A 144179-nucleotide genomic window follows, 5' to 3' on the forward strand; every position below is an offset into this window, starting at 1 on the left:
TAGACAGTGCAGCAAACTCCTTAACGCAACGCTGAACCATGCCATGGCATTGTTGGGTTTTTTTTCTGCCATAAACCGATTAAGTATCAAGAGAAGTTAATCATTAGACGGCTAGTTGTACATTAAGACAGACTCCCTTCTTTGTCTTTCAGCGTTATTAAATGCCTTCTTCTTTGAAATGCCACATAAAAGTGATAGATGCCCTTTCTTTAAAAGTCAGGCATCTAGTCAAGTTATGGTTTATATTAGTTCAGCGACAAAGAGCCCTCCTTGTTTAAATATAGAAGCGTAAAGTAGATAAGGTTAAGTAAGCTGGCTGCTGTGAGAGCGCCAGGTCTGCTCTCTGTTCGGATAAGCAGCTGGAGGGGCAGGGGAGTATTCGCTGTGCGAGATTGCGCCGTATGAGTTACAGCGTGGAGACAAGGGTACGAGGCGAAAACAAATTAAGCTGAGGCCAAAGATGCAAATGGTCAAATATATTTGTGATAACACGATGGAAGGCTGTTGGCATTTCCTAAGGACATTTAATGGACTTTGAAAGATAGTTTGGCGTGGAAGCTGCTTCTTAAAACAACTTCAGAAACAGAGCAAACTCTCCCTGTGTACACTGAAAAGGGTGTGTGCGTGTGTGTACGTGTGTGCCTGAGGGTGCTTGCTTGCATGTCGGGGGGAGTTTATCCTTCTAGTTAACATTCGTGTTTAGAGAGTTTCAGGAGTGCTCTCAGAAGTAATGCCATCTCCTCAAAACACACACACACACACACACACACACACACACACAATCCTAAACAAGAGATGAATGAACGGGGAGGCAGAAAAGCAGGACTGAGCGAGAAAGCAAGCAAATCCCCTTCCTGAATCACTAGGGAAAAAGTTTCACCCCAGAGGAATGATAAACTATATTTTTGCTTACCAGCTTTTACAAGGCAAAACTGTTGCTCAGGAGAATAAACGCCTACTTTGTGTCCTTCCCATGGAACCAGAAGGCAGTCAAGTCAGGGCTCAACTGATGTATAATCTATATTTACATGTCAAAAAAACTCCCTTATTTAGGTTCTTGATTTACTATCCCTAGTTTTCATAAAAGTCAGTCAATCCTAGTGAAAGAATGCAGGATCCTAGTGAAAGAATGCAGGAAAGATTTATAGGATCTACATTATGCCTTAAATCTTAATAGCATTTTTAAAGCACTTTTATGACTTTTATCCCAAGTAATGTTTTCCCTCTATTTTCAAGACATTACTGTGTAAAAACAGATCCAAATCTTTACCTTAAAAACAAGATAATTTTAACCAACCATGCTGGCATCAACTCTACTGCAACGCTAAACATTGTCAGCAATGTCCTTATAAACCTCTGTTTTCAAGGGTTCATAGCCTGAATGTAAAATGTGCTTTGTACTAAGGTTTGTCTGATAAGATCTCAACCTGCATGAGCAGTGAATTTGTTTTCACCATCACAGTCAAAATAAAATAAATCTCTGGAGGCTTCTGTAAGTTAGATGAAGGTAAAGGGCCTGATTCTGTGCTTTCTCCCCCACACCAGGCTCCTCTTTTCTTTGAGAAGTCTGCTTGAAATGTAGGTCAGCTCAGGTTCAGTCCAGTTAAGAGCAGAATTATCCCAATTACATTAATCACAGGCATACATACAAAAATGCTGGCTGGGCACACGTGGTTGCATCTGTGCATGGACACAGCAATGCAGTGCCGGTTGTTAAGCAGCTCTCAAGTACTGATGTCCTTTAGGTGGAAATTTAAATATTATCAAAGAAGTAAATAGTTAAGTGAAGTGTCCTAAAATGGATTTGTAGACAACGAGTTTCTTAAACATTTTTTTAGGAAAGCAAGCGGCAAGTATGTTGTGTTAATATGCTATTAGAAAATATAAATATATATGCTATACTCACTAGTAAGATCTTTCAGTGGGACTACTGACAGCAAGCACAACATTCAGGAGATATATTTGCAGAAAAGAGGTCCTTAGTTAATGATGGTTTGCATAGCACAGAGATCTCTGTATCATATCTAAACTGTTGTTGCCAAAATTGCCTAACTCACAATGGTCGCATCTTTTGGAAGAGTCCTAAGAGAGCTGACTTCACCTGACAGAAACAACAGTGATGGGGACCGAACAAGTATCCCCAAAGTCTCCTTGGCCACAAGCCTGACTGCGTCCCCCTTTCCCTTTAGCTGTATGAGGCTTGTGTTCCCAGCTGCACGATAATTCAGCTTCAACAAGAGAGATGGACGATACTTCAGCATAGAATAGTCAAGAGCCTGGAGTGATCTGCACAATTTTGGGAGAACTAGGAACTGTGGAGGCAAGAAAGACCAGTTCACCTACCTCTCAGCTGATGCAGTAGTCACGAGTGAGCCACGGAAAAGGTGAGCATTAGTGACACTGTCCACAGCTATAGCAGACGCAGTGCCATCCTGGGAGGAGGCAAGAGCTCCAGGGAGGCAGCCTGGCCAGGTGCTGGGCACTTAATTTTCAAAACCTGGGCAAGACACAAGAGACAAAACCAAACTATCTAGATCACTTTCTTGGTATAGGTCTCTCAATTCCAGTGACGTGCCATTTTAAGTATGTAAATTTTCCCCTAGATTTTGCCATGAGGGTCTTCAAAATGGCTTCTTGGAAATACAGACATAAACATTTCAGAATCCATTTCATGGCTCAGACTAAATTTCAGCATTTTTATTTTACATTTTATCTTGAGATATTAGCCTTTTCTTTATGATGAAAGAAATTGAAAAACTTTGGATTTTGTTTTGATTTTTTTAAAAAAAGAATATGTTCTAACCTATGGTTACTTAACCTGAATGTGTTCAAAACGAGTGGAAAAGATGTTACACACTGGGCTATTACAAGCTGGAGTAAGTGCTCTAGTATCAAATACTACCAATAGAGAAAGAAAAATAAGTTGGGAACAGCAAACATTTCCAGTAAATGATAAATATGCTTTAGAGTAGCTTGAATAACATTTCAAAGCACTCAGAATATTATCGCACTAAATCAAGTATTTTCTCTGGATCCAGTCTTGCAACCTTCAGTCATGGGAGTAGTCTCATCCATAGTAACAGGATTGCGAAGGTAAAGACCACTCACGAGTACACATTTTTAGAGTCTGCTGTTATTCCCTTAAATGCTTTAAAATTAAAATTTTCCATTTACAATAGCATTTGATATGAAAAACAGTTTTTAAAACATCAGTTTCCATTCCAAGCTGGTCAAACTTTACATATAAAAATCAGTCATAAACACAGCTATTACCTTGACAAATATTTAGGTTTTTCAATAGTCTTTCTCCAAGTGTCAGAAAACAAAGCAATTAATTTAATTTTTGTGTAAACAATAACAAAAATCGGTATCTACTATGCATAGAAAAGAGCATCAAAATATACCACCACATTGTGACACTTTATGTTAAAAATACTTCCTCCTCAAAGAATTTATTAATCAATAGCCATAAAGCCTAATGACTGGTAGGTGTTAAAAAGCAAATCATATTTTGGATACATAGATGCCACTTCTAAAGCCACAAAAGAGGTAAATAAACTCAAAATTCCGACATCCTACATTCCTCCCGACAAATAAACATTGATATTTGTATACAATCCATTCAGCTAAATTCTAAGAGAAGAATAAATAAAGAAAGAAAGAAAAAAGAAAACCCTGGGGACATATCAACAGAGCTCAAATTACTTCCAGACATCCAGTATTGATAATACATACATACTTTAACAGGTATCAACATGAGATGTGATTATACAATATTCAGAGTTCTTGGCTTTGGTCAGCCAAATAGTTAAACAGATGCTTAAACTGGAGTGTGTGAGGAGTCGTACTGAAACATCACGTAACTGCGTGCCAAACACTTAAGCTCTACAGACTGCTACTCCGGAGCATGCTTTTGCTGCTTTTCAGCTATTCTCAGTGTTTAAAGTTGAAACTTGAGTGCAGTTTCTGTCCTTTGCTATATCTTTGCAGCATGAGAGGTGAAACAAATAGCAAAGCTCTCCTCTGCTGTCCCCCGCGCAGACCAGACAGTGAGGTCCACGACCTAGTCTGAAAACTCACAGCTGGTAGCTCACGGAAAGCACAGACGTAAAGCCTCTGAAACCCTGATCAGCCGTTCTGCAACGGTGAAGGCACCTGAAGCCCCTAGGAAAGCTCCTTGAGTCTAGACAGGGACTAGACTGCAAAAGCTCCATCTGGCACTATGAATCAGCTACTCTTTTTCCTGCCCTACCTGATGGAGTCCATCTAACAGGCAGTAGCAGAGCACCCCTGCCAGGTAAGACCCCATGGGAAACACTGCAAAGCAAAACACCAGCAAGAATTCCTGTCTGCTGTCTTCCAGCAAGGGTCCAACCAACAGACTCCTACTCGCTTTACCTCCCAGAAATATCTTATATTAGTTGGAATAGCTCCATCAGGACAGACTGGATACATACTCTCCCAAAACAGAGTGGTCTAGTGGCAAAGCTCTGCCTCCAAAGACCAGTGGTGTACGTTCCTGTCTTTTCACAGAAAGAGAAGTGTCTCAAAGGCCACTAGTGGTCACATTTGTCTCATGATTTCAAATATCTAGAGTCAAGTGGCTTAACATGCTGATAGAGAAGCTTTCCTTCATAAGACCGATGGAGCAGGTGGCCCCAAGAGGCTGTGAGGTTTCCATCCTTAGAGGTTTCCAAGACCAGACTGCAGGAAGCCCTGCACAACCTGGTGTGATCCCAGAGCTGACCCTGCTCAGAGCAGAAGGTTGGACTAGAACTCTCCTGAGGTCCCTTCCAGCCTGAATTACCCTGGAGTGCTAAGAATTCATTCTCCCTCCCTCCCTCGTCCTCCCTCTGCCCCCAAAATTAAGCTTTCTCTAGGAATATTTTCATTTGTGCCTTAACATTTTCTGCAGAAAGCCTGCTGACACCTAAGGAAAGCTCAGTTTAAGACAGAATTACATCTTTATGAATACTGTTAGCTATCTCATACATACGCTGTTATTTTGCTACTGTCAAAGCCACAACCATTTTTCCCCCCAAGGTGAGAGCTGCCAGCTGCAGCTTCCAAATGACTATTGTAATGAAACGCTTTATTTTCAAATGTGTCATTTATAGAAGCAGGAAATGTTTTTCACCTCCTGAACTTTCCAATAGCTCAGGAGCATGCTTTTTCCCTCTTAACAAAAGCTTTTAATAGTTCAGATATATAATCTGTGTGGAGGAGTTTATGGCTGAACACATTGGAATACCTAGATGCCAATTGAAATTCAAAAGGCATCGTCTTTTAAGCTAAACTAGAGAATGTAATTTATACAGACAGTGAAAATATTTTATGCAGACAGAAAACTAGAGTGTAAGAGACCATGAGAAGCCAGTCACTTAATTTTCTGCCCTTGGACAATCAACCTGTGCTGTTCCTAGCATATGTGTACCTTGATTTCCTTAAAAACAAACCTTCTCTGGTATAGATTCCAAAATCTCCCTTAGCAGTTTTTTCTTCAAGATGCTAAATGACAAGGATATTATCACATGGTCTGATGGTTTTGGCTCTCATTATTTGAAACGTGTCTTGTTTTCAGTCTGATTTTTTTTTCTGTCATGTAGATACCATCCAACTGGAGCTCGTACACCAACTGACCTTGTGCTAAATAGACATGTTTACATGCTACCTCACTAACCCATACATGTGAGGAAACCTGTTCTCTGACAACTTAGGAGTTGTTCATTTAAGCGTTGAATCTCTTGACCACTAAGAGCTGAACATTCATTTAGTGGGAGGTAATTAGCATTGACAAGCAGGGGCAAGTTATCAGCCACAGACACAAAAATGCATATAACTTGTTGAAGCATGAGTTACTCTTGCTCTAGGATTGCATTAGCTCACACATTCCTCTCTTGAAATCTTCCTTTTATTAAGTGTACACTGTATGCCTTAAAGCTAGCGCTCCCTTTTTGGCTTCATCCAATTTGGAGTATGAATAAACCACTTCAGAGAAAAGTTTTCTGGAGCTGATGAGAATAGTATTGGCTAATGACTTGTACTCCCAACCTTAACTTCGTGTCCCAATGCTGGCTCAAAGTCTGTTGATCTGGTTACCTTATTGCATGATCATAAGCAGACATTGCAAAGGTCTTTCGTGAGATACTGAGTCAGCAAAGATGTAACAGGGTTTAAGCCTGAGTCTCCATCCCAGCTACAGAGAGGCTGTTGGAGGAAATGGGAGGGGGGAGAGAGAGGTCAGGGAGGGGATTTTGAATTAGGAGTGACAAGACGACAGGAATGCATTCTGCAATAGTTTGGAAAAACAAAAGGTTATCTGTGGATTTTCATCCCCCAAAAATGCAATGGGAAAGCAAATACTTCCAGAGATTTAATAGCTTGGCGGCCAGCTACTCACTTGGCGGTCAGGTGCTCACAGGTACATGTGACCTCCAGGCTGCTGACTTGACTCTGATGTCCTCATTTGACTGAGTTCCGTCCTAGCCATGACAACCTTAGCCGTAAGATCTGGTTTTGGAATCAGATGCATTGCTATGAAAATTTCAGTCCAAACAAATTGCATTTTCTAGTGAAAATGAAATCTTTTATTCAGCTTTCACCTTCTGACTGGCTCCAGGTGAAGTCTGGTTACAGGAAAGATTACTTCTTTATCCGGGCCACAGGATCAAACAAACATCTGTCAACAGAAATGCAGGCTCGTGGACTGATCAGAAGTTATGACTACTTTCCAGGGCCTGATGTAAGAGGTAATAACTTGTTTTTAGAAATGGTAAAGAAATATGTGAGACTTTAGCAAACTGAAATGGAAGAGTCACTTTTTGATCGAACAGACCTCTACAAAACTCTTATGTTCATGCAACTTCTGTCCTACCTAAACTTAGAAGATGAAGTATAAAATAATACTGTAAAGCAAATACCTGTGGAGAGCAAGCATTGTTCCTCAATATTGCAGCTACCATAATAAATGGGAAACCTCACAGTACCTTATGGACATCCCTGACAGGAGAGATTATTTCTGTTTCCTCATGTGACAGGGTAAAATCCTGGAGTGAAGGCTTAGTAAAGAGCAGCTCTTACAATTTCTTTCCCTGCTGGCATACAACAAAGTTTCAATGACTTCAGATGACCAGAACGGAGATTACCAAGTACCTCAAAAAGGACTAATTCATCTTTTTGTGCCTGTTAATTTTGTGATACTGCTGTATAACTGAATGGATTTATAAAGGAAAAAATAGCAGCACGGCTTCTTTTTTTTTCCTTTTAAATTTTTTTTAATTGAGATTCTGATTTGTTACCTTTTTAGAAAAAAAATCAAAATGTATGAGCAGATTGTCTAAATTAGGCCTGGGTCTGCAGAGGGATCAAAGGGAATCCAAAGCAGTCGTCACCCTAAGTAGTTCATGGTTTGGTTTTGTTTAGAGGATTTTAAATTTAACACTACCAGAGAAAAAGTATAAGCAGCAACCCCCAATAAACTCAAATCTCTAAAGATCATCCACACCAAGTGTAATATATTCCATTCACAATTTTTTTGTATGAATACCATTTCACATACAGCAGAAAAAAATGGAAGTTAACAGAGGAAACCAGACCTGGTTTAGGATAAGGTGTTTTACTGGATAAGGTGTTTTACTAAACACAATCTTTGCATTTCATCAGTATTAAAATAAGTATCACTAACCTGTTGTGCATTTGTGTACACCTGAATTAGTGCTGATGAACACAGTTTAACTGCCTCCATTTGGACAAAAGCCTCAAAGGCTTGAAAGGGGTAGTTAATCTCTGAACAGCATATTCCGACAGTATTCACCATGATTCAAAATCATATGCACCAAAAAACTCACCAGGCCCCACTGACCCACCTACCTGAAAGCTTTTACTGCAAAATTGTCTTGCTGCTTTTACTGCACAGTCAATTTTGGTGAATTTTGCGTATTTTTTCATCAAAGTTGAGCCAGACAACACTGGAAGAGTCAGGACAAGGGCAGTTTTATGGGTACAAGTTCTTCCAACTACTTAATTTGCCTTGCCCTAAGATGATCCCTGTTGCATATTTTTAGTGAAATTGTCCTGTTTCTCAGGAAGCCAGCCTACTTTATGTCTGTTTGGAAGAGCCTGACCAGTCTTCTCAGAAGATCTGCCCTGCTTTGGAAAGCTCATCTGAGCAGCTTTGGGCGTTTCAGTCACAAGAACGCTTCTCTGCCACTAACGGATCAGAAACAGCTCATATATTCAGAGGCTGTTGACATTGTTTTCTTATGTTACTAGTTTGTTATGACACCTTAATTTCTTCACCTTGGGATGTTTTAGGTAGCATTTAGGTTTCTGTGTTGCAACCTGTGTGTGAATCAACGGCGGCAAACACGGCGTGTTCACAAGAGATGCCCACTGCAGGATACAGTAAAGGTTCAGTAAATACGACCACTGCAGTATTTTCTCATCTCATGATTTTGCAACAGTAACAACCGATGACACAGTAAAGCACATTATATGATTTTCCATCTACTCTGTTTGTCTTTTCAGTGCTGAATCTGCCACTAGGATCCTGTAAACTCCTAGTCTGTTACGTAGCATTTTTTAACCTACAGATTTCAGAGAATTTGCTATAGGAAGACAGAAATCACCCTCGCTTTACAGATAGGTAAGCACAGGAGAGAAAAACAAGTGACTTGCCCACACGGCAGCTGAGGGGCAGAGCAAGGTGTAGAAGCCAAACCTCCTGCCTCCTCCTGCTCCTGCCAGGGAAGGCTGGGGCATTGCTTTTGAGATTATGCAGTCAACAGTCCTAAGGAGAAACCTTCCTATGGTAAATTGTTTATCGATATTTGCTCAACTTTACCTTACTTAAACTCCTATCCTGTTATACGTAACCTAGATAAGTTAGTCCCGCCTTTCAGATGAAATTGTGCTGTGCTGTAGGCAGAAACTAAGCACTGCACCAGGAACGCTCCTCCAGCCTCTTTCGTTAGCTTCGCGTCTGACAGACTTAAAACATTTGTTACAATTTTCCTGGAATCTTAAAGTTTAATTTGGAAGACGGTCATGGTAAAAAGAATCTACCGGGTACATAATGTGAAAATATGATAGCTAATAAAAGATGCTGATTTACTAGCAAGAAGAGATGACAGCTTCTGCTTTAAAAAAGCCAAACAAAACAAACAAACAAATCCATCAACAAACACTAATCATTCTACAATGTTTCCACTCAATTTGAATTCATGCTCTGGATTTCACTTGATAGCATGAGACAAAGCGAGTCCTTGCAGCATCATGCCAAATGCACTTTAGACTCTCCATTAAGCAGTCTGTAAACATTATTTAAAGTGAACCATATTCCTTATAGATATCAGTAACAAATGCCACTGGAAAGTTTGTTTTACTCTGTGACCAGCAGTGTTGAACACGTAAGTAATTTGCTGCCTCATAGAAAGGAGCAGTGAAGGTTGCCTGCTTCTGAACATCATGCTAGGAGACCATGCAGAAATGGAGAGCAATGTTATAGACATGAATTTAGCTTTCTTTATAACCACTGATACCCATTAAAAAAAATAACTGATGAAGCTAGTATTTATGTCTAGAAATGTCACCAGAATGTGCAACTAAGGACACATGAGAGCGATCACTTTCTATCAATTAGCAGCATGGGAAATATTTTTAGTGTATCCATGTCTGGAATTTTCTGCTTTGGGTAGGCAACTTGCCTGATATTACAAAAGATGGCTTGATGAAAGTCTTTACTGAAGGAATCGCTACCACTGAGAAGTTCAGAAATGATTTTCAGAAACTGAAATCTGATCACAATAAAATCTGCGTTCAGCTCTCAGACAGACAGCGGTAAAATGATGCCTTCATGAAAGCGCCTCTAAGTGGGAAGGCGATCAGCAAGCCGTTTGGCAAAACTCACACGCAGTGTTTCAGCAGGCACCAGAAATGCTGAATATCACTGCGTGCATTGTCTTAGAAAACAACCCTTTGTACTTCGAAAAGAACTGCGGTGGACAATGATTAAATCGTGTAACCAGGGGGAGATGGCAGTGAAAACCTTGGGGCACGCATACATCCCGCTGTGCCCACACGATATGCCGGCAGAAAGCAAGTCCGCTCTGAGTTGGGAGCTGGGTGACCCCGATGATAGTGCGACACTACGTCTGAAGCGATCAGCCTTGCTAAGGGGTCGGACCTGGCTGGCATCCAGCAGCTCTCTGGCTTTGACATACAGAAACGCCCTCAGCTGACTCCATGATGAATGGCTAGAAGCTGAAGCTAGACTAATCCAATCTGGAAATACAGCACACGGTTTTTTAGCAGAAACCGTAATTTTAAATGAGGCTAAATCTGGAGAGGGCATCTAAGAGATGACCTCCTGCCTAATCAGCAACCATGGGGCCGATGCAGAATCATGTGGCATCTTGGAAGACAAGCTGGCTTTTCTACCTTAAGAATTCATGTATATCAAATATGAACTTCATTTTTATCCTTTCCCACTGTCCAGAGATGTCAGAAATCAGTTTAATTGCGTAGACTGTCAAGACTCCCTGGGAATTATGTGTATTTTCTCTCTCTCTCTCTCTCTCTCTCATATAGAATCTATCTTTGCTTTGAATAATTACTGCCAGAGCTGAATCAGAACCTGCCAAAGTTGCAGAAAAGAATCCAACCCTTTTCTACAAACTTTCAAAGCAAATATGAATTTACTTTGCTGGTCTTTTTTTTTTTTTTTTTTTTTTAATATGCACTGCCATTTGATTCTCTTTGAATAACGTAGCATGAATGAATTTAGTGAAGGATCTCTGGGCAGATCCTCAGCTGGTATACAATTGGCTTCAGAAAAACTATGCTCAGTTACATCCTGAAGATGCATCACAGTGAATTTGAAAAGCTCTCTTGGAGATTATTCACCTCGTGTGGATGCAACTGTTCCCATCAGCTATCTCATTTTAAGGATTTTAGCTATTGAGTCAGAGGACAGATAATACTATGGGATTGAGCCCAAGCAATTAACTCTTCACTCATTTTTATTACTGAATCGTGAACTGGACTCCCACAGACAACCTGTAACACTGTTAGTCAAAGAAAACAGAGCAAAATTTTAAATGATTAAAAGTTTGGAAGACAAAATTAAACAGCAGCCCATGATTTGCACACAGAACTTTTTTTAAAAACAAAAAACCAAAAGGACATTAATTGAAACCTTTAATCCCAACAAAGTATTCATTCTGAGAGAACTACTGCCATAAAATCCTCTGCCACAGAGATACTGACAAGAAAACTATCTTCAAAAGTTACATACGTAAGCAGCGTGGAACTTGAAAAAAGAGTTGGCAAGGATGAAACCCTACAGAGACGTGAAAAGAAGGAAAGATTTTGGAGGGAATTGAGCCTTTCAGCATAAGTCATTCCTCCGTGAAAACATGTTATCATTTAAAAAACTCTGAAACAGGAAAAGGATGGGGAAGATTTGCTAGCAGAAAGCCAGTTCCTCTTATAAATAAGAAACTAGTGGGTAAAAAAAATGAATAGCAACAAACTGGATCTTGAAAAACAGTTGAGTCAACTGTCCGCAATACAGGTGATTAAAACTGAAATCATACAATTTCTTACTCACAGCACATGAAGTGCCATAATCTAAAAAAAAAGGAAGGTCTTCCGCTGTTGGGATTCCTCCTTTCTTTCCAGCTGCAATAGTTTCTGAGATGCACAACATTAAAACTGTCACTGGCCTTTGCTCCAGTCATGCTTATTTTGGCACTTACCCAAGGATGATAGCAACTCGTGGAGCAAAGCAATGTTCAGTCCCTGCCATAGCCGTGCTTCATAAATGTTGGGTTTGGTTCGTATTAGTGGGGAAATGACACGTGCTTTTTAATATAAACAAGGTTGGCCAATATCTTAAATCACTTTCTCACTCTCTATGTACTGGCTAAGAAGATTTAGACTGACAAATAAATACCCTTGCAAAGATCTCCAAAGTGCTCTTTTCCTCAGTAGCAATATTGCTACAAGCCCCCAAAGAGCAGAGTCCGTCGGTACTGTATGCTGTGCCAACAGCTGTCCCAGGAAAACATTCCAGTCCATGCACTATGGTTCTTTCCTACTGATTACTTACTCCTATATACATTCAGATAAAGATGCATTTGACATAAGTTTTTACTGAAAATTCTATATGACAAAGGGCTATACTCATCATGGATAATTTTGTCGATATATTTTTAAATGTTTTTAACAGTTGCATAGCTAGTCAAACATCTCTATAAAGAAATGTAATTGTTGAAATCTTGAAACAAAACAATTTTGGCTTTTTTCCCTTTTTTCTCATCAAGTCTAATTTTATACTTTGGAATACAGGTATACACTTAATACACAGAGAGGTAGCCCTCTAAAAGTTACATTTAGTTACTGTGAAAAATATTCTTACTCTAGTAAGGCCAAAAATACATACAATATATAAAATGTTAGCAGACAATTTTTTTTTCTTTTTTCATTTTGCTGACTATCCATATTCTGAATATTATGCCAAGTTATATGGGTGGGTCCAGAATTTGGTAGTCATTCCCATGAATTTAATGCAAAGCATCACGTAGTTGCACTGCAGAGTATAACAAGAAATTGCATACATCTTACATTCATAGACCTTTTCAGAAGTCTACCTAAAGAGACAAGATGTTCAACTACCAGCATTGCTTTGAATATCCATCATGATGAGGGTTGGAGAACAAAGGCAAAGGTTACTTTAAGCCCTAGAGAAAGTTGCTCCAGCTTTCTCTGCCACAGGCTTAGAGATGCAGAGACTGAGCAGGCAAAATCAGGAGGCAAAACCATTCCCTAGCTTTCATTTCTTACTGCTGCTGATGCTGGGGAATTGCCCTGATTCCCTCTCTGCAGGCAGTCCTGCTTCTGCTAACCACAGCTCCCCAAGGGTTTCACTGTCCGGGCTGTTCTGCAGAGACACAAGTTGCAGTCCCATTCAACGTGTGCATGTATTAGACAAGCAGTGTTCAAGCAGTGTTCAAGTGTCCATGCATCAAGCATTAGATACGGTGTTCAAGTTTGGTTTAGTTTTGTGGAAGTCTCAGTAAACTGTTTTTTAATCAAGCTGCTTGTCTTCATGAGCCTTCTGGCCTTTCCAGCAGTCAAGGACGAATCGTGACATTTATACTTACCTGTGAATAAATCTACCGAAAGGCCTCTTTAGAAGTTCTCACCAACAGAGCAAGAAGCCATGAGAAATATATATTTTAAAAAGAAAATGAAACGGACTCTTTCAGAGCAGATATTCCTGATTCATACGAGGATAAATGACAAAACCCCAGAAACAGCCAGACCTATAAGCACAGATCAGGGGAACCGATGTAGCCCTGCCAGCAGTGGCCCAACTTTGCTGCTGGGAGAGGGAAATTCATCGCTCAGACCTCTTATAACAGGAGAGCTAAGCACAGACTGCATCACTGAACCCAGAATTGCTTTTGGGAGGGAGTTCCTCTGACATCATCAATGTTTACATCATCTTTATTTATGTAAGCAATTTATCACTCTCCTAGGGTGCAACTGCTGTCAGTCTGAGCTGGCTTCAAACTAGACCTGCAAATGAAAGACTCAGTAACACTCATTACTCAGGGCACCCTACTACCTCCTCAAACTCCTGGGAGAACAAGTCCAAAGCGAGCACAGCTCCCAAGAGCCGAGGCAAAGCAGCCCCCAAACCCATGGGGCAAGGGGACACCTTTCCTCCCTCCCTGCGCTGCGGTGGGGCCAGCTCCAGCCAACAGCCGCAGAAACCAGCTCTCCCGCAGACAAGTGATGCTCTTACACACCGCCATCCCCTGGTCCCTCGGGCAGACACCAAACAGGACCCCCGAGTGAATTAAAAGCTGGGAGGAGGCCAATTCAATAAGGACTATGAGCTCCTTATATATAATCATTTCTTACATGCCTGGATTCAGGGTGTGAGCATGAGCAGGTCCGTGCTTTAAAACAGAACTACTTGCTTCATAAAATAAATCATCTGTATTCAAAGAAAGCATTAGCCAATACTTACCTTCACGTTCGTCACAAACCATTCTTGTGTGAAGACATTGCACAGTATGTGTCTTCAGGCTTTTTGGTGCATTTTCTTCCTGGTAAGTTATGGTCTTTTCTGAGAAATGGTGTGAATGGCATGCAAGGTACAAATATACCTTCCTTGGTCCCCTACCCATATAATTCATAAGCCTGCAATACGAAAAGGGCAAGGAAACGAAGGGGTTCTGGAGAGGGTGGAGGACAGCACAAGCTCCTCAGAGATGCTGTCAGGGTAAAGGTGAGAATCCTTTCAATATCATATGCATCGCTCCCCTTGTTTTCCTACCACTTTTGACCACGTTAGCTGAAGAACTGTATCTAGCAAGTCAGATGCCTTGCTTTAAGCACAAGAGCAAACCTCTCTGTACCTGTCATCCACCTAAAGCTCCACGGGGATACGCACACGGTTCGAACAAAATCATATCCTTTGCAGAGCTGGGCCTCCAGAATTGGCACCACTATGGACTCTTGTCACTAGTTAGAAATATTAGATGCTTCTACCAAAAAAATAAACCCATTTCTGTGTTGGTTTTCCAGCTGAAAATGCAGGGATTGCTTCCTGCTGAACTAAAACTGCTCTGGGCTCAGAATCACCTCACACAGGTATTGAAGCACCGTGGCAAGTCTGCATATTGAAAGAGAAGTAGTTCAGTTCGGTTTCCCTTCAAAGGGGATGCCGTGAAGCCAATAGGAGTGTTCAGTGTGTGATGCAAGAGTTAATAAGCTTTAATAACAATAATAAAAGATTATTTCAGCATATCTATTGTCGAGAACACACTGGTGCCTCCGGTCAGTTGTGTGCCCAGTACTTTTCAGTTTACTTAAAAATGCTAAAATCATGCTAAAATTCACAGACAACAATTCGCTGCTCACCAGAAACACTCATACCAGCAAGTGCTGAGGTGTATATCTTTGAAAACCATCAGAGAGAACTTTTCCTGTCGTAAATTTTCTCTGCTCCTTTCTTCTTCCTACACACACACATACACAAAATAAGCTACTGTGATCTCTGCTGGTACACAGGAATGCTGCCAGCAATTTACTGTGGATTATTTGCACAAGCATCCTCTAATCCTCCAGGTAAATGCAGAAACAGTTTACTTTTGCCACCTGAAGCTAGGATACACTTGCTGTAATTTCTGTGTGCATCAGATCTGCTCTCGGTATTTTCTAGAAAGAAAATCTCCCCTTTATTTTAAATAATGAATAATTAAGAGGTAATCCTTCAACATAGAAATAAACTGAACTAGACTTGACCACAACCAACCACCAAGTTTTAAAGCAAACACTACCCTGCCTGCATTAGATGCAACGTAGTGTTTTAAGTCATACTTATTAATGCATTTTCAAGCATTTCTTACTTGCCAAATCAAAACAGATTTCAAGTGAATTGTGGCCTTGTGTTTAATAACAACCCTAGCTCCTATTCTTTATTGCCTTATGAGAAAACTGGATACTCTCGATGTCCTCCTTTCCTTTCCAAACAGCCTGCGGCTACTTATAAATGGCACTAAAATCCATAACTGAGATTGCTTCTGCTTGGCTAGTGCCTTGGAGCTGCCACTTTTTAAGGACTGAATATAGGGAAAGAAAAAACCCCAACCTTTTGGTTCACGTTCTTTCACTCTGCAAGCGACTGTCCCACCAGCCTCTGCATTTGCTGATCTCTGCTGCCCTCTCCTGCAGGAGCTGGAAACTCTTCTTCGAGGATTTTAATGAAATAACACGTTATTAAGGCCGTTAATGGTGACTTGTTTAAACCCCGAGGGGATGGGGCAGAAGTTTTAGGATTAGGGAAAATTGAAGCTGAAAAGGGAAAGTGCTCATGACAGCTTACTGCATGGAGTAAGGGACAAGAAAAAAGAAAAAAGGAGGAAGAAGAAGAAGAAGAAGAAGAAGAAGAAGAAGAAGAAGAAGAAGAAGACGACAACGACGACGACGACGACGATGACGACGATGAAATATATCCAGATATTGATGTGTATTTGAAGGCTCTGCTAGGGAGATATCCAGCAAGAGAATAGAAAATTCACAAGTGGTAAACTTATCTGCTGTGTGTATATAAGGACATAAACGTTCTGTTGCTCACACGAGAAGCAGAGCGGCTGTTTTTCTGCTTTGACTTTCTGCTGTAGCCACAGAGTCAGGCTGAAGCACCACAGACCAGCGCCATTCCCTGGCCTGCCAAGGCAGCCCGGTGCTTCGGGAGCGGGATGCTCCGCTGTGCTGTGCTCCCCGTCGGGCAACCACCGCCTCGGAGATTCTCCAGCTACAGCTCAGAAATGAAGCAGCCCAGTCTTCATGCTGCCTTCAGGTGCTAGAAGATGAGTTCTGTGGCTCCTTCGGTTTATAGAAAAAAATGTCCATCTTATTCTGCGTACAGAATCTGGGTACATCTCTCTCCTCTCCTGCAGAGTCTGATCTTCTCCTTTATTTCTCCCCTCCAGTCTCACCATTTCATCATTCACTGACTTGCACTCCACATACTGTGGTTTTCTCCTTTTTTTTCTCATTCTGTCTACCTTTTCTGTTATTATTTAACTCATTCAGCATTTCTTTCAATAAAAGCAGAGGAATACTAAGAACTAGATTGCCTATGGGATCTGCTTGGGATAATAATTTGTAAGACTGATTTCACACTCCCTCTTGGGTTTGAAAGCTGAAGTCACATAAGATATTATCACAAAGCACTAGAATTTTGCAGAAACACAAACATTTTAAAAGTTCATCAAAAATGAAAATGTGGTGGAACGGGAAAGAGAAAAATGTACTTCGCAAATAATTTTGTGGCTGAGGAATTTGCCTGCAAAGCAGTCAGGATAAACAGATGATTTCAGTTCAGTTCAAAGACTGTGTCTTGGCTTTTTGATGAGATAGTTGTTGGATAAAATAATAATAAAACCCCCTACACATTGGCTTAGTCTTACTGGGAGCAAAAGCTGCTACCAGAATACATCACATCCAGGACCAGGCGATCACTGACAAATTACCTTCCTGCTCTCTTTTCGTATTAGCAAGGCTGCTTTTTCTTGCAATGCATTAATCTGCCTTTCAGCTTGCTTTTAATCAAAACCAGGCTTAACTTTGCATAGTGGAAAAAGAAAGCAGATGCTGAGGTAAACCACAGAATAGAACTGGAAGAAACAGTCAGAAAGAAAAGTCTCTTTGGCTTGATAAGTATTTAAGAACTATTTTTCCGGAGGGAAGGGAGAAAGAAAATACTCCATTTTGTTCCAGTTTGGAAAAATGGCTATGCCTGCCTTCTTTTCCCAAATGTAGGAAGAATGAGCTGGTTTGTACAGTATTTTGCATGCGGCAACACCTATTTCACTGTGCAACATATAAAAAGCAAAAAAATCAATGTTGATAATTTGCAAAACAGTCCTCTCAGATTGTGGAAATAAAATTTTGGGGTGTCAGGAATTAAAAACCAAGCAAACAAGTACTCCAAAGTAATCAGTTGTTCTATGTGGTAGAGAGGGACTGTATGCAAGCAACCAAAAGTCAAGATACAATACTTCAGTTACTGTAGATAGGAGTTAAAATTTCCGATGCAAGAAATGACTGAAATAAGAACACGGTAAGATAGAAAAGACTCAGATATTTGCAATTTCATACCTTGGTTTGGGGTTTTTTTTTGTTTGTGTTTTGGGATTTTTTTTTTTTCCTTTTAATGATTTCCAGCTACTGATGGTATGCACCATGAACATCTGATGTATGCTACCTCCAATGCAAATGATTGCACTGGTGACATCAAATACAGATGTTGCAAGTCAAATTTTGTAATTCAAAATAAAAAACAAACCCCTCACATATTTCTTTCTCCCCAGAGGTTTCAAATCAAGAGCGTGGTTTCATGTCTGCACAGGCAACCTGAAGCCAGACTACCCTAACCCCAAACTCTCACATCTGCATTCCCCTCTCTGTGTTTTAGTAAGCACATGGTGAACCAGGCCAGGGAACTGATCCAGCAAAATGTTAATCTAAAAAACCCACAAAGACCTTAAAAACAAACAAAACCCATTACTTTCCAGCCAGTTCAGCCTCCAGACCTCTCTCGTGACTCTGCCACACAAACACCAGCACAACGTGAGCGAGAACACGCGGAGAGGAGCGTGGGTGCGAGGGACGTGAACATGGGCACGAGAGCACATCATTCACGGATCCAGCTCACCAGGGACCGACTTAGCCCTGTGCTTGTGCGACCACATAGCTCCTAGCTGAGAGGATGGACAGTGCACGCTCCTTTATTCCTGAAAAAGACAGTGGATATAGCCAAGGTGCTGTAAAGATACGCAAGATTATTCAAAGAATTAAGAACAGAACAGAAAAGGCATTTGGGGGAATTCTCCTTATCAGTCAAGGGAAAAAGACTAATTAACACTATTTATATTCAAGAGAACTGGCTTATCTCAACTTGTTCAGGAGAAACTGTAGAGTAATGACGGGGTGTTCTTGGGTCAGGGGAGATGTGGATACTCAGAGAAACCTTTCTTCAGCACGTGGCTTTGGCTTTAGGTTGAAACCCTTCCAACCAGGCCGGTTCTGCCAAGTCTCTTCTCTCCAGCCAAAAAAGCAGGAGCTAACAGCACAGCTCAGCCCTGTTTGTCTTTGGCCCCAAACTAGGGAGCAGAGCAACAGATACACAGCAAGAGAAGTGTCAAAAGCCACTGACCTCTTTAATTAGAAAAACCCTGCCTTGTCATCCTGAGAGGCCAAGAAAAGATTGATTTTGTTTTCAGGCGGCAAAGGCCAAAAACAATTCAGAAGTTGTCAGGGTGCTTCTGATTATGAGGAAAGATCAAATTATTCTTAAAATATGAACTTGTGTTCATATGACTCTCCACATGCATAATTCTCTTGTTTCAAAGCTACTTCCTCTGGCAGGACAAGGAGGGGAAATCCTGTGCAAAAAGGAGTGTAAAGCTGCTGTATTCATAGCTGTGTACCAGTGCCCAGGATGCCCTTATCACCCAGAAATGAATTTGGAACAGCTTCTTTGCAAGTATTTTCTCAGGCAAATGGAATCCTGTTAAAGCGGACAAATAACTTATTATTTAATAAACCATATTTTCCACTCCCAAAGATCCGCAGTTGTTCTCCAAACATTAGTTCCATTGCTTTAATACATATCCTCTTGTTCCCAGGGCCATTTTCTTCTGCAACAGAAAGGTGGCTGGTTACCAAACCACCAAGTAGTACACAAGGAAAAAGTTCATCTAGGAGCCACAGGAGAAGAAAATGGATCAGGAAGATTGCATAAAATCCGTTCTGACAAAAAAAGGATGAAAAGAGTTTCTTTTAGCCCAGATTATGAGTTTTATGAAAACTTGCAAATCTACAGTGGAACAGACAGTGTGGAACTTGACTGATGGAGTAAGTCAATGTGCTTTAAGAAGTCTTGTATTTTATAGCTGGAGGTTACGAATCCTGAACCACTCTCTCTTGTATGTACAAAATTAAACACTGTGACAATGGCAGAGCAGCTTTCTCAGCAGAAACAGAGCAAGTTGAGGTGGGGAGAAAGACAAAGAAGCCAGTGATGCTCCTGAGCAGAGCCAGGTTTGCATCTCCTCTTCTTCTTCCCCTTCATTTCCCCAGCAGAGACTGGAGCTTCTATTGTCAGAGCACCATGCCGTAGCTCCAACTTGGCTTAGGAGGCGGTTGCTTTGTTTCATTTACTGCTGCCATTTGTGTGCTTCTGTTTCATGGCTTAGTAGTAGGAAAGAAAGCAAAAACAGGAGGGTAGCACAGAGGCGGAGCTAAGACAGAACAGCCTATTCCCAGGGTCATTTTGCTGCCGTTCGTCTGTCCGTAACTTCATACTTTGCTCTTCATCTGAAAAACAGCTTCTTTGTAAAAAAAAGGGGAAAAGAAAGAAAAAAAAAGAAGAAAAAAACCCTTTCTCCCAAACATGAGAAAACAACATCAAAGCCCACAAAAATCAAAACAAGTATTCAGAGGTGGAGTCCTGAGAACTGAGGCTGGAAGATAAGACCAACTTTTTGACATGGTGAATAAGGAGTACAAGAGCACAGTGACGTGATCAAAGCTGTGGTCTTGGAAAATGACACCTGCAGCAGCAATCTTGCTAGTTTTCCATAACACAAGATAATGCTAGGGCTGAAGCAAGAGAAAAGAATTACACAGTAAATCCAGACAAGAGATACAGAGCCTGGAGAAGATGCATTATATGGAAGCCGTCACCAAAACTTTCTGACATAGCTTGTATATAAAGACTAGATACTAGTTCTGCAAGTAACATAAAATGCCAGATTAATTTACTGCTTATATAAAGCATTAATAGAGACAGAAACCGAAAAGGTAAAAAGAGATGTGTCTAAATAAGTGGCAGATGTAGAAATTTTGAAAAAGATAACACCGGTACTTGACAATCACTGTTATCTGGCATATTAAAAAAAAAAAAAAAATCTGTCTCAGTAGTAGAATACCCTGAGTATTTGGAAATGTGCTGAAATGAGTTAACATTTTATTTCTGTTTAAGTATTATGCCTCCAAACCTGTATGTGTTGTACTGCACTTCGCAGTGAAAATGTGTTTGAAAACTTGTTCTGACTCCCAGTTAACACAGTGACCATGTTCTACAGATTCTCTGAGAGAACCGACCTACCTGCTAGAGAGACATCTCACATCTTCTGTACAGACTGCAATTTGAGGTGCCATACGAGAATGAAGAAGAGAATCTGAAAGTCTTAATAGCCCAGCACGCTGGAACAACCTTGAAGACAATAACTGAAAAATGTACTCAGAAAAGACAGGTATGTAGACATATGGTGACTTTTGCCTTTATATCAGTGAGCCTCTAGATCCTGCAATCATCAGTGATGAGAGAGCATCGCTGTGAAAAGGCTAGCAGCTTCACTAAGAGGGGATTATGAATATTAGGTGTTGTACTACCAAAAACCTGTGATCTGTGAAGACATACGCTGTGCACATTTTTTTGAGTCAAGATTTGTGACTACTTGTTAGAGGCTACTGTAAAATTTCATTCACAAACAATACTGGAAAAAATATTTTCAGTGGGTCACCAAAATACATTATTATTCATGAATCTACGGTTGGATTCAAAAAGCAGGCCTCACAGCAATGAAAGATTGACTCACTAGGGTCATATCTATGAAACAAGTGTTTGGAAAAAAAATGACCACTCACAAAAAAAGCACAAAGACGACCTTCTTTTTGCAGCTGAAATTTGTTGCCCAGAGCTTTTTATTAGTTACAGCAAGTGAAATAGGAGCCAGACAAGTCTAATATAACTCTATTATCTCCTGCTACACTAGGGTGAAAAGTAATGACAAAACACTGCCTTTTTTTTAAGGCACCTGTTGGCGTCTGGTTTGAACAATATTTAATACTATCACTCAATAACCCTCTGGAAAGCAGTTGCTGAAATGGAGTTTGTCAGCGGGAACCGCACTGAACTACAGTCAGTATTTGCTAAATGAAGTAGTGGTGACAATGACATGGAAAAAAAGTATTTTCAACGTATGAATCTGATTCCCAGAAAGAAAACCATTAAGCTGGGCCAATAAAATCACTCTGAAGAACTATTTAAATATCCTTGCCTTTACCACCTGCTGCGTTTGGAGTCTATCAGACAGCCCTTGCTTTACCTGTAGCATCTGCTGCCCTGCTCATGAGCCATTCCATAACGCGGGTGATTACAATCCCCTCCTATCATCCATGATTCCTCCGGCTGCTGCTGCATTAACAGGTAAGGAGGAGAAAATAGGAAGGTGGAGGGGGAAGTTTAACCTATGAAAGGGGACCAACAATTTCAATGAATACCATGGAAATAAACGTAGTATCATGTAATGACTTGTCTAAGATTTTCAAGCCTGAAATGAAACTTAAACTTCCCTTCCTCCAGCAGGCATAGGGGGGCACCACTTACCTTCGGAAATTGCATTTTGAATATGTTAGTTGGTTCCCTTCTCTGAGTACACGTTTTTCCTTTTTTGCCACAATCGTTATGTCCAAGCTAGAAAGCCATTTAAATCTTAAAACAAACAAACAAGTTAATAGCAAGTCAAACACAGAGAAAGTCTAGAATTTTCAAAAAATTAAAAAAATTCTCAATGCTCTAATTCAGATATATTTGCATGTTTTCTATTATTATTCTGCCAGAGCAGATGGAATCAGATGGATGAGGTACCAGCTGTAATCCCTCATAAGGTGTACCTACGACCTACGCCAAGATGTTACATTTTACCCTTTTCAGTATTTCACATTTTAGTTGTCTGGTCATTCCATACCAAACTCATTACAACTTAATTTGTTCAGATGGACTGAGGAGACAGCAAAATAACAGAGAGCTCTGAAAAGGTCAGTGTTCTCTATTACAGGAGGTTGGAAGCCTTCTGGTAGTTGATTCTTTAGAACAGACCGTATCTGTGCAGCTCCAGTCTCTCTTCATTGTTTGTCGTTAAAATTTGCAGGAAGTAAATTCGTGTCTTCCATTTAAGTTGTCAGCATGTATTTTCGTAGGATATCTTACTTCACTACACATAACAAATATTTGTCAGAAGCCAGGCATTTTTAAAAAGGTAGGCCTTGTCTTTTGATCCAAGGAGAAAAATACAACAGGGAAGGACAGTACTTTGCACGTGGACAGCAAAGTTTAATTGTACGTACTGCCAGCATCTGCCCATCCTTTAGGGAAGCCAGGTTTCAGATCTGCAAAGAAAGTTTGTACACGGGTTCCACAGAAAGTAACTTCAGTGTGTCCAAATCCACCAGTCCGCTTCAAAAAAATGTAATTTCAGATTTTATCAAGGTCCTTCTCCCTTTGAATCAACAGGTATGGACAAAATACATTTTGCCTGTGGGGTTACTTACTACTTCTGTGAGAACCCACCTACACAAAGTAACACACGACATGCCAGCAACTCATGCAAGTAGGTATGAAGTTGAAAAAGAATCTGAATCATCTTGGGAAATGAACATATTCTGACTTTGCTATTTAATTTTTTAGTACTACGACTTTTGGAGAGGTAAGAACACAGTTCTGCTGAATCTCTTGATGAATAATTTTGTATTAAAGCTGTCACTTTTAAGCAAAATTTTTATGCCTTGAGTATCTGTAAATACATCTTCAGTATCCATCCCCTGATTTTGTTTTGCCATTCTCCCATTCCTACATTTTAACAGAAGCCTTTTAAACACTCTTTCCCCCCTGACATGAAGAAAAAGGACTTTCAAAGACTTTTCCTCTCCAGTTCAATTTAAGAATTGTCAAGTTCTCCTCCCTTCCCAATTTCTGTTAGTTTTTCTCATTCTTCTTGGAAATTTATGCTGAGCTTTGATATCTGTCACCACCTGCGTTTACTAAACAAGGAGGCAGAGACTGTTCTTTCCACAGGATCGTCTCTGCGCAGTAAATTGCTGTGATATTCTCTCACTTACGAATACAGCTCAATGTGTGAAAAATTGTGCAGGATAAAGCCTTTGCATAACCGATTCAAGCCTATTTGATGTTCTCCTCTCTGACTTTTCTGACTTAATACAGAAATTTTAGGTGCTAGTTTTCACTAGTCCTCATACAGTGGAATCAGGAAACAGTAAGACATGCCACGTTAAGGAAACTCTGTATGTTACATGCCAACACTTTCTCATCTTAGCTCTTCCCTTTTTAATTCTGCTTAACATTGCTGCCTACCAGCAGAACCAGATGCGATACTTAGAAACTAGCACAGCTGTGGCTCACGTCTTCAGTGTTTAAGTAGAAACTGAACAACTTACTATCAAGAAGTCCCAATTCAAAAATACTAAGGGGTCAGTATCAGCCTCATTAAAGCATTTTATGCCACTACTTAGGTCTATGGATACAAAATTTTTACCCTGAATTCATTAATGAATTCTCTTACCAGGTTCACATTAATATCAAAGTTGTGCTGAATTCTTCTGAGAAAGTAATAAATAAAATAATTATTAAAAAAAAAAAGCCCTTACTCTTTTCTAAGCTGTTATTATTCTACTGCTCACCAGTAACTAAATTTTCAGTTGAGCTTACCAGCAACTAAATTTTTAGTTGAGCTTTTAGAGTACCATTTTGGGCAGCTACTGATCACACAAACCAAACCCATTTCCCATTAAAGAATCTGTGATCATCCTTGTTTTCTGTCTCCAGGGTCAACTGCTACAAAACATCATCTCTTGGATTATTTACTCAGACACTGAACACATGAACATTCTGGACCAGGTTCCCTTGATGTATAAGATGTGCCTCTATCTGGCTGCAAAGTCTCCAAACTGGCAGACTGTTTGCATTTTAATGAAAGTAAATTATAAATAATTTGCAATATAGTACTAATCATTTTTACACTGCAATAAAATAATTCATTTTGTCATTTTCCATAGATTATTCCCCCTGAATCAAATATATGTATATGTGTGTGTGTGTATGTGTGTGTGTATATATATATACACACACAAAATATATGACAATTTTTTGAGAAGTACTTCAGCAACTGATCCAAGTTAGGCAATTTCAGACACTGTTAATCAATGTGATTAATTTACAGAGACTGCCTTTATTGTGGGGCACACCATGCTCCAATTAAAACTCTAATTAGGGCTTGCTTATACTGGAACTAAGCTGCTAGACTATTTTCTAGACTTTTTATTTACAGCTAGAACAACTAAATCCATTATCATAAAACTGAAATAATTTGGACTTACTTTCTTTAAGAATCACATCAGGAATTGAAAAAAATAACCCCGTTTTTAAAATTAAGTACTACTACAAGAGTTCCATGACAATATTTACCATAAGCTTCTCTCAGGTTGTAAAACCACTAGTTGAATGTGAGCACACAGATCTAGAAAGAAAACTTCTGCAGGACAGAATGAGCTTCACACAGATGTACAAATTTCAGAATGCTTCTCTGGAATGAAGACAACTTATGCATCCCTGTAGACTCAATCATATGCATGGCTTTTTGTTGGTCATACAAGTCCAAAATGATTCATACAATATTATGACAGGCGTAACCAGCACTAGTTATGCTATAAGATGTTCTCCATCTAGAAGTTCTCCATCTAGACAACCCAAATGTCCAAAAACCTCCTTATTTATGGACAAAGGTCCTGGCCTTTTGCAAATGAATCTTAAAATAGCTACCAAATAATCTGCTCCGATAAGCAAACATCACACTTAATATAAGACTCATGTTGAAAGACAAATGAATAATGAATCTCTATACATTGGCTTGCAAACCCAATTCCTCTACTGTTTCTTCATTGCCAAGAATGGTGTGACGGATGCACTCAACCCCCCTTAACCAAACCAGCAGCAGTTTGGTACAGGCTCCAAAGGAGGTAAAGGCCTGAGCTGCAGCCAGGACAAGAACTCCTCTAGGAAACCCACAAAAGAACAGAGCGACACAGTGAAAGTTGTGCGTATACGGAGTCTCATGCGTACCTCTCCCATTGTATGCAATTTGACTACGAGCCAAGCACTTTATCCCATAAATATGACGGCCTAAGTGAGCCTTCTTTGAGCTCTCCCTGCTAGGCAGCATGGCGGTGATCTCCAGCAACGAGATCTTTTACCAACGACAGATTGTTGGATGAGCCCAATTTGAGCTTTGCCTGGACGGCAACTGGACTGCACGCCAGGCAACTCTCCCCTTGAGCAGGGACGCCTCTCAATGTTAAGGGATACTAGTCATTTAGCTTAAATAAGTAAGTTTTAAATAGAATGAATCACTTAAAGTTATAATGTTGTGTGATTTAGTATGCTGTTTGCTTAGCTTTACTTACTCAGCATGAGTAGCTAGATTTGCTGAAGCCTTAGGCCGCAAGCTGTAAACTTCCACTGAGATTTACTGAACGTGTACCTACTTAGTCAAAACAGGGGCCTCCAGAGCCAGCGTAAATCAGAAGATAAGGAGGCTTCAAGGCTACAACCATCAACAGCACCTGCAACTCGACGAGATAGCGAACGGCCTGAATGGAGACAGTGAAGGAATCCCACAAGGAGTCAGAAGGGGTCAGGCCGGAATCATGATCGGACCAAAGGGCGTGTGGAAGACGCGTGAAGAGAGCATGAAGAGTGCGTGAGGGGCGGGTGAACAGTCTGTAAGGGTTCAATTGCCCAGGGATTTCTTTGTTCAGTTTTTTCTGTCCTTCCTTTTTCCTTCCTTCTTTCCTCTCCTTCTCCTCCCCCCTGCTCCCCTTCAGGGGCACCCAGCTCGAGCTGACCCTGCTGCTGTACCACTCTACTACATTATTTATTTTTATAAAACTCGATGCCCGAGAGTCTGTTTCGGGAAACTGAGGGCTTGAACTTCAGAGTGAATTAACACCAGACGCCTGGATGGATCGGTAAGTGATTAATAGCATGCTAAACTTTGAAATCCTAACTGATATAAAGGATTGATAGTGCACATATAACTCCGCCATAAACCGTTGACCAAGTCCAGGACTAAGATTGGATCCAGCCGCACCTAGACTCCTCTCTGAGAAGGAATTTAGAAAGCAAGGGGGTCCATTCTGAACCTCGTGACTCAACCGGGGGGTCTCCCCTACCTTTTTGTATCTCTGTGCAAATCAAGGAAAATCAATTCTAACTCAATTTTCCTTTGTATGTTTCTCCCACGTAGTAAGTAAGAGCAAACCTTGCCATCGAACTGTTAAGTCACGCTTTTACAGATTCTTTAAGGATACTAAATCACTCATCCACGACAAATGGTCAAACACAGGTTCCAGAATTATGGCTGTGTTACAGACTTCACTGTTGACAGAAGCTTCAAAACGCAAAACCTGGAAAATAGAGATTATAAACTTCAGCTGCTACTTGAACTATTCCCAGTGGTTTGAGGAAGGAATTCTCAAAGGGGTTTAAAGGAGTTAAAATCATATTTATTGGAAACTTTTCAAAATTCATTCAGTTCTTTCTTTGTATGTTCCAAACTCTCAGGCTTGTCCTTCAAACATACAAGTGAGAAGCTTCTCATATTTCATTCTGTACAAGCCAATTATACATCAGATGTTTATCTGTACTTTACAACTTGTAAGCTGCAGTGACAAAAGCATCCTATGAGCCAAGAGGAAAGTTACGTGAACTAGGAAGGAGAAAAACGAGACTTCACTGACATGGATCTCAGCATTGCTGAATGCATTTCATATTTTTGAGAAGCTGATTATCTACATTGATGTAAGTGTACCTTCCTCCTAGACAAAACCAAGACGTGCAATGCTCGCTGGCATCAGCTGAGAAGCAAGGAAAAGTCTTGTATTACTGTCTGTGGGGTAGCATGAAAGCAGAAAGGAAGTGTTGCTAGTAAAGCTTGGGAATTAATACTACTCAAACCCAATGTTTCATTAGTACTAATAGGGAAAACGTGACTAATATGTCATAATAGGGATAATCACTTCTTCTACTAAAACCAGCCCTGAGCATTGTGCCGGTCCAGAAGGCAAAATGGCAACAATTACACAAGCAGCATTCAATCCCAGTGCAACAGATGATTTTTTGTATTAAATAAAGACACAGAGAGATTTTAAAAGTTTGTTTTTATTATTGTAGTGTGGCTGCATTACTATCTAAAGAAACTTTTCAATCACTTTTACACTCTATTTTCATCATAAAGATTTCAGCTGGGAATGCCACACAGTATTCTGCAACCTTCACACTTAAAAGTTTATAGAAACATTCAGTATTAAAAGGCCTTTGCAACGTGGTTCTTTTAAAAACATTAGATTTATAAATCCAAGTGTTTATTAAAGCAGACTTTTTTCCAGAGACCCACGGACAAACAATTCTACGTGATCTGTCAAAGAACAAGTTTGCATGTGCTTACATTAACTCTGTAGTAACCTTGTCCACGAGTACTGCTACCAAAAACAAGAGTGGGAATTGAGGAGTCCTGTAGTAGTCAGTGACCCAGAATTTAGGCCATTGTTAATGACAGTTAATTTTGCTCAACTCTGTTGTTCACCAGTTAATACTTAAGGCAAATTTCATTGTATACTTATTTTCCCAAGCTAAGTAACTATATAAACGTTGTTCGTAATACATTGAACAGAAAGTATTTTATGGTCTATGTAAGATGTGGCAAGAAGAAATAAGATACACTGCAGTTAAAACACTTACTTTTCTATTTATAGCGATGAAACTCACATTTTCAATTTGTATAAAAAACTTTATTATTGAAAAGCCTAACTTTCAAATTTTATCAGAAATGCTATTTTAGATTTGAACTAAAAGGTTTATGGAGTTAGAGATGTCCCGAAGCTGGTGCTCCTCTAGGAAGGAGTGTAGAATACATATCCACAAATACTCAAACATAAGGAGAATCCAATGCAGTATTACTTCAAGTAGACAAGTCATGAATTACATTCAAATGAGAGACCTTTTACATGATATGATTCTTTTCACTACTGCGTACTAAACTTCAGTAGCTCCAACAACTTGGTAAAAAGAATAATTTTATTTTTTAGCCAAGACTAATTTTCACATGCCACAGTCTTCTATTTGCAAGGGCAATTTAACATCAGCATCCACTCAGCTGTAAAATTTCTCAGTCAAGCAGTAACAAATAGAAAAGAGATATCTGAGATAAGAAACAATAATGAAAACAAGTACTTAAATACTGGAATACTGGCACAAAAATGAGAAAAGATGTGATCGGTGGCATCCTTACGTATCTGGACCATAAGATGTGTTAGCATAAGAAGTATCTAATTAAAATGCCAACATTTTGGCTCTGCACAATGGGGTTTTTTACCTATTGCTAATCACACATTCAAATAACAAACAAAACAATAGCTGTGGAGACAGCGTTAGCAGTCTCCTGAATATTCTGCAGGAGCCTACCTTGCTGCTTTTGAGGTAGGATCTTCTCCCATCCTTTGATCCCATGAACCAGAAGGCAGAATTTAGTCCCTAAGGTGTGCAGGGAGTGCACACTTAAGAACAGCACAGAATATAACAATAGCCTAATTGAAAAAAAGGACATTTCATGGATTTTTGGAATGTTAGGAGACTTTCGTAAGTAAACCTGTTAAAGATTCCATTCCAGACAGTTACGAAAATGACAATACAGTGAACTGATTTAAAATAACAGTAATTTTAAACAGAAAAATTGGTTTGAGAACACACGATGTTCCAGGAAAGAAGTGTGTGTTTTGTGATCTATATTTATTCTTTAAATATATTTATATTTTTATAGTACAGATTGAATCATTTATACATATAAATACAACAGTAGTGAAGAACTATAAAGATTTGATTTTTAGAAGTAAATGGAGTAGACTTTTACACAGGTATAGAACTCTTTCAGCACATTTTTAAATTTGATTTCTGCTATAGTTGAAAAAGTTGGAAATATTCTTGTGTAACTTTATCATAGGCTTCTTTCCCCTCTCGTGAAAGTGAAGACAATTTTAACATAAAAATAAACATAAACCAGTTCTTAATCTTGCCTCCACACACATTTAACAACATTTGCTCAAATCACACATATCAGCTATTACAGTGATTCAAGAGAAAAACGTATTTTCATACAGTGGAATCTCAGTCTGATAGACAACCCAAATCTCCTCATAAACATAAAATTCTTATTCTAGTGTCACCTCCTCTTTAGGCTGTTTGAGCTCAACCAGTAACTCTTTCCCAGTTTCTCCTGCTTTTGAGGCAAAGAGAATAGCTCCCTGTTTAAAGCCCAGGAGCTTCAAGCTTCTGGCATAATCTGCATATACAGCATGGATCAATTTATGTAAATGAAGCATTAAGGAAAACACAAATGAATAGCAAAATGAAAAAAAAACTCAGAACCTTTTTTTTTTTACTCCTCACTCCTTAGCTCTCCCAAGCTGAAAATGCTGACCATTGGTGCCAATTGTGCTAATCCAATATTTTTCAGCACAAATGAAGACAAAAATGTTGCTTTAAATTCTACTACTGAACACATATTAGCATTTATCAGGCAATATACAGAGTCCTATAAACTAAACCAGATACATTTCAGATAAGCATAAGTACTTACCATAATACCACATCATAACTTGCAAAAGAAATTAAGAAACTGTAAGGTCATACTACAAGATTTGTTCATTAATTAGATGTATCTGGACTTACCTACATGACTTATTAGTGGCTTTTTTTTATTTACAAGCTTAAATCAGTGATGACTCCATAAAACACAATCAGGTATTATTTACATATGCATTACTTATTGCATATACATAAATACAAAAGTTAGAGCAACTTTTCAGAGCACTAGGTTAGCTGTGCAGACTGTAGTGAGCAATACTTTAGATACCTTTTAAAATGCTTACTACATTTTTCAGCTTATCTGATCTTGACCTTTAATTTTCTTTGTTTTCACTGTCTCGGAACTGACTCCTTCCAATCACTAAACCAGTATGTTGGTGTATAGAGGGGTTCAACACAGGGATTTTTTTTCCTGAGATATAGTGTTTAAAAGATAACTGAACCACTGATTTCACTACACAGTCCGCAGTAATAATTTCCAAGTTCTGCAAAGAACATTTTATCATTCGTTCTTTTTTCTCCTATGTTTACTTTTTTCACTTTTAGCTTGTTTTCCAGTGCCACTGGCCTCAGAGAGCATCAGGAAGAGGTAACGTTATGGATTTATGCAAATGACTCCTTTTCACTTGTTTCCTCATACTTCCTTCAAACTACACAACCTGGAAAATACAAATAGGAACTCCTACTCCTGTGCAGACTAGTTCATCTAACATTGGCTCATGCATACTCACTAAATATGAGTACACAAATGCAAAAACAGGATTTCAGGAAAAGGATATTTGTATCATCATTAACTTCAAATGCCCCGTACTTCAGACAAGCTTCAACAAATAAAGCTGCTCTATCGAAGTACCTCATACTGTTAAACGGAAAAAAAAAAAAAAAAAGAGAGTAATTTGTTAGGGCAGGAGAACAGAAAAGTATTCCAGGACATTGCATCAAAACACTTGCACACAGGCTTTCTAAAATTTTGCACTTAGGTCTGAAGTGGCAAATCTCTTCCGCACTGAGGGCTGAACAAGGCTTCTGATCATCACTAAGGTTAAACAGTATCACCATTTAGCTGCCACTATGGCACATATTCACAGTCCCACATCACCCACTGCCCTCAGTTTCCAATGTTGCTCCCCTTTACTCTCTGCACCTTCATGCTTCGTAGGCCTTGAGCATTCACTACATCACGACAGCACTGAGTGCTTTCCTCACGGCAGTGAATGCTGCTACCCTCCTCCCAGGCAGTATGGAGGAACAGGTCATGCTGTTCCCACGTACTGCCTCGTGCTCCCCTCACACCCGTCAGGCTGGCACTGCCCTCTCCCCAAGCTTCTTACATCCCCTCTTCCTCCTTGCATGCAAGGAACCGACATTTTATGCAAAATTTTTGAAAGATCAAGGCTCAACTTAGTCAGAAATAATCACAGCTACTATAAATTCTTACTGCTTGGTCAATAGGGGCTAGCAATCTTAAAGCCTGCAGTAAATCAAATGCCAGTATATTTACTGAAATTGCAACAAAAAGATCAGTTCAAGTACACAGAAATGATGCACTACTGAGGTTAGTTAGAGAAAAACATGTCAAAAAGAGACACAAATGTCAGAAATCAAACTGCAGGCCCTCTCCCTCCCCCTTCACTTCTGAGTCACAAATGCTTAAATAATAATTTTGGACAAGATAAAATACAGATTGCACTGTTTCATCTTTACCTGTGCAACATCTCTGCAACTTTTGTAAAGCATCCAAGTGACAAGAGGACAAGAATGGCTTTGGACTTCTGGTTGACTTGTGGAGAGCAAAGGTGATCTACCCAACGCTTTAACACATCAGCACACTCCTCTGAGTTCAAACGAACCTTTAAGAGATGGGAAAGCCAGTTATGAATTCTCAGCTGCTAACTAAAGAGAGCATTCTGCTTCTGGTTCATTTTTTTTCAGTGAAACACTTTGGGCAGAAGTAAAAGCATCTGAAATTACCAGTTTTATTACACAAAGTACACTTATCCCTTGAATGAATACAATATAAAGGCAAATTAGAAATATATAGGTATAAAAATACTCCACTCAGGTCACTCCATATTTACGTGTGATTAACATTATTTTTACCACAAGGCTCTTCTAAAACCTCAAGTATCAAGAAGTTAGAAATCTTTATGCTTTACGGAAGACTTAAGGACAAAACATCTTTATTTTTCTTAAAAGTCGGATTCACTCATTTAGAAAATCTAAGTACAACTTTTTCCATACTTTCTGCAGAAAACATAACAGAAATTTTACTTAGGGACGCTGAAAGATCATCCTTACTGATTCCTGTCCATTATAATTTGGAGAATTAATGCTGTGTCTAGGTACTTTTACTGTAATTACGTCCGCATACAAAACAGAAGTTGATGCAAATTTATGTGGTTGGTGCTAACTTCAAAATCAGCACACATGCTACCTGGAGCTCAGGACAAAATCACTGCCTAATTACTTATCCACTTCCAGGAGTGGTTTTTTGTAGTTTATTATGAACTCTGTACTGCTGTAGCTATATGCAACTTCACAAACCACTGCTCAAAAATTAGAAAATTGAGTATTCCAACCATTTTTAGGCCCCAATCCTGTCATTTGGACGGCCAGGGCAGATGTCTGTAGTCAAAAGGCTGAAGAAGAATCTGTCAACACTGACTGAATGGACTGGCTTATTATAGCTTAACACATGGAAAGAACTGATGATGATATTTCAAACTGATGTTTCAGTTTTTTAACTCTGGAGAACTTTAACACCCACATCAGCCTTCATACCTACATATAATAAGTAGGTCATTTTTACGTTAGCAAACTGAAAATTGAGAAGTTACATACTTTTGCAAGCCATGCTGCACGATTCCATTCGCCGTAAGTTTGCAAGTAGCGACAGGCATCAGCAGCCTTATCGATCAGACACAGTAACTGTACACCTTCTGGAAAATAAAAAGCACACTATGTAATAAGTTAAGGGAAAAAAGTGTTGCTATATAAGTGTGAGCAGATCATTCATCCCAGAAAAAGGATCTCTCTTATATCCTTCTTAGCATATGAAGATGTTGAAAAACCCTAATTTCTACCACCTGGCTCTCCATAGAGGCTGGGTGTCAGTTAGCATATCTTTTTCCTGGGCTACAGAGCTTAGAAGGACCTCACAAAGCTCTCATTTATCTTCGTCCTAAATAAAAATGACAAGGAGTTCACTGGATTTCTCATCATAAAGAGATAATGATCTTTGTAAGTCAAATAAATAGATTTCATAAATAATCCTTTATTTTAATTTAATGTTGTCCATAGTGTAATTATTAAGAGTGAAGTATTAATTGTCCACAGAGTGGAAAGTATTTTTTCCAGGCAAGTACAGACATTTGTACTTTCTCTGCATGTCTTCAAATATTTCAGTCAATCATCAGATTGTGAACATCTCTTGCATTAAGCAAAATTAACCTGTACATGTAAGAAAACGCACTCTTTGAAACAACTGTTGAACTGGAAAAGAAACTAAGTCCATATTTTAACTTCAGTAATAAGAAACCATTTTTTAATTAATTCTTTAATTAGGAAAGTGGAAAATATGTAGCTTTATGTGCTCAGCCTCTTTTAGTGCAAAGAGTTGCTAAGAGAATTATTCCAGAAATATTGTCCAATGAAAATGAATCAAAACAAGTTGAGCTTTATAACTGAGTTACTGCTCAGTTTTGTTAACTACTATAGATAGTGCAGACTATAACATATGCAACATACAAGATCTGTTACAACCTTCTGCTCTCTCATCTCCATCAGCAGCCTTAATAAGATCAGAATTACTAGTTTATAAGCAAACGTAAAATTAAAGTCACATTTTACCTGCGAGCTTTCCATTGGCTATCATGTTGGTTGCTACCAGTTTAATGGTACTTTGAGATGGACCTGATGAGGTGACAGTTGTGACCAAGCAAGCTTTGAGTGAATCGCAGTAATAATGTGCATTCTCTGAACTTGTTTCTAACAACAGTTGTACTGCTCTGTCAGTCTGGCAAGAGCAAAAAAATACAACTTTGACCACAACATATTCACTTTTAAACAAAAGCCTTTATATTTTTACCCTTTTTAAGACATGGAGCAAACAACAATGAAAGTTATTCTAAAACAGACTACAAAAGTATCTACCAGCATAATAATAATTAAGATTCTATTTCAATAAAGCATCCTTAGTAAGGATAGCATTTAAAGACCCATCACGAATATAATGCTTAATCACAGACTAACATTTCTAGAAGAGGCCAAAAAAAATTTTATTCAGAATATTTATTTCCTTGTTTACATAATCTTTTGCAGAGTTATGAAAGGAAGAGAAGCATTTAAAATAAGCAGAGAAGAACTAAAACTGTAAAGACACAGAAACTGGCCAGGATCTCAAGGATTGATTCAATACTTGATACTTCAAAACAAAGGTAGAATTCGTCCATTTAAAATGTTAGCTACAGCTGAGCACCTAACCAGTGGGGCTCATTCCACTGGCTGCAGACGCCTGTCTCCCAACCGAATGAATCACTGCAGGCATGTCATCTCTGCCTGTTATTAAAATGAGGTACCTAACTTTTAGAGGTCAATTTGGTGAGGTCAGTCAAGCTGATGGCTTAGATAATTACAGAAATAATGAAAAGCCACATTAAATACATATTAAAATGCAGTGATTCAATAAACTGGCATTTTTTAACTTCTGTAAACTGGCATTTTAAACAGACTACCTACAGACTAAATATTTCTGCTATCTTTTACTGGTAACATTTGTTGACGTGCTCAAATGCACAGTGGCATAGAAATCATTTAAGTTCGAGCTAGTAATACCAAAGCTATTTTTGGAAATGGATGCAGCACAACTGCATTAGTAGGGAACAGCTCATGATATATACTGTACAAATGCAACAATATTCTTATCAGGGTCTCAGTGAGCAGTTCTGTACAGTGTCTCACTGCTCAGTACAGATCTGCCAGAAGCTTAGGTACATCCTTTCGTACCTAAAATGAGAGTACTAAGTGCAGACTGAGTTATCCCAAAGATGTTAAGTTTTAGTTATTTCTGGGAAACTCAAAACGTGATTTTTCTCTTCTAGTCACAAGACGGAAAGAAAGATTTTTTTATAGGGTTCCGACAAAAATGAAATAGTCTGAAGCTGGTAACAAACACCAAACTTTACCATATACCATGTCATTACACAGAGTCTGCAGTGTAATAACATATTAAGACAGCAAAAACTATGCACTAGGTGAATAAAAGTATGAAACAACACACATGAGTTAGACAAAACTTTACTTGAACAGGATAAGTACACAAAATGGACAGGGAAGAAGAATAAAAAATTCAAATATTACCCACAAACCTGGCCCAAGAGAAGAAGTTGATCAGCACATTTCCTGGTATGATCATACGTTGATCTCTTCACTTCCTGGAGATTTACCCTTTCAAGTTGGAATTTCTGCACAAAGAAGGAAAAATATTCTAAATGTAAGATTACCACAAGAAATGAAAACAAGCATTTAAAAGATATGGAAGTATTTTGAGAGTTTTTGGAACACCCCCTATTTTTAAATAATAGGGAGTGATTTAATCCAGAGTGGTACGTTACTAATAAAGTGAAGTATGTATAGCAAAAAGCTATAAGATAATAAGACGGTTACAATGCTGAGCGTTTATTGTGCTGATGACATCCTTATTAAATATATTTTTTAACTCCTGGCAATACCTGGAAGTAATAATTTTCACAGAGTATGTCATAGCATATATCCAAGGGATTAACCAACTGTTCTTGAAGGATAGCTGTGTCTGTTGGTTTTGCAGGCTTTTCCTGGGATAAGCTGTGCAAATAGTGGGCAGCAACAGTCCAGAAATGCAGTTCAGATTCATCCCCATACAATCTGTAAAGATACAAATCAAGATGTGAAATATGTTTGTATTTTTTCATATGCCACATAAAAATATTATACATTTAAAATATCTTTTTACAAAGACCAGGCATTCTTGTGGGCACCACAAGTACTTTGCATCATCAATGGGACAAACTACAAGAAAAGATTAAGGAATGACATTCAGCAAGCAAGCTACATAAGAGGTTGGCCAGAAGATTGTTACAATAGTAATTAAACTCCGTGAATGTTCAGTACATAAATACGTGGAAATTGATTTTTTTATTATTACTTTACGTTTAATCACTAACATCCGCTTTCAACTACAAGAAAGTCACTAAGAACAGTTTGAAAAACACCTCTGAATATAGACAGACTAAAATTAGCTACAGTTTCGGCAGAAGAACAACACAGAACAAATAAATTTGAAATAAAAAACAGGCCTTCCCTGTTTACATATAATCTATCATGTGTTTTGAAGTTTTGGGCATTGTACAACTAAATGTACTATAGTTAGCAGAACTGCATTTATGAAAGTACCACCAAGACTGAAGGAAGTTCTCTACATCCAGCAAGTAAATAAGTGTTTCAGTAAGGTAACTTTTCCATTCTCAGTCCCGAAAACACTCCAATATGTGGTAACAAAGTACTTTAGCAATTGTACTGAATTAAAAGAGAATTAGGTGAGTACTTAAACTTCAGCACATTCATACACATTAATAGGATCAGGACTTTATTAGGAAACATTTGATATAGTTATCTGAATCTTTGCTACCTGGCAACTAGGAGACATCTTTGCAAGAGAGTAAAATCCGGATCAAGCAAAAGTTTCTTTATGTCACTGCAAAAAGAGAAAGCCATAAATAAACTGTAAAATGCTGTGTGAGTTTTTTTGTTTGTTTTTGAACACAAATAGGATATATCACTTACAAATTGAAAAAAATCAGAACAAATAATACACAATTTTTTTTCTGAACTGAAAAAATGCATCTATCAAAACAATTACAACAGGAAGGATACATAATTAGAAATATAATTGATCTCAAGGAGCAAGTCACCCCACCAGTTTGAATACGAATAGTGCGTCCATCAGGAACCCCTTATTCTTGTAATAAAGGGAACAACCACAAGGGTGTATACGGAGCTATAAATTAATCTGCAGTGATTCTACAAATTACAAGATTAATTTAATTACAAATAATTTTGCAACTATGTAGTGCCATAGCATAAGAGATCCACATGCATGAATTTAGGTTTTCCACATATGTTTCAGACTGGATAAAAATATGCTAAGTTATCTTTCATCCTACTAAATGAAAGGACAAAAGGAAAACGGAAGAACTTCTGTTTACTAGCTTCAAATATAATTTTCATTGTTTAAATGGAATGTCAAAATCTGTTTTCTGTGTAAGCAGAGCAATGTGCATGAACATTACTCTGCAAGTATATCTTCAATAAAAGATTTTCAGAATTGTTTGTCTTGTCTTCCTCAGAATTTAAATATCTTAACAAACCTTGGAGTATTTAAGTAGCAGTGTCCAATACAGCCTGGACCAACATCAAAGAACCATGTATCATCAAGAAGTATTGCTTAAAATATTACAAGCACTCACTGGTCAATTACAAATTATATACTAACCCTAATCAGTACCTTTAAATCTCTAGTTGTCAGCCACTACTATGATAAGTCAGTGTTAAAAATTCAATACTGACTTCCATCACACTTTATATATTCAGAACAGTACATTTTGACTGTTGAGTCAATATTTAACAAACTACTTTGAGATACTTTGCTTATTTTAAAAACATATTTTTGAGATTGTATTATGGTTTATTTTTATTTAGAAAAAAATAGAAATAAAAATTTAAAATCTTTAATAAAATGAATAAAGCACCACCCTTAGGAATTACATAAAAATAAAAAACAACTGTGTTTAAAATAAAAGCTGTCATTACTCAAGCTTATCTTTAGAGAGGCAAAAAGCATTCTTTCTTCATTAAGTTGTGAATTGCCTCAAATTTCAGGTTTTTTGCCTTCTCTGAATTCACTAGCTTACTCAAATATTAATAGGAAAATTCTTACTTGGACAATGAATTCAACTGTTCTTGAAGAAGGTTTTTAATATTTTCATTCTCTGGATAATCGCTGGATTAAAAAAAAAAAACAAAACAAAACAAAAAAGGAAAAGGTTTCCTATATTACCAAAATGACAGAATTATCTGAAATGGAAGAGTATTACTGGTAGTAGAAAAACACAAGAACATATATGGAAACAATCTTTCATACTCTTATGGCAAGCCATTCATGCAAGATTCCTTGTCTAGTTACTAGTTCCAAAATAGTAATGAAAGATTGGTTTTGCCTTCTCTCAACCTCAGAGTCAGTGCCACCAATCTTTCTTTTCCTGCTTTTCTTTTATACATTAACCTTGAAATTAATGAAAATGACAATGCCTAGCCAATTATTATGTGACCACCAACAGCACACAAACACAATAAAGGATACAGAAAGGTGCTCCTACTATGATGTGAAGCATGGCTCACTAAAAGTAAAGACAGGCCTATTAGACTATCAGTTAGACTATCAATTATACTTTAGGAACCGACTCTGACTATTCTTACACTAACTTCTTGAACAAAGAGAACACACAGTTGTTCTCTGAAGTAATATAACCTGTAAATGACATAAAAATATTGCCAGTACCTTAAAGTAGACAGCAGTTTTCAATAGCCCAGTGCTACTGAAAGTCAAAAGAAATAAAATACTTGACCTTAAAGCCTTTTCTATTACTTCTAGTAATAAATAGCAAAGCTATTATGTTTTTGACTGTCCCAAAGACTGACAAAACTTCTATGTCTAACAGTTATTTGCACAGAAAGACTAATAAAAGATGTAGGATTTTAAAAAATAATAGTATTTTATATATAGATACATATTTCTTCTTACATGTTCATAAAATCTAAAGAATATTTCTCATTCCACGGCTGATGCAACAAGAATGCTTTTAAAGCTAATGAAGCCCTTGGAACAAGCAGATATGGACACCATGCAGGTTCTGAAACAAAAGGAAAAGATTCATTGCCGAGTGGCTAATGTGCAATAACACTGTGTTCAGTAACCATAAAATGTACCACCTTGTTTGCAAGCCCTAGAAGAAAATCATAAATCACAGTCTTTTCATATACACAGCATGGGTTACTAGATGTAAAAGCTTATCTTTACAGTCAAGCAAAAACATTTCATAGAAGGTACAGGGTTATCAACCATGCTCAAATAAGAATTTCAGGACATTCCATATTGAATTTAGCCACGGACTCCTGGAATACATTATACTGGCGTTAAGTAGAGCTGTATATGATGATTACTGCTACTACAAGGACATGCTGGAAAGTAAGTACAGCTATACCAAAATGTACCATAATGCATGGTTTAGTTTTACTTTGCAATCGTTTCTACAGTATAATACAAGGATTAATACCGAAAAGGATGTTGTGAACTTTAATACATGTCTATATTAGCAAAGAAACAAGATGAAAATTACAGTACTAACTGTTGTTAGTACTAACTGACTAATTTAAAAGTCAGTAAGTCTGTATTCAGTACAAGGTTTGGATGATATGCAGTAAATGCTACCCAGTGACTTACGAGTAAAACAAGTACCAACAGCTACATTATTAAATATTCAGCAATTCCCTGTACTTCATATGCACTGAATGATGTAGGAATCTTGTAAATGTGATTTCGTAATTAAAAGATTATCACAGTGTAGAGGCAGAAGGACAGCTAAATCACAGGCAACCTTAACCTTGGCATATCCTAATTTCAGTGTGCTTGGTTTTAGACCATTAATTTTTATAGCTTAATATTACACAACATTCATTTGACAGTAAAAATAGCTGTGATAAATTCTGTGTTTCCTCAAACATCCCACACCACAGCTCCCCACATCACAATTTTGTTTATTACATATGTCTTAGTCGGAATCTACATGTTTTAAGGAAATTGTATGAGTAGAGGCAAGATTGACCAAAAAGACCAAAACAAAAGCAGTTATTTGGAACACCAGTAATTAAAAAAATAGAAAAATGTAGCTTAGTTAACTATTTAAATAGTTAAATATTTAAGTTCCCTTCCTAAACATACGGCAAAAAAAGTCAAACAGCACTAATATTGCTATTTTAGAGTTCAGTGGGAAAATCCACTTTGAAAAGCAATGAATCAGTCTACAAACTGCCTTTGATATCTGCAAATATCAGAAAAGACATTTTCACACATTAACAAATGTTTCAAAATCATACAATGAGTATCAGTGATGTAGGTACTGATACTTGATGTACCGATGCTTTTTAGGTCAAGTTGCTAGACATCTGTACAAAAAGCTCTTATTTTGTTAATTTATATTCCAATTAAGATATTAAAAAGTATAGTTTATTTAGGAGATTAAACTTGTACCAAAAAAACCACCCATGTGACCTAAGCTTAAAAAATTTATCTGCATCCACGAAAACCATTATAGGGACACCTAATTCTCTACATGTGACAATTCTCTGTTCTAATAGAAGTGCTGAACATTTTTATGGTCCACTTTCAAAATGAAGTATCTAGCAGTCGATAGCAAAAAAGAAATCAACATACCTATTAAGTCCTGTTCATCCATTCTAAAACACGCCGGTTTCATGGACAAGTCTAGTACTCTAATGCACCCATCATCTGATGCCAAGACCACTTTGTCTGAAGTGCACCAGTCCACATCCAGGATTCGGAAATTGACGTTTCTTCCACTTCTTAAACTGCTCACCATTTGTACCTTGAAAAGTTGAGTTATTTTTCTTTTTTAGTGGGCTCTCCATCACACAGTGTAAGACTCTGTCAGACGCCCATGAGGCACACCACAAAATTTGCAATAAAAGGTGAAGTTAGTCATAAATCATTTTAATGATGGACTTTTCTGGAGACTAGGGAATTTAGAAACCTTGGAGTAGGGCACATGGTTGCCCTGAAACAATACTTTTTCCTAACTGAGAGCTGAGAAAAGATGCTTTTGAGCACAGCTGTACAGCTGCCTTTTTGTTACCTTTTCTGACATAAAATATCCACGTAAACCGGTGGAAATTTACATGCCCTATTTAATTCCAATCCCTGATCTAGTATACGCGCATCAAGGTGGAAGTGAGGTTCTCATTAATTAACTCATGCTTTTCATAAACATATACCTTCTTGATAAATACTGAATTTGTTGAGAAATACATTTAGACATACTATTAACATAACATTATGGGAATAGGATGATTTATTGTCGACAAACTAAACAGAGATAAACAAAACAGAGATAAACCACACTTTTAACCACAGGTCAGTAGTCAGACGTTTTGTAACCCTTCTGTAGCATCACAGAACATTACAATTGTTAATATTAGGAAATACTAACAAAGCCTCTGCTGCAACCAACATTCTGCTGTTTCCTTTCACTTGTTCTAGAGCAAAGCATGGAGTTAGAGAGATGTAAGGCACAACAGCTCTAGAGCATGATTACTCTTAGCAGTGAGAGAATTAGAGAAAAATGTGGAAATATCGGGCAACTGGTTGTAGGCAAAGGTGAAGTTCTAAGGAGAGGATTATATGGATAATAGGAATGAGACTGTATCTACAGACATTCTGAAAAGATTTTCGGCTGAAAATGTGAATTAATTTTAAATGCTTTCATGTAGGAAACTTTCGCTTGTCCCAGAAAAACAGAGGGAATAGCTACAGGAGGAGTATCCTATGGCATCAAAACTATGCAAACATGCTTCAAGGAGAGACTCATGGGATATTCTACTCTGCCTACATAATTCACAGTTGTTGGTCTTATCTGCTGTCCAACTCTTACCATCAACAGAGAGTTTCATATTGCTCAAATTGAGTGTCTGAGTTCGGAGCTGGTGCTCATTACAAAGTGAACAGAAAAAAAATTAAAATTCCTGTTTCATACCCTCATACCCTGAACTTATTCCAGGGGCCTAAGTTAAAACAGTACAATTATCTTTCCTTCCCCATGGTACTATAATCCCCTGACAGACCTATGAAGCAAACCCCAGAAGATCTGTGAACATTACTACAGAATTTCTGAGTAAGATGAGAAGCTAGACAACGTTAATTAACAAGTGTCTAGCTTTCTGGTATTCCCTAACAAATTAAATCCATGCACTGAAGAATACATACTCTTGACTATGAACAGGAGTTAACAAACCTGTAGTAAAAATACTCTCTTGTCCACAGATTAAATTCTAAGATTGAGGACTCCCCCTTAAATTTTCAATGTCTGCCTCAAAAACATTACAAGAGAATGACAAAGAGTATCTCAGAGACATTGTCAGCTTTACGAGTGAAAAGCTTGATGACAGCTTAAAAATGCTTTATAGGAGCTAAAAGTCTTCTGAGAAAAGCCATACAACTTTATCATACAACTGTCAGCAAGAAATCATGACTAAGTAAAACTTAATCCCTGACTTGTCCTGATTTTCAGAAGTAATATGTGTATTTTGCAAAGAAACACATATCAAAACAACAGATGCTTACCTCTTTTGAATCCCAAATTTCTGCTCCATCGTTGTACATTGCAAGAAGTTTTTGATTTCCTTTCCCTGGGGCAAAACGTATCTTTTTCACCCAGCTTCGGTGTGTAGGAATCCCCCTAAGAAAAGAAAAGCACAAGATTAGTATCAATCATTCTATACCTAATATTGTGGGTAGTTAAATCTTTTCCATGAATGTTGCAGATCCTGATATTGTACAGATTGAGAAAATCAATCTATCTATCTATATACACACACACACACAAATGGCTATCCAAATTATGAAAACTAAAAAGATTAAATGCTTGAAATAAATACTACAACACTTAACGTCTTATCAGAAGCCATTGCAGATTTAATGTAAGAAAGATACCTAGCTGTTTTAAAAACTTTGATAAAACGTTACTCCATCTGAAAACATAAAAGATGAAATGTAGAGAATTGTAACACAGTAGGCATTTTCTGAAATTTTATTTCAGAATACTTGCATTTTTCCCCTCAAACATGACAGATGACCTTCTACAGTGAAGAACAAAAACGAGGCAGGGAAAAAAACATTGTAACACTCTTTATCTCATGTTGTCAGACTTAATTTGCATTCATACCTGGATACTCTAGCTTTCAAATCCCAGAAGTTTAAGTTTCCATCAACGTCTCCAAGAACCAGGATATCCCCTTTCCAGGCAATACATGTAATGCTACCCATACTTCCCTGGAAATATTAAGAAGCAGAACAAAATCTTGTGATTAATAGAGCCAAACATAGTAACAAACATTTCAACATTAGTATTTCATTTTTTTAAAATATTATATGACATGAAAGACCAAAGTCTGCTCAGTTAAAACAGCAACAATTCTATCGAATATAAGCATTTATCAAGTCAGTCATATTTGCTTCAATACGCTTCAAAATACGTTTCCTTGTAAGAAATTTTGGGTTTAAAGCAATGGAAATCACTTCTCTGTCTCTTGTTGGATGGAAACACCAACATGACAGACCTCATTAATCACAATACTAGCACATACTAAAGTAGGAAACAAAAATAAAAGAATTCCTATTTCTAAGTTCAATTTATCAAAGCCTTCAAGAACAACTGAAAAAAGAAAGATTGTTCTTCAGAGTAACTGGGAAAAAAACAAATTTACAACTCACAAAAGAGTGCTCTGGCCCACTGAAGTACTCCTTATGACGTAAGATAAAAGCCATTAACAGAACACAGTCATGTTTCAATAATATCTTCTTTGTTATTCAAGCTTTTGGTATATGCTTTACTAAAATTCTTAAAAATATGTCATGTAATTTAATTGGAAAGCAAGTCAGGGCCTACGAAGATTCTAACTTGTAAAAAAAATAAAAATCATTTATTTCAACAGCGTTTTCAACAGAAAAACTGTAAGATTGTGAAAACAGAATTGCTACAGTTTTTGAAGTTGGAATTTTTATTTCATATTTCAAACTACTGCACTAATGACCACTTGCCACTGCAATGCATATCCCTGATTTTCTTTTCTGGCAATCATAGCTAAGAAAAAAATTAAAGCATCAATGATACAGAAAATTGCAACTCACATCAGGAGGAATTCTTGCACTGTCTTTTACTGAGTTTCCTTCTACTGTGAGATGATAAACCTGCCCATCAGCTCCTGTAAACACAAAGTGCTCTCTGGCAGAAATGTTCTGGCTCAGCTCCGATTTACTTTCGGCTTCCTGTAACAAGCTTTAAAGAGAACACAATGAGACACAAGTATTTCTTTCTTGAAATTAGAATTGCAAGGCAAATTCTCCCTAACTAATGCACAGAGGCAGCACAAAAATGCATACATCCTTCAAAACAATTCATCCAGAAGCAACAGTTAACTCATTTACACACTTGTGGAAAAGTTCAGGGGCAAATAAGAGTTTTACCTCAAGAACCAGGTAACTAACGGAGTGCTACAGACACACCTGAGAGAAACAGAAAGACTGTTTCTCTCATTCAGCAGTAAATCAAAGTTCCACATCTAAAAGCTAAAGGGAGGCCCATAAAGTTGGCTCGCCCAGCATGTACTCAAGAATCAGTTCCAAAATATTCTGTTCTATAGAACAATGGCACATGGTGGAAAAACAACAACTGATGCAGAATAGCATTGTATCAGAATGAGAAATACCTGATCACAGAAGATTCTACGCTGCTGACTTCAGTATCTGATGCAACTGTCTGCCGGGCCATGGCCTCACGGGCTGCTAACTGCTTCTTCCTCAGGCTTTTTAAGTTATGAGAAGGTGACCACTCCTGTGAAAAATTGTCCAGGAAAAAAGGAAAAGACAAACGTTTACTCCCTGAATTTACTGGGGATTTTTCTGTCAACTATAATGATTTCAATGAAGATTGCTTTCTATGATACCTCCCTCCATGACCCAAGGAGCAGACCAGATTTTTCCACCAGTACCTCCTTTTTTCTTGCCTCTATATGACGACAAATGAAAACGGAAGGGTGACAGCACTTATCTGTATGCTACAGATACAGTAACATTTTGCTGCAAATTTTTTCATAGATTTTTATACTATCTCAACATATTACATTTAATAAACAGTAAGTAACAGATTTTATTCCTTACCAAAGCGGTCGCTGTAGGGAAGTTTTTAGACATTTCTCTTAGCAGAGTGCATGTTCTGACATCCCAGATCTCCAGTGGTTTGTCTTTAAATACTACAGCTAGATACTGCCTAAAACAAATATGAATTTACTACATCAAAAGTAATCATTCCATTTTAATTTGAGCATTTTACTTCACACGTGTTGTTCGTATCAGCACTCTGGAAACCCTCAAAAACTAAAGAGGAAGCAGAGTAAATTAATTTGGCTCAAATCCCACTCTGAAGCCTGTGATTTCCTTGAGTTACTGAGGTGCAAAAGAGTGTCTGAAAAAGAGTCCTCCTTCAAAGCTAAAAGAATTAGAAATTTCTGTCAGGTGGTACTGCTCAATTACTGTAAAGGAGACAAGGGAAGTAATTCAGAGAAAGCAGCAGCACCTCTAATTCAGCTGTATTCAGCCCGAGTTGATGACTGCACAAGATACCAGAAAGACACATCAAGACTGTAGGTTGGACAGATTTTTTTCTCTACTCCAGATGCATGCCACTTCCCTAATCCAGTAATAAACGAACATAAAATCCTCTTACACTAAACCACTTGTCAGTCATGTCTTCAGACCTTTCATCTGTGGAGCTAGAGGAGTAAAACACCTTCAATCTACCACTTTTCACATTTAACTTGAAAATACAGAGAAGCTCTGCAGCTATATGTACTCTCTGCAACTGCGTAGTCTCTATTCAAATGAACTATCCTTTCTTGTTCTCACTTAACGTTCTGGTCTCTTCATCTAAGCCCACGGCTGTTCTTAATTTTTAATGTATTAATAAGACCATTATATGGTTGAACTCTTCCAAATTCTCTGGAACACATACATACTTCCAAAAATATTCCTATGCAAGCTAGAGAATATTAATTTTTTTCCTCCACTGTAAAGAAAAAGACTATTAAAATTTAGAGACAATGTCTTATTAAATTCAACACTACTTTAATTTCATTTACACAGGAAACTAAAGTAATCTCACACAGTACTACTGTTGTTATTTTTGATACTATAAAGACCAGGGCCTCCTGTCACAGGTCTGATCTCAAAATAAGCAGGATTTGATGGTAAACAATTTGGTTGTTTATCAGCTGACTTCTCGAACAACTATACCCCATATCTGGTTTTCCAGTAGACATTTATTATAAAGGTGTGAAATACATACCTAGAAAAACTAATAAACACATGAAAAATCATCCCACCTTTAATGCCAATCTTCTAGTTTTAAGTAAGGCTTAAGTTATAGAAAAGGGAATTAAGTCATAACATAATCAAAGTTGACAAAAATTGTTCAGCACTTTTCTCCCTAATATTATCCAAAAGTCTGTTCAGTGAACAAAATTCCTAAAAGAACTAAAATATTAACGACTGCTCTTGCAATGTGATTGGATCCTTAAGTGACAAAGTCAACCACAGAAACATTCACAGCTTTTGCACTTTGAACTAATATTTGAAAGTATTTTTCTCTTGATGCTGTTGCACATTTTTCTATACTCTCTGGAGTGTTTTTTCCTGGAATTTCTAAGATTTCTATGAAGTAATGAGGTTCTTCATGCAGTACAGTAAAATTTATAAACTTCACAAGGCTGATCTACTTACTTCAAATGAGACACCTTTATCATTTCAACAGCTGGCTCATCATTGCCTCGCTCCCCACGAAATGCGATGCTCCTGCCTGGAACACACAAACCACATGGGGGAAAACAGAAGTAGTTACTAAACTAAATATAAATATAGAAATCATTTATAAACTATTCTGTTTGTAAACAGAAATAGTTTACAAACTAAACTAGAACATCTCCAAGTAACCTGCCATATCTTACAGTACTCTTGTCATTGTCAAAGTTCTACTGCATTTCAAAGGACTAAATATAATATAAACTCTACTGTCTAATGTAATACCCGACTCGCTTCCAGAGCACAACTACTGAAATTGATGCACAATCAGAATTACATAAATATAGAGAGAGAGTTCAAAGAGTCATTATTTTCCACTCAAAGCCAACGAGATATACTCTCAATTCCCCAAGGAGGAAATTCATGAGTAGATTTCAGGTTTTGTAAGAGAAATTAACTCTGCCATAAACTAAGTCTGAAAGTATTTCCATGGTGAAGCACTAACTCACTGTACACTTAGCAGAACCATTCTCTCTTTCTTTCCAGCTAAAAGAATAAACCCTAAGAACTTACAATCTTATCTCCAACAAAATTTTCACTCACCTGTACAAAGTGTTGCAGAATTAAAGGTGTTACCCATATCACTACAATAAATAATGATCTACAAACACCAGGGTATCACAGCATCTCCTATGCAAGTTTCATTCTCCTTAGCTTTCAAGGATAATTCAAGTTTTCAAACTTTAGCCACTCTTGTGGCTGCTCGTAGCTAAATTACTTATCTTATGCCAATTATGTGAATAAATCTAGTTATCAACAATGCTAGTTAGAGCTCTCATGTCAGAGGCCAGGCTACAGGAAACCTTCGAGCTCTATTTTCTTCATTAGTGATGAAACACCTTAGGAATTTTCTTATTTTTGTTCAGAAATGTAAATGAGAATTTTGTCAAAGTGTTCATGAAGTAAATCAAATCAGCACAGTTTTCCTAGCCCTAAAATAGAAAGTTGGGCTAATTAGTAATGGAGGAACCAACAATCAAACAGTTAAGTAGTTACGACTTTCTTGTAAGCTTTAAAAGAGGAAATGTAACATTTTTTAAGCAAATCATATGCTAAAGTCTCAGGTATTCACATCTACTTGAAACTTGGTTGCCTATGGAAATATTGAACCTTTTATCACTTATATTTATAAATGTTTCAATACTGATTTACATGCTGAAAAATCAAAATCCCACTTTACATGAGATTAATTTTACAAAGTACGTATCTTTTTTGTTGTGATTTTAAACAAATAAACAAAAGATATTACATGGAAAAAAATTACAATACTGTCATGTTAAAAGAACAGCCTCTTTGTGCAGCACCCTGGAAATACAAAAATTGAGTCTTTTCCATAAGCTTAAAAAAAAATAAAAAAAATTAAAAAAATCACTTTATGCTACATAAAACAATTCAGAATTAGCCATGTGTTACAAGATTCAGGCTCTTCAATTAGAAATTAAATGGCTCCAGGTTTTCACATTAAAAAATAATTTAAAATTATTGAAGTGCCTCCTATTTTGGGTTGTCTAATCTCCCAAATTATATATACCTCCTAGTATTGTGCAAATATTGAGTTTAATAACAAATATATTTGTCATCCATTATAAGGCCAGAACAGTTGAAAAACACACATAACCTGCTAATTTTGCTATCAACAGTATCTTTTAAAAAGTTATTTATTTTTTAACCCTTCCAATTCTTTATAAAAGTATCAGATTAAAATACCCATTTTACATTCATACACACACTCAAATTCTGGCCATGCACCTGGCCTACCCTGAAAAATTATCTGTTGCTGATACAAACCACAATAAATGGTTCAACACTATTTCAGGTGCACACGAAACAATGGGTGTAGACTGTGACAGAACACATTTGGAAATATATGCATTTTGTGAACAAAATACACCACTAATGCCCATGCTGTGTGAATGCTTCTAAACCTCCCGCTGACACATATTCATTCCTTTATTTAATAAGTCCAAGCCACAGACATCTTTGCAAAGGTGTTGTTTCAAGTCTGTCTGTAGAGCACCAGATGGAACACATTACGTAGCTTCAGAAGGACAGAAGAGCAGAACCAGTTAAAACTCCTCTTTATTATTTTATTTTTTCATGACAACAGAAGCAAAAAAAAAAAAAGTAGTAAGAACTTACGTCTGTCACTCCCCAGCAAATCTGTCAGCCTCTCGTACAGATTTCTCAGGAAATACTAACCTGTTGGTAGGTCCACCAGCTGCAGCTCATTCCTTACTAGCCCCAGATTGTTAGGTGTTGATGTGGCAAAGGAAATAAACCCAGTCAAGCTTATCCACTCAATTCCCCTGTCATCAGAAGAGAGTACATGGAGCATATTAGCCAAAATATTCGAATGACTAGAAAATAGCCTGAAGTACAGTAATTTTTTTCATGCATATTCTTCAATTTGAAAACAGCACAGAAGTAATTTTCTACACTTTATGGAAACACTATATTTAAGCATAAAAAGAAGCTATGCATTTACAACTATGATGTAAATATAAAGTTACCAAATTAAAGAAGAGCTTTCTTTTCAGACTACACTAGTTCTTGTTTGGTTAAAACAAAAATTTCAGTTAGAAACACTGGTAACTTTTGCAAAAATCCCTCACAGATACTCAGCACTAGAGTGGACTAAAAGCATTGCTCCGATTAAATCAGTGGTTTACCAGATGGGAAAAACTATCAACTAACTCAAATTTGCCAGCATACAGAAAGAGAAAAATATTCATACGGATAGCAGGGTGGGGAGACTTGATTCTTTCAGTCCAGAGAGAGGAGAAACAAAGGTGATAAAAAAAAAAGAGGCCCTGAACAGATTTCAAAGGCTATCACAAAAGAACTGAAAACCTGGTAATTTTTTTTTGTTCTTTTAGATCATGCCAAGGCAGCCACAAACTAAATTACCTTGAAGTGTTGCAAGGATTTAAAGTTACACTGTATACAACATATCGTCAGCACATATGGATTCTAAGCAAATTCTTGAAATATACCACAGGCCACAAAAGGATAGAAAGCTTCACTAGGTACTGTTCCAAAACAAGAGATAGTCCTCCGTCCCCATTTCCCACACACACTTCGTGCCAGCATAAATTGCTGAGTGCTTTATCTGTGAAATAAATCAAGGAACTAATCTAAAAGAAAATTGAGACTGCTCTAATACATACATATGCCCAAGTTCATTTTAACACGGATAAAAGGATTTAGGTTTTCCTCAAATCCTTCAAACACAGATTACTTAAGACATTTCCAGGACACCTAAGTCTTCTGTTAGATCAATTGTAAAATCGTGGTCTGTTTTGCAAGAATATATGTGAAATACGAGAAAGATAAATAACAGTATTTATGATTTACTGTCAGTAAATCCAACTCACATTGTATTAAGTAGAAGTTTCCTAACTGGAATGTAGATGGGTGAAAGCAAAAAGCACTCCCATAATATTTTGCACATATAAGTTACAGCCATATTTATCTTTATTTTTTTAGTTCAAGCTTTAAAAAAAATGGGATGCTTTATTCCTAAGTCCTCAAGTAAAGTTAAAAATTTAGGACCCAGTGCTTTTCCCACCAGGACCTATGAAAGTTCAACCAATAATTTCAATCAAAAAGAGAAGTATTCAATTATCAATTGAAACATTACAGGAATGATTGAATAGAAATCTACAATTGCAATAATGTGTGACATTGCAAGTCTCCGAAGGGTCGTAAATACAGGGAGCTTTCTGAAATGGAAGAAATATGAATTCTGACGCATTTGTAATTTTTTACCTGTTATTCTACTATGGCTTTTGGAAAAAGCCCAGAATACTCCTAATGCATTGTTATTGCCAGTAATTATTCACTATTCTCATTCAAAGACCTGAGGCATTTTCTACACTTCTTTCATCAGCTGAGATTTAACAGGACAAGTCCTTTTCCTTTGCTGCCGGCTGGCCATCTGTCAATACCAATAAAAATCTACAGAAACCCAAGACACTCATAATCAAAAAGAAAACTTTAGCTTAGCTAACTGCTTGCACCTGAAACAATATAATTTTTGTTATTGTCATACATGTAAATTGAAAATCTGAAGACAGTGGTTCAAGTTTTAATGAAGGAAACAAGCAATGCCTTCCCTACTGAAATATCTCCATTTGCAAAATTTCCTAATTAAAGACATCTTTGTCTACTAGAATTAAGGGTTACATTCAGCTGTAAACTATCTCTCAGGCTGGATCTACTCTTTTAAAATATGAAATTCAGGGATTCTATACATTTGACTTGTCTCAAGTTACTTCAGGAGTAAGATTCAGTCATTTTGATTAATGTTTCCAATGGAAACAAATTACAGAGTGTACTGAGGTGGACAAAAACACAAATTACTTTTCTAGTTGGGAATGGATTGTTGTGACTTTTATGACAAGGCAGCTGCTACTCAAATTAATTATAAGAATTATCAGAAAAGGAGAAAGGTAAAACTGGAAATCAAACCATATCGTAAACAAAACAGTATTAAAATCTCAATCATATTATCAGAAAATACTCCCAGCCTCAAATTTTACTATTTAAAAAGAATTTTCCTTGTACTTCAAAAGTATTTGTATGGTCTACATGTCCAAAAGTGAATGTCAGCAATGGAACAAGTTTTTCCTTTTTAAGAAGAGGAAGATTAAGAAAAAGAAATTGCAATTAAGTGCCAAACATGGTACCTCTGAGATAACGGTACATCCTGCAATGGCGACTTCAGAATTCAATTCCAAACACACAGGATTTCATTGCAACACTGCTTACGCTTGTCAGGCAACACGTATTTACTAATGCACAGAAATAAATCTAGCACACCAACCTGTATGACAGAAGTGGTAGGTATTTTTCATTCATCTTTCTCTACATGAGGAATGTTTTTTTAAGGAGGTGATGAATGTTTGCAAAGCAGTTTCCCAAAGGGGAGTCAGCTTAAATTCAACTGCTAAAACTTGGATGTAACACAGTAATTTTTAAGTTTCGCCTGCAGGCCATACACATTCTTGTTACAGTCAGTGAGATTTTAATTTTAAAAATTAAAGCTGTTGCAATCTTGAACTTGCTGAGCTTCAGCGAAAAAGAATGGGAAGCACTGCTCTAGTCATAGTTATCTATTCAGAATAAGCAAAAGTAGCAGTGAGAGGCATTGCAAATGCACCACTTCCACTGAACTAGAAGCTACATCGCAGGCATTGTATTTACATGTCTTGAATATATTCTCCTCTGCATTGAAGATGTATTATCATCTCCTGTCTTACCAAAATAGCTTAGATTGCTCCACTTAGAAGACAGAACAGGTATCAGACTTAGTTATTTCATGGTTCTTCTAATCTCTCTTAGTAATAACAATTATTTGCATTTCTCTCTATCCTGAAGGAAGAAAGACTGACCTGCTCACAGTTTCTTTCAGCCACCATACATGCTACAGTCCCCCTCTGGTTTTTTCCCTCACTTATGCTCCTAGCAGTAGCCTGATTGACTTTTCCTCTTTGTGCGCTCTGAAGCATTTCTGCTGCTTTTTGTCTCAGTCTCCTAATAAAAACCAAAGTAAACTCAAAGGAAAAGTATTTACTCACATAATTCTAAACAAATAGTGGAATAGCTAACTAATAATCACGGACAAAATGAATATTCAAGGTTATTCACGAGTATGAACTATCTTAAATGGAGGACAGAAAAACAATTTGCCCTATTCCTAATCAGAATCCAGAACTGCAAAATTTAAAAATAATTAAAAAAAAAAATCAGCATGTGACTACATACGTAGCTTCTAAAAAAGAACACTTTAATTTCCAAAAAAAATGTCAATTGCTAACACCTAGACAACTCAGTGGCCGTTATTTTAGCACAGTTGATATGTAAAGGACAGTTGCCATTCTAAAGACCTTAGTTTTATTACATTCTCTTCTTAAACTACAGAGCACTGAAAACTCTGCTGGCCTTGAGTTACAATTTCAGGGTATTCTCAATTACATACTAAAATAATCATGTTCCCTGAAGGTGTATTTTCAGTTAAAACTGAAATAGAGGCATTATCCAATCTATCTGCATTTTAGAGGTAAAGAATTCAATTCCCACTGAAAGAAAAACTGTTGCACTCCATGAATATTAATTAAAAAAAATAAGAAATCCCTGTGCCTTATTCTACATTGCTTAAAGCATTCCCTTGAACTTGTAAAGATTATGTAGAAAGGCACTCAGACCATTAAAAGCAGGACTGAGGAAATTAAAACAAATATTTAAAAGACTTACCCAGATAACAGCTTATAACTAAACAAAATTCACAATCATTTTAATTTTGATCTAAAAATACCGTTTGTGCAAGGACAGTTGCTAGAAAGACAATGTATCCTTAAAGTTTTTCAAAAGTTGCAAAACCTTTGCAAAGTGACAATACTTCCAATAATTCGTGAAGTCTAAATAAAAGATAAATGTTTTTTCAGCATATTTCCTCCTGTCTCCCCATCGTTTTTTTTTTTTTTTAATCTGTGAATGTTAGTAGTGGTTTTAATTTTGAATTCTGTAATCACCTTAATGAGAAAAAAGCAGTATACTCTTATGCTGCATAACAGAACATAAAATGAAAATAATTTTGTAAGAAGTAGTTAATGCTATGAAACAAAAAAAACTCAAACGGTTTAGAACAGAAAGGGAAATTCTATTCTTACAGTGCCTACTAACCACACCACAAAAGTAAATATACTACGTGATTTTGGTGGTAGATTCAAAGCAGGTTTCCATAATGAACTCTTAGAGCTATCTATTCTCAGACACCTATACTTTTCTTATCTTTTTGTAAAATGAACGCTAAAATGAAGACCCTACCCTGATGAAGGCTTCATGCCACAACTCTGGTACAAATTTTTATTAATAGTACTACTAAAAATAAATATTTTATTTTCCATGCTTAAATCTGTCTAGAAATATGTATCCAGCAAGCACCATCTTGAATATCTTTGGCATTAGTTATCCAAAAAGTTATGCCACTGTGTACACAAAAACACACAGTAAAATAGCTTTAAAACTTACTTTGTTCCTTACTTAGGATGGATAAATACTGAGTCCTGTATTCAGTCTTTAAAATCTTTTAATGATAAAATTATTTTTACTTCAGTTAGGACTAGAACTGTCTCAATAGCAATTTCAGCCCCAAGGAGGCAAAGTAAATAAACCTTGGCATACGAAACAGAATTATTTCAAAGGACACAATCTGTGAGTCACAACAGTTATATAAATAAGACACTGTAATAAAGTTTCTTGTCCTAAAAAGACTTCTTTGTACCATGATACACTAAAGAAACTGGAAGTAGTTGATATGCATCCTAGATCAGCAGGCACAGATACAATTCAAATATTTAGTTCAATGTAATTTTTACTCTAATTTTGTCAGTGTGTTACTGCTTATACATAGCAAAGATACTGTTAGGGTAGAATACTCAGCAGGCAATTTTCTTGAGCATCATTAACAATGAAACAAGACACTCACATTGCTGGTACAACATTAGTTAGATGTTTTAGTATTTGTCTCCCAGAAGGATTATAGTAGGAATTAAAATTAAAATCTTACTTGACTTCACAGGAATGGATGCTTAACTCTTTGTGTAAGAGTCCACTTGTAAGATGAAACACCAGGACAGAGCCATTACTTGTACCTATAAAGAGTGATTTAAAAAAATATACAGACTCGTTTTATTCTTCTCTTCCATACTTTAGTGAAAATGCAGGATTTACAGCTTTTTTTTTTTTTTGAAACACCTGTAACTTATATTTTACAATTTTAGAAAAGGTATTTCGATTTCTAGTGCTTAAACCCCGAATATTAAACCCTCCAAGGTTCTCTGCAGCCAGCAAAATCCGTTTGGGTCCTGAACCTACTTGTAGAGCCTGTAGAAAATCTGTTCATTCTTCTTGCACTTTCACAACATACTCAGTTGCAGGAGAAAGGAATGTTTCTTTTTGTTTTGATTACTCAAGATGAGTAAATGCCTCAAGAAAGAGTATTAACTGTTATCCATCAAAAATCCCAAGGGAGAATCATGGGTAGATTTTACTGAATCATTAAAGCAATTTGCTTTCTCATTCCTGAAATAATGACCTCTTTCAAATTGCAAATCAATAACTTAGTAGGTATTAGCTTCAATTAGATCAAATACCTTCTGAAACACTGAAAGTTACAATTTTCTGTTAGACACTGGGAAGACTTACTTGTTGTTCTCTTTTTTCTTTATACTCATATCAACTTTATTAAATACAACAATGGATACCTAAAGAGCCATTCGGGTACCTTAAGTCTAGAATGTTGCAGACCTTGCTGTGAATGCACTTTATACCTACCTATCAGTTTCCTAATCTTTGTATTTCACCTATTTTAACAGCTACAGCTTTATAAAATCAAAGGTATATTTTAGTAGCATCACATCATGTAATGATAGCTTGCCTACATTTTAGAGCACAACTACTGATGGTACTTTTAGCTTAGTAATAATAGAAGTATTGAGAACTGCACACATACATACATGCATTATTATGGCGTTTTCTTTACTGGAGCAAGATCCTCTTTGTAAGCTCCTGCGTAACATTCACCTTCGCAATACCCCCCAGCCCCATCCAAAAACCTAAGAAGGCTCTGTAGCACAGGCAACCTTAAGAATAACAAGAATCTCCCAAGCCTGACTTACGACAGCCACAGTCTTGACTGGGCAGCTCAGAATCAACTGATATCTTAGATATATCAAGAGCACGTTTGAACAACCCAAATCCAGAGGTCTAATTTTACAACCTACTACAATCTTTAAATTACAGCATCTCCATGTCTACTGTTCCAGTCCGCTGACTGCGGAGAAAGACAGCAGCCTGTAAAACACTGTGAAATCCCTGATGTGGTCGGAAAGAGCATGCCAGAAAAATCAGATTTAAATAGGGAGAACTCGGAGTTAATAAATCAGGTGCTCACTGGCAACTATTCTAAGATCTAGATGAGTTTAACTACATTTGTAATAAGACAGAATAGATTCATTCAGGAAAAATAACGTGTTTTAAATATATTTTTAGGTACTTGCATCAGAACAAAAATATATTCTCTGTTAAGTTCATTTACTTATTCTAGGAATGCAGCGCTGCAGAAGCCGTATTTACTGATATTTAGAATGAAGTGAGAGCAGTATGTAAAACGCTGAGTGTATCAACAGACCAATATCATAGTAAATGAAAGGATAAATACAAACTTGTTAATATATTGCAATTTTTCAGGTAGCATTACTTAAACCCAAGGCAGGAAAAAAAGAATCCGAAGACTATCATGGATGCAAACTAATACAAGGGTTGCTATCTGTGATTAGTTACACAGGATCAAAAGATAGATTTTTTTCTTCCTGTATTAGTAACTATATTTGTATTTAATACAGAATATATCATTATCAGAGCAACAAATAACCTATTCAAGGCACTTACCAACAGCAAGGATTGGCTCATACTGTTTAATGTTTTTTGTCGTAAGAGGTGGGCACATGCGGATAGCAAATGGAGGCAAAGGAAGTCCTGAAAGAAGTCCAGTCAGCAGAAATTTGAGGTGCACTTCTTGCAGAAAAGAACTCTTTAACTGTTCTTCTCCAGCAATTGTGCCTTGCCCTGCTTAAAAATTAAAGCTCTTGTTAGTATTAAATTTTAATCGGAGATGTTATGGAAAGTTATCAGACACAGGAGTTTATAAAATAAAAAGTTACAAATAACCTAACGTATAAAATAGCAATGTTTATTTAAAGAGGCATTCCTTCCTGTTGAACTCTGTATGATGAAACCTTTGGAAGACTGCACTTCTACTAATCTCTCCAATACTAACTTTCTTTCCTAACACTAAGAAGGGGGGGGGGGGGAAGGGGGGGGGGGAAAGTGCAATCATTTCAGTCTTCTTCCAGAATTCAAAGGTAGCTTTTATTTATTTATTGTCTCCTTTTGTTTTTTTTAAAGTTAGTCACAAATATTTTAAAATTATTAGACCAATTCAAAGACTTATGGAGGTATAACTCCAAACAGTAAAAACTGAGTGCAATCTACCACTAGAAATACAGTGCATTTGCCCAGATACAATAAAGATGGGCACAAAAAAGATGTAATTCCATTGCTGTATACCTCCTGCAGTCAGCTGTACCAGTCCAAGTGACGTAAGGTATAAAATAACAATAGCTATGATGTCAATGACTACAGGAAATGCAGATAAGAGAAAAATCATGCCCTAAATGCCATCTTTAAACATATGAGATAAAGTGCAAAAGAACCTCCCACAGTGGTAAGCTGCCTGCACCAGCTAATACAGACAAGTTTTACCAAAAGCAATTCCAAATCTGCACCTCCGTGTCTCTGAGCAGCACTAGTCGCTTTTCCAATAAAAACTAGTTTTAAAACGTAAAGGTAACCATCTTTATGGAACATTTCTCAATACTGAAGTGTTGGTTGCCATCTAGATTTCACAAAGATGGGATGCATCAGATAAATTGTCTTCATCCATTTAAGATTACTTTCAAAACCTGAAGGAGTTTTGGCCAAATTCCATTTTAAATTATTTTTTTTTCCTCAGAGAAAATGAACTTTGAACATTGTTCCTCAACATAAAATCCTCAAAAAGGTTGATTTGATAATTTCTTGAGCAAACAGGAATTCTTTTCTTTCAGAATTACTATTTAAATTGCATAGAAAATAATTCTAACATATGTAGTTCTTAAGTAAGCTAAGATGTACAATGATTCAAAAATCCTAGAAATGAGTAGCAGTAATATTAGTGAAAGAAATTCTTACCAATCATGTTGTCTAATGAGAGGTCTGGAAGTTTATTTTGGAATGCTCCTACAGGAATTCCACAGAATGAGACTGGGGAATACAAAGGTGATGCACTTGAACTGCTGTAAAAGAAAGGAAAACAAGTTCCTAATACAAACTGGATCGCCTGTTGACTTAGGTCCTTGATTTTGTTTTTTCCCCAGGTTGTTCTTTCAGTATTCCTACCACTTATTACTTGCAGAATATTTTGAGAAGATTATTACCACCATCAACTTCCATGAACAACTCTACCAGGAGATAATGCACACAAAAATGTACAAAATTCAAAATAACTTTCATCTTCCTTACAGAGACATTTGTAAGTAACAGAAAAACAGACAGATGTACCCCTTGTTCTGAAGTAAGCACTGAATGGAGGCTTTTAAATAAATCGTGTATTAATATGTAGGCTATGTTAATGAATACAGCTAAGCAACAATCATAAATATTTCAACATTTAAGAACAGATTCCTGAACTTGGGGAACAGTTTTTGTTAACCTATATAAACTTCTTATATAGGTTCCAGATGACGAAACCCATAACTGAAGCAATGCCTTTCGCCGAAACATATGAAACACAATTGCCTCTGCATGTACAAAGCTACAGCAGAAACTGACAGTATTACCTATGTTTACAGTCTTGTGGGATATCTATGCAACAGGTTTTTGTGTTATTTTTTCCCCAACGACTGTGACTGGCTTCCAGCGCAACCTCCATCTAAAAGGGACTCAAACAGCCCTTGCAGCCTTGGCAATCGTATCTTGCTGGGCTGAGGGCAGATCTATGTCATAAGCAAAGACCAAAGACTACTCACTGCACCTAGCTGTACACCAAAATGCAGTTTAAGGCACATACAAAGCCTTTTTCTTTAAAATCTCACTTTAACAGACTTTGAGTTCAAATTTTAGTTAAGACCATCAAATCCAGCAGGATCAAGAACTAATGGAGGAAGACTCCTTCAAAATCCATTAAAGGCTCTGTGCCAACTAGAAATATGCTTTACTTTTCAGTACAATCCAACCATATCCAGAATCCTCTAGGCTCAGTGGTTCCTATATTGTTATTACATTTTTCCTGGATATATAAAATCATGACAAAGATCAATGTTTTAGAAATGAGTCTAAGAATACAGGAAGTAAAACCCAGCAACATATGGATCCTAAACAGCTCTCTTGGATATGCATCACAAAGAATCCATCTAACAGTATTTTTGAGAACACCAAGAATAAAAACATTAAATCACTGATGAGCAACAAAAGGATCTATATTGAAAATCTGGTACTACTGACATTTAAAAGTGTATGAAGAATTCTGCATTTCTTTTATGGCAGTCAGTTATTTATATTATTCAATAGTACTTTAACAGTTTATTGCAGCAGAACAACCTTAATACACTGAATATCCAAACAACTATACTACTTCATGTAGCATTTTTAGAGACTGCTCAAAATCTAAAACTCTAAAGGCTTTGTATATAAAAATACTGTTTATCCCACTGTATTCCAGCCACCTCCTGTGCAGCCTCATATTGTTCTGTGTCAAAGTCACACAAATCTATCAGAAAATCTTTCCCCTACCAAAAATGTAGTCCTTTCCAGACTCATTTTGAAGTCCTTTCACGTGACTGAAAGTGAGGGATCCATTCCTGAAGAAAATTATATAGTCTGAAGAAAGCCAGATGAGAAGAAAATGTTCCCCCAAAATAACATGAATATTCATTCTATCTTTTGTTTCCTTATTCCAACCACTTAGTATGGAATGATTTTTTAAAGAAAGAAGAGTAAATACAGTTCCTTCACTTCCCCAAAGCAAGGGAACTAACCTATTTGGATGATATATTTTCCTTTCATTCATACACATGTACAGCACGTCACGCTACCATACACACAAGGACACCACTGTTGCTTTCAGAATATATTAAATGCTACATGCCACTTGTAAATGTAACAGATGGAAGCTTTGATAAGAAAAATAAATCCCATTACCTGTTACGCACATTTCTGCCAGAAATACTGGATTTTAATTCCCAGATCATTACCCTGCCATCACTGACTATGAGAGCTGCAGAATTCTCATTCACTGGGCAACACACCATACTGAAGGGTCGAACTGTTTTTGTTACCCTGATTGCATCACACTGACTTCTTAAATCATAGATCAGTTCCTGAACTGGGTCTGGATCTGTAACATCAACGTCCCACAGAGGACAAACAATTAGAGTGGAAAACATATGATGTGATCAATCAACAGAGGTAAATTTGCAGCATGACTGAGCTCTTTGGTTGAAATCCACATACTTCCTGTACAATCAGGAAAAACAATCAAAAACTATATACTGTTGATCTTGCTGTACACAACACAGCTCTGAAAAGTTGTCCAAAAATGTAATTTTGTCTTTAAAATATCTTATTTCACAAGAATCTTGCAAAATCTAAAAAATGACTGTTTCATATCTGGGCAGAAAGTGCATCTGCTCTCCACAATCCAAAACTCATTTGGTTTATTGGTAAATTTGGAAGCAAGTAATGTAGCTCACTAGAAATTACCAAACTGCCAAAACCAAATCAACCAAACCAAACAAACTCAACAAAAAAAAAAAAAAACCACAAACCAAAAAACCACACTTATTTACATTTACAGAACTGTTTTCCCTTCTTTTTTCCAGTCTCCTCCATTATATTTAAAAGGCCATTCTTAGTAATATTTCATAAGAGACAAAGGTTTAATAATTTAGATGTTAATCTAAATTTAAGCCCACATCTTAGTTCTAAAATCAATTCTTCCAAATGACCAAATGACTTCCAAGACCTTGTGTTTGCCTGAAAAATGTTTTTTCTTAAAGATAAAAAGAACACACTAATCATCTTTTATCTAAAACATTCTTGTATATGTGACTGTTAAGCCACTTCATAATTAAAGTATTATTTAGTGATAAAAGGATTTTCAGGATATTAATATATCTTATTTTGCACTAAATATCAGAAAAGTCAAAAACAATTTTGGGAAAATGCACCATAAATTTAAATTTAATGTATAAGAGAAAAAACACTAAAAGGGCTGTAATTCACCATGCTGTATGAGGCATGATGGTTAATGTTGGTATTAAAGTATTAATTAAAATGCCTCAAAGTTCATTTCTGGACATTTTTGACACAAAACTTACCTGGCTCTTCATTTGGCGTTCCAGTTATACTGCAGTTAGATCTGCGAACTCTTAAAGTTATACAACCATTTTCATGTAGGCAAAATAATCCATCACGCTGAAAACAAGGAATTACCTAGGTAAAGAGATACTACATTATATTGTGTTATCAAAATTATATCCTTTGCAAAGTACACTTGCAAATGACCATACAATTCCTGATGTATAAGCAAGTCACTAAAAATGTTACCATTAATGTAACAGTTCAATGAATTTCTTTAGCTACAGTACTTGTGACTAAGGAAGTCAATTAATTTGAGAAATTCATTGAAAGTTTTTGTTTGAATTGTTTGCTAGTTTGGGTTTGGTTTTTTGTTGGTTTTTTTTTTTTTTTTTAACATTGACGTACTCATATATATTCTTTTTAGCTATCACTTTTTTTAAAAAAACCTTTCTTTTTTGGTATCAGAATTCATGATTCCAAGAGAATAAAGATGCTTCAATAAGACCTCAGACTAGACTTAGCTGTCTAATTAAGCAAAGGCAGATGCTCAGAGAACTAGTATTAACTTGTGTATAAGCAGCTTAACCACCAGAGAACAAAATGCCCTTTTTCCACAGCACTAGTTCCACATTGGTAACTTTTGTAACACCACAAAACGAAGTGGGTTTGCTGCAGAGTTCAGAAAACTAAATTAAACAATGTTTGCTTCAGAGGACGTTTTTCCCCCTGATGAGCTAACTTCTTTTCATCCTCTAGAACTAATCAAAACACAACTATCAGTGGGTCACAAACTTACATATGATCTTAATAAACTAATAAACTTACAATGATAGAAACCCATCAAATTCCCATTACCTGCAGGAAAGGCACACCTGTTCTTTCAATTGCAATGACACCCACTGTCTGATTCACTTCCAAGTCAAGAATCAAAATCTCTCTAGGATACAATAACAGCATGTAGTTTCTTTTGGAAGGCAAATATGACAACTGAAGACAGTCATTGAGTGTTACAGATTCAGCACTGTAAAACATCAGATATAAATTTTAATCAAGTTGTGTCAACAAATACTTCAAGTTCAAAATAAAATTAACAGTATAAATTTTCCTGCAGCTGCATTTTTTCAAGTATTCCCTATTTTGTTCACTAGGCAACTGCAGATCTCCATTTAATTGCTACAGCAGCGCAAAGCATCACTGACCTTCAAAAGACACACACTCTGTTGACTTTTGTCTAAATAAGACTGTAGAGTAATTTTTAAAATAGTATGTGATTCAAATGGAACAAGTGTAATTCTTGCATATCTCAAACACAAAGCAATTAAATTATGAACAGTGTTAGCTGCCAAGACATTTACTGGTATTCATGGGAAATTACCCTTAAACATACCGCTTACTTCAATTTTTATATTATTATGCATATTACTTTATTTTGAAATGAACTGAAGAAGCCTATCAAGAATACTAGTCTTCAAAACTCAGAGAAAGTAGCAAAGAGCAGGAAAGTTCATCATTTTGTTGAAAGTTAACAGAAGATTGGCTGCAAGGTAAAGAGGTTCATTAAGTACATGCAATCCAATGAACTGTACTTAAGTCACACTGAAGAAAATCATCCTCATACCGTGCTCAGTTTTGAAAGCCTCTGAACTCATTTAATTTATCATCCCTTTTGACGGGTTGTGTTTGTTTTTAATCTCCTCATTCTATCACACACTAAACCCCCCTTACACGCTTCTTGCATCTCATTCCTTGCTTCAGGAGTATGAGTCCCCTTTTGTCTGCCATCACTTTCCTGACCATCTCCTGCTCCTCTCTCCTCAAAGTTTCCCTAAACTCATATAAAACCACATAAATCATTGCTGCTACGATTTTTCTTCCCTTTTCCCATTCTAGTCTTTTCAGGTGGATGGAAAGGGATGGAGAAAACAGAAGACTATCATATCTGGCAATATTTATATACAACTTAAAATGCAATCAGGAGAATGCAGAAAAATGGTGTCTTTGTTGATTTACTCTTATTACAGAGCATAAGGCTGGAGCAGCATATGTACTGTCTCAGTATTTGCAAGGTGTTCTGTCCAATGCAGCACAAATCAGGCGTTATAGAACACAAAATGACAAGATCATGCCCATTAACTTCATATAAAAATCACAATTTCTTAAATGATTACCAGAGGAGGTATCATCAAGTCTTCTCCTCAGTTTGCAATTTAAACACCTTATTAAAATAGAGTATAAATTTCCTATCTGCACTAAATTTTGGTCTCAATTGCTAACTGATTAGTTTGTTCTCACATTCGCTAGAAGTTTGAGACATACTTTTATTACTCAAATAGAAAATACAAAAGGAAAAAAAAAAAGAATTACACCACACAAGAAAGTGGCCTAGAGAATTTCTAAAAAAAAAAAATCTCAAAATGCAACAACTTTAGTTTTAAAAGGTCAGAAAATACACAAATAGGTATGTATAAATTCAAATTTTATTTCTACAGTACGAACTTAAAGAACGCCTCCTACTGCAGTATCATGTACAACATCAGAATGACAACTCTTCTCAGTTATCAGTACATACATAATTTTTATTCTCTTATTATATCCCTTCTCATTCCACAACTGAATTGAATTATGTTAGCCCATTTTCATCTTTTTTTTCCCCTAAGAAAGATGTTTCTGAATTTACACCTGCATGAATATCTGTTAGCGAAGGGAGAACATTATGTCATTAACTTATACAAAACATGCTGGGATGATATCGTTGTTTTTATGAACAGAACTGGATGAATGACTGTCAACGTTATATTCTTAAATAATGTCCTCATATAGGATATCTATCTGCCTACCCCAATGAATTTTCTTTTTTTAAACTAATTACCTTATAGGCTTTAACCTAATTATATCTATGAACTATATAGGTATACAAAACATTATCTGAGAAGAAATATTTGCAACCTACCTTGGTTTTTCATTACTGATTAAGATTTTTACTTTATCAAGGGCCTTTTTGGCCCCCGTAGCAGCAGCCAGCTTGTTGTGAGAAGGACTGGAATGGGGACTAGAGATGTAAACTTTCTTCCCTGAGCTGGCAGGAGCTTTGGAAGGAGAGAAGTCAGAGATGAACACTATTCCTTCACTGGTGAGCACTGTACCAAGAAAAACAGTTTTTATTATAGCAAAATACAATCTGCAATTTGATTCTGGCGTTCCATTTTAACAAAATTTTGGTGGCGAGAAATGCTAATAACTTTAACAATACTGTATTAGGTAGAAAACTCATACTTCTAGACAACCGGCGCCTTCTACTGAAAGAGCGGCAGATGGTCCACTGCAATTCATTAATATCCACAAAACTCAATTTTTCAAAATTAAATCTACAGTAAAAAAATACTGTGGGGATTACTGGCAGAAACCTCTTGGTTGTTCAGAACAGTTATTCTCTCTCATCAACTACTTTTCTTTAAGCTTGACAATGCAAATAAAGGCAGGGTTGCCCACGTTGGCTACACCACCATTTTTTGCTCTCATGCAGAGCACGGCTCAAAGAATCATTAACTCACATTATTTATGTTGCAGCATAAAGATTCAGCTAAGCTGTAAAGATGTAGCTAAGATTTTACTACATGTTTATAGAAGGTTGAATGGTATGGCAGATTAAAAAAAATACAACTACAAAGCCTGGAAACTGCACTGTCTCATTACAGATCAGGAGTGATGAAGCTAAATAAAAGAATAATATGGTGACTCTCTTATTTCTCTGGGTTTGTTTCTGCTAAAATGTGAATAAATCTGCACTACATCCCCCTTGATGTCTGAATTGCTTCTGAAACTGATGCTCACGCTGTATTCCTTTAAAAAAAAAAAAATCCTATCTGTTGAAAATAACATTTATTCCTGGCCTATTCATCTCACTGGATTCTCCCTCAGCATCCATCCTTTTATAGCTTTTTATGTCAGTTTAACGGTGCTCTCTATGCTTGGCTTCCTCCCGCTCCCTATCTACATGCTTTACACCTTCTTTGTAAAGTCTCAAACATTTCTTTTCAGATCTCTCACTTCTCCACTCATGTCTACTTTTCCCCTCCCTTCACACAATGGTATCTCATTTTAGAAGATTCCACATTGGCCAAAGACTCCCCTGTCTTTGTTTTGAGATTTCTTCTTGGCGTTTATGACATTATTCTCTCCAATCCATTACTTTTAGTCTCGATATTAACATTTTAGTTTAACATTTTTCCTGGTCACACATATCCAGGTCACACTATTTTATACATATAAACTTACAAGCTAAGTGTGATGGATCAAAGGGGTCAAATGAAAAAGACAGGATATTTTCAGCATAACTTTTCTTCCAAAGTTTGGTGCCCGTGTCTGCATTCCACAGTACAATATAGTTAGGTGGATGAACTGCAAGCAGTAAATCTCTAGAAGCATCTTGATTCCACAACCACTGCATGTCTGTCAAAAGAAAGAAGGAACAACAGTGAAATTAATTTTCTAAAAAAGTTTATTCTATTTTAAAACTATTCTTCTATAATACCTCATCTTTAAAGAAATGAATAGTGACTTGTTACTAACAAGATGATTCTATTTCACAATTCTAAAAGGATAAGTTCCTTTTATGGCCTGAATTTATGTTTTGAATAAGCAGCAATAAACTGGGTTACACATGTCTACACTCGTGCACACAACCCACATCCTATCTGAAGAAGTCAGATCTTTTCAGCCAGTGAATTCCTATCTGAAACAACATACTGTACTGTACAGAACCACTGTAGAGTCAAAATGAGAAGAACTATACACCATCCCAATTAATATTTGGGATGACACTATGAACCATAACACCATCCCAAATTAATATTTGAGATGGTATCAGTATTGGACCTGGAAACAAATATCTTCTCCACTTCAAATACTTTTTAAACAGAGTCTTAAGTTCAAGAGTAAAATGAAACTGACTGTAACACACAATGAAGAATACAGCCAGGGTCAGTCTGAAGAGGTATGGTTGCCAATCATCATGGCTGGGCATCATTTAAACATTCAAGATAAATGGACATAAAAGACTACATTTTCAGTCACACAGAACAGAGAGACAGCTCAGTTACTTGAAACGAGCTGTGTTAGAGCTACCTACATGCTCCATGGGCAGTGTTTTAGACAACAGAATGTGTCAGGCAGGCAATGGATAAAGTCCCCCCAGTCCAGCTCCTACCACTCACTGCATAACCTCACCAAGTCACAGCTTCTCTACAGCATGTTCATATACATTAAGATGTCGAAAAAACTTCCTTCCTCAGCCATTCTTCTGTTTTATCAATTCAGCTTTTTCAGAGCTAGCAAGTGCTTCTCACTGGGTTTCAGAGCAAAAAAAAATAAATCCAGCCATGTGTGTCCTAATCAGTTACACTGTAAGTTAACAAAAGGTTAACTCCTTCTCAGCTGAATGCAGAGTTTGGATCAAATAAAGAAGAGTGCCTTACACTGATGCACCACTTTTCTCCTCATTGAAACAGTGAGGCTCCAGCTGTTATCCTACAAAGCTCTTGCAGATAACACACAGACAACCAGCAGATCACTCTGGTGCTTGATCTCTGTATTCACACCATTTTCTACAGGCTTGTAAAAAGTCAGAGGCCTCAGAAACAGATGGAAAGGAAAAGAAGCTGCTTTTGCTAGAGGTTATTGCTGAATCAGATCAGGGACTGAGGACAAAATAGAGTTTTAATTCTGTTGCTTATTAACTTTTTTTCTTGACCCAGCAGATAGGAAAGCCTTCATTGGGTCTGAAAACCTGGAGAAATCTTCAAATGGCATGGTCAAAACTCTACCAAACATTCAGTGAATTGGTGTCAGGAGTAAATAAAACGCAACTTATAACACACACACAAAAAGAAATAAAACTAATAAAATTAACTGCAGTCAATAGAATAAATTTTCAATGTCCCACTATCAGACTTACAATATTGTATCTACTTTCACAGGATTTATAAAAACAGAATAATAACAAAAAACAAACAACCTAATTTCATAAGTGGGCTTTCATATAACAGAATTCAAAATAAAAAAAACAGGTATAACACAAGCATCATCACAAGTTTTTAAAATAGTCCAAATAAACTATAAATTACTCTTAGAAACTGATTATGGTAGTTTCTCAGGGTGGAAGGTGGGTGGGGAAGTGTTCTAAATTTTACTTCAGAAATAATTTGTAGACATATTGCTAGCATGGACAGCAGTAGCAATAAACAGAAATCCAGAACATGCAGCTGAGCATGTAGATGCTGCTGTACTTGCAGAGTTATCCCTCCCAGCTAATTCTGAAAGAGCCGGTCCGAGGCAGGAAGCAGTCCACTGGCAGCATCAGCTCAGGTACTGGAAGCACACCAGCCACAGTAGCACAGCCACAAAGCTCACCAGATTCCAGTGCTCTAGCCAGCTCCTGGTCAGCTTTGTTAGGAGTGGTTCCAACATACGGAAAAGTGCCTACCACAAGTAATCGGAACCAAAAAGCCAAGTTTTACAATAGTAGGAGAGTACTACTATCAACTACAAGCTGCACCAATTAAAGCAACAGTAAAAATGGTATTGTGTGTGTGATGCAACAAGGAACAAAGTCTAGATCTTTTGATTCCCTTTTCCAAGTTTTAACCACTACTTAACTTTTTAATTGATGAAGTACAAGATGCTAACTAATGAAAGGGAGCATTTGATGGATGACACTTTACTAATAGATGAGCACAACAAGTGGCAAGGAAAAAGACACTTAATTATTCCTTTCCAATATATTCTCTTAATTGTGTTACACCTGCCCAGTGGCTACATTTTCCATTGTCTATCCTTCATCAGACCAATTAAGATAGCACTTACCTCTATGCCAGGCTTCTAGACATTTCTGCCTCTAGCACAAGCAAACATAAATCTTCTATAGCTTACAACATCATAAATGCATAGCTTCTTTCTCCAGGCTTGTTTGTTTGTTTGGGGTTTTTGGTGGGGTTTTGTTTGGTTGGTTGGTTTTTGCTTTTGTTTTTTTACTTCCCCCAGAGACTTGTGAAATCCCTGAATGAGATCAAGATATTTTTTTCTGGTAACATGATAAAGAATCTTCAAACATCCAGCTGCCCAGAACTGTTCAGGTATTTTTGGGGGTATTTTTCAGACCTTCCCAGCTGCACTGGGCTACCACCCATAGAACAGAATCAAAAGCAGCAAATACCACCACTAAACTATCTTCTCAAATGAAAGCCAAACCCAGTTATTTATACTATCTCAGAATTTCCTATTTCTCTTGACTGTTTGTGTTAATCCTTGCCATTTATGTCTACTTAATTACACTAGAAACCTAATTCAAATGTGTCATACTCAGTTTCAAGACTTCATACTACTAACTCCAACTATATGCGAAATCTACCTTATTTACAACTGTCTTCTACACTAAAATTTACACAGTCACTTTTCACATCTTAGTATTGCTATGCATAGAAAAGCCTCCCTGCTCCTACGAATCGGACAACTGCATAGATGCTCAAAAAACCTTTCTCTCTCTAGTTATATTGTGAATGTATGTTATCATGCCAGTATATTTGATCAGAAGTAGCTATATAATGAACTAAATAATTGTCAAAGTAGATGTACATAATCAAGACTCTTAACTTACAGCAATGTAACACTATTCAAGGACTACACCACTACAGATGGCATTAACATTCAGGTGCAATGCAAACTGCACTACATCACCAGTTCAAAAGCAGGAAGATATATGAACTGTAAATATTATTGTTTCAATCAATCACTAATAAAAATAGATTCTAACTTTTTGTCAGAAGATCTTGGAAAGTATTACCATAATGAATTAAATCTCATAGCATCTCTCTGGGAGACAGCAAGTCTCATGTTTACACAGAAAACAGGTAGACAAACATAGAGAAGGCTAGTAATCGCAACAGTAAAATTCAATAGCAGAACTGAGTCTAGTTTGCAAAATCTAGGTGACAGATTTGTAATGATGCTCCATAAAGTAACTTCCACACAAACATCACGCGCTATCGTTACCTTGAATTGGTTTTGCATGTTCTTGTATTTCACAACGAGCTGTTCCTGTTGCCACATCCCATACAATTATTTTTCCAGTAACATCAGCAGAAGCTAAACGTAAAGAATATGGAGAACCAATATTGTGATGGTAATTTTCTTTAGCCCATTTAACCTGAAGATACAGATGAAAATTGGTCAAAGGAGGCAAACATAAGACACCATACTTCATAGTTTTCAGATGGATAAACAAATAATAATTAACTCAACAAAAAAGCATAGTAATAGTTAACGTTAATAGCATCTGTGTAAGCATACCTTTAAGCTACCATCAGTTCTGCAAATTTAAGGTATATTTCAACTGTGCTGCATGACTGCATGGTTGATATTTTCAAATTACATAAATCAACAATCCTTGTTCCTGAAGGTAACTACAACAATCCATAAATATATGCTATGTATATAAAAATTTTACTGAAATATTTAGAAGAAACTAAATGGCAATGTTTAAGGTTCTGTGGGCTTCTACAAACCCATAACAACTGATTTCCAAAAAAAAAGAAAGTTGAAAGTTTACCATCCAACTTTTATATACATCCTAAAACATGTCATTTTCCTTAGCTGTCAAACATAAGTATGTTGTGGTATTGGGGAGGAAGGAAGATTAGTCTTTCATCTATATGCTGTTTCATGTCAAGGTATTGCTGACATTTGCTATCTTTTTTGTCCTTTTCAGCATGTTGCCACCACTGATTTCCACATACCACTTTCTGGTTTGGAATTTCAAACTGCACGGGCTTGCAAGTTGGCAATACTTACGAAAACTGTGTCTTGAAATTTGAAACATTCTGCCTACAAGTATCCGGAGATTATAAAGAGAGAACACTGACTCCTTCCTTATCTATTCAATATGGACTTGTTTTGCTATCTGCCTTAAAGGCAAACTTCTGCCCCTAAGAGAGACTGAAGATACTAACAGAATAAAGAAACCTTAATGCTAAGCTAACAGGAATTTACCTACTACAAAAATGATGCTGTAGCTAGCTAGCTGTGTCCTGTCACAGTACCTGACAGAGAAAGGGTGAGGCCAAACACAACACTTTTTGCAGATATTGAAAGCAAGACGTTAAAAAAACAGAAACAGAATTATCATTAGGCACCACTAACTTTGCAACATGGTAACAGCCACCTTTGTGTGTAGCCACCTTTGAGCTACCCCTCTCAGAGGTGTGACCAGGATGCATCTCAAAAGCCTAGCTGAATAAATTAGACAAATATTACACATGCACAGCAAGCAATCTTCAAAGAGCACTAGCTATAAACCCATAGTGTGTTTCTACCAGAATAACAAAGAATTCTTGGGAGACTCTCCTCTACCTGCAAATTTCAGTGCTGCAATTCCTGCTTCCCTGCTGTTCAAAAAAAAATTACCCAGGAGGATACCTGCATGTAGCTATGTAGCTATTAAAAAAAGTAATTATAGAAACCTGCAAAGCTGTTTCTTCCTCAGTTAAATATGTATTACTTTGAAGCAAATTCCAAGCCTGGAAAACATCATTTCCCAAGGGAGGAACTGTCACCAAGTTATGAACAACAAAAAAAGAGACCTTTAACGTGATCAGTCTCAACCAGAGCTCATGCAGCTCTCTAACACCGTAAGCCCTCTTTTCTCACTGTAGTCACACTGCTCCAACAAAGTCCCACACATGACCTGATCCCTCTGCTAAAAGAAATTATTTTCTTACTGTACTGGTCACTGCCTCTCTACCCTGACTTCAAAATACAGCAGCATTGGTCAGAAACAGGAACCAAAGATGAAGTTTTTTTTAATTTTCACAGCCTATCTCACCTGATTTAGAGAACCTTATTATCACTGTTTATTAACATAGCAGAACAGACACAAATGAAATTTCAATCCTCAATCAAAAAATTGTTCCTGTAATTACATTGTCTTATGTAAAAGTACTCTTTCAAGTACTCTCTGTAAAGGTACAAAAAAAAAAAAATCAGATATAATCCACTCCGTACAAAGTTATCAGCATCCCACAAACACCACGTGGACATACGGACAACTAACACGGATCCATCTTCACTGAAACCATTACCTATTCCAGACACAGTTACGACAGCCAAAGGCCAGGAAGTATTTAAAGAAAAATAGTTAAACAGACTGCAGAAGGATTATGAAACAGTTGCTTTTCTCTTTGCTTTTTTATTGCAGACAGTGGTGTGTTTTGAAATTTTTCAAATCTGAAGCACAGGTTTTAGGGGAGAAGATCCCCTGTAGACTGAGTTTGCTGGTGTGAACATCTACTCCAAAGAGTTTAAGTCAGACATACACAGCAGACTTCTTACAGATCCCCTCCAGCTTATGTATGCTCTTAGCATTTACAAACAAAAAAAGAAGTCAGTTGGGAATTGAAGAAAATTTCTTACAAATGGACGTAAAGGTATCTGCAATAATCACGGCCTCATAATAATTTCTCACATGATGTCTACTTCTTAAAGCAGAACAGAATTTCCTTTCTTTCTTCCTTCTCATAAATTAGTCATTTTCTTAGAGTCTATTTCTGTTAACAAAGCACCAGATAGTGGTTTTGAAATATTATCTTATAAATTATACAAAAACTATTTGGACTTCAGCATTTAGTTTCCTACTGAAATAATGTTACTTCTCAAAGCTAGTGAACGTAACTGAAGCACATTAAAATGCTATCACTACATGGATCAAAAACTAATTTTGCTACAACTTATTACCTAAGCTAAGTGGAAGTCTTACAGCAGTCATCATTATAGCTCCTACCTCCATACCACTTACATTTTCTGTTTTTTACACAATTATAGACATTGGAATTGATTTGTTCGTTTTAAAGGGTAGCCTGAAGACAACTGAGGCTAAGGGTATGCTAACTCAAACAAGTTGCCAAAAGGCAAGCAAAGGTATTGATTCACAGAGTGCCGCCTACTCCGTGGTTGCTGTCGTGTACATACCTTTGCTCTGAGATAACTGAGAAATAACCTCTCCTTACTTAGAGTCAGGTAAGTTGCCTCGCTTTTGTCACCAGAGAGATTATTCATATCAGTGGCACAAGCTCTAAGCTGACAGCAGTGTTTGGGCAACCCCGACAATCCTCAAAATTCAGTGAAAGATTTGGGCAAGTATACAAACATCCTGGAAGAAATCAGTTTTCGGTCCTTTGTGACATTTTAGCATTATTTTTAAACATGTCACAGCACACAAGTCTCAAAAAAAATGACATAAAGTGTCTATTTTGAAACCTAACCCTTCTACCTTTTTGCCAGCCAGTTTCAAAATTCTCTCTAATCAAGCAAAACTAATTGCTAAACCTTACAACCATTTTTAAAAGCTACAATGTCATTATCTATATGGCTCTTGGCCAAGATCTTGTATGGATCTGTATCAGCTTTGCCCTACCCAATATTTTCACCCAGGATTTGAACAGTTGTTTATTTATTATTATAAAAAAGCGCACTTAATTGGACTCTGTAGCACAGAAATACATTATACTATATAAAGATAGATAAACACCACCACCTGTGTAACTACCGAATATACTGAAATTTCAAAACCACTCACTGAGAAATTGAAGCTCTTTAGTGTGCAGAAAGACGTCATCAGAACATGATGGCTCAGAAGTCAGAATTATCAAACCCAAAGACAAAATAATTGTGTTTAATATTAAAATACCAGAGTGGCCATATCTGATACAGTATTAGTGTATGTATATGAAGACGGTCTATTTAAAGAAAATTACACATGGGAAAAAATAGTGTGCAATTTCCAGAAGGCACATTCAAACTTTTCTTTTACTACAAAAAACTCCAGAATCCCCCTATCTAAAAATCTACTTTTCTTCATAAATTACTGACTGCCTTCTAATATAGCATTTGGGCTAAGGACTATCAAACATTACATCTGCCAGCCAAACATTCCTCTAAACCTTGACTGAATCTGTCATTCTCCACAGTCAAAGAAATGATGTATCCAAGAAATACATCCTGTTCCACACTTGACCCAAAGTCAAACGCTCTGCAATTTCAAGTCAAGGAGCTTCAAAGGAAAGTACAGGTACCCTACACTTAAGCTTAAATTTTAGCCATTTTTTTTCGCTAAAATAAACATTTGGTTTTGTCTGCTGTTGTTCCTTTTCTAAAGGTAAGAATAGAAGTAAAAACTTAAAAGTAATTTTCTAGTCGAATGGTGCACTGGTTACCCCCACAACAGGAAAGATCAGCAAGGGCATCAACAAAGAGATTCATCTGATATTTTGTAATGTTCATTTGAAATTCTGTCATAGTAAGAGCTTTCTTAGAAACATTTCTGTCTGTGTTCTATAACACTACCAAAGGTTCCTATATATTCTATACCTTCTATATATTCTATACTTTCTATAAAGGTATACCATCAACCTCAGCTCAAATTTCAGCATGTATGGTTTGATTTAGCTGTAAAAGAGATCATGTAAAATATGGGTATTTTACAACAGATTTTATGTGAAAATCAAGTGCAATATAATGTCAAATATTTACAGTGATTTAGAAAAATAATATACACACCAGAAATACACCTTAAAACATGTACGTCTCACCTTGACAACACTAGCTTTGTGTCTTTCCAAAACCTGTAAAGTCTGAGCAGTATTGGCATCAACTATCAGCACAAGAGAATGACATCCATATGCAATCAAACCTTGCCAGCCCCTAGAAAAGCATATATCACCATCAAACAAGCAAAAAAAGAACAAAAAGCATTTCACATCAAGAATGAGGCTTTTTTTGGGTAAGCTGAATGCACGCTACTAGATGCAAACATCAAGCAGTAAAAATTATTGAATAACATAAAACTCAAAAGCATTATAAAATGCCATTGCTGCACTGCCTGCTGAACCATTTGCTGATGAAACCCGAAGCCACTGCAAAGCATCTCTTTGTGTCCATCTATAAAAACCCTCTTCTGTAAATTTAAGACATCACATAGGAATTCATGAAGAGCATTCCCAAATTTTATACATAAGCATGCAGGTAAGCAATATATTTGCAATTATATAATTAATTGCATCTTTTTTTGTTTGTTTTGAGACAAAAAAGGACCATGTGAACAATGACTACAGTAATAGTGAAAATCTGCTGAGGCCTGCCTGACTTCAGGAGAAGTTAATGCGGCCACTGACGACAATTATAAAGCTATGGTGAACACTGAACACTATCCCACACTGTGGGAACAGTCAACGTAGAAAAACAAAGTTTCAAACTAAAAACTTCAGAGCACTTCAGTGTTCACTGCTTTGCAATCTGACAAACCTAAAGGCCACAGTTTTAAAAAATGACTTGGTTCAGCTCATTCGTTTTCTCTCCCTAAGATTCAGCAGTATTAGGGTAATGCTTTATAGAACAACTGGGTGAACTCTGTTCAGAGCAATGAATACAAAAACCAACACATGTACTGTCTTTGTACATCAAGTCTCAAAAATAACAGAAATAGAAACCTGAAGAAGCTCCTCTGATCTCTACAGTTAGTTGCACCAACAAGACCTCTGCCCAGAGAAGCAAATGCCATTGCCAGAAAGGACTGGCCCATGCTCATCTATGGCCATGGCTTTGTTCTTGCTTGAGAGCTGGACAGCAGCAACTCCACCAGGCTCCCTGCCTGCGCCCTGCCAGCCTCTCCAGCGAGGAAAGGGGAGCGGACGAGGATTTCAGCAGCTTGCACAGTGCCTAGCAGAAGAAGGCTTGCCTCGGACACAACAGCACAGCATGCCCATTTTCAGTAACAAAAAAGGACCCAAGTATTTGCGGTGACCGCCTTGGCCAAGATGGCAGGACACGATTCCCTCGCCGGAGGGCACAGCCGGCTCTCCACAGTGACCGCTACCACCGCTTTACTGCACGCCCGGCAGCTCCCGGCGCTGGTTGAGCCTCGGTACCGGGACGTGTGACTGAAGGTCCCGGTTAAAAGCGCGGGCCTCCCTGGCTGGCGGGCAGCGGGAGGAGGCAGAAGCGGGACAGGCAGCGGAGAACGAAGCCCAACCCGCGGCTGAGGCGAAGGAGCCGCGGGGCGGCCCGGGGGACGCCGCGGGGAGAGGCCCGGGACACCTCAGCCGCCCCTCTCCCCGCTCCGAGCCCGGCAGACCGCCCCGCCCCCCACCCGCCCGCGGCCCGGCGCCTCACCAGTCCGCCGCCCCCCTGTTCGGCGCGCTGAGGGCGCCCGTCAGGGTCCGCGCCGGCAGCTTGATGTTCACCGTGAAGCGCTGCATGGCGAGGCTGGGGAGCGCCGGGCCCGGCGGGGCGGCCCGAGCCCGGGCAGCCGGTGGCCCAGCGTACCGCGGCCCTGCCCAGCGCCGCCGCGCAGGAAGCGCCGCCTCGACGCTGCCGCCGGTCCGTGCCGCCGGGGTCCGCCGGAGCCCCGCGGCTCGGGAACGGCAGTTCCGGGGTCGGCCACGCCCGCCGCTGCTCGGAGGGCCTGCGCTAGGCCGCGGAGGCCGCCCTGCCCCGGGGCCGGTTCCCTCAGCGCGGCGGCTGCTCGCTTCCCGCCATCTCAGGCACCGGCCCGGGGTGTCTGGTTTCCAGGCCGCCCCGCGGTGCCTCCGGGCAACCCCAGAACAGCCACCCGGGCCTGGGGACACGCGTTCTGCCTCGCTGGCTTTAAATCGCACACCCTGGAAGGAAAACACGGCGTGGGGATGCCAGAGGCCCCGTCTGCCGTGGCTGAACAGCTCCAGGGCAAGTTGTGCCTGTTGGCAGTCTGCGACTGGGGCACCTGAAACACCTCACAACGCCAAGGGCTCCCTGTCAGATCTCCAGGTGCATGGATGCTGCAGGACCCGCTACTACAGCCAGAGAACTTCTTTCACCATCGTCATTTCTGTTCCAAAGTTGCCTCTTAAATGGCAAAACGCAACAGTGACAGCTCTCTTGTGGTAACCACGGTGTTGCTGCTGCTGCATCCCTCAATAGCAGCATAAGGCACGTACTTTGCACCATAAGGCACCAAGGCTTGCCTAATGCAACCCATCCTCCAGCCGGCCCCCACGCTGTCACTCGTGCTTGGCAAAGCCACCCAGGCTGACACATCCGTGTGCAAGAACACTGTGCCTTTGCACTGGAGCACACCAGGCTGCAGAGCATTGAAACATCCAGAACTTTTTTCCATGCCACTGCATTAATAAAATGGCCAGGACCACGTAGCTCCAGGCACGTTACTTGTCATACGTGCACTGTTTGGGGGTTTGTTTCTCTTCAAAATAGAGATGGCTAGTAATTGTTTATTTGTTATTTTTTGTAGTGAAAAAGATGCCACTAGATGGCCAAAGTTGGCAAGATCGTAACACCAGCTACACGTTTTTGCAGTGCCGCAGTGTCACTTTGTCACAGAAGATGCAATAATGCTGTTCCTCTTTTTTTTTTTTTCCCCCTAATCACAATTGAATTTATGCAAGTGGGGACTCAAGAAACAACCTGCAGCTGATATCTTTTCCAACTCTCTTCTAAAGAAATCTGCCCTTGAAACACAGTACATTGCTCGATACCATTTTCAGGTCACTTTAATATTGGAACTTATTTCTAAAAACCTTCTGCTCCCAAAATCTCTCTCTTTACTCTTAAGGCTGAAAAATCACTGTTTGGAGAAGCAGAGGGCTTTTTTGTTCCTTTTTCTTTGCTACCATTTGCGGACAACGTGATCTACACCTCCAGAGATCAATTTTGTGGGAGCCTGAGCAGCCATTAGCTTCATTAATTTGAGTTATTTTTTGCTAATTCTGTGTTTTTACTCTGTGTCCTTGGACAACCTGCTGCTGCTCGTGTTTTTGGAGGATTTTGGTTGTTTGCTTGGTTTGTTGGATTGGAGTTTCGTGAGAAGGGTGCTTTGGAACTTTTTTTGCGCAACAGAAACAGAGGCTTTTGACAGTTTTCCATCCATTTTCTTGGCATCAGAAAACCAAGGGATAAATGAAATGCTTAAAAGAAATAGATACTTTAAGGTAGTTGAAGATAAGGACAAAGGTAGCAGAAAAAGGGAAACAAAAGAGGGAATGAGGGCTGTGTCACCAAATTGGTTGAAAAATTAAGAATCTAAGAGTGGTTTTCAGGGTCAGATAGCAGGGTGAAAATCAGGGTTCATCAGCCAGACGAATATGTACTGAAGATTCATCAGAGATATAGGGAGGAGATGAGGAAGAGGTTTGTGAACAACGATAAGGATCATTGGAAGAGCTGAAAGGAATAGGAATAGGAATGTTGTGAGATGTCAGAGAGAAAGAAGAGGTGTGTATTGGATGACCTACGTGTGATTCCTGGGATCCATCCGTAGCTACTCACCAACACAGAGACTGATGCACAGCAAATGGATGTGAACTAAAACCAGAGATGCTGACTTTTTTTTGCGGTGGTTAACAGTATGCCCTCTTTTACATCTTATTGTTGATTTAAATCATTGCCAAGCAAGAATGCAAAATACATCAAGGGACTTAGTCCTCTCATTCATCTGTAAATACAGTGATACACTTTTGACTGCTATACAAACCATAGATATCAAATTTAAAGCTGTTTAACAGCATACTCAGTAATACTGTTAAACCCACTAAAACCTCTGGGACTAGCAAATATCCAAGATACAATACCCAGTGGGAGAGACTTCATTCCGGACAACTTGAGCTCCAATTGTCCTCACAAAGTACATATGGAGAATGAAGTTGTGGATGATCACAAAAACCATTTTAATAAATTAATGATTAAATAAATAATGAGAACTATGATTTTACATAGCTTTTGGCTTATGATTCTAAAAAATTTTTCTGTGAGTTTGAACAAGAAAAAGTGGGACCACGGTAGCGACGTGTGCACAGTCTCCCTCTTTTAGGTTTCTCTTTTGTATAATAATTACTGCAGGAATAATCCTGTGAGAGCTTCTGGGACTTATTTAATTTCCATGGCCTTAAGTTAGAGCTCCAGGAGCTCCTGGAATCCACCAGAGAACCACCACGGTCTGAGACTGTGTGCTGTTGCATTCCATTATACAAAACCCAGTTGGAAAGCAGGATATATAACCGATTCATAGATGCTATGGGGCAGGGTTATATTTGCCTTACAAATCACATTGCTGTTGCCTTAGTGTTATCATTTCTACTCCGTGCATTTAAGGCTTCTTAAGTTCTCTGCTAGTTAATTGTCCCGTGTTGAACAGGGGCTGACAGTGAAAACTATGCACAGACCTGATGCCACTCTGTCTCTCAGGACTCATGCACAGAGCACGAGACTTGCACAGTTGTCCTTTGCCTTGTACAGCCTCAGAGCTGTGTGTATACCTTACACACCCCCAGCTCCGTGCCATGTCCTCTGCCCCCACAACTGGAACCTCCTCAAATGGCAGACAGCTCGTCTGAAACAAGCAGCCCCTCTGCACCTGCAGCGGGAGATCAGCGAGTGTAAAGGCAGATATGGTACAGCCGTGTCACATCACAGACTCTGTGTTCAAGAAAGCCATACAGGAGGGTAGTTCCCTTGAGAAGACATGTTCCCCATCACTTGACCTGACATGACACTGTCTTTTCTCAAGAAGACAACCGAGAGGTCTGCATTCAGAATCAGCAGAGAATTAGGTCCTCTTTCAGCGAAGCACTCCTCTCCAACAAAGAAGCGTGAGCAATCACATCTTTATTCAGCAAAGCATGCTGTGCAACGAAACACTTCAGGTATTTCTAAAGCTGCACTAAAGAAAGGGGATGGAAACATCTCAAGGCATCCCTGAATGCAGGTGGAATTCAATGTGCCTTCCCTTGTTTTGAGTGTTAGTGTGGGTACCTTTGTTATTTAAAATCAAGCAAGTGGGGCTTTTTTGCAAAGGGAATGTATCTGAAGTCAAGATTCATTTAATCACAGCCTAACTTTATAATCCTAATAGGGATCTTTGTATTTCATGTTGTATTTTCAGAAGAAGATTAAATAAAAGGTATTGATGAAAGAGATTCTATTTCTGGGACTTCAAAGTTCTGCTAAAATTAACATAAAAATAAAATCAATATATGAATTTCAGAGTGTGAAATATTTGGCACCTAGAACCCTATCAACTTTATGCAAAACCAGATGTTTTTGACCAAAGGCTCAAATACTTGTCTCCCTTCCCAAATGCTTTCAGCTCAAAAGCTCAAAAATTATCCAGAAACTCTCCTCCAAGTGAGCTTGTGTGGTCTAATCCAGTTCCACTGGACTTGCTGGACACGTAAATGTAAACTTTCAAAGGTAGTGGAGCAAACTACGAAGAGAGCTCCAGTGACTGCCTGCAGTCTCGCTTTGTTCTGACTAAGTGTCATTAAAGGAAAAACTTCTCAAGTGGTCTGCTGTTTTTCTCTGAAACTGTTTTCCTTAGCCTTAAGCATTTCTCTTTTTCTAAGGGTCCAAAAAGATGATGAAATGTAGAACAAATGATTATTTTAGTCACAAATTAAACTTAATTTCTATGGTGCCAGTTTTGTTCCATTTCTTTCTGATTTCATCCTAGCCTCAAGTATCCATGACTGCTCTAACACAATCACTGAGAGGCTCTGGCCCTTATGTTTCCTTTTGTGTTCTTTCATTGAGTACTTCTGCTGATGAGCATTCCCCCACCTCCCTGAAATACATTGCTATAACTGAGTTCACAGCTGGGGTAGATTTGCAGTCTGCCACTGTTAAAGAGAATTTCCATTAAATTTAACTGTATGGGTTTCAGGTGCGAGTTCAGGAAATCTCATTTAGGGACAGCTATTAAGAGAACAGTCCTCTGACCAGTGATGCTCCTCTTGTGTGTGGTAAGAGTGATGCTGATAGCCTGTCAAGGTTTCTTCTCGCCCTTTTGGGGGTAGAAATTTCATGCCACTGGTGTCTGTTCTTAGTGTGCAGCTCAGTATGTGTCTGAGGAGACCTGGAATGGGAGCGGGCATCTGGTCAACATGAGAAGAGCACATTGAGCAGAGGACAGGATGAGCTTCCTACTGCTGTATTGCTGGTGGTTCTATGTGGCTCATGCTGCCTGTGGTTGCTGGAGATCCTGTGTGTAAGAGCAACAAATTGTGTCCTCTGTCTCTTTTAAATGTGGATGTGTGTATTTTCCTTTTCTGTCTGGCTTTGGTAGACTTTTGGGAAGGGAAACTCAAAAACTGTTGTCCTGGTTTTGTCTGGGACAGAGTTAACTTTCTTCTTAGTAGCTGGTACAGTGCTGTGTTTTGGATTTAGTGTGAGAATGATGTTGATAACACTCTGATGTTTTAGTTGTTGCTAAGTAGCGCTTATCTTAAGCCAAGGACTTTTCAGTTCCCCATGCTCTGCCAGCAAGCAGGTGTGCAAGGAGCTGGGAGGGAGCAGAGCCGGGGCAGCTGACCTGAACTAGCCAAAGGGGTATTCCATACCATGGAACGTCATGCCCAGTATATAAACTGGGGGGAGTTGGCTGGGAGGGGCGGATCGGGAACTAACTGGGCGTTGGTCAGCAGGTGGTGAGCAATTGCATTGTGCATCGCTGGTGGTTTTTTCTTCCCCCTCCCCTTTCTTTTTTTGTTGCATTCCTTTTCATTACTATTATTATTATATTTCATTATTACTATTGTTAGTGTTATATTTTACTTCAGTTATTAAACTGTTCTTATTTCAACCCATGAGTTTTACTCTTTTTCTTTCCTTTCCTCCTCCTCACCCCACTGGGAGGGGGAGCGGGAAACGGCTGCGTGGTGCTGAGTTGCTGACTGGGGTTAAACCACGACAACTATTTAGGAGTTGGAACCGTACAGTGTAAGAGTTGAAACCATACAGTGTAATGATGCTGGACCACCGTATTGGGGTGGCTTAATCCTCTGAATGAGGGATGAAACAAATCATAAAAGATTTAAAGCTTTTGTAAAAAGAAGAGAGGATTATTCTGTTACCCAGGCAACATCTCTTCCAAGTATTGGTGCCATGAGATAATTAACTGGAAGAATCTTGAACAGGTAAATTACTGCTGCATCAACCTTGACTGTCATCATAGTTTGTTAAATACTTTGAAACACAGCATCAGAGAAGTCATAAATAAAACAAAGAGAGGGCTAATGAGTAGGACAGAGAGCTCAGTCTAGCTGTACCAAAAACTTGCCAGTCTCTAAAACATGCCACCTTATCTAATGCCGACCGATGCAGTCCCATGCATTAAACAGTACCCAGGGAGAGTGAGTTTATCAGAAGCTGCATCTCTCTGTCTCCTTTCCCACCCAGCACAAGATAAGGAAGCACTTTTTTCTTCCACTTTTCTCTTGTCCGTTCAGTTCATGAGGCCTTGAGACAGGCTTTGTCTGTTACTCTGCATTTGTACAGCATCTCATGTGCTCAGAACTCATGAAAGTTCTGAGTTAAATTGCAGCCTAGAGGCCCTACATGAAAATAGTAAGGCAAAAGAATAACAGTGTACCCATCAATCCTGTAATATCCTGGACACTGACAATGTGAAAAATCTGAAAAATACATCAGATAAACAGACATAGATCTGAAATATGGGTGTAATCACTCAGACACAAAGAGGGAATGAGAATGCTAATCCCAGATATCCACATCCAATGCCCATTTGATTGATTGATTTGGACTTCCAAAATTAGGTTATTTCCTAAGAAGGGAAATCAAAATTTCCGCTAACATAACCCTGTGCTTTTTTAGTGGTGACTATTGCTAAAGTTCAGACACTGGCTCTTGTGCACGCATATCTGCCCTAGGTAAGCAGGGGAGTTTTGTGCCTGGGATGCCAGGCACTGTGCCATAGATATCTATGCCACTGAATGATCCAGCGAATGGCTAAAAGGAGAGAGGCTTGGAGTATGTCAGAGCTTTGGAAGTGTCCTAGCAATCTGAGAAAGCGTTTGTTTACTCTTTTATTAGGTATGTACATAAAGTAATATTTTTTTTGTAGCTAATAAGCAATTTATCAGCATCAGTGCATTTTACTCTAAGATATAGGATAAGAGTAATAGTGATGTGAAGTTGGGATTTGAAATCTATGTGAAACAATGCAGTATACTCAAGACTGATAAATCAATCGGTGTTCCTGACAACCTGATGTTTGATGACATAAATGTTTAAGGCAGAAGAAATGTCTAAGATGACATGCTTCATGAAAAAATCATGGAAAATGAAGTAAAGACTGATTTTTTTTTTAAGAGCCATCTGCAACTCCATGACTACAGCTAATGAAAATGTGAACATAGTAATTTAATGGATTTGATAAAGTGTATATTGAGAAATAAGTGTATATTGTGTATTAAATGGATGGAAAAAGTTTTAATCCATGTTACTAATGTTTTGGGTTGTGCGGGTTTTTTTTAAACTAAATTCAGAAATTCAAATGTCCAGAAACCACGGTAACCATGTATATCCAGTAAAGTGTTATTAATTGCTGCATGTAATATATCGTACACACCAATATTTAGGTTGGATACAGCCCACAAATGATTCTTATGAGAGCGTAAACCTTCAGTTATTCTTATTTCATAATGTATAACATTTTCGTTAAATGGTTTTCACATTCTTCGGAAAACTGTATATTAGGACTTGTTTGATTCCAATGTCCAGTGAAGTTTGGCAGTTGATGTCAAAGTATGGCCCCGCTTCAAGGGTTTAGATGGAAGACATCCATGGAAAATATCGATATGGTGCAAAATAACCGCGTATAATTCAATATGTGGCAATGCAGTCTGCACGTGGCAAGGAAACAAACAGCCTAGCATATCAGCCACTTGAACCATGGTGATTCCTTCACCAGTGCCTCTCCTGCACAAAATGGGATGTGAATTCTGTGGTCTGGCCTGGTTTATGACTAAGTGATACTGTGGAGCTCTGAGCCTCTTATAAGCTCAAGGGAAACTGAGGATGCTTAAAGCTTGGTAAGATAATACGATATAAAGAATCAAATAAAAGGCCTTAAGATGGCCTGTGAAAGATAAAGTCCCTATTTAAATAGAAATGGCATTAGTAAGCAGACAGTGACATTAAAGGAAGATTTTGTTCACCACATTTGATGGGCCTCCAGTCCTCATGGCAGTTACTTGGCTATCAGTTGATGCTGTGGATGACTCCTGCCATTACAGGTTATGGATGTATTCCCACCAGTTCCTCTGAGAGGTATCAGCAGCTTTAGGTAGTGGTTTCTGATAAGGCGTGACATATTCAGTCTCAGTAGCAGCTTTGTAATTGCTCATTTTTTCCCAATAAAATAACTTTTAAGAGTGTTACACAATGTTTTGCTATGGGATTGAGGTTCTTTGATGAACCTTACTGCTCTTTTTTGAAAAGCGTCCTGGAAAATGCTCTGATCTCTTTGATATACTGATGTATATTAGGTGGAGGACCAAATCCTTGCAGGTAAACAGAAGCAAAAAATAAAAGTTCCAGGAAAATTCTGGAAATATGATGCATAAAGCTTGCTTTACTTCGCACTTGGCACAGTGATGACCTGTGACTTCTCTCTAGCTGTGCCACGATTTCTTTTTCCTCTGGAGTAATTATAAATTGATCACAGGCAGGAAGAGAAGGTGTAGTTTTTGGAACACAAGGTGTAAGTGCACCAGAGTTCCTGGTCAACTTGATTGGGGATTTGTCACTTTTCAAGTTTAAATAAAGCAAAGAATGGTCACCTAGGAACCAGTCTGTAAGAATCAGAAAATCATGCAGCAGTCTGGCAGAACAAAATTATGATCCACACAATCTGTATATTGGCAGCAGAAAAACATTTCCAGATTTGTGACAGTCAGAGTAATTCTACACAGCTGCTGGAATCTAAAAATTAAATAAAAATGTTTAAAAAAATCAGGTTCTGAGGTTGGTTCACTGATGATGCTTTACAGGCTGCTTCACAGGTTGTGGCTCTTGGGCGTGCAGGAGAAGGACACTGGTGCATCCTGGAGCAAGGAATAGCAAATGGCCTTTCAGATTTGGTTAGAGGATGAAAGAAGATGCTGGAAAAGGCTCTGGAAGCAAACCAGCATGGTGAACAGCCCAGAAGCATGGGTCGCTGGCTACGGGAAGCTGTGTGGTTTGGATGGCCTCCACCTCATCAGAGGGGAACGCGTCTGTCTGTGGGACAGACTGGCCAGAGCAGGTAGAAGGGAGCTCTGCAGAAACATCACATGTGTGAGAAGTGGAAAGAAGTGGAAGTCTGTAGCAATTAGTTTAGATTAGAATCTGGGAACCACGGGAAAGAGAAAAATATGTGGGCAGGGGAGTGACGGCAGGTCACAAGGGCTTTTTCTGCAATAAGGCTGACTCCTGCCATGGCTGTTTTTCACACTTTAAACTACTTTCTCATGTGGCATTAAGTTACTGAGAGAAATCAAGTGAGTCTTAGTACTTTTTCTATGGTGGTGTGTTACTGTTCAGGTTTCAGATTTTAAAGAGCTTATGTAAATGCTTCCCATAAGTACAGTAATTATTTGATCTGACTTTGAAATAGTGGTGAAAAAGCAAGTTTTGTGATCACTGATAAAGGTAATGTAGAGGTAAAAATCCTCACAAGACCAATCACATTTGACATATAAAGTGTCCTGTTCTTATAAATGTCTGCAGGGTAGGAAATGACTTGGCTGAAATACTCTATCTATTAATAGACAAATAGCATGTATCCATATATATGAAAATCATCCTCTGAAGAGCTGATTTAAAAAAAATACTGACATTGTCATAGAGATCAGACCCCTGCCTCACCAGCTATGAATAACATGTATTCCTTCACAGTCCTGTTTGAGCTGTATGCGTTGGTTTATATTCTGTGGCATCAGCAGTATTCATCTATTTTTTCCCTTCATTGAAAGTAGTGGAGAGAGAGAGTTGTGTCTTTGCTTTATTGGTGATTTTCTAAAATGTTCACATCCTCTTCTTTAAAGAAGATCCTTTAAAATACAAACTTGTTCTCCCAACATGCGGTGGATGTCAGAGAAATAATAATAGCTGTTGTTTTAGTTCATTCTCTTATATGCAAGAGACAGTTTGACTGGCTTCAGCCGTGTGATAAATTGACTTTAAGGCCCTCCATACTGTGGCAATATTCCCATACTTGCTTTTATTGACCTTTCCATTTCTGACTTTTCTGTCTTCAGCACAGAAGAAAAACAAAGACAGATTAAAAAAAAAAAAAAAAGCAACAAAAACCACACACACAAAAAACCCCCAGGTCTTCAGGGGTTGGCATGAAATTCTTTTCAGGAGTTTTATCAGTTGAAGACATCTCATGCCTCAGAAGTATGATCTCTGTTCAAGTGGGAATAATGATGAAATGCAGGACTAAGAAATCTCTGAAATCTAGGACTTCTACAAGGATACACAGTGTTCTTCCACGCCTCATTAAGCTTGTCTGAAATGACCCAATCAGTGTTGAAAAAGTTCAGAAAAGATAAACTACTTAAGAATTTATATTTATTTTAAACTTCACTCATTGTAGGGTCATAGAGCAGAGCTATAAGAAATGCATGTGGGAACTTAAATTTACGGGGCAATTTATACAGGAATGCATAAACATGTAGTGATTTTTTCACACAAGTAATATTTGGAAGCATCTGACAACTGCATTTTCAAGACAAACTTAGGTGGAAATAACTTGTAAAAGCAACACTGCATAAGGTAATTTAAGAAGTCAGATTTTTCCAGAGCGGAATGTGGCTGGGAGTTTAAAATCTATGGCATTAAGTGGGATTCTGTTACTCGTGAAAATGTACCTCTGTCTCTTTCTTGCAAAACATTTTCAGATTGTTGCCTTGAAACTCTGCCATAAAGGAGTCGCTGTATTCCTGTACTGCAAATATTGGGGAAGATTTCAGTTTTCCATTGTTTCTCCTCTCCAAAGTAGGACTCCCATGAGATAAGGAAGGAATATATTCAGTTTGAAGCCAGTTCTCTCAGGCCATATTTACAATAATACACTTGATGACTGGCATTCTTAATGGGACATAAATTGTGAGAGTAAGAAACTTTTGTTTCCAAATATTGTTATATGTAACCATTTCTTTTTTTTTTCCTATAAAACAATAAAACAAATTTCACTCTAAGCCAAATCTTCAGTTCTGACAGTGCTGAGCGATAACAAAAGTACTTCTTTCCATTAAAATTACAGCTGAACTTTTGCTTCTGTATTGATAATTTCTGCACCTGCATCTTAGAGAAAGTGCTCTTTGTGCTGCACGCTTGGCCTGGCATAAAGGAGCATCCCACTCGTGATGTCCCTACCACTGGAGCCTGCCCATCCAGCTTCCAGTTTGTTTTCCTAAATTATGAAAGTGCTGACAGTAGGTTGAAGACAAAGCAAAACTGTTTATCTTCCTCTGTGGAGTAAGGGGATATTTTCCCTAATTCAGCAAATACACAGTTCACTTATGTCTGTTTTCATCTCACTTTGCAATGCATTCATCTGCAAACTTTACCAAACCTGGCAAGTTTAGATAAAATATTTCTGTACTTCATTATGCTAAACCCCCCCAGATCCCTTATAATAGGATTTTCACAATATCTCCAATATGGGAAGCAAGAATATTCTTTTACTAGGGACCTGACATATATTCATCTTCCCTTGAGAAGGAAGTAATTGAAAAAATTACTACTGTCAAAATTTGCATGGTTTAAGGACTATCTATTCCTTAATTCTTAATGGATATAATTTGATAAGTATCTGTATTGATGACCATGTGGCATCAGTATACTTGAGGCTTTCAGTATAGGAGAAATTACTTTTCTAAGACTGTTAGTGCTCTTGATGGTTGTTGGAAGAAGAATATTTCTTGAACTCACTTTGGGGAAAAAACAGTGAGTTTCAAGGCTTATATGTCTGTAGTAAAAGCACAGTATCTGATGTCACCGAAGTTCCCATCTTCAAAACTTTAATGCACAGCAGATGTAAACAACAGGAGGCTGCTTGTGGTAGCAATGGAGAGAATGACGTTTCTGCATCCTGCCTGTGATGCAATGCTTAACACATGAAGCATTTCTCACGTATTTTTAAGAAGCAGAGACTACCTCAATCCCTTCTACTCTTTGACAATGGGTACAAAGCATGAAAGAAAGGAAGCTCAATGGATTTGAGAAGCACCAATCTGCAGAGCAGTCAAATGAAAAAAAAAATCTGCTCACATTTTATCACACATTATCACACGTTATCAGCAATCTAAGCAATATTTGATAAATTAAAGTAAATGACATTGTCATGGTTTAACCCCAGCCGGCAGCTAAGCACCACGCAGCCGCTCGCTCACTGCCCCCCCACCCCTGGGATGGGGGAGAGAATCAGGAAAAAAACCTCGTGAGTTGAGATAAAGACAGTTTAATAGGACAGAAAGGAATGAAAAACAATGATAATGATAATAAAAATATGACAATAGTAATACTAAAAGAATTAAACTATACAAAGCAAGCGGTGCACAATGCAATTGCTCACCACTCGTTGACCGATGCCCAGTTAGTTCCCGAGCTGCAATCCCAGCCAACTCCCCCCAGTTTATATACTGGGCATGATGTCATATGGTATGGAATATTCCTTTGGCCGGTTTGGGTCAGCTCCCCTGGCTGTGTCCCCTCCCAGCTTCTTGTGCCCCTCCAGCCTTCTTGCTGGCTGGGCATGAGAAGCTGAGAAATCCTTGACTTAGTATAAACACTACTTAGCAACAACTAAAAACATCAGTGTGTTATCGACATTATTTTCCCACTAAATCCAAAATCAGAATGCTAGTGCCTCCTACACACTGTAGGAAGATGCTCAGTTCTCTGCAGTCCTGGGATGATGTTTGTTCACATGATGTCATTTGGGATTCATGGAGTATCATGGAGTGTCTTCAAAGTCAAAGGCCTGCATTTCTCTCTGAATGTACTCCTGGCCACACAAATGGCATCAACCCCGTTTTAAGCAAAGATCAGTTGTATGATTTTTTTTACAAAGTGAAAAGATTATTGCAGTATCAGAACGAGGATATGATTCCCTAGTCTGGAGAAACGCTCATGCTCGCTCTCTGCCGAGGAAGCTATCATTCTCATTTCAATAGGGAGCTAGTTCCCTATAGCCTAACATTTCCCTTCAATCATCATTTCATTACCGAAAGAGGCTGATGTCGTGGTCCATGGTTAGAACTTTGCACTTGGAGCTCAACAAGCCAAGCTCCACAACCCGAGCTCCTAAGAAGTTGCTGAAGTATCAGACAAGAGACAGCAGGGAAATTCAAAAGATGAAGGACGACAAGAAGACAATGAAGCAATGCCAATCAACATGACTAAGAGCTCAGCTGCTACGAAACCAGGGCAAACATGAGTCTGTGGTAAACATAATTTTCACAGGCTAAGTCTTCAGCTACTCTTGAAAGGCTTCCTTCATTTTATTTCCTATTCCCCTGCAAGCTGTTTCTTCCAGCAATTTTGGAATTTCTGCTATGAGAAAAGATCTGATATTCAGTTTTAATACAAATTAAACAGCCACTCTTTCACTGACAAGGTCAACAGATCTAAAACTGTGAGCCCAAAGCACCTTTTCCCTGCTTATCAATTCTGTTCCATCTTCATCCTTGTATTTTCATGTTCTTTCTCTTTGTCTCTCTTTGCTACATTTTGCACATACTGGGGAATACAGCTCCACATATAGTGGATTATTGTAGATGAGTTTTCGATGATAAAACAGTTCTCTAGCTCCCTATTCTCCACGGAACTTTAAATAAAATATCCCTCATTTGAAGACAGAATGATCAATCTGAATCACATCCCAGATGTGCAAGCTTCAGAGCAGAAAATATGAAAAAAAAATTAAATATTTAGCATGAGTTATACAATATTAAAACCAAAGGAGATTTGAAGTCAGAGTGGTGATATTTACAAAGCATTCTTGATTTTGTTTAACCAGTTAACAAATAATTTCTCAAATAAATCCACAAGTTCCCATATCTAAATTTTTGTAGAATGTATCTCTGAAATGTTAATATGTACTGCTCAAAACTTCTGACTTGCATTTGGACAGGTTAAAAGCACATTTTACATGTAAGTTTCTTTTCCTTCATAAATGTGAGTATTCTGACTTTTTAAGGCTTTCTAATAATAAACCTTTTTTGTTATATCAGACATAATACGTGATAGCCCTTGCAGGGCCGTTTTCAGCCTAGTGGGAGCCACAATCCTCCTGTCCCTCGCAGTCAACCCCTCAATGCTTACTTACCCACCAGTGGGTGCTGAGGTTTCCCCTTCAGAGAGCTCAGGTGCAAAGACCATTCGCTCCATTATCTCTTCAGTAGAACAAGAGCTGCTTTCTCTCTGCAAGAGGAAAGGCAGCCAAGGTAGATTGCCTTCCGTCTCCAGGAAAGGAGGAGAAATCTTCCAGAAAGAGAGAATGTACTACCACAAGTTAATCCTCCTCTTATTTGGCCTGAATATAAGAACCTTTTGTGCACACTATACACGCAATATTGTTGAGCGCACAAAGTGTGCTATAGACATTAGGCAGACATAGATCCATAAGGTTTTGTATTTGTCAAAATTGTTTTAAGTCTTAAATGAAGTCTTAAATTCCAGAAGACTATAAGTCCCCTGTCTTTCCAGGGTATAGAAATGCTGATTGGCATGTAAAAGTCAACAAATTGGATAGATGCAGATGATTTGCATGGCTAAAAGTCATGAATTCTTGCAGAATTTTAAGGAAGAAAGCCAGTTTTGAAATGTGATCTTGTAGCCCACAAAATTTTGTAGTCCTTTGTAAAGTAATTTAAACACAAGCAATCTCAAGGGCTTGATTTTTACATAGTATCAACAAGCATGGCTAATCCATTGTGCTACAATTTACTAAGGGATAATTGCTCATTTACAGAGAAAGAAAAAACCACAAAAGATCTTAGCCATTTTTTCCACTTTAAATGATATCACATTTCTTCAGTTTTTGCTTTATTTTGCATGTTTTTAAAACTTGGAAGGACCAGTTATGTGACTCACAGGAAAGTATTTTTGCCACAGATGAGACTAATTATGCTGGCACTGTGAATATTTACACTGTTCTAGCCCTCTTCATATCCCTATTTATGCATTAAATGTTGGACAGCGATTTAACAATTATTTTAGCAAGATTAGAAATTGCACAAGGGTGGTGGCAGGGAGGAATAAGAAAAGAACCAAATAGAAACCCGATTATTTCAGATATTACCATTGGGATCATATAATTAAGTGCATTCCTCATTTCATTATGAAGTTCAATGAACAGTACAACTGCATTATTCTTAACAGTCAGCAACCTTTTTTTTTCCAATTTTCACGTTGATCTCCTCAGTCCTCAGAAGGGCTACTGGGCAAAATGAGTTCTTGCATCTTTGATTAGGTTGAAAACACTCTGATTTGCAATTTTTTAATATTTGTTCTATTCAGTTCAGTGAGTCACTGTCTGAGACACCTTAGTGTACAACAAGATTTAGTAATAGGCAACACTGTCAGATTGCAGGTAGATCACAAAATACTAGTAAATAAAATACTAGTAAATATATGGGGGTGGGAAAGTGATGGGTTTGTTTGTAAGTAGTTCTGAAGCAGGAACAGAAAAACTGTGCTACCCATACACTGGTTTTTTTTAGTTACGTAAAGGAAGCCTTTACTGGTCCAAACTCAGCGGTACCCTAGATACCAAAAAGTTTTCCTTTGGTTAATTGTGATTCCTCACATGATACGAAGTGGTAACTGCAGTGGCAATTAGTCCTGTTAAGTGTTTGCTGCTGATGTCTGTCGGTGTTGGTGGCCTGGCAAAGGCATTCGCAGGAAGGGATCAACAATGGACATCTGCTTTAAAAAGAAAAGGTGTGCCGTCTTATAACTGAAATAAGAATACTTGTGTGTTGTAGTGCCCTTAACATTCCTCACCATACACCTTCTAAAAGAAAGAAGTGTCATGGTGCTTATTGTGCTGTAGGAAAAACTGTCTCACAGGAAGATGAAGAGGCTCATCCAGGTCATCCAACAAACTGGTGGCACAGCTAGGAAAACTGTGAGTCTCTCATGTCCCAGTCTGATGCCCTATCCGTGTTCCCTCAGCTAAAAGGATTTACAAACAGCAGGAGGCTGCGTAGCAAAAACTCCTCATTAACTGATGCATTGTGGATTTCATATAAACTCTTCTTTGAAAAATCACTATTTAGCTGTAAGTAACCCAGGCGTTTCCCATAAAAGCACTTGTAACACTGAAACCACTTGCAGCTACTGGGATAGAAAGCACATCTGTCAAAAGAAAATCCTCATTAATAAAGCATGAGAATTCTGGCTCTTTTACAAAGCCTTAATGTGACACAAAACCCCTTCTCACTGCTTGTGATAATTTTGCCTTTGAAAAGAATGAAGTTTTCTAATGTGAGCTCACATCAGTGGATTTACTGCAAGGATTAATTTGATCCCTTCTTTTCTCTCGTAACAGCAATGAAGAAAGCAGGTGCAATGAGAAGAAATAGTTGCAAAAGACACGTGAAAGCAAACAAGCTGTTCTAGCTCTTCTGGTTTTTTGCACATACTGTGGAAGTGGAGCCGATGCTGGGCACAGACTGGGATGTGAACGCTCTTGCCATGCACACATTTGGCCAATCACACTCTCAGCAAAAGGGATGATGCCTGGAAGCAGCATTTCATTCATTTGCTCATGGCTTACTGAAACGCAGCCTACATGTTAATATTTATCATATTAAGTAACCTCAGCCTTGGTATTCTGCTGAAAAAGTACAACAGCAGCAAATTAATTGTTTCAGTGAACAAATTTTGCCTTTTCAAACAAAGCTTCCAAATTTCCACAACAGCAACTGGTATGAAACTTGAGGCATTTACATTTTTAATTTTCCCTTGCTGTGACTGGTTTTAATTAACAGAAATTACGGTGGCAGTGACTGGCACAGATAGATGCTGGAACTAATTACTAAGATGGCATGAGTTAAGATTTAAAGTGTAGATTTCATTTTGGAAAAGAACAATGTAAAAAAAAATCAACCCTACAGCCTTTATAAAGATAATGGATTGCACCAGGGAGATGACCTGTCTCTTAAAGGAAAGTGGATTTTGTCAGCATATTTGTTTGCAGTACTCTGCCATATTTACTGGGGCCTTTCCAAAGGCAGTTGCTCACACATTTGCAATTCCTATCCATCTCTTTGACTGAACAATTGAACCCCCTTGTAGCTTTTCCATTTTTACGTATTTTGATCCATTTGGTCACTGTAGTTTTCAAAGTTGTCTAGAAGTATGCGAAGACTTTTGGAATTTTGATTGTACCACCTGGAGTCCTCAAAGGCAATGACATCTTCTAATTAACAAATGGCTCTGAGTATATTAAAAACATATCCCCACAAGTTCATGGTTGAGGAAAAAAAAGATTTAGAAATTAGCTTGACTTGGGTTTTGTTATGCTTTATTGCTCTCGTGTTTTTATATAGTAGGTCTTTTCCAAAAGTCAAAGAATAGGGAAAGACAGACCAGAAATTGGAAGTAAAGTAGAAATGGAAAGAAAAAGAACAGAGAAAGGACTAGAGAATGAGATTTCAATCACATCTAGTAGTGATAAATCAAAGGTTTCTAAAAAGCTAAGTCGAATGTCTGTTGTTTTCCCTTGCTATATTTTACCCATAAAGTCAGCAAGTGCCTGACTATTTTTCTGTGTAACCAGTGTAAATCATTTGGGTAAAAGTCCTGTTTTGTGGACTATAGCCATCTGTTACTCTTTCTTAATGCCTTAGAGTTAAAAAGTTTCGATATTAGAAGTCTCTTCTTTTTGTTGAGTTTAAATATATATTCTGCTTATATATTTTGCAACACATGCTGCAAAATGTTAATTTTGTATTCATGATTTTTAATTCATTTTCTGTGTTCCATAGATAACTTTTTTGGTAATGTCCCTTTTAACTCAGTCTTTGAAATAGTTGCTTTTTTAAAGGGCAAGTAGCAGATTCCCCAGATTTCTCCTGTTCCTAGCTCATGTTTACGTTCCATGAGGGAGGAGGGGATCTGCTTTGTCACACTCTCAAGCCATGGGACTTCTTAGGCCTAAGGCTAAAGACTGGATAGTCACAAGTCAGAACGATGGAGACTCCAGACTTCATTTTGAATGCAAACTAAACATCTCTTTTCTTAGCACCTCAGAAGAAAATGACGGAAAAGTAGCCAGGATAGCCTTCAGGGCATGAAGAAAGTCTCATTCTGTTCTATTCTATTTTAGAAAGTCTCATTCTAATATTGCCCAAAGCACTAATGGTAAAGGCTCCCCTCTGGATTAAAGTGTATCTTTGATTAATTTTAACCAATTTCTCCATTTCATTACACTGAAAAATATAACATTTAGATTAACACCTATCTTTATGATGTTTCCCAAAAGTCAGAAATCATGCCAGTAATTTCAAACTTCTGACAATTAACTTTATATCTGAGATATATGCAAAAGCACGAGATTTAATAAAAAATTCTAGTCTAGCTGTAAAAGAAGGATGCAATCAGCATGAAGCATGACTTTATGTTCTTCTTGGCTTAGCATGATTTCATATATTTACTGGGATGCATGAAAGATAATAACCAAAACATGACCTACTCATTTCTAATGGAATGTAATCAAGGACCTAATGGTAGGTCTCTGGCAGTTAAGTGTCTCTATGGTCTTCAAGGACAGAGGAGCTCAGGCTTCTGGTCCATAGCGCAACGAATGTGCGTTCATTTGTTGACCCACTCATATATATCCTGCTATTGCCTAATACTGGGATAGTATTTCCATAAGCAGCTTGGGAGAAGGAACTAATCAATGATACTGTGGGGATGGCACATGCATCTAAACTGATCAACAGCATAAAGCTATAACTGATAGGATTAAGCAATCAAAGGGCAATCAATCTTTCAGATCATAGACAGGATATATAGTAATGTATTGTGAATTCCAGAGGCTTTCTGAGTAGTTTGGTTCTCTGTCAGTTTGGACTAATAAAACTCATCTGTTTTTAAGGAGAGTGGCGAAAACATATTACTTATTATAATACTATCTATTATGAAAAAAATACAGAACATACTTATTCTTACTGTCAGTAAAAGAAAGTGCCTTAATTCCACAGACCCTAAAGGGTGCAAGAAATGAAATTCTAGGAAGAAATGAATGTCTTCTCCAAAATGATCAGGCAGAGGAAACAACCTGCAGCTCACTGTAACGGTACCCTGCAATTTCTTTATTAATATTACTGTTGTAATAATAATCTATATAATAAGTCTTTTCAGCCAGAGAGAATTTGATGAACTGATGCTTACATAGTGTAAAATGATGCTCCTCTACTGAAATGAATGCAGCTATGCTGAGTCATATATGAAATATAAATTAGCTGATTATTGTGAAAGTGGAAAAGAGAAACGACGGTGGTGTTTTGGGCAGACAGAAATTGCTCAGATTTGAGGGATGCTAAGTTTAAGATTCCAGCATGTGCAAAAAGTGAAAACCAATCTTTCTTAATCACAGCCCCTCATGAACTTGACTGATGCCTCACACAAATGAAGACACTTGCTAACTCATGTTAAATCATTCCCTCAGAGTGGAGAGTGAAGGGTGCTGCCCCAGAATTGACCCCAATATTCATTACAATCTATTTCCTCAGAAGTCACCCATCGCATTTTCACTTCAGAAAGTGGCTGCAAACGCCTCACTCCGCCAGGCAAATAGCACTTTTGGGGTTGAGACAGTCTTTATACTCAACTTTATACTATAAAGACAGGAGTGTTTATAGCCTTCTCAGTTAGAAACCACTAGGCACTACCAGAGACCTGGAAGAAATACAAGCTTAGGAAGCTCAGGATATCTTTAAAAACACATTTTTTTGCCTAGAAAGCAAATCCCTTTCAAGGACATTTGCTTAGTGAGACATCCTCTCCACCTGCATCCTCTTCTCTGCAGGCAGAGCTCCTGGTGCTAATGAGGACTACAGCCAACCCTCTAACCCCCTTCAGGTAAAAACCTGAATTTCCCACTGTTGTGAGATACAGCAGAAACTTGTGCCATTCACACCTTGACTGGAACAGAATGGAAATTTTCCTTTTGCTTTCCAAGTCTTCGCAAACTTCCTTGAAGTGAAATAGCAGTCTTGGCAGTCATGTTTGTATTTGTCATTTCTTAAACACCTGTAATGAGGTTAGACATCAACTGGATTATATTTTTAGATAAGCCTTACTTAAATCCTGATGTTTACTCTAATTTACAGATTAGTTTATTAAAATGTCCTTCCTTACTGGCTCTCTTAAGGTGTACAAGTATGCTCACCAGTGCAAACACTGGCATTATCTTCACTTAGTTTGTGCAAAATATTTTAACTTTCACCACAGAGCCGAAAAACAACTCAACGTATCTGTCTGGCAAATTCAGTTGAAACATCCCGGTTTCCTTCCAAGAACCCAGTTCTCTCCTCAGACTGCTGAAATTGTATTACATTGAGGAATAAATTATACAAAGTGCTAAGAACTGCCAACAGCCAGCACCAAAATCTTGCAAGCCCTTTCTCTTACAGATGAAGATCTGAAACTCCTCCAAAACAATAAATAAAAACAAGATTCCTACTGCGGATTTTAATCATCTCAGAAAACTAACTCCTTTCAAGATTCTTGGAGATGTTTTGCACTGCATTTGCATTTATTACTATTCCTGAGGAGTAGTTGCTCCCCAGTTGCAATCCCCCAATAAAAATCGACTCGGAGACGTTGGTAGAATACAGAATTTTGGTTAAGAAACTAAGTTGACCTAAATCAAAATACATTGCTATAGCTCATTGAGTTTAATATGCTGATAGAAATTCAGCTGGTGCACAATGCTTTTTTGTTGTGATTTTCAAACAAAATCAAGCATAAACTTTATAACAGCATATTATTTCCTACTCCATATAATTTGCTGAACTTCAGATTTGGAGGAAGAAACTTTATTCAGAACTGCTGCTTCTCATTTCAACAAAGGTCTCCTGTAAGACCTTCATAATTTTGCACAGCTCAGGGCTGTTAGCCCTGACACCGATTACAGCATGAGCAAGCCTGGCAAGTGAGGATGACCACGTTCCCAGTGAGCGCTGTGCTGCTGCGGCACGCACCCGGGTGGTTTTGTTCCTGTGTTATCTTTTCCTTCTGCTCTTTGCTACCAACTGAAACAGCGGCTGTTCAGGCTGGTTTGCCTAGTTAAGCGCTCGAATCCACACCTGATTCCCGAGTTCAAATGACCTGATTTTCCCTCGCATTAAAAGATACTGAGTTTGCCTAGTGCCTTTTTAAAACAGACCGTCCTGACATGGTGTGTATTTATAGGTCTTCAATACACAAGTCTGAAAAATGTTGGCTTCCTTCTTTGGCTGAAAACTAGGTCAATTATGAGAAGCATCCGTCAATCTGGAGAGCACGATTCTGTAGTCCTGGCCACGTGGCACGCGTGTCATTAAAGACATAAAATCCAACAATTTAAATCAGGAAGAACATTAGGAAAAAAGGTTATTTAATTATAACAAGGATTTCAAGAAAAATCCTCTCTTTTTCTTTCTGAGACGAGCTGCTGAAAGTCTCAGGACATTATTTGTGAGACACGGGGAAATTCAGGTGAGCTGGCTAAGATTTCCTCTCTTTGTCACTACCAGACGGCAGATTCCCAGCCAGTAGGTAGGATGAATGACAGCCACTCTCGGCTGGCTGCCTCTGCAGTTTGTCCTCTGCCACTTCTGATGATCAAAGCGATCGGTGGCCTCACTCTCCAGGACCCCACTCCTGCACTGAGGGGAGGAAATACTGAAAAGGCAACGGCACAGGTAACAGCGACAGCCTACAGTTTCCCTTACTCGAGGTCTGTGCAAACAGGGAACATAGGAGGAAGAGGTGATGCTGATAAATTATCTGTGAACAGTAATGCACACTCCATGTGGCGGTGGGCATATGAAGTCCCCATCTCTCTCTGTTTCCTCTCCTGCAAATAGATGGCACAGTTCAAGGAACAACTCTCTAAACTGACAACTCCAAAACCCCAGCATTTTGTTTTATAAGGGATGAGCAACAATGTGCAAATAAATCTTTAAGTTCTTTAGAAATGCCTCATAACCTTTCAGCAAAACAGTTGTATCTCCCCAAGCAGCACAGGCTTCTTTATTAAATTGCTTGGTTGAAGTTTTGAAAAATCAGTCTATCCCTTCTGAAAGATATTTCACTGACAATCTGGCCAGTGACCTTGTGAGCTTCTCTGCTCTGTCCTGTCTCAGCTTTGTGCTGGAAGCACTGGTAGAGATGGGAGAAGTCTTCTGCTTAATGTCAACAAGCTGAGGACAACACACTCAGAGTGTATAGTGCTAGATTTTTGCTAAACAATCATCAAGGATTCAGTTTTAAAATGGTGACTCGGAATAATTTACATATAAGGAGTATGAATTTAAAACCTCTAATTTCATTCCATGATGTCCAGCGGGTCCTAAATGGTTTCCAGGAAACTTGTTTTCTGAAAAAGTTAGCAAATGCTTTTAAAGGATAGAATGACCTATTTATTGGACAACATCCATAAACATGAATGCAAAATCATGAACTTCTTTGCAGAAGGGACAACATCAGGAAAAAGATTAACAGGTGAAAATATCATTCAAAATATTGGCTGAAGCCCATGGGTGATGTACACATATCTTGAATTTGTATCCATTGTAATTTCATCTCAATTTGAATATTCAAGAGAAGTCCATTTTGAAAACTAAACAGCAGATTTAGATTTCTGAAACCATTCAGATTCAAACCGAGTTGCAACTTTTTTATGCTTAAGCATTTTTTTATTCTACTGGCTAGGCAGAAATTCATGGGGTGGGCGGGGAGGCGGGGGTGGCCAGGGGGATTTTCTACAGCTAGTATTTCTTTATACAGTCTTCCTCAGGGGACTTCTTCGTGCCTGAAATGGTAGCAGACATGTAGAAGCTGCAGCTAACGTGCAATATTTTCCAGGTACGCTGTACCAGTGCCATTCTGTGCTATTAACAAGTAGAGTAAATGTTAACCAGTTCATTGGGATTACCCTTTCTTTAAATAATGAAAGGAGCTCTTTTATATCTACTGAAGCAGTCCCAAGGAGTGCATACAGACAGCTCTGCTTAATTAATTCATATCTTTTCCACTATGAGTTTTAACCTCCCTATAATAAAATGTAGTAAGATTAAACTAGGCTTTAATTCTTTGCTAAAAACGTATAGTATTGGTAGAAAGATGCTAAATCTTTATTTTGCAGAAGTGGGTAGTATATTTTGAAATCTGATACAGCTGCTGTTGAAACAAATTGTAGTCCCAAAAGGCTACAAAGTGGAAGAAAAAAAAAATTAAAAAACTAGCATGATAATTTTGCTAGAGGTCTATCATCATTTAGATGCTTATTCCTTTTCTAACTATTTCATTTCCTTCTTATCAGTGACATATGTTAAACATATACCTTCCTGAAATGTGGAAGGAGGAGAGGGTGGTATTGCAAGAACAGTAAATCATTTATGACAGAAAACTTCCCATCTTGACGCTATGGGCAAAATTAGGGTTAGTGGGAAACAAACATCCATATGGGTAAAATTAAAACTATTTCCACCACCAAAAAACCATGCTGTTGGAGCACTGATAGACACTTACAAAGCTTTGTTGCAAAGATGATGACTTTGGCAGCATTTTAATTGCATCTGTTATCCATGGGTGTGTGTAGCCTAACAAACCACATATGATAGCTGCATGAATGTTTCTTGAAAGTCTTCATTAACTGATGACATTAAGCTAATGATAAAATAATGATCTGTGCAGGACTAATGTTTTTACTGTAATTTAATGACCCAAAGAAGAGTATATTTTGGATCACTGTGTTATTTCCTTTAAATAATTTCTAAAACTGTTTGATTTTTGCTAGGCTATTTTCTACTCCCAGAACGTCCAGCGAAAGCAAATAGCATAGCACGTTGCCTTTCCAGTCTGCAATGTACTGTGCTTTGATAAATAGCTGGTTGTGATGACATTTATGGTAGTAAACCTCATCCATTTTTCAAAAGCCTGAGGCTTGAAGGGATCTTCCCATGCCACTTATGTGTGGACTTTACAAGCTGCAGTAGAACAGGACCCTGTGAGATGCTGAGTGTTTAGAGACACGCACCAGGGTGACACAAAGCTTCTACAGCATCCTGGGACCATGGATAGGTATGGAAAAATCCTAGTGCACTCCAGAAACATGAGAAATTCACACTACCATAATCCTTAGCTTTCCTCAGCCCTTCCAGAGGCTGTATGTGCCCCACTGATGCTAAGCCTAAGTCTTTCCTGGCTCCCTCTGAAGTAAAGGAGAGCCACGGAGCAAAGCGACCCAAGCTCCAGGGACTGAGACAGGGCAGCTACCCCAAATCTCCACGAAGCCTATAGCTGGGCAAGGAGTAACCGACCTCATCTTCAGTGTCTGCAAGTCTCCCAACTACCAACCTCTTAATGCTCTCTGCCAAAGCTTCCTTTAAGCTTTTCTGGTCTTCCTAATCCAACAGTCCTCCACCCGTCTCTTCTTTATCACACTAGAAAAAACGTTAGACATACAGTGTCACTATAGCTCCCTCCCATCATTTTCTCATCCCACTAGCTACCCACTTAGCAGAACAGTCTGGCCCAGGCTGAATCTTTTCACATACCTAAGTTTGACCTGCTGTAGGCTCGGCTTGTTTCAGGGCAGTTTTCTGTAACACTTCATTTACAGTCTTAGGTAAAGCTCCTTCCCTTGGATGTCCTGACTGTGAGCTGTAGATAACAGAGTTAATTATTAGAGCTAGAGTAAAACAAGTAAAATATTTTCCGTGATTCAAGGCATATGAAACAGTGAATTGTTCATATACCCTTCACAAGGGTCACAGGACACTGAACACAGGAAATAATTAAGAACACTTAAAAATAGTAGCTGCATTTTTTTAGGTAGGCTAAGTACTTTGCATTCACTATTTGAAAAGAGTCCTTAATTGCACGAACTAACTTATATTTTAAAAAGTAACTGAGTAATTCAGACGTGAAAATTCTGGGATGGTTCAAGGAGAGAACAAACATAAATATAAACTGTTTAAGACAGTCAAAGTCATTCAAGCAATATAAGCCAATTTTAGCTCTTACTCAGCTTTTATTGACTCAGTGTGTTCAGTGAGCCAAAGGAGGCTCTCAGCTGCCACATGGCAGAGTTGTTAGGCTCCACAGTTCCAGCAAAGCAGAACAGATTATTGCCATTGACTCCTGTGGGTAGTTTCTCTAATTATATGTCAGAGAAAGATGCAATAATGACCTAGAATCTGGTAGCAGATATTTATTCCTCTTCCATAGCCTGTACGAAAGCTAACTAAATTCAGCAGGAAGAATTTCCATTAAGTAATGGGCTCCATAGTAGGATTTTCATATGCTCGTTATTTAACCATACTGTTTGGAAAGATGATTTATTACAGGTCAGCATTTGCTTATTCTTATGTATTTCCAGCATGATTTGTTATTTCCCATACTTAAGTGAAACACATGATCATGCAACTCTACTAGATTTCTTACAGAAACAGTAACTTTTCTTAGCACAGCCTGAACGTATCGGAAAAGGAAGCTCATTCTCTTTGCTTCAGATCACAGGGGTGAATGAAGAACATTAACTATTTTACATTTTGTCTCAAGAGAGTTACAAATAATGAATCATCTAACATAGGGTCACTGAATGTTGCTATTTCTGTTTTCATCTCTAGGATGATGGCAAAAACCATTTTTCTTCCTATGTAGTCTCTCTCTCTCACACCACCATCAGAAATTCAGCTTTTGCCTAAATAATAGCAATCATTCGTCCTCATATAATTCTGCTTTTTTCACAGAGAATATTTTTCTCCACAGTTTGGTGGTGACTGACTGGATCTTTGGTGCCTTTTTCCTCAAGACTCCTTGTTAATCCCTAAAGGCATTCTCTAGTTTCCTTTCATCTGCTACCACCTCTTTGATCTTGGGGACTCTGTTCTTTATCTGTCTTGAAGCTTATAGGCCAAATGTTCAGAATTAAAGCTGAAACTGCAAAGGACAGAATGGAATAAAGATATATATTGTTAGCTCTGACCATGCTAGAGTATAAAATAAAATATAACATCGCAACCAAACAAAAATACACTGCAGAACAGGACAACAGAAAATAACCTAAGTAGCCGAAATCACACATTACTCTAAACACTGGGTTTTCTCTGCTGTGAGCCGCCCTAAATATGAGCCCTTGCTGCCTGGATGTTTTTTCAAAATAGCCCCTCTTTAACAGTAGCCAGCTATGACAGGAAGCTGAGTCCTTAAATCTCTCTCGACAAAAATGCATCTTAAAGATGAAAATCTGTATAGTAAATAAAAGGTGCTAAGAATTTTGCTTGACAAGGCGTTTTTGAAGTTAGCCACACTTTGTCACGTGATTCAAAGTCTGCCCTGGGATATCTTTGACGTTGGAAATATGAATGCTGTTGAAGTGTGATCCAGTTAATAGAAAGTTATACACTCCTTGTTATTGATCAGGAGACGTAACAAAGTCAAGAGCAGGTGTGTGGAGGAAATGAAGTACCACAAGTAAAAGACACGCAGAAGAGTTGCAGAAAGACTTGGAGAAGGAGCAGAACCCCCTGGAGCAGCAGCAGCTACAGGAGAAGAGTTGGAGGGCTGGTAAAGTGCAGAAGACTTAGATGTTTTTGAGGTGTACTGAGGCACTATTGATTTTCCTTTTCCAGCCAGAACACAGATCTGTTCATTTGCGACTGTGAGGACTCAGGGCAGGGGCTATACCCAAGCTCTCCAAATTGCTACTGACATTTCTGATTATCCAGCCTGAAGTTCCTTAAAAAGCCTGATTTGCAGAGGATGAATTTTCTGCGTCTTCAGGTCACTTTAACGTCTCCCTGTCCACAAAAAGCTGAGACACCCAAACCAGCTGATATACTCTTGGTCAGTTGTCTTTCCTGTTGCTTGTGACAGAGGGACAGGGAACTCGAGTCTAAATAGGTGACAGGACAAGTGGCAGGAAATCCAGCAGCCGGGGAGAACAGAGACCTTATTAGAGCCCCACGGAGATCAGGAAGGTGGAGATCAGCCCTTATCTGTCCCAAGAGGCAGGGAGGCAGCTGGGCAAAGGCACAGCTCTAAACCAGCCAAGCAAGCTGGTCTCAGAGACGGGAGGGAACCGGGGATATTAGGGAGCAGGGGAAGGTATTTGGAGATGTGGGAAGAAGGTGGAAGCTTTCCTGCAGTACGATCTGAAAGGGAGAGTGAATAGCATGAAGAAAAATTGAGACAGCTTTTGGAAAAGAAGCAGCTAGTAAGCTTTGTTCACTATTTTAGTGGAAAATCTATACGCATATCTGTATGCTTTGTTAGTCTCTCCTCTCACCTTTTTCAGAAACACTAGGCTGGATGTCCTTTTTTCTTCCTCTGTGCAGAAGGAAAGCCATGCATAGAGAGAAAGCCACTGCAGAACGGCATGGCGAAGCTGAACCCGGTGCCTACATGACCGCCTGGGCACCTCTTGATGTGTGCCCTTCGCTCCCCAGTTTTTTGAATGTTTCCAAACTGGCTGCCTTTTTATACAGTCTGAAAATCTATATTTATAGCTCCTCACAGAGAAGTTGGTTACTTCTTAGACTCCATAATAAATTGCCTTAGTTAGTAACTTTTTTTCACAAGAATTATAACCTCCAATTTAATAGAGTTATAAAAGCGTAACTTGAACTCTGTTGATTTCATTGTAAAGCAGAGAGATCTGGAAAGATTTAATAATTGATAAGACTTTTTGGACTGTAATAAATAAGATTTTTTAATCAACTTTTTATGCTTGGCAGATTAAAAGAATATAAGTGTTCTTCAGATGTATATTTCTGAGAATGCATGGACTGCGAAACAGTAATATAAAAACATTAAAAAGAATGATAAACTAGACAAAGACAGTGAAAAATATAGGTTAAGAGATTCTGATAAGCATAGTATTACATTTTGTAATATGATGAATATCCTAAAATGAGATGTTATAGCAAAATCAAGGCTCACTGCTCAGTATGCAAGTGTTTAATACGGAGAAGTAAAACTTGTGAAGATCCTGACCAGTTCTTAGTGATATCCATGCTACTATAATAAATTACACAAAGTCATTCATGCAGGAAATTACTCAGAGATTGTTACGGATCTCAGTTCTCCAGAATGTCTCTTGTATTAACAAGTAACTACACAGAGGTATCACTAATAAAAGGCACTGGACTGTGAGTTTTGGAAGTAAGAATTTGCTAGCCATAAGACAAGTACAAACCAGCTACTAATAATGAAACCCACCCCATTTTTCCTCTGATACACTCAGCTGTCATGTAGAGGGACTATATAAAATGAGCAAGTAATTCTGCTTCCAGTTCTGGGTTCTCTGTGGTGGTTGCTCCAGAGTGCTGCTGATTTATTTTATCTGTGTCTGTGCATGTGTGTAATAAGGAAGGGTTGGAAGCGAAGCATTGGTTAGCTAGCACAGCCCAAGCCCACGAAAGGTCTGCTTTACTTTATCCGTATAACAGTGGTATCACTAATTTTGCTACATTGAACTTGGTGAAGGTAAGAAGTGGTCTGTGGCAGGTTTTGATGAAATGGTAGGTACAATCTCAGCTAGCGATCTGTGCTTTCTCACCAGTGGCATTTCCTCGTTCATAACCAGATGTGACGCTCCACAAACAAGCAGGAATCTCTCTGGAGGTTCACTGACCCTGAAGCTATCTCCCCTTGCACAGCATCTTGCTCTGGACTAGATACTTCCATGCTCACTCCCAGTTTCTCTTTAGAGCTTGAAGGCCAAGGATGGCCTGCAGCGTGGTGGCCTTTCTGGCATGAGGACCACACTGCGGCATGAGACATCTTTGGGAAATTCTGCAGGAGAATGAAGATCAAGCGAGTGCAGGTCATGCAATGGACAAACCTACGTGTGAGCTGGATGAATCTGCACAACTTCAATTTTACAGCAGGACAAAACCTGCAAGGATAAAGCCATGATACTGGGGCAGAACTGTTTTTATGGTAGGAGTCGTACTAACTACTGGCAGTCTATGGTAACGTGGGAGGATTATCTACCACCTTCACTTCTACTCATTTATTTTTTCACATAGTTTTAGTTCAAATTTTAAAACTTCCCTGATGTGAGTTACAGCCACAGCTAGTTAAAGAAAAGGAAGAGAACATCCCTGACAGTGTTGGGATTTCCTGACGTTACTCCCAGACCTGTCTGTTTGGACAAAATTTGAAATTTAAAAGTAAAAAGTTCAGAATATTCCAAAATATTTTCACGTTACAAGCAGACAGGGACATTTTCTGTTACCTAAGAACCTTCCCTACAGCCTTCCTAGGTCAGACTTTTTCTCAAAGACTTTCTTTATTGGCTGTCATTTTTACAGGGCTAGCACCAGCAAAATTCTCTGTGTAATAACACTGATCTCTTTCCCTCTCTCAGGCCAATTATTCAAATCATTAACTGCTAGTACCTAATGAAATTTCTTGCTTCCAACCACATTAGAAATCAATATCATTTGTCAGGCAGGTCAACATTCAATGCATTTTCTAATTAACAAAGCTCATGCCAATAATGTCTTTGGTGGAGTTCTGCTTAACAGAAATGTTGAGTATATATTCGCTGCAGAGGTAAACACTGACCAACACATTTCTTTTCCCCCAGAGAGGGAAGAAACTCTGACACATCCAACAAAATCAAACTTTGAAGACATCCACATAAAAAAAGTTTGCATTCAGGATTGCTACAGACAGCAAGGACTGAACAAATGACATCTGAGGAGTGGCAGAAATTGAATAGTGAATTATGTAGCAGAAAGGGAGAAAACACATACATTTCCACCCCTCCTCAGTCTAATGAAATATCTATTAGCATGATGCTTAACTGAGACAATTAACCTTGTCCTTGCAGCTATACCTTTTGACAAAAGCGCTTTCATGTCTGCTGGGTTGTGGATGCCAATAACACTATACTCATGAGCGGGCTTAAAAGTGCTCATAAAGCACAGGGTGCTCTGCAGTTCATCTGCTTCCTGACTGCAGAGCTGATTTTTTTACACGGCTTTGACAGCACTGGCAAGCTAGCAGTAGGTATAGTTGTGCCCAATATCTAAAAGCCTCTTAAGTTGCTGATGTATGAGCACTTGGCAAGCCCATCCTGTATGTGAGAACAGCCATTGGCCATGCCTGGAGTCAGGCTTGCTGGCTGTACGGACAGTGAAGCTAGCCTTGTCGCTGCCCTCCTCAAGCAATGTAAGCATACAGTGTTGGACTTTTAAGTCTCAGTTGAGAGTTAAGCAGTTGGTGTTTTAAATGAGGCTGATTTCCCGAATCTGGCTTGCAGAGTAAGCCCCGCTAAGAATCAAACGCCCAAAAGTATTAGACTTTCATCCCCAAAAGATACCAGCTCAGGACCCATCTCAAGTGAGTCTCATCTGATGCCTACTGAACACTTCCAGTGACTCTAGAGCACTTTAGATCAGCTTGTAAATATACATAAAAGAGCTGAGAAATCCTTATTTAGTAAACAGGAAAAAAATTAAAAATAAGCATCTGCATCCAGAAATCAGGACCCGCACAATAGAACGCTGGCTACAAGCATCTTTACTCAAGCCGGATCCAAACACTGTGATTGTTATAACATTTTAACATGTTGCAGCTCTCTTACATACAACATTTATTATAAATACCACCAGTTATTCATAAATGATATATTTTTGTCATTTCCTCCAGGGCAATTTGCTTAAAACCATGTATTCTTTCAACCTTAAAACATTGTCTTGCTCTGGAGGCTGATGTATTACCTTGTAATTTCAGACACACGTGACCTTTACTACCAGAGTTTCCTTTAATCCCTATTATTGTTATTATTTATGCAGTTCCCAGTAGCACACAAGACATTTGTTAATATTCTGTGCTTTGAAGTACTGAATGTAAAACAGGTCACCCATAGGAATTCATTACTTAAGCTTCCTATTTCATCATATCATTATGAAATCTAGTATTTTTATAATACGATTCCCTGAATTACAGATTCATGGTGGATTATGTGGCTGTGAAGGAGTTTCCAGACAGAACGGCTTTTTCAGGTAATAACTCCTAAAACTCCAGAACTACTGTGATGAGAACTTAAAGGTACCAGGCCAACCACAAGATCAATGCATTGTCATTTCAGTCAGGACTGCAAAGCTCTGGCCAACTCCCGATGGCCAGCCAACCTTCCTGGCAGCAGAATTCAGAGACAGAAGAGGCCCAGTGGGGAGGTTTGTTGTAGTTTCCTGTGGAAGGGCAAGCAGATGGCCCCACTAGGCCTTCTCGCCTAACTCCTGTAGGTACGTCAGATTAGTTTTTCAAAGATATAGCCCAAAGGACAAATACTGATTTACAGAAGTGTCAAAATCATACTTGCAGGCTCCTCCTATTTTTGTCTTCTTTGGATCAAAATATTTCTTGCATTCCAACTTTAGCTAACAGCTTCACTGGAGAGTCTTTAATAAGAGAATGTCTGCAATCATTTAAATGGAAGCTTGAGCCCTGTCCTGAGGCAAATACTACTTATGTCCCACATCAGATGTAGTAAGTACACACGACAGACTGCTTGAGCCTTCAAGCTTACTAGAAGGGAAATGTTTGAGGTCTCTTGGGGCAGCTCCACACTCTTTCATGCAACCTGGACAGGCCAGATGAAGAACAGGCATGAAGCCTTGTGCCTAATAGATATCCTAAAGCTGACTTCTTAACACAGTATGGAAACTTCAAGCCCAACCTATGAGTGTTTACAGCCACTATTTTGTACAGAAACACATGTTGCTCAGGAAATAGCTTCTGCTGGAAACTGCTCTTTACATGACTGTCCGTGCAGCCCAACAAGCTGTGTAAGACATTGACCGTGTTCAGATTCAGATCAGACCAAAGCAGGAAGCCTGAAGAACACCATTCACTTGTAAACTCAATATCTGATTCAGATGGAGTGCTTTCTTTCTGCGCAGAGTCTGTGTTTTCATTAGCAAGTAGTATCATGAAGTGGGAGATGGTCACCAGAGCAGAATGTTTGGTCTGAGGATCTCATGTTCTTACTCTACATACTTCACTATGTGCTTTGGACTGGTCTGATCCAATGGACTGGACACCCGTTAGTGGTAGGAATGCATCTTCTGATTTTTCTACTTCAAAAAGGATCCAGCTGTAAACTCTTAAGACCACTCCACAACATAAACTTAGAAGTGGTGAGAGGGGATAAGTCTGAGTTGCTCCAAAAGCTCACTCCTGACCTGAACTGAAATGAAGGGCAACGAAGCTGGTGAAGGTCTAGAGCACAGGTCTTATGAGGAGCGGCTGAGGGAACTGGGGTTGTTTAGCCTGGAGAAAAGGAGGCTGAGGGGAGACCTTATCGCTCTCTACAACTACCTGAAAGGAGGCTGTAGCGAGGTGGGGGTCGGTCTCTTCTCCCAAGTAACAAGCGATAGGACAAGAGAAAATGGCCTCAAGTTGCGCCAGGGGAGGTTTAGATTGGACATTAGGAAAAATTTCTTCACTGAAAGGGTTCTCAAGCATTGGAACAGGCTGCCCAGGGAAGTGGTGGAGTCACCATCCCTGGAGGTACTTAAAAGACGTGTAGATGTGGTGCTTAGGGACATGGTTTAGTGGTGGACTTGGCAGTGCTAGGTTAATGGTTGGACTTGGTGATCTTAAAGGTCTTTTCCAGCCTAAACAATTCTAAGATAATGTTGACCTGCCCGTAAAAAAATTGAGCGGCAACTATAGAAAGTGTTCCTTTTGCTGGTGGAGATTCTTCCACTGTTACTAATTTTCTGGACTACTTACTCTACATCAGCCTCTCTGAAACGGAAAATACTGATGCATTATTACAATCTGAGTCGGGGAGAATTGATTTAACAAAAGGTCAGCCTCAAAGGGTAACTGTCAGCTTTCAGTGAGTGATACCATTAGTGGCCTTTTTCATAGAGGCTGAATGGCATTAGCGATGCTGCAGATTTGTAATTTTAACAGGACACTCTAACTCCAGCTGTTGTGATTTTTTTTTTTTTTTTTAAATCTCTTAAGTACTTCCCCACCCCCTGTATGCTTACTTTCTCCCTGACCTTGGAGAAATCAGCACTGACTGTATCTTTATTTTCTCTCCTTTTGAGAAAGTGGTAATAACCCTTATCTAACTACAGCCTTAGCTTTCAGCTAAAAGCCTTGACAAGCAGATATCATAGGGATATGAATATCAAAGAAAATCACAAGGTAATATAAAAGCTACACTTCCACCATTGACACAGAAAAGTAAGTACCAAATATGCTGAAATGCTTGCTATATAGCAAAGAATAATCAAAGAAGAAATTGCTGTTCCGAAGAGCTTCATAGAGCTGATTAGGATGGAGGACTTTCAGATTCCAGTACATTTCATAGACAGAATCAGACAATTTTAAAGTTCCTGCAAGTTAAACCCCAAATGTTGTGTTTGAAGATGTTTTCAGTAATTTTCACCGAAGTAGTAAAAAAAAAAAAAAAAAGGAAAAAAGAATGCACAATAGAGCATCTTCATGTTTACCTGATTGTAAATGGACTTTTGTGCAAAAAATATTCTCAATCCTCATTTCAGCCCCATTACATTCAATATCACACTGAACCCCTAGTGGGACGTACAACTCTGTGTTGTTCAGCTCTGGCTAAAAATCAAGAATCTCGTGCACCAACTAGATAGTGATGAGAACTGCCATACTTGCTCTCCTTGACAAATACGCTGGTCCTGTACACTGCACAACAAACCAACACAGATTGCCTGTCTACCAGCAGACAAGAATCCTTCTTCCTTTACTGATAATTAAAGTCAGAAGTGTGGGTGTTGCCCTTCCCATGAAAAAAAGTTGGAGCTATTTCTGTTACAGTACTCCCCCAGCCTTAAACCTCAGGATTGCTGTGGGGGTACTTTCCATATGGACAACATATGGTGGTTATTCAGTAGGGAGTAGCATAGCCAATTTACTATCATTTTTCCTTTGATCATGAAAATCTTCCTGAGTAATACACTTGAAATAGGGTTTTTTTGTCATGAGAAGTCCCCACAGAAAACACAACCTGATGATGCTTGTGATAGTGTGGCTTAATTTGAACTTCCAGTGCAGAAGGTGTCAAGATGCTCGAGGATAAAGATTGTCATGCAGATAGCCATAAGCTTAGGATCTCATCAACCTCTGTAGGTTTAAGATCTGGGTTCACCTGTGGGCTAAGCAGGGAATATCTGTGGCAGCTTGTCAAACACCACAATCTGGCCACATCAGTAAAGACACAACCATGTCACGTTTTAAATAACACAGTGAAGGACAGGCTGACTGATGCCCAAATTACATATATTAAAGAGAAAGAATGAGGTGGAGTGGCTTTTCTCATCACATAGAAACATCCACACAGGGTAACTACGGATAATTGATCACCATAGATGTCTCACAGCCTAAGGTGACATTCATAAAGCAGGTAGAGCATTCTAAAGGAAGAATCTGATTATGACATTTTCAGGGGGAAAAAAAATGAAAAACAAAAACCAAAACCCAACCAAACAAAAAACCACCGCACACCACAGAATTGCTTGGTTTGATATGAGCCCTGGCATCTACTAGATGCCATGTATTCACATCACTGACTCATGCCATATCACAAGGAACCAGTCTTGAGATGCTCCATCTTGGAAATTTGCTCAGAGACACTTTTCCATTGTTTTCAATAAAGCCAAGATCAGAACTTTGGTCAGATTTTAATGCATTGAATGAAAACCAACATAATCATGTCATCACTTCTTAGAGATCAGACCAAAACTGTTTCTTTGATTTTAGGGTATCAAGTCTGCATCTGGATCCTTAAGCTCCGCTTGTTACATATTAAACCACTCTTATTCATCATCCCCATTTTACAGCAGCCAGGAGAAACCTGGATTTAGCTCTAAGAAAGACACACTTTTCTTTTTACAATTAAGACTAACATACTGAATGCAATAGATTTCTTCTCCCACGCTCTGCACCTGCAACATTATGCTTCAGGCTGTTGGCTAACAGATCCTTACCGGTTTACAAAAGACAAGACTACTGTCATTTGTCTACAATTTGTTTGTTTTTCCCTTTGTTGTTGTTTTTCCCGTTTGTTTTTCCCTTTTTTTTTCCCTCCCTTCAGGGTAATTTAGAGTCTTAATCTCACGCATGGCCTGAACTAGGTGCCACACAAGTGCCTCTCCATGATTAACTTTGAGGCTGAGAGAGACAGAGGTGAAGCATGCTTTAGATTATAAGGATACCAAAGTATCCTTTAGCTAGGAAATAGTCATCAGTTATCTTCCTTGTTAATCATAGCATGGGATAAACATAAGGATAGAGGGTAGAAAAAGGAGGTGGAATTCAAAATAATTTTTAGGTTATTGAATGCAATTTCTGTCTAAGATGACCATAATGCATAATGAAAGAACATCGGAGTTACCTGAGTGCAGTGAAAGGAGATAAATTAGGTGTAGACAAAACAAAATTAATCAGGGAGGGAGGGGGGAAGAAGAAAAGGACAAAAGGGAGATGCTAGAGTTAGGGGATGAGAGAAATAAAAGTTACATGGACAAAAACGTGCTTAGTAGAGTGCAGAGAGGAAAAGGGAGGGGATCTAGATTGGAAGCCTGAAAATGACCATTAAAAAAAAATCTCATTAAAGGAGGAAAAGGAAATACTTGAAAGAAAAAATAGCTGCTAAGAAGAGATTAAAATCACAAGAGAAATCATATGTACTTGAAGGATTGTGAAAAGAGATGATGAAATAACAGAACATACATAAGACCAAAAATAGCCTGAGGGGCAAATTAGACTGAAAAAGAGAACTGGAAAGTAAACCAACAGAAACCGTTCAAGCAGAGAAAAAAAGATCAAAAACGTGGACGAGGAGAACAGTATGTGTTCTACTATATTTTCTGAAAGGAGGGAGCATACTTACCACTTCCAAGGTTTCCCACTTTCTTAGTCTGAAAAGATTTAAGCTAAACTCAGTACAAGCAGTTTCCTGCAGCCTGATCATGGACTCCTTGTTTACAAGGGTGTCATTTCTCCTACTTGTTTTTCTCTTTGCCCCTTTCCATTACCTTAAAAGCAGCTCACCGATAATCCCAAAGCAGCTGACTTCCTAACACCAGCTCCTGTTCACAGCATCTGTCTTTGTGGGCAACAGCAAAGATAAAATACGGCCAAAATAGCGTTGTTAGCAAAACATCCATTTCTTGCCTGACTCCCAGCACCACTTGCTGCAGATCTCATTTTACTACCTTCAATGAGGTTGCTGCCCTTTAAGCAATAAAGTGCATACATGATTTTATTTTCAAATTAATGTGTGGGGTCACTGCAATTAAGCAATAAGTAAATAAAAAACACCAAGCAAGTTGCAGCCTTCACTGGCGCCAATAAGAATCGGGTGTAGCTGCAGTGGTGTTTGTCCAGTATCAGACAGTAATTGAAAGCAAGAGTCACATGCAATTGGTTCTTGACTACCACACACAAGTGCCAAGGACGTATGAAAATAATTTGCCTTCAGGTTTAAAAAGATATTTTATCTACTTTAAAGGAATATTTTTTAACTAGTATCTCTGCTTATTTAAAATATTCTTTTTCACTATTCACTTTGATTCTTCAAGAAAATGAAAACAGCAGTCTGTTCTTTCACAGAGCAACAATATACAGGGATATTAAACCTGAGGTAGAGAGTCACAGAAGTACCAAGACAAGGAGGAAGCTGTGTTTTAATTAGCAATCATTGATCATTAACAGTTTAATTCCTGACACAGAGAAGATTTTCAGCATGTCTTGAATTTAAACATGCTGAAGTCTGATGGAAGGCAAAATTGACACAAGCAGGTATAGAAGTGCTCTGCTGAGGGATTTTATAATCTGGTGTACATAGATTCAGAACTGTAAATATAATTATTTCATAACTCATTTACTTGTTAAAATTGATAGCAAAAGAATGCATGAGTTGCTTTATAGCTGCAACACGCAATGGATCCAATAAGTGATATAAACCAGAGCCATATTTTATGTTCATGCTTGCATAGCGTCCTGTGTCAAGGAAGTTGTTTGCCATCTTCACAGTCCTCAGACACATACACACACCTCTGCAAGGAGATATTTTGGACTACTAGATAAATGGAATCATTAGCAACACACACAAAAATAACCCACAGATGGTTGTAGGCTCATTATGAATAGCAGTTCTGGGTTTTTATTTTGTTTTTTTTTTACTTAGTTTAAATCCATCAAAGCCAATAAACTGATGGATATGTCTAAACTATTGTTCATAGGAAATATAACTTACTTGATTCTTTATCAGGAAAAAAATAAATAAAAGAGGGGCAGTTATAGTAGGGTTTAATGACAGAGTTAAAGCTTTTAGTATCTCCTGAATCTCCTGCAGGCATTCATTTTTTAAAAAATCATCTTTTAAGATGTGTGATTAGGGCTTTGGTTTGTTTATTCTCTAGGTATCACAGATTTTCCTGTGATGGCTCATTTACTCTAGGAGGATTCTCTTCTGGACTTCAGAGATTCCAGCTCGTCTCCAACCCAATGTTCACAGCTCAAGGGGCGCAGGAAAGCAGTTCAACAGTAAAGTGGTTTTAGCGGTGCATGGTTCTGTAATCTTAACTACTTATACAATTTAAAATGGATAAAAAGCAGCATTTCCTCTGTACTGTAACCCCACTCTTCCAGGGAGACAGAACGGATTAATAAATATCCCCTCCCTGACTTTTGGGCATCAGTGCCCAAAATATGGAAATATTGGGAGGTGGGGGCACAAGGGTTGCCTCTGGCCTTTGCTTCGCTCTCAGGTAGCCCCATGAGAGGGGTGCCATCACAGACATTTTTCAAAATTCATGTAAAACTGCTTTCTCTGATTTAGCTACCAGTGTCTTACTACCCTGCACTCTTCGTTGCCCTCCTCTGCTTCAAACAGCCACAATTCCCCAATTTAGATGTGACACAGTAAAGTTTAATCATATCCCATCCCTGCTGTCCCTTAGTTGCTTGGCTTTGGAAAGCTATAAACTCACTCTAAGTAACTTTGATATTTTAATTGCATTTGGAAGATTTCCCTTCCAATGCGCTCTGACTGTGGCAGTGAAGCCATTCCAACGGCTAATTAATGCATTTACTTGCCCCTTGTCATTATGCAGTAAAATAAGCTTCTCAGAAAAAGGCATGTTTGTCTGGATCGCTGGGAATCGCTGACAAACAGCTTTTCCCTTTTTGAACAGCACCAAGCAAGCCAAATTCAATGTTTCATACACAGCGCTCATAACCACCTTGGAGATTTTCAGAATATTGTTTGATTGCTCCTCATCAGAATATGTATTTCTATGGCTCATTTTCTCCGAGATATAGCTTTTGTTAATGATGATGGGCTTTCACTTTAAACAAAGTGAGTTTCAGTTCTTAGGTACCAATGCAATTCATTACAACCCGCCTGTCACAGAAAGCAAATGCCGAGGCTGTGCGTGGATGAAATCCAACAGCACACACCTACCTACAGCAAAAAGAAAAATGCTTGAGACAAAAAGCCCCATCTCATTCTATCAGTCTGTGCTTGAATAACCGTTCACATATCACTGCCTGGGGCTCTTGCGCCATCATTTTGTAACCCTCTGACAAGGACCATTTGGATTTTTAATGTCTTCCCTATGGAAGGTAATTAAGGCGGATGAAAAACTGTGCTGCAACAGTTTGGGGCTTTTCTTTTGCTAATTATTTTGATTGAAAAGGAAACCTTTGTTGCAGCTCTTGGTACAGTCAGGTATTTTATAGCTTTTCCTCTATAGCTGCTCTGAACATTCATATTTGCTGGACTAACTCCCACAGTTGACGATTGCCATTATACTTGGGAGAAGCACTTAAGCAGTGAAGGGAGCTGCCCTGACATTCCCTTCTTTTTGTCTTGCCTGCCGATATCTCCTACCACAGCTTATGGCTATCTTAGGCAATGTTACTGGAAAAGTTAATATAAGGAACCTTTTGGCCAGTTGAAGAGGTCAAAAAACAGAATAGAAAACAATCTTGCTTTTTTTCTTTTTATACTTCATTGCACTTTTGTTTCACCTGGTTGTCTTTAATATATTGATACCTGAATAATAAATTTTCTGATCAGGGTCTTTCTGTACAGATATCAGGATGTTGTTTCCATCCAGCAGCCAATTAGAATTAGTTGTTTTGTCTGGCAAAATATAAAATGCTTTCCAGAAGCTACTGGAAGGAAACAATTAACAGATGATCTTCCGTGACTGCTCTTGACAACCTTATACATATCATTATTGTTTGTCATCTCTTGTCTTCAGTACATAAGCAGACAAAGATTTTCCCAGGGGTACATCTGTGTCGACATGTGGTGCTATACTGACAGGTTCAAATTAGTAGTTGACATGAATTACCATAAAACTTGGCATCTTTCCTCTTCATCACTGAAAATGAAATTTAATTGAGGAAAGCAGCAGCAGGTGGAATTAAAGCTTGTCCATTTAGAGCTCCAGTGATAAATACTGGAGATTTAGAAAATTAATACTGAGTTTAGAGAAGAGCTGGTGTGGAAGAAGAAAAGATCGGAACAGCAATTGGAGAACTCGGATAACAGAGGAGTCCAGTGTTTTAACTGTAGAGATGGGTATGAGGCAACAGCAGACAAAGTGCTTGGCTGAAAGCTAAAGAAGAATTTTTGGCATGGTGAAAAAGGGTGGAAGAAAGATTTGACATTAAAATGGAGAAGAATAAGGTAGGGTAAAATGGCTTAGATAAAAAATAGCCAGTGAAAAACGTTGACCAAAACTTGGATGGAAACAGAAAGGATATGAATAGCTTGGATACAAACCATTCATTTTTATTTCAAGAGGGGAAGGATTCTCTATCCCGAAAGCAGGAGGTAAAGTGCTTGGAAATCTGTGCTCATTTCCCTCCTCTGCCATGAGCTTTTTATGTGCCCTTGAGCCAGCCACTTGTGCCAACATTTTCAAATGCAGTTGTCCTAACTAGACCATGACTTTTAGATGGTCCATTGAGCGTCCACAATACCTACAGCAATAGAGAGACACTTGTAGCAAGGAAAAGGAAACTCATTAAACCCAGAAAACCACTGAAGAAATCTACTTTTCTGAGCTATCTGTTAAGAAGATTAGATGTAGAGCTGTAAACAAAACTCTGCATCTTTCTTTTTTAGGATTGTTTTAGTTTGTGTGGATGTTAAAACCCTGAAGTTTTCCCAAACTTATGCATGTGACTTGAACAATAAAACTTCAAAAGAAGTTCAAATAGGATTACCCAGGCTAAATCTCATGCTTTAATACTCAGTTCTTTCTTGATACATGTAGAACACTGCCTGTTGATAATGGCTGGGCAGATGGTATACAAACCCTTAGTCTCTAAAAAATCGTGTTAGCACAGCTTCGTTTAAGAGGCTAGAAGTGTTTGGTCTGCATTTTCATACCCTAAAACTTAATCTATTTAACATGGCTAGAAGAACAATATTTTCCCCCTGCATTCAGAGTAACTTTCCATGACAAACACTGTGGAAAAGGTTTAAATAAGTCATGAAGAACTGGGGCTTTTTTTCCCCTAACTTGTTCCATTTTCATATTTCACCAAGCACCTCTGCTAGAGTTCCCAGGTTAAGCTGGGCAAATCATACATGCATTTTCACTGTCCGCTCCTCATTTTGTTGGTTCTCAGCTTGGGAGCAAGATTTGCATAGATGCCATCACTTGCTCTGTACAAGGGTTACCTGGAGGATTTGTGGGAGTCTAATATGAGTCACAGCCAGTGCTGCTTAAACCTGCTCTATTGACAAGCAATATCTGCTGCAAAAGGAATATGTAAGAATAAAGCTTTTCTGTTTATTTCTTATGCGGGTATAAAATTTATCATGCAGTAAATGTACTTATTCTCTTGTGTGCTTAAAACTATCAATTAAACAAACATCCTGGTCATTCTTTCTCACATGTACTTCAGACAGCGACACTGAGCTGTAACATCACATTTCTGTGATCCTTCAGTTTGGCCAAGGATTTTTTTTAGCAAATTCTCTCATCGTTTTCACAGGACAACTGAAACACTGTTACCTAAGTTAGGTCTTTCCCCTTGACGTAAAACACAAGCCACCTTGCTTTGCCCTTAGTTTTTGGTTTGTATTAAGAAAGAGCAACCCAGGCCATTATTTATGAAGATATCAAAGTGCGAGTTAGGTTCTCATAGGTTTTCAGTTTATTCTGCTTAGAACTTACATAGCGAAGTCCTTCACTATTTGCACTTTTAAACCATTACAGTATTATAAAGGTGGCTCTATTTTCAGTGTCCAGCAGAAGCAGCAGTTGGTTAAGGTGCCATGGCATTCCAGTGGCAGAGCAAGGATTCAGATCTGCAGTTCCTATATTGCATTCCCAGGTTTCTCTGACATGCCCTAAAGATACTGGCAGGACAATCGGGTGACTCCATCCTATGTCACACAGACATGCAGTCTTCCTGCACCTTGGACCCAGGCTGCCCTTGGGTTCCACCATCGTTAGGTTAGACAATTCGCAACAGAAAAGGCACACAGGTTGAGGTTTTCCGTGCAATGCAGTGCAAGCATTGCAGCCACATGCTGTCCACAACAACTGGAGCAAGTTAAATTGTGTAATTCCCTTGTATTGCATCCAAAATCTCCTCTTTAAGTATTGATGTCCTGGTATACTCGTCTCAGAGGTGACTGATGAGAATTAGGTAGCTGCCAGTGGTGGCTCAGTTGATAAATTGGTTCACATCTGAGGCACTACACCATGAGATCAGGTGGCCTCAGACTGGCATTGCACTCCTCTGAAGTAGCCTGGCAGATTGCTGGATTAGATAGTCAGCACACACAGGAAAGAGAGAAACTTTCCAATGAGAAAGGAAATGGAAATGTCTGGTAGGGCAATACCGAAAATCAGCACAAGAAGGAAACTGGTGAGAATGTCTGCTGAATCAGTAGGCAGGCTCAAAAGTAGACCAAGAGAAGCAAATACATGAGGGCCTGGAGCATTTGTTTTCCATCCTTCATTCCAGTGTCTCACGTAAACTGGTCTACTTGCCATTACAAGGATTTCAGATACTTCTGTTGATAAAACAGCTCTGTAAGTCACAATAAAAAGCTTGGTGCAACAATCAGTGTTAGTTTTACGTTTGTAAATTACCTTCTAAAAATTTACTTTTTAAATTTTTTTTAAAGTCAAACCCAGGATGTCAACGTGGTGAGTTTTACCCTTCCAAAAGGGAACGCAAAGTGAAAACAGAAGGATCCTTTTTGTAGTTCAGTTGTGTTATTTTATTTTCCTTCCAAGTAATGGCTAATCCAGCCATCATCTGCTGCCTTTCAGGTACGGAGCTCCTCAGCTCTCCTGTGCCAGTGACTCTAGCCAGACCATTAACAGCAGAGCTGATTGTGTGCTCCTCTAACTGAGACTTGGCCTTACACCAGAGGAGTCCTTATGCCCAGTCATGAGTAGCACACATAATATTAGACAGCTTTAACTTTATTTTGTTTCTAATAAAATATGTTAGCCATCAAGTCCAATGATGGAAGCCAACTCTGTGCTCTCTCAGCCCACTATTTCTCCTTCGTTTTTTCATTTCATCTGTTATCTGTGCTAATATTTTGATTAGAATCAAAACAACCATGTAATAGCTATTATTACATTTTCTACTATAATTATTCCTGACTGCCACAGCCAGGATTCAGGATTTTGGTGTCCAAGAGGCTGTGAGCTCTACTCAGATGGTATAATTTCTGTACAAGCCCCTGAGCCTACAGTTTTATATAAGGTAAAAGACACACTGAAGAGCTGGGACTAGCCAATAGGGCATGAAATCGTAGGGTCAATTTTGAGAGTCCTAGGAAAAAAGTCCAGAAAGAGTGGAGAAAAAAAGAAAGAAGAGACAAAGCAAATAGAAGCCATTAACCATGAGCCCCTTTCTGACCAGCCTGAGCTGGCTGATGGCTCAGGGACTCTTTGCAAGAGGTTGGGATCTCTGCCTATTCCCCCTGCCACAGCGCTATTCAGTTACATATTGACTCTTCATATCCAAACCTACAGCAGCTATAAAATGACATATTTCCACCGAAGTGAACACAGCAATCCTTTGGACCTGGCCAGTTTCTCAGCTCCATTACTTTGCCCACACTCAAGGTAAATACACTCAGTGCTACCATAATAGCATATGCAATAATGAATAACAGGGCTTGGCTTGTTTTTTAATCAAATCAGGCTGTCCCCATTAAGCTGAATTGTTTGTATTTTAGTATAATGGTTTCATTTTACTTTAAGATTTCCCCCATTTAAGATAATTTTACAGATCTAGTTTTCCATTTATTTTCAGTTCCTTAATATTTTCCTTCACCTAGTGAATGGGAATTATCTCAGCATCCTGTAATGTCTGTGTTCTTCCAGCAACGCTCATTTAGAGGGTACACAAACACTTCCACATGTTGATATTTTGAAATCTGGAGTTAATTACAGTAATTTCTATTCAAACAGGCATACCAAGAGTAAAGCAAGAGGAGGCTGGATTTCTTGGTGTAGTGCCTGAAGATGTGCATTAATAAAGACATAAGGAGCCAACTTTTTTTTTATTATTTTCCTCTTCAGATGTCCTTAGAATACTAAAGCAAGCACAGTTTGTAGGAAAATGCAATAACTTTTATTACACCAACTGGTACATCCAAAAGAAACAGACACACTCTTGGGCACATAACACTGAGGGTGGCAGCTGGAGACGAGGTATTTATTTGCCTAGCTGAGGCCGAGTAACCTCTGTCAAGGACAGCATGGATATCCTCAGATATCCTCCCAGACACTGATCCCCCTCCTAACGGGAAGGGATCCCACAAGGGACAATAGCAGAGTCCTCTCACAAGGACATGGGGCAGTGTTCCTCTACCTCTCTGTAAGAAACAGCAATGAAGCTCTTCCCACACTGCGTCCAGCTATGGGTATGTCCATCACAAGTCTTGTGGTGGGTTTTCATCATTTTTTAAGCTACAGAAAGCCCAAGGTGAGTGAAGGCTGATGAATGAATTACCTATGGCTGTTTCTCCGCATCCCAATAAAGTAAAAAGTGCAATGGCAAAGAAATTGCAGAAAGTATATGTTCAGGAGTAAAAAACCCACAAAAACAAAACCCCCAAACCCCACTCCTAAACCCACACAAACACAATAACAAAAACCAAAACAACAACCACCATGGGGTAGAATTTTGAATCTAAGTCCCCAAAAGTCCCACTGAGCTCTGAGGCATTAGGAAGAGATCTAGGACCAACAAACATGGTATTTTACTATTCAGAATATTCCCCTGACACTAGAAAGAAGAGATCTGAGGCAGCTCATAGCATTAGTGCCACTATGTTTTCACCAGGCACTTACTAGCTCTTTCATTGTACACAAACTTGCTTGGGCTACTGCAGCTCTCAGTCATCAACTACTAATTAAAAATATTTACTTCACTTTCCAATCTCTTATTTAACATGCCACAGCAGACCTCAGCCATATTCAATAGTCTCACTAGCCATTGCCAGCAAACACTGATTAAACGAAAGTGGTTTATCACACAGAAACAACACGCTTCAGGCTCTGATCTCTGCTGTGTACAGATGTCACTACGCATTCTGCTCCAAAATACTCTACCATAGAGGGGCAGGAGCAGATTACCTTTCAGAAAGGGGATGCAGCATCCCAGAGCAAGCATTGGAAAGCATCCGACTCCTCCTGAGTGTTCAAGGAATACAGAAGCAAGCAGGGATGTTCTCTTAACCTCCCAGTTTGTGGACGAGAGCAGGTTAGTGAGACATGTAGAAGAGGTAGCTTAGGACACAACTCTCTGCAATGGGACCTTACTCATGCACCCAACACAGAAGCCACAGAATAAGGCATAAATCTGCTGTCTGTATGTTGTTGGAGGGAACTTCACAATATCTTACGGGAAGAGATGGGCTGTCCGATCATCCCTGACACTAAAAACATTCCTGTGACTAAGGCATGCCTCCAAGGGTGGGTGCCCACAGGCAATCCATACATCAGCAATGATAGATAAATTGCTTGACATATAGCATATATTTCAGAAAGAATCTCTTCATAGGTACATGTACCAATATGACCAAAGATTTGGGATTGCCAACGGTTTCTTTTCTAAGAATTTTTTTTTTCCATTTTATAACCAGAACACGTATTCTCCAACCAAATCATACACCTCTTTGCCTATTTCTAAGAGATTGCCAAGCCCACTCATAAAAATATGTGCAACTCAGCACAATATTTCCTGGTTATATTAAATCTCAGACAAATCTGTCACCAACCTGAGCTCACAAGTTTCCAATATTGTCATCATACTCAGTGGAAACTAAGATTTTAAGCACACATTAAATAGTAACACACAGATATTACATCTCAAGAACTTTAAACATCCACATACACACAGAACAGTTAAGGTTAAATTTACTCAAACCCTTGAAACCCTGGAAATGTGAAGCATTCACAGCCACGTATTAACTTTACTCTAAGGAAAAAATATGCAGCGAAGCAAAAATAATTTAAAAGAAAATACTTAACTAGGGCTAGTTTTCCAAGTAGAAAATTAAAATTTCCACTGTTTTCCATTACTTAGAAGAGCTTCATTCATCATTGAGCAAGCTCAGGCTTTCACTTTAGCTTTTCCCCGTTTTGCTCTACAGCTTCTGATCTTATCAGTTGCGAGTGCTGCAGACTTAAATCACGTTCAGTATCTGCTGACACCAGTACACATAATGAGCAAACCAAAAGTTAGAGGATAAGTCAGAATTTCTTGATTTGAAGAAAACAGAAACTCAGTGGATGTGGGGGATAGAAGTGTTAAGGTGAAGATTATGAGGAAAAGCAGCATGAGCTTATTTCTTCACAAGTCCGTAGAATTTATATAAAGAAAAAAGAAAATATTTCCTTTTTTCTGCTCATTTCTTACACAAGTCACAAGTATAACATTTAAAAATTAATAACTAGCTTATAAAATTTAATTCCCTTTAATTCAGAGGGAGAAAAGATGAAATCCTAAATGTAGCTTTCTATGCACACGCTGCACTGTGTAGCCAGAACCCAACAGCTCTTGCCCTACTACAATAAACTTTCCAGCTTGCATAAATATGGGTATAAGTTATCCCTGTGCTTCCTGCTTTTCCGAAGGAATCGGAAGCACTCAGTATGTATGTTTTAGTAGAACAAGAGACAGTATTACAAATTTTTTAAAAAGAAATCTGGCAAAGCCATATAGCTTTAGATGTAGATTAGTAGGTTATCTGGAGTTCTCCAGTGTGTGTCTGGGTCACAGGGAGTTCACTTTTTACTTAGACTAGACTTGGTTTAGTAAATATTTGCTATCAAGGGTAGTGTAAAGGTGTAGTGCTCTTACAACAATTTTTGTGGCTATTTATTTAATGACACACCAAGATTGGCAGGTGTTTACTGATGGAACTATGTGGGTCAGTGCACCAATTTCTCCAGAAGGAACCAAGTCTGTGATTAACTAGAACTGATTTTGAAGCTAATTGTCCAGAGGACCTTCCACTGAACGTAGTAAAATTTTCATCTCCATAAAAAAAATCGCTGGCCAGTTGTCACATGTGTAGCTCATGTGCTTAACCCACGTATGGCTACTCCTCCAGGGCACAGTCAGTATCTCTGGAAGGCTTTTGTATTTAACAAATATGCCCTCTCACCCACTGCTATCTGATTCAATTTTCTTCTGTCTGTCTGCCTGCCTGCCTCTGGGACTTTTTAATTTTCCAAGATGTGGGTTTTGTCTTTCAGCACACTACCGCTCATCACAGAGAGCTACAGTCCATACCTTTGTGTGCAATAAACTTTTAGGGCTGAAGAGGAAAGGCATACAGCTCTCTCTGTGACATTTCATTGCATCAGCTCTGCCAGACTTTAAACATCCAGAGTACTTAGCTCATATTCATAGAGTCCTTCCAGCTCATTAAGGGTCTGTGATTCCCTCATAACCCAGCAGAATGAATATGTGCTTTGAAAGATCCACTTTCCTCAGTTCTCTGCCAGGTAAGAACGGTTCGCAACAGCTTTCTCAGCTTTTCATGCAACTCCTCTGTTCTATTAAAGTCAAATATTGCTGCGAGCTGTGGTTCTAGGCTAAAAGCGCTTCCTCTCACTTCCACCATATACAGAGATATTTTTATATCAGTGGTAGTTTGAAAAAGATTAATTGGGAGAAAAAAAATGGCTTCTGAAAGGATTGTGTTCCCATCATATTTATTTGCTTCCAGTCTCGTTTGTAGCCTGCCTGAAATGAAAGTCACCTGCTGGCAGTACTATTTTGTTGTTAATGCTTGTTTCATTACTGGCTCTGTCAACACTTTCAGAATATTCAGGTTTCTTCCCCCGATGGAGGGCTCTGGTCCCCACTGGTGCAGACTGGTGTCCATCAGCCAGCTCACTAGCAGATCTTAACTCATGCCAGCAATTCTTTAATATCTATTTGTTCTTGCTCATGCCCGCAGCAGATACCTCCAAAGTTGTACTGTTTTGTTTCGTTTGTGTTAACTGATTCTCCTAAGCTCCTGTGGCGTATTCAAGAAAATAGTGTGCCACGTTTTCCTCTGACTTGCAGAAGGCAGGGAATGAAACAACTTGTTCTCACCAATTTTCTTTATTCTTACAGCAGTGACAAATTAACGCTGCTTGCTCTGGTGCAACCCTCTTCCGATCTGTCAGAGTTTGAAGGCAGTGAATCCCCATTTCTTCTGAAATAAATACAGATGCATGGGGCATATGCTCAGGGCTATCACCTTTGGCTTTCAGCAATGATAAACCTTTGGCAGATGCTCCTGTGGAAGCCACGTTGCTGCTGGCTCCACGGAGCTACCTGAGGTGAAAGCTGGCTTCTCAGACGTCTCCAGCCACAGTGGTTTGGAACATCGTGTCTTCTGTTCTGCTGCTTCAGACAGCTCCAGATTGCCATCAGAAATCTTTTTCACTGGCACAGATAACGAACAATTTCTATTTGGAAAAGCAAAGCAGTGAGAAGTAGGTTTTGATTTTTGTCACATTTTGCACTAAAGCCAGATGGAACTTTTTTCCTAGAGATTAAACCAATTTTGATGAAACTTTTTTCATGAAGGTTTTCCAGATTCAGGAGGGAGTTTATAGGAAAGATGAAAGAAAAAGGTAAAATAATCTGACCCCAGAAAAGCCAAGACTATTGATGTCTGGTCAAACAGAATTTAACTGTTAACACACACAAAAACCTAAGTAGGAGCAAAACACCTACTTTGTTTTAAACCACAGCTTGCTAGTTTGTTATGTGCTGTAGGAAGCTGATATAACGAAGTTCACTGCAAAACCTTATGAAAGTGAAGGTAATATTTACTTTAATTGAAACTCAGTTATCACACTCTTCTTGTGTTCATGTATTCACAAGCACCTAAATGAGTGCATCAAAATTGTCTGGCCAGTGTCACTGGTATGTGACACAGAGAGCAAGGTTTATCAATACATGCCGATCTTTTAAACCCGCTCTATTGTTTCTTCTGGAGCTCTTGCACATGAACGTTTCTGTTCACACTTTTATCTAGGCCAATTTTAACATTTCTCGTGTAAATCTCTGCAATGCCATGGTTTTCTCCATTAGTCAGGGCCAAATCATGACAAATGAGCAAGCCACATCTTCCTGTAACTGCTATAGAGAATTGAGAAACTCTGCTTTTTTCCTGATTTTAACAAAAGACCAAGTGTTCTGTGGCCATAAATCATTGCCAGAGTATCTTAGTCCTGCTTGTTTGCTTGGGATGAAGTTTCATAAAATTACATATATTTAAAAATGAATTCCTGCTTTTAAGGCACTGTCCTCTTCAGGAAAATTAAGGGTTTTTTCCCATTGTACGGTTGTACTAATAATTTTTGAGTTCTCAAAACACATATAGTATTGTGGCATTTTTCTATCTAAACTGAGAGTCAATGCCATGTAAGTTTAAGCAATTCTCTCCCCTTCACAAAGTCCTCTGACCTCGAACACAGTGGGAACTCAAATCCTATATCAAAAAACCTGAGGCGCTCCAGTACGTTTGGTACCAGGAGACCCATCCTCTCACCTGCCGTGCATGCTCCCAGCTGCATCACCAAGTGCTCTACCAGCTTCCAGCCCACCGCAACCACCACTTGATCACTCAGATGAACAACTGAGGGTGTTCTCACACATCTTAGGATTGCAACTATGTTGGGTAAAGCAAATAGCAGCCATGACCTGTCCTCTGACACTAGTTGCTATGCAGCTTCGTTGGTCAGGCCCTGCACGATTACTTCTTGCCCATTTTGACCAACAACAGTTTGGTTTGTGAAGATCCAGCGTTTAACTCTGACCCACTCTCGCAATCCACAGCTGTTTTTCCTACAGAATGGGCCTTGATTGCTCTTTCTCTTGAGCTGGAAAGAGTGCTTGGCATTTCCAGCCTTTAGCAAGGCTGAGGTCTGAGATGGTCTTTTTATTTAAAAGTCCCCTAATGACAGTCATCAAGGGCTTTCAGTGTGACAATCGCTTTCTAACACTGAAAATTCAACTTAAATATATGGGATGTAGAAACATTTACCCAAATTGTCCTAGCTACTGAAGACCGAAGCTTGTCCAGTGGAAAGCAAACGCCTGTAATGGTCAGTGACCACCCTACCAGGGTTAGTGTTGCACTTGTGAAAGCTCCTGACAGCACCCCGGTTGAAAGGTGTGGGAAGTGGATGGCTCTTCCCCCAGCTGCCAGCACCAAGTCCTGCTGCTTCTTACTGGTCTTCCCCTGTGATGCTCAGAACAGCCTCTCTGAGTTTACAGGGTAAAACAGAAGGGAATGGGAAGAGAAGCTCTCACTATATTAACAAAGGACTGTGTTCATGAGAAGGCTCTCTCTCACAGATTTGCTGAGAGAAGCACCGCGCTGCTTTTTCATACTATGAGAAACCACAGCTTTTGATTAAAAAAGGGGTATCTGGACAGTCTTACACTCCTTCCCTACCCAACCTTCTGCTGTATGCCCATCCGAAGCCACACGGTGATTTAATCTGAGGATAGTCCTGAATACACCTGGGGAAATATGCAATTCTGCGTTCTCGTGACTCGCTAGTCACAAAATACACCTTAAGGACCCAATCTGGAGTCCTTATTTAAACAAAATACATCGTACCATCTTTATGCTTCAGATTTGGAAGCTTTATGTCCTAAAAACAGGTGTGCTAGGGTGGGAGTGAATTATTCAGCAATCCACATCTGTTTCAGACACTGGTGGCTCAGATCTGGCTCTACACTGAGCTGGCCTGGAGACTGCAAACAGGAGCTGTAGGTCAAGAAAATGAAACAATTCCACATCTAAGCATATGTTGAAGTTAAATGGTCATCTCAAAATCCTTTGCAGCTATTGCATTGAACTCAGATCCAGTAGAGCCATGCTTCAGAGGTTTCCTGAACTGGAGCCACATTTATATGAAAAACTCAGGAGTAAAAATGATCACCAGAAACATATAGCTTGTTTGCCAACAATCCTATTTAAATAGAAATAAGTTTAAAAGCAAAACCTCCTCCACATCCAAAATGTGGATATTATTATTTTAATATTCCAGATTCGGGAGAGATCTTCAGAAAAAAAAGTATTTAAAAATTTCCCACCTGTCATAAACTGCATATTTATTATTTTTTGCATTTTTTTTTCATTTTGTTTGGATATGGAATTGAAAAACCTAGCCTAAAAAATTTGGAAGGATTTACACTGTCATTGGCAGTGCAGGAAAACCAGTATTTTCATGACTGACCTTGAAATGGGAAAGCTGAGAGCTAACTCATTTAATTTTAACCCACATTTATTTCATCAGGTATGTCAAAATGGGGAGTTAATTTTTCTGATTGAGATTGAGATGATCGAGAAAGCACCCCAGATAATCAGCAAATCAGACAGGTCTGTCAGGGAGAAACTCTGAGTTCCTCATATTAAACCAGACCAGGCATTTCTGAAGCCCAAGAGGAACACAGGCTGAACACTTGCAAAGGAGGATTTGCTATTTGGAATTGACTTGTCAATGACAAGGAGTATATTATTGTGAAAGAAAATCGATGCGGAGAGATGGCAGTGGAGCTGAAGAGTAAACAGTTGGTAAATGAATGCCTGTCTCCTTTGTGGTCTGATCCCAAAACCTCTTTGATGTTTTTTCCTAGGAAATCAGACTGTGTTTATTCTTAATTTGAATCATGATTTCCTCAGGTGCCTACAGATATTAGAAGCATCCAGTCACCTTTGAATAAAAAACCTAACCTGAAAGTAAAACTACCAACAACGCACGTTATAGACAGTCAATCTGACTGGTAGATTCCTCACTAGGTTATAACAAATTTATGCCAATGAATTTTCATTGTAATGTTTTCCTATAAGGTGAGCAAAATTATGGTAGTGTTGCCCTCTGCGTTCAGCAGAAGCTATTAAAAATAACGTGGTCTTTTGCAAAGTCTCACAAATCATGCATCGCTTTTGAGAAGATTAAAAACGCTCCTGATGCAGGAAACTGCTAGCTGTTAAATTAACACGGAGATGAGAGTGAAGTTTTAGGTATGAAAGAGGGCAGAGGGAAAAAAAAAGAAAACCCCCAAACCAAACAAAAAACCCCTACTTGCAAACGTCAGCAGAGAGAGCTGGCTAATATCATCCAATGCCAAATTCAAAGCAGTAGTCCAAGCCAGAAACCTCCCTTGGCTTGTTCTAGCAGCGCTGCCTTGCCAAGCAATAATTAACAATGCTGGTTGTGCTCTGCACAAATATCATCATCACAGGCTCCTGCGTGCCCTGAATGACCAAGCGCTCCCCGAGATGTTCAGCACGGCTCTGGGAGCTCATGCTGAAGCTTCACTGCACCTTGACAAACTCCAGCACCCTTGAGGTGTTGAGGGTGGCCTTTCATAAAACAGCTCAGAAACACAAACACATCCACATAACAGGTTCAATCTACAAAAGAGTGTTGTTGGTTTGTTTTCCTTTGGGGGAGACGGTGGTGTAATGTAATTGGCTTTCTTCCTCACTGTTGGTGAAAACTGATGCTGAAGTAAAGCCCAGAACATTTCAGTAACTATAAAGGTGCAAGGTTATCAGTTGCTGCAGAACTGCCCTGACTGAACTGATTTTCGCAAATAAACAAAATAGAGTGAAGAAAACATTTTAATTCAGCTAGTAAAGCAAAAAGGGCTTTTACTGGAGGAGGTAGTATGATGTAGTGATTTTAATCCCATATTTAATATACTTCATTTATTCTACTGCCCCCATAAACTGTGACAGACAAATCTGTGCACTGAGTCCAAGAGCTGCTTAAGGGAAACAGTCTAACTTTCAGAAGATCTGCCTTGTTGCCTTTCAAGTTGGTTTTTTGTTGTATGAAGGCAGCATCTAGTTATACAAATACATAATAATAGAGTCACAGCAGCTTAGACAAAGCAAGAAATGGATATGCATATCCATAAAGCATGTGCATTTTGCAGCTGTGGAACTCATCTAACTTGTTACCTTTCAATTTTTGAGATTACTTAGTACAAATGTGTCCTGATCCACGACTGAGATTCTTAGGTTTTGGCACAATACATCATCCTTCTTAGTGCTAATACAAGATGTCCTTTAGCTACCCATTCAGCTTCTCCTCCTCGTGAGGCAGCCCAGAATCTGGACAAAACCTTATGATTGGTAATAATTAGCTCTGAGTTTCATGAAAAGTATGAGCAGCTAAAAGGATGACTACTGAGAACCTCTATTTCCTGAAATAGAAGGATGCACTTTGGCGTTTTATTAATGATTGTAATTCAGCTGAAAGACTCTGGCTTTATGACCTTATATTTTTTCTTTCCGTGGCAGAGATTCTATTTTGAATGACTCCAGAATATCCAATCATGCATTTGGTTTTCTGTTTATAAAGCTCAACACCAAAAGAACATGGGAATCGTGATATATTGTTCTAGGTTCGGGAAAAGAATTGGTATGAAGGCAGCATCTAGATATACAAACATATAATAGTAGACACACAGCGGCTTAGACAGAGCAAGGATTTGATATTGCATTCCCATTTTCCAGCTGTGAAACTGAGGTATGGAAAAATTAAATTAAATTCCTCTAAAACAATTCAACCTCTGGGTGACAAGATCTTCCTTGGATGAAGACGTGTAATTTTTGATCACGTGCGTATGTTTAAGACACCTTTCTTTTCTACACACTAATGTAATTACTTTTAATAGATATCTGTGTCAGAAGTTGGAACTGATGGAAAAGACAGGGAGGATTTCAGGATGTTGTTAATAATATTTGCACTAAGAAGTCAGACGCTCTAAGAAAAGAGTGCAAAGCATGTTCATCTGCCTTAGTAAATCCCATCACTGCCAAGCTTGACTACCAGAGAGAAAAGATGAAGTACAGAACGAGTCAGAAATGGGATATAACTGACTGTGTAAGTCCTGAGTTGCTATGAAGTTTGTGAAAGATAGAAAGATTTGGCAGCAGTTGACAGCAAGAAGAATTCATTTGCAACCTGAGCTTGCTAAACCTTGTTCTACCAACCAGAAGAACAAAATCGTCTTGCCACTATTTGCTTAAAACAAACCAACTCTGCTCCCGTGGTGAGGAGGAGTGAGAGATGGAAAGGGTGTGCTTTCTCAAAAGAAGATGCAATGGCACAGGGGAATGAGGGGGGAGAGGATCCTAATCCTGGAGCAGGGAGCAGCTGAGTCCGTGTCATTGGATTCAGCTCCAGTACCAGCTGTCTGGCCAAGAGCACTCGCATCCAGTAGAGGGCATGAAGGCATAAAGAAGACCAAATTGTAGAGGGTTTGTGAAAAAACATACTTTAAAGATTTGCCTAAAACTTTCAAAGAACTTATTTGGTTTCAAGTTAGGCTCCAGTATTCACGGAGATATCAGTACAGGATCGGGGACTTACTTTTAGGTGGGGCAATCTAAATTGGCTTGAAAAATCTGCTTAAATTGAAATGCTATGTGGCTAGATTTAAAGTTAGATGAATTCAAGCTAAAACCAGAATTTACCTGAACATCGAAGACTCTGCATGTGACTTCCTTATAGACAGAAGGAAAGGGAGCCAAATTTGCACCAAAACCATAGAAAATTTATTTCTTTGAGAAAAAAAGCAGAAGTACAAATCACGGTGATTCCTTCAGAACAGAACACAGCTGCTCTGAACCTTGGTTCTGGCTCTCAAAAATTCGAGAGAGAAGTTGCAGAGATTTCAAAACCTATACAATTTCAGGTTCTAAATGTAAAACTGAGAACTGAGAGTTTGGCTCTGATGATTTCAAATCATGGGGTGGTTTAGAGAAAAATAAGACATCATGATTTGTGGAAAGTGATTTGAAGAAATCAGACCTACTCGTACACATACTGCAGGCAAAGCTCTTGAAACAGCTTAGGTAATGTTTCCAAAACTAATCTGTAGGTAAGACTGCGAATCACATTTTTGGTAATCTAAGGAAAAGTGATTAAATACTAAAACATGCTGCCACAAATGTCTGCTGGGATCATCTTTGAAACCAAGCCATTTATGTGTCTAAGCATGGATTTCAAAGTCTACATGGTATTTGAAAAAAACTGATGGGCAATTTTGGCTTCCATTTTTAAGAACCTAATAAAGCTAAACCTCTAATTCTACAGAACATCCCAAGATCTTTTTTATAAATATACTGTGATGAATAAAAAAAACCCTAAACTGAAAGATTTAAATGACTGCATTTATTATGAGAGATAAAAGTACATTCCTCAAAGGAATTCATTAATGTAGTAAAGTTACTATCGTACACTGAACTTTAATGGGTCTTTGAGCAAAGAAAGAACCTGATGTTTGGCACTGCTATGTATATTTTCATCTCTTCAAATAATAATTTTTTTTACTGTTACAAAGGGGAAAAAAGATGGTCCTTTCATGTTATTTTCCTTCTGTAGTCATCAGGTTTTGAGCTATGTATATTTAAATGTTCATTACCAGACAGATAAAGTTAACAGAAGTATAATATTTTTAGAAGTTTATGGAATGGCTGACAAATACCTGATGCTAGCTGGGAGTTCAGGGACTCTGTGTAGTGGTATCCTCCATCTATCTTCAGCAGAGTAAAATCAACACCAAGTCATCAACCCCATTGATTAGATCATCTTGATGTAGACCTGTGAGGAACTCCTTCATGAGAGAATGAAGGACTAGTTTATTCATCTGTGACTTTCAGTTTTTGGCACCTAATGCTAGCTCTAAAAGTGAATGTGACTATTGTAATAGAAGCATGCAGCTCCTGTGAACTGCAGTAAGGTAATTTCCAAACAGGTACATATGTGCCCTGACTGGCTATATGGGCTATCTTTGACTTGAGAGGACGTCAGATTGGGCTGTTAGTCAACAATTACCATCTGGAGGTATCTTCTGCACCCATTGACCTGAAGGATTGAGAAGCTCTTTTTCCAAGCCCTTGAGCCTGGCTGAACTGAGCTGTAGTTTAGCTCAACATACTGTCTGCCAACTGAGTCCTATCTTAAAACTAAGTCAATTTTCAGACATAATCATTTTGCCATGCCACCGACAGAAAGTGAGACAGTCCTATTCGGGCTTTCATAGACAGTTGTTTAGTTTGCATTATTCACCTTGCCCATCAGAATGTAGGAAACTGCTTCCAAAATAATCAGTCTGCCCTCTTTTCTATTATTGATCATAACTTTTGACACTACAGTATATTAAGCCAATGACATTTTGCCCTTGTTCAGTTTTCTTTTTGACACAAGAATGAGAATGATAGTCTGGCCATGAAGATTCAAAAGAGCTCACTCTCATTTGAGAAGGCAGCACAAAATCTACTCAGAGCACAAAAGGAAAATGATAATATTTAAGGGTTAGATTGTTCTTCTGACGACCTTGGCTACAGTAAGTTAGTACAGTTCAGCTGTACTGAATAAGCTGTGCCACTTCAATATGATACCTTTAAATAAAAAGGACAAATACAGATTCCCCTTTTAATAACCCAAATGAAAGTTTACAATAAAATTTTTGGTGTTCAGCTGAAACAGCTTGAATGTGTTTTCAACTAGAAGCGGACGAGAAGAGTTTCACTCTTAAATTGCATTTTCATAAAGTCCATTTGATCCTCATCAGTCTAAAGAGGAAAGCTGACAGTGTACACAGACAGTAGAGCCTTTACCCTCTAGAAGTAATAAAAATGGATAACTTGACATTTTTCATAGACCTTTGACTGCTACAAGATATTTGGGAAATAAAATACAAAACAAGTTCAAACTGCTTAGAGCAGCCAGTTATCAGTGAAAGCTAGATAATTTTTTCTTGTATGTTTTTCTCCTTTATTTTGATCTGCTTTTCAGATAGAGACATGTTAAAATAAGTTCTTGTTACACAAGAGGTAAAAAAAGAGCATTACCATATTCAATTTCCCAGAAATATCTATTGTAGCAGTAAAAGCAGATGGCACCAGAAACAAATGAACATCAACTATTCTTGAAGTGAAGTATGTCTAATTAGAACAGGTTGTTTTTGATGAAGATAATGACTTTTGAAAATTCATCAATTTTTATGCAATAAAAAGAAATTGCAGCAAACATTTTCTATAGCCTGTAATACTTTTATCCAGGCAGAGAGTTAATTTAATTGGTCTGCCAAGGGTTTATCTTGCAAAGGTCTGAGCACTTTTTTATTTCTTGCTGAACTGACAGAGAGATAAAGGCACTTGAAACTTTTTCAGGAGCCTGCTGGCAACATACACACCCAACTGAACGGAGCTCAATTTGGTCAAGAGCATGGCTGTTACACTGCAGTGCCAAATACTTTTTTTGACCTATTAGCTGGGCATTTCTTGCTGATCATTCTGAAATACACATACCTACACTGAGATAACTTCTGCCCTGGAACTACTATATTTATGCTGAAAATGTAATACAGGACTGTAGATGCTATGGCCATAGATGCAAGTGATTTCCAGTGATCTGGATTTCAAATATCTATTTATATTTATATATCTCTTTTTCATCTATATGGATCCAAGACTTAAGGAGTCCTACCACACAGTTCTGAATGGAGAAAGGGTAGGTATAAGGCAGGACAATAAAACATTACCACACCTGCACCTTGTATGGAATAGCTGTAAAAAGTTTCTCCCTGTCTGCCTAGAGTCTTGTAGGGATTTCCAGAAGAGTCTGATTAAATCATTCCTATTTGAAGAACAAGTTGTTATTCCTATGATTTTTAAAGGTTTCACTTATCTTTTCTATTATTTTCCTACATTCAGCTCAAAGAGAGCTTGGATTTTCCTTGCTTGACATCTCTCTCTCTGCCCTGTTGTAACTGCAGTCACTTCTCTCTTTGCCTTTTGCTGTGAAATTCCACAATAGAAAACATAAAGGTAGCCCCATACTACATCTAGCTTTCATCATTTTGTCATTCTGTGGGATTTCCAGTGCTTCCCCTCATAACATCCTCCCTAAAGTCTCCAGGAATAATTGGACAGAAATGTCATTGATAACAAATACAGACATTAAGACTTTTTGAATCCCCACGTCTATCCTACAAAATGGTATTCTTGTTTCTTCTACAAACATTAAAAATCAGACACCTGGAGAAAAGAGATAACACGAATATTCTCTGGAACACTCTCCTCCTCTCAAGCACTTCTGCGAATATGCAATTCACATCAAAACCAAGCAGACTTGCAAATTCCTTGTCTCTGGTCATGGACATTAAAGCATGGATGAATATCGACATTAGCAATTCATCTCAGGTTAATATGCCCACTGTTTTTCAGTGAAAACTAATAGAAAATCACACCACTCTCCCTCCAAAATGGCCCAATATCATTGAATTGACAAAGTTTAATAGGATTTGGCAGTTAAGATACAGAAACAGGCACTGGATAAATTGAGGAAGGTCCAGCTTCAGCTCCACAACTCTAAACAATAACTCATTACAGATTACTTCTGAGTGTTTACCCAAGAAATAAAATTTTGTGAATTAAATTCATTTGTTTCTAAGAGAGCAGGCAAATGTATTTAACCGCAAATAAAATATTGATGCTGTTTCATGTATGCCAAAAGTCTAAGAAGGGTTTTGTGGGAGTTGGTCTCCATGCCTCACAAAAGTGTATAAATATTATTTATGATTGGAACATTTAGATACAACTCAAAATTCAGAACACCTGTAATCTGAGATTTTGGGTTGAAACCAGCAAAGATGTATTTTCAAAATACTGCTCAGGATGATTTTTTAATTACAAAATAAGTAATATATCTGACAAAGGGAAAGCTCAATAAAAGAAAGAGAATTTATTTAAAAAGCCCCTATCTCTAACATAGGGCGACATTTATTAGGATTAGAGCTCTTATAATGATGAAACTAGACTTGATGTTCAAGAACAGGGTTTTGTTAGTATGAATAGAAAAAGAAAGGAAAGAAGCTTGAAAACATGGAGCCACTACAGCATTACCATGTACTATGAATATATTAATGTATGTCAATGAATTTTGTCTAACTGAAGCATACTCATTTCCATATCCCTTACTGGAGATGATTACTTAACATTTTAGTTAATATTCAATGTTAATTAAATAGGCTGACAGGAGAGACATGGTTCAACATCTTTTGCCTCTTCTCTCTCCTTTATTAAAGCAACTTTGGCCTCAGGACAGTAAAGGATTTTGCTACTTAACACTAGCATCATTCAGTATATTAAGCATCATCTCATCAAAGAGACTGTGAATTTTCAAATGGTTTTCTATGAAGTTTCCTCAATCTGCTCCTAAGTACTGTAGGTTATTTCATTACATTCAGTACAACTTTGCTGGAGAGAAGAATATCCAACAGGTTCACATCCAAGATGTTAGAAAGATTCAGCCAGAAAAAGTTCTTTGATTTAGACATTTTGGCCCCCTGCTTTGAATTTTTGGTTGGTTGGTTGGTTGGTTGGGTTTTTTTTTTGCTTACAAAGGTTTGTATAAGCCATACAATACTTCACTGATTCCCTAGGCTTACACAAGTCTGGTTCTTTTGTAATTTCTGACAGCTGCAACACTGACAGCACTGTTGGATTTAATTAACCTGACAAAATGTCTGCTGGCCCTCTCCCTCCAGAAGAAGAGCTTTTGTTCACTGAAGAAGATTCAAATATTAGGACAGGTCTGTGAATTGCGAAGGCTGAAGTTAACTGACAGATGTCCCTGTCCATATCCACAAACAATAAGACACCTGATTTATTTGAGAGAGTAGGACCTAGACAGTTTAAGCTCATGCACAACACGGTTTATATGAGTAAATATGGCAGCTAATCAAATCATCCTGCCCTCTAGCTGAGCTAGGTTGTAACATACTTCTCTGTAGGCTAGCAGGGATCACTGAAATATAATATGGTTGGCTGAGATTTTTCACTTTCAGAAAACTCGGACAGCCCATAATGCTTCCACAAAACTGGCTGGGAGCCTGTCGCAGGGACCCCCTGGGTGCTGCTGCTCCATTCGCTTGTTCTCTGGATACACACATTTTTCTTTCTCACTTTCTCACTGAAGCAATATGGGAAAGCTACCTAGATTTTCCCAAAATACATTGCTAAAAAGGCACTTACGTGCAGACATGACTTTGCCACACAAGCATGGCCATAACAGTAGCATAGAGATGAGTTCTTGCTAAGTGTTTTTCTGCTCCAGTCCCTGTAACGATTACTTTGATCTCTGAAGGCAATGGAAACACATTAACAGGCATAGGCATGTAACAGTAAATGGGATATGACAGCATCTTTCTTCTCACAACAGGATTCCCTTGCTTATGATCTCGCTCATCCCCTTTTTCTTGGCTCTTGTCTAACAAAAATCTGCAGCTGGGAGGTTCAACGTGTTTATCACCAGTGCTTCTAAATTTCAGCTCTCTGGAGCCATGGCTTATAAATGAAAAAATCCTGACTAACCCTTCAGATCTCTGCTCGAGGCTACAGCCAGTGCCTCTCAGCAGTGCAGGGTATGATAAGATGGAGCTGCCAAGTCATGGAATCATAGAATCATAGAATGGTTTGGGTTGGAAAGGACCTTAAAGATCACCTAGTTCCAACCCCCTTGCCATGGGCAGGGACACCTTCCACTAGACCAGGTTGCTCAAAGTCCCATTCCTGGAGAAGCAGGTTCCAACACCAGCGTCTCTGTGCCAGGCTCCCCCTTTACCTGCACAAGTCATGGTCCCTGCTGGAAAGGCTGGATGAAAACATCAGTAGTCTTGCAGTCCTTCAGCTTCAGGCATGGTGTTTTCTACCTGTTCTTGTGCCCTGGTGTTAATGGGCTGGTCCCATGCTTTCTGTACTGGTTTCATCCTACCTAGATGTGCTTAGAGTGAAGAGCTGGTTTCCCTCACAAAAATAATTTTGTTATGCTCACAAGGGAAAGCTCTTTTGGGCTTCCCCCATAAATCAAGCTCCTTATTCCTGCTCCTGTTCCAACTCACGTTCATCTTCCTTTACCCATTTGTGTGCCCAGATTTGCACAGGGACCTCCAAATGAGGCCTCACCGCTGTCTGCCGTAAGACATGAGGATCTCCTCACCTTTACACTTTACATGGCTGGATACATGCAGGTTTATTCGTCAGTTGAACAACAAGGAGAAAACCATCACGAAGTGCCCTTGGTAATCTCGTAATTAAAATTCAAGATGTTGAGATCATGGACAACTGCAGACATGGGAAGAAGGAATCCTACAGCCTCCTGTTTTTCCTTCAGCAATCACATGGCATGGCCTTTGCCTCATAGGAACCAGACCATTTGAAACGTGGGCTTATAGTCCTCTTCCAGTTATCCCCAGCTGCTACCATGCATTATGAAATCTAGTTTACAGTGACTCAACTGAGCTGGGAAAGAAAGCGACTCTGGATGGTGGAGTATATCTATTGGGACAGTGCATAATGCCACAGGGAAACATCATCGGACCTCCAAGGAAGTCCCTCTAATACCAGGAGGGACTGGGAGGATCTAAAGTCATACAAATTGATGATCCAGTTTCTTCCATAGGTATACACTGGATCTTTGCCTTTGCCTATGGATAACATATGCATTTATAAATCCATGGGAAACAGAACAGAAGCTGTTTGTGAGCAGTAATACAAGGAAGTGCAAATATCATTAAAAAAATGAGGAAGGATTTTTTTTTTATTATTTTCACTAATGTTGGGGTTTTTAACTGATTGTATTACAAGCTTTTGAGAAAAAAGTTTTAAAAACCCACCTCTCAAAGTCATTCCCAACGCTCAGAGAAGAGCAGGACATTTACCAAGAATAAAATTAATACTGATAGCTTAATTTAACACTGTCTCGTCCTGCAATCAAGGCTTTCCTTGCCAGTGCTCATTCATTTCCCGTCGCAGCCAGTACAACCAGCACGGACTTTACAAGCAGGGCTGAACAAACACGGACTTTATAAGCTGACACCGTATCAGGCAGCCCTCGAAATCATTTTCTTCTCTGAGCAGCAGCTGTGGCTGTTCCTTCCCTGATGTACATGTATGGGCTCCAGCCAGCAGCCACGGGGCTTTCTGTGCTGGCTACAATGCTGCAGTCTCCCCGACGCTGGTCGCATGCTGGGCATGTAATGTCAGCCCAGCGGGTCCTGCATACCTTAGGCTTTTCCATTTCTAGCTTCAGTAGGTTCCTCAGAATAATTATGTGCTTGAAATGGATTAGAGAATTTCTATACTGGGACTGCCAGAAGTAAAGGCAAAAATCTGTAGCACACCTACTTCAGTTGCCCAAGAAATGAAAAATGCCAACTGTTCCTTGTCCTGCATCTGAAAGATGGGGACCATTACATGGTACAAAAGCTCACCGAAAACATGTTGCTTTGTTTTAGAGCAACTGTTTTAAACCTCTTAAATATTTTTTTAAATAAATTTCTTGCTTTAAGATTAAAACTGGAAGTATCTTAACTTGTAAACGATATTTCCATTTTCATTTTTTGCTGAAGCTATTGTCTACACTAGACCTGAATTTGCAATAAATACATGTCACTCTGAAATCGTATTTTCCCACAATAATCTATTTAGTAAAATGACTTTGCTCTGTGTGTTTATTCCGTGGTTGTGGGCTGCCTCAGGTCGTTTTGCCCCTTGTCAAAGGAGTGCTGGGAAATTACTCCATGAGGACACTAAGACCTAAACAGGCTTTCACAGCCCAATGAGAAATACATTGCAATCCCTGGGATCTCAGTGTTTTCTTATGATGCAGAGTCTCTCCTCCCCAACTTGGATCTTTTCTGCAACATTAATGTATTTGGATTTCTCACCCTCCTGGGCCAGCTGGTATGGACTTGCTTGAGTCCAGACTGTTCTAAACTGGCATTCTGTCAGGCAGGCTGTACCTACATTGCCTGCATTGGGATGAGATTAAAAATAAGTTGTTCAGTTCTGGAGTCAGACTCTAATTAGAAGCAGTCTTCCTCCAGTGGCTGAAATCAGGAAAGACTGGGAATACTGAATTAACTGTAAAAAACGCTTTTGAACGCAGTTTTAAAAAATCCTGTCTCCATTGTACTTTCTTCCTTTGACTTCAATTGAGGTATTTTATTTTCTACTAGTGAAAAATGTAGACTACTGAGCAACTGATGTATACCTAAAAGAAACTCTAAGCTTATATCTGAATACAATCTCAAGATCGAGTTCACTGCTAACAAAACCCCAGTAAAGTGCTAAGATTTTGAGATGGTTAGAAAAAATCAGAAAGAAAACCAAGGTGCTGATGGAGCTCTTCATGAGGGAAGCTTGTAATCAGGAAAGCACATAGTCAAGACATATAATCACTCCAAATGTGACAATGTAAAATACCACAGTTGGGTAATAAAAACAGAGACTGCACATATAATGGAAGCTCATCAGTCAAAGAGGGAAAAGGATAAGTGGCAGCCTAACTGAATAAATTCAAGACTCTTCAGTGAGGTCCAAAAATAATGCACATACAAAGGTGGATGGGGACTGAAGGAGGGGTGCCTATCACATCCCACTCGTTTTCAACACTGGAAGAAAAGGTGACTGGTAGGGGGTGGCATAAATGATGGTACGAGGTGAAGAGATGGGGAAGTGATGAGAAGAATGACCTGACAGTACGCTTTGATCTGGAAAACAGTGTTCCATCAGGTGCTTCAGCCGAGCACAGCACAGCCTCGCTAATCTGTGTTTAAACCAGGCATCTTATGAAGAGCAAACATCCATAACAGAAAAACATCTTGCATAAGGGTCAAGACACAAAATTCTCTGGAGCCTCTGTGTCCTCCTCACCCTCAACTAATCATTGAAAAGCACTCCTTGCTGAAAGAATCACTTTGACCAAGAAAACTATGAATATAGTGAGGAAATCTTCTATTTTACCAATTTATGCAGAGGTTTCCTAAGGTCAAAATGCACATTTCCATTTTCTGTTTGCTTTTTATTTCTCATGCAAAAGAAATTTTTTGTGTTACAATTCCTGGATTTTACTAACTTATTCCCATTATCTTATACATAAATTTTTTTCTACCTTACTGGAGGCTTTATATTCATTGTGAAATCTACCTTGGCAAGCAAAAGCATTGTGCACTAAATTTTCTGGTAGAAAAAATACTGCATTTTGTGAAGAAGCCAGAGACAGTTACCATAAATCTGGGAGCAACAGTTTGCTGTAAGGCCAGGATCCACGTGCCTCCGTGTGATCAGGACAGCTTTCTGCCCCCAGCTATGGGTCATTCCAGTAGTGGGCTGCCCATAGGCCGCTGGAATGTTTCACTGATGTCTGCCAAGAAGAGATGGACACTTGGAAGCTCATGCCCGTTTTTAGCTTCTCAAGATCTGTTCCAAAGGGTTGCAAGTACTGTGATTAAAATTAATTTTTAAATCAATGCTGACACCACAAACTTCCCCCAAGATAACTGAGGGTATGGAAAAGACTGAAGAAGCAGCGTCAGATTATGCTGTTCTGTTCTTCTCTTCTCCTAAGCAGAAACAGATAAAGAGAAGCCAGTGTCTACTGAAAATTGCTTTATTACACTTGTCAGTGAAACTTCTTTGTAGTTTCAGGAGATGCTATGTTTTTTAAGTGCTTCAATAAAGCACACAAAGGGAAGAAAAGCAATGATCTTACTTGCATGGGGCAGATTTGATTCCTGCTTATGTTTTTTCCCCACTTCTTTCACAGTTGAGGTGCTTTTATTTTTTCACAGGTGAAATAGAACAAAAGCAGGAATGCCATCATATTTTCCAGACAACACAGGCTTATTGCTTTTCATTTGGTAAAGCTTCCATACCTCCTCTTTGCAGCATGGGGATGATTTTTAAGAAATTAGCTGCAAAGGAAAGCTGACAGATAGCATTCCTCGTCAGTAGACAGCACAACTGCTAGGACATAGCAAATTTCATACTCAGCTTGCCTGTCAGCCTTGAGGGTTTACAGGGACAGATTTGTTTGTTTAGTTTTCCAAGATGTTAAGCAGAAACAAGAACTCTGAGAGCACCCCGGACTAGCTCATTGTAAGGCTGCATCTGCAGTGAGGCGATAGCATAAAGGAGAAAACAAAGCCACATCTAATTGTGGGGTGAACAATTACAATATGGCATGGCCAACAGCATAAATAGATAATAATGTAAGCAGAGTATAATTTCAAATCAGGAAATGGTTTTATTCAATGCTAATCAGCTGTCTCAATCAATTGAGGAAAAATTATGCATGATTGTGTTGCAAAATTCCAAATCCTGGTCTGACCCCCTCTTGCAACTTGTTTTGTTTGCTGGTATCTGCAAACAGCCACATGACTGGGTTTTATTAGAGAAGGAGTTTAGGGGATTCACAGATGAACAAATCTCTGCATGCAAATGAGCTTGAGTTTTACTTTACTTATTCCAGCTTTAGATGTTGGAGAAAGGATATGCCTCTATTCCACATAAGCAATAGCTTCAGGAAAGTCTATCAAATTCTCTGAGTGTTCAGAGATCTTTAACAAATCTATTCTAACGCAGCCAACCCAGTTACAAAATTGTTTTCTACTCCTTAGCTATGGCCTAAGCAAAAACCCCTCACTAAACCCATTATTTTTGTAGCTTACCTGTGGGAGTAGCAAATCCAGGACCTGCTTTGGTCTGGGATGAAGAGGAGAAGTTCCAGGTTCTTCTGTGACAGATGCACTCGACCCCTTAACCAAACCAGCAGCAGTTTGGTACAGGCTCCTGTCCTGGTTTCGGCTGGGACAGAGTTAACTTTCTTTTTAGTAGCTGGTACAGGGCTGTGTTTTGGATTTAGTGTGAGAATGATGTTGATAACACGCTGATGTTTTAGTTGTTGCTAAGTAGCGCTTATCCTAAGTTAAGGATTTTTCAGTTCCCCATGCTCTGCCAGCAAGCAGGTGTGCAAGGAGCTGGGAGGAAGCAGAGCTGGGGCAGCTGACCCCAACTAGCCAAAGGGGTATTCCATACCATGGAATGTCATGCCCAGTATATAAACTGGGGGGAGTTGGCCGGGAGGGGCGGATCGCTGCTGGGGCATCGGTCAGCGGGTGGTGAGCAATTGCATTGTGCGTCACTGTTTCCACCCCCCACCCCCCTTCTTTTGTTATATTCCTTTTCATTACTATTATTATTATTATATTTCATTATTACTATTGTTAGTATTATATTTTACTTTAGTTATTGAACTGTTCTTATCTCAACCCACGAGTTTTACTTTTTTTCCCTTTCCTCCTCCTCACCCCACTGGGAGGGGGAGGTGGAAGCGGCTGCGTGGTGCTGAGATGCTGACTGGGGTTAAACCACGACAGCTCCAAAGGAGGTAAAGGCCTGAGCCGTAGCTGAGCCAAGAACACCTCTAGTTCCAATCTGTTCTCTGAAAACCCACAAAGGAGCAGTGACACAGTGAGCATTGATGCATGAGCTTGGAACACCGATCATGCAATTAACACATGAATAGCAGGTGGCTTTTCCAAGACTCATTTATCAAGGAGCAAAGAAAGTTGTGGGTACAAGGAGTCTCATGCATACCTTTCCCATCGCACGTAATTTGACTACAAGTCAACCACTTTATTCCGTAAATATGACAGCCTAAGTGAGCTTCTTCGAGCTCTCTCTGCTAGGCAGCGTGGCTGCATGGCGGTGATCTCCCCTTGAGCTGGGACACCTCTCAAGGTTGCTCCTCGAGGCAGAAAGACCTTTTACCAACAGCAGATCTTTGGTAAGCGACTGATATCACACATAACCTTGTAGTATGGTAACTTTGATTTGTGTCTTGGTAGCTTTGATTTTGTCTTGGTAACTTTAATTTGTGCCTTGGTACTTTTGAATCATTGTTCAAATGATTGTACCATACAGTAATAGAGTGAACCTTGCCATCAAACTTTGTTAAGTTGCACTTTTTACAACATCATATTAAAACCACTTTTGCTAATAGCTTTGATGGTGATTCTTTAAGCGATCTAGATCACCCATTCGCCACATCCTCGTAACCATTTCTTGCTTGTCAAAATTTTAGAAGCAGGATGAGGCATCTCTCGCAGCCTTACCAACCTGGCTGAGGCACTGGCATCGCTAAGTATGCAGTGCCGCAACTGTACCACGCCGGTGCAGGAGATGTCAAAACATTGGGCCACAAAGATGAGGGGAGGGAAGGTGGCTACAGATCAGTGGCTGGTTTACTCTTGCATTAGTGCCGTACCAGCCATGCAAAGACCTAGAGAAAGAATTCATTCCTTATACTGAGAAAGAACAAAAGAGTCATTCTTAAAGAATTCAATTTGAGAGTGAGAAAGATTCTTCCTTGCTTCCAAAAAACCAGGGAGTCTTTTCCTCCCAGGCCATCCTGCCACATCAGTGATCAGGTAAGACCTTCTCAAAATCCCTTTCACACACATCTTGTCCTAGAGAAGCAGCCTCCAACCCGCTGTTACCATCAGACATATGCAAGGACTGAGCAAGAAGGAAACCCTGTAGGATGGAAGAATGCAGCAGCTCTGGTCACAATCCTTATGTTGGTGGGTGCATTACAGTAGATTGGAAAGTTAATTCTGTTGAATGAATTCCATCAGTGTATCTATCTGATTTATTTGTTAATAAACCTCAAACCTAGTAGTTTCACATCTTGCTAAAAAACAGCCTCCAGACATCACTAATAAAAAGTAAACCTGAGAATTGCACAAGCAATTTACCAAATATGAAGAAAAGCGATGCTGAGCTCTTATAAATGCAGGGTTTTCAGCAAATTCCTGGATCCTCAGTTATATGGAATAACAGGGAACATTACAAAATCAGCAATTAACAAGCGGTTTTGAGTACCAAGTGGCTAAAAATGAAGTGCTCATTTACTTCCAAACAAAAAGTACTCCCCATCAAGTTTTTGGCAAACTAGAACTCTGAAGTGGCACCTGTCAATCATTCCCATCTGCCTGACACATTTATGTCAAATCAAATATCAAGAGGAGCACCTCGGCTGTAAAAATGATATTTCATAAAAGTTGCTGAAATTTTAAAAGCGTACATAATAGCCACCATATAAAGATATTGGAAGTTATATTCTAATGAGTAAGTGTAAAAAAGCAGAGAGATCTTTGGGGTTTATGCCTTTGTTTGTAAGTTGGATTTCTTCAGCTTTCGATGCAAAAACTCTTGGGTTTGTTTTTGGTGGCTTTTTTTCCTAATTGCCATCTTTGCAGACAGTATTGTGGATGGTGCTAACGTTTTATCTATTATTCATCAAAGATTCTGTCATAAGAACTTAGTTCACACTTTTACTGAAGCTATACAGGTCAGGAAAAAAAGCAAGCTTATCTTTGCGTTAACATTTAGGTTTTGCAAGGATAAAGTGCAACAGGAACTTTTATCATGTGATATAAAATAGGCAGTTGAGACTGAGACATTAACATGTGTTTGATAACACTCTGAGTTGCACATTTGGATATTGGACTATTAATTTAAACACGCAAATAAATTTCACCTTTGCATAGTATTAATCTGCAATTTAAATTAGCTTTATTTGACCTTATTGGATGTACATGAGGTGTGTGGTATTTTTCCCGTACACAAAAAGCAACCATATGCTTGCAATGGGAATAACGCCAGGTTCTCCAAGATAAATTACATACTGCATATGACTCTGCTGAAAACAACTGATGTTGACCTGAAACAATGCACAAGTCTGCATCAGCTTGGAGCTGTGGTACGTTTTTCTCTAGGTGAAACCCTTGCTTGGTTTAATATTGCACTTGCTCAGAAAGTCTTGTCACCACTCCCTGCCTTCCTGTCTATCTTGTAAATTATTGCTGCTGTTAAGCACTTCTTCTTAATAGGTTCAAGTTAGAAATACAGACTGCATCCTATCAAGTCCAGTGATGAAGCAAACACTGAAATGTCAAGGAAAGAGTTCAGGGAAAGAGGCAAGGAATGGAGTGAGGGAACTGTGATTAATCAGAAATTATTTACCTGGGCTGCCTATACTCACCCTGGACATTTCCTGAAAACATGTATAAAGACTGACTTACTTTGTGAACAAAACTCATCGTGAACAAAACAGCAGTTATAAGCTGTTCTCCTGGGCAATATGCCAGCTCACAGACCATACTTGAAACAGCTATATTGCTGTGCTTAAAGAATATAGGTTCTGAATGTTTTCTTTACAATAGCACTTTAGCATATTTAAAAGGTTAAATGCTCTAAAGAGAAATAAAAGCAACGGCTGGGCTACATTTTAATGCATTTTGTGAAAGTTAGCGTCCAGCTGCCAAAAAGAACATTATCTTTCCCCTCAGGTTTGTAATGGGAACAGGTATGATTTGGTCTTTTCAGGCCCGGATTTGTTGCACAGCTGCAGAGTAAACTGGTGCTGTAATTTGCAATGTACGATGCGCAAGGAGATCGGCCGAGGGGACCTTAAGGACCTCTATCAGCCTTCAATTCCCTGGTATGCTAAAGGTGAGTAAAAAACGCATCACCTGGGATGGTAGGGGGTGGCGGTGGGTGGAAATAAAAAGGACAAAATAAATGAAGGCAGGATCTGTATTGTTGAAAGTTGCTCAGAGAAGATGAATCAAAAAATGGCCAGGTAGTTTAGATAGAAGAAGATAGAAAGATAAATTGGATGACCCCTTAGGATCCCTTCTATCTATTTTTAAATGATGTGTCAGACAGCACACCAACCACATTTCAAGATTGCAACAGGAGTCTCTGCTTCCCTCTGTGTGCTCCTCTTTGCACAACTGTCACACACGCAGGTACCAAATTCTTGTGTAGGTTGGGTAGAGGAGTACTCCTTAAAGATGCTGGTGGCCTTTTCTCTCCATGTA

General features: G+C 38.6%; 1 protein-coding gene across 1 annotated transcript; it reads right to left on the bottom strand.

Moving 5' to 3' along the window:
* Positions 1 to 27595: 27595 nt before the first annotated feature.
* Positions 27596 to 75082, bottom strand: WDR11 (WD repeat domain 11). The gene is made up of 29 exons (XM_050899046.1): positions 74997 to 75082; positions 73418 to 73529; positions 68829 to 68982; positions 65058 to 65231; positions 63733 to 63919; positions 61638 to 61803; positions 60800 to 60914; positions 59622 to 59817; positions 57615 to 57718; positions 56274 to 56450; positions 54391 to 54475; positions 49020 to 49126; positions 46743 to 46818; positions 45126 to 45234; positions 44675 to 44799; positions 44097 to 44244; positions 43132 to 43238; positions 42531 to 42645; positions 40608 to 40779; positions 38919 to 39027; positions 38055 to 38117; positions 36747 to 36812; positions 35812 to 35983; positions 35449 to 35544; positions 33932 to 34097; positions 32924 to 33021; positions 31787 to 31932; positions 30862 to 30941; positions 27596 to 29804 (listed from the first exon to the last, which is right to left on the bottom strand). Exons 1-29 carry the CDS (start codon positions 75080 to 75082, stop codon positions 29647 to 29649), a joined length of 3669 nt encoding a protein of 1222 aa, XP_050755003.1. The 3' UTR covers positions 27596 to 29646.
* Positions 75083 to 144179: the final 69097 nt, after the last annotated feature.

This window comes from Gymnogyps californianus, chromosome 6, assembly GCF_018139145.2.
Source record: "Gymnogyps californianus isolate 813 chromosome 6, ASM1813914v2, whole genome shotgun sequence".
Classification (NCBI taxonomy): domain Eukaryota; kingdom Metazoa; phylum Chordata; class Aves; order Accipitriformes; family Cathartidae; genus Gymnogyps; species Gymnogyps californianus.

Coding starts and splice junctions, on each gene's coding strand:
- WDR11 (XM_050899046.1), bottom strand. CDS start 75,082: ATGCAGCGCTTCACGGTGAACATCAAGCTGCCGGCGCGGACCCTGACG. Junction 65,232..68,828: donor ACATGCAAAACCAATTCAAG/GTAACGATAGCG, acceptor TTCTTTTGACAG/ACATGCAGTGGTTGTGGAAT. Junction 30,942..31,786: donor GTTGCAGAGATGTTGCACAG/GTAAAGATGAAA, acceptor TCCGTTTAACAG/TATGAGGTACTTCGATAGAG.